This window comes from Molossus molossus, unplaced genomic scaffold (assembly GCF_014108415.1).
Source record: "Molossus molossus isolate mMolMol1 unplaced genomic scaffold, mMolMol1.p scaffold_m16_p_21, whole genome shotgun sequence".
NCBI lineage: Eukaryota > Metazoa > Chordata > Mammalia > Chiroptera > Molossidae > Molossus > Molossus molossus.
Window position 1 is genome coordinate 29,439,150 of NW_023425357.1, and position 130,963 is coordinate 29,570,112.

The window sequence follows — 130,963 nt, forward strand, 5'->3', positions numbered from 1 at the left end:
AAACTACTTTCAAATGATTCAAAAAATATAATGTATATAAGGTATTGATATACAGACAGATAAATGATAGGCAGATGATAGGTTCATAGAGAAATAGATAGAAAATATATAAGAATTTCTTTTCATTTCAACTACTTTTCTAGTTTACTTCTTCCTTTTTTATAATCTTGTTTGTTTTTTGCTTTCTTTAATGCTCTTTGTTAAATTTTTATTTAAATCTGTTCTCCCTTTGGATCATTTTAATTTATTATCCATTTCTGACATAGTCCAATCTTTTACTTCAATCTCTTTCCTAATTTAGCCAACTCTGGTGACATTTCTTCTTGGTTGGTTGGTTGGTTGGTTGGTTGGTTGGCTGGTTTTTGGTCTGCTTTTGAATATCTGGTTTTAGGTGTTTTCTAATTATCCATATGTTGGGGGGGGGTTATGGTACAGCTTTATTCTGCTTCAGGATTACTTTTGCTAGGAATCTTTATCAACTGAAATACATTCATTCTCAATTTCTGTATTCTTCTCATATTAGTTTTGAATAGTACTATTCTTAACTATAAAAAATTTTAAATATGTGTTTAAGAATTAACATAAAAAAATATGTATTTAATTATATTATATATCATATATAAATATATAGAGAGAGATATATACCTTAAAATGTTGAAAATGTGAAATGAAAGGCAAGATATTTCACACAGAACTGGCACCGGGTGTTTTCTCCTTTATTTTTGTTGATCACAACAAAAGTTCCTGAGAATAAGCACAAAGTACATCCATTTTTCTAAGTAATGATGTCTTAATATTTTCCATATTCTATAAGACATTTTGTTTATTACAGTATAGAACTGAAGGGTGAAAAACACTCCTTCGGAAGATAATAGCTCTAGTTTATTGTTCTATGACATCTTGTTTTATGGTTGAGATTTATGATTTCCTTCCCTTTTTTAGGTGGTCATTTTTTTTCTCCATAGAATCATTTGCAGGGGCTTCTATTTAATCAATGAAATGCTTATGTGAAGATTTTTTCTTTTTTTCAAAAATATTTTTTTATTGATTTTAAAGAGAGGAAAGGAGAGTGAGAGAGAGAGAAACATTGATGTGAGAGAGAAACATGGATCGGTTGCCTCCCACATGCACCTCAACTGGGCATCAAACCTTCAACGTAGGTATGTGCCCTGAAGGGGAATCAAACTGGTGACCTTTTGGTGCATGGAACGATGCTCAACCAACTGAGCCACACCAGCAAGAGCCATGAGGGTCTTACCTATTCATTTTATTGGGTACTTGCACATACACAACCTGAAGACCTAGATCCTTTTGCTCTTAATGAGGACTTTGTGTTCTTATTTCTCCTATACCACTTTCTAGAACATCTATTACTTGTGCATAGGAACACTTATAATAAAGCTATATAATGGTATTTTAAGAGAAAAGAAGGTAAGCATTCTTCTCACAAAATATTTTTAAATGTTTTAAATTTATGGTAGACTAAATAGACTAATTCTAAGGGTAGTAGAGATTAAATTTTTATATGAAAGGACTTCACGAAGTAATAGGTCTTAACACGTCAAACTTCCAAAATATAGTACAATTAACTATGCAACTGAAAGGAAGGTGCTATTAAGAATAGTCACCTCTCTGATAAAGTGGAATTGTTTAACTTTTTCAGTTTTTACATAAAATAAAGTACCTTGTTAGACAAATTTTTCTTAAAAATATATACAGAGACAGAGTAAATGCATCATGCAGTTCAAATGTTAGCAGGAAAATCTTAGCAAAATGGACTGGTAAAGATGTTTTAAAACCCCAAGTGTCTGAAGTATCTAAATGTGAAGATGTCATGGTGGCCAATTTTAATCTCCATTCTCTCCTCTCGTTTAACATATGTTTAACATTAACAGGGGGCTTGTAACATTAATCAGTTAACATGATTCATAACCTATGACAAGTCACATTTTCACCGCATAATCACTTGGACAAATCAAATGTCATTTATTAGTTGGGCTCCCATTTACGTAATTTTTTCTTCCATGGGATGTTGGCGGTGTGAACAAGTATCACAAGAATAAAAAAATATGTATTCTTTTACTAGAAGTCAAAGAGTGCTTAAATTTTAAAAGTCTTTAATTTACATGAGGAAGTCAATGTCATAAATTATTTTCATGTGGCTTTTCATCTCATTGCAAATAAAATCAAAGTCCTTACAATGGCCTACAAGGTCCTACATGATCTGGTCACTCCTTCTGCCTCATTTCTCACTATGACCACCTCACTTATACAATCTGAGTTTCTCATATTAACCTCCTGTTGTTACTAAAATATTCCAGGTTCACTTAACATGTTGCATTTGCTCTTTCCGATAGTACCTGGAATTCTCTTCATCCAGATAACTGCATAGTTTTCTTCCTGTCTTCTATCAAGTCTTTATTCAAATATCAGCTTCTCAGTGAAACCTTCCTTCCCTGCCCTCTCCATATTTTCAACCTTCCATGCACACATCCCTCCTTGCCTTATTTCTCTCCTTTGCCCTTAATCATCATTTAATGTAGTATAATCTTCCTATCACCCTTGGGTACTGATTGAATATAAGCTCCAAAAAGACAATACTTTCAGCCTATATTGTTCAATCAGATCCAAGAACAGTGCTCAACACATAATTGCTAAATGAGTGAAAGAATTAATAAGTTAAATAATAACAATGAATGACAACTGGTGAGCAGAGGCTGGAAAGTTAGAGAGAGGCCAGATGACCCAGGGCTCATAGGTCAGGTTATGGGATTTAAATCTCATTCCGCATGCACAGAGGAGGCAATTACCTCAAGTTGTTTGTGGCCCCGATCAAGATGATGGTTGTGGAACTAGAATGAAATGGGATATTGTCAAACTGGTGTGGTGCTATGGATGCCAGCAAGAGAGAGTGCTTTAAGGATAAAGAAATTGAGCCAAATGTTCCCTGAAGATTAGGGGGTGGCATGTAGACTAAAGAGGACTCATTGCATTTAATCACTTGGAAGTTCCTGCTAACCTCAACAGAAAAGAAGCAACATTAAGGCTACTCTCAAGATACCAAGGAGGTTGGGGGAAAGAGGCTGGCATATCTAACCCTACTGCCTGCCATTTTACAGTAGCCCTTCAGTTCAATTTCACTCTTATTCTCTGCAAAACGCCCTTGAGAAACAGGAAGCACGTTAACATTCCCTAAGTAACAATTCTTCTGCTTAACCCTAGCTTTCCAAACTAATGCCCTTAAATCCTATGTAAATCCTCCATACCACAGACTATTTTAGGGCCATAATCTCTTCTCATTGCAGGATCAAACCAACTATCCAAATACAGTCAAGTTTTGTTTTGCATTTTTAATACAGTGAATATAAAAATTGAAATAAGAGTCTGAAAGGGTAATTGTATGTAATTATAATTCTTTATCACTAATTTCAAAAGCCCACATAAACCATAATTTGCTGTCTTTGCAAATGTCATCTTGTATTGCTTATAATCCGTTAATTATTGTGTTGTTCAAACACTCTTCTTGTAAATTTTCTGGATCTGCCTATTTACCTCATTTGAAAGTTACTTTCAGGTACACTTCCTTATAACCTTAATCATCTCCTTGAGTTTCTAAAATTATAGCTTTTCAGAAAATGAAAGAACATCTGCAATAAGCAATGATAGACGTGCTCTGAGATCACTGATCAGTATACTCTCGTATTTTACTTATCCCACCCATATTTTATACTGTTTGTTTCTTAGCAATTTTGCCATGTTAGGAGGCTCAACATAAATTAATTTACTTCCTAATTAGAATGCTCAATCATATAAAAATATTTTTTCAATACCTACAATACTTAAATTGTTTGAATTAAATAAGAAGCATGCATGTCTTTTATCTTTTTTTTTTTTTTTTTTTTTTTTTTTAGGTACATGCCACTAGTGGGAACTGAACCCAGGAATTTCTGGTCTGTAGGCCGACGCTCCAACTGCTGAGCCAAACTGGCCAGGGCCATGTCCCTTATCTTATTTATTCTGTGCCTGGCACATATTCGGTACTTAATAAATATGTGCTAAATGAATAAAGGAGTGAATGAAAGCATTTCACAAACTTCTAGCAGAGTGTGTGATGGTCTAAATACTCTGATATGCAAGGGGAGAGAAAATTACTCAGTGCATTTAGAGGTGTGTAACTTGTTTAAACCAGGGCTATCCTTCAGAAATTCCTAAGATGATGGAAATGTTCTACATCATGTTGTTCGGTATGGTATCCATTAACCACATTCGGCTTCAGAGCACTTGAAATGTGACTAGTGTACCTGAGGAACTGAACTTTAATTATATTTAATTTCAACTAATTCAAATTTCAATAGCCACCTGTGGCTATCATAGTGTACAATTCAGCTTTAAATGAATCAGTGCATGTTTGGTCCAGATAAAGTATTTTGGTCCTTCTAAAGACTAAAAGCATTTTTCTGAGCGACCCATACAATGCTAAAAATAAACTAATTCAAACACCAGTTAGGGGTATTTACACCAGTTTTAAACATTAGAGTTAAACACTGAGGCAGGAATAGAGTTGACTAGGCTGGACAAACACAGCCTTTGATGGTATGTATACACACACACACACACACACACACACACACACACACACAGTCCTCTGCAGTGATAAGACTGAGAACCAAGCCAGAACGTAGGTGTTCTGACTGCTCATCCAGTGCCCATGTATTATATAAATACAGATGCTCCTTGACTTATGATGGGGTTACATCACATTAAAATCACCATGAGTTGAAAATGTAATTCAAAATGCATTTAATGCACCTAACCTACTGAACCCCATAGCTTAGCCTCGCCTGCCTTGAATGTACTCAGAACACAATATCCAAAAAACTGGCAGCACAGTACACTGCGGAGTATGGGTTGTTTAACCTTGTGATCGGGTGCCAGATGGGAGGTGCCGGATCGGAGGTGACGGACTGGGACCTGCAGCTTGCAGTCGCTGCTGCTGCCCATCATCGCAATAGAATGTGGTACCACATAGCAATACCTGAAATAAAATAAAGTTAAAGTGTGGTTCTGTTGAATATATATCACTTTCACACCACCATAAAGTAAATTATAAATGGAACCATCCTCAGTTGGATTGTCTGTATAGTCAACTATTTTAACTTGCTACTCAGGAACTGGTAGCAAATGGACCATTTTGAATAACTGGTGTTTACAAAAGTTGGTCTTTCACTGGCAGTTACAACAAACCAATTGCTCGGAGTCACTGGAATCAATCTCATTCTCTCCAGGAACTTTGCTTAAATAAACTGGTAGAGAAGATGAGAAGGTATAAAACATAGGGGCATGAATGTGGCTTCAGGATATTAATTAAAGGCAAGGTTTCACAGTGAATTATTTATATTTCTGTCACCTGAGGACTTCCAGGGGACAATTGGGCTAATTCACATACAGTAATTCACCAAACATTCTATGCTTTTATTTTCTAACAAACTGTGGAGAGTTTTTAATTGGTAATTAGAAAATGATTATACCTTGTCTATAAAAACCACACTTCTTGGACTATATTGCTGCATTTATGCAATTACAGTTCAAATTAGCTTGAACAATGTACAACACAGAAATTCTAATTTTGGCCTGATCTGCCAGGTAACTTGGGCATGGGCGGGTTTAGGGGCATCCTGAGTGTGAGCACACTGTGCCTGGTTTTGAAGTGGTTTCTCAATTTGTTCTAGAGTGCTTTGAAATATAAAACAGGCAGTGGCAAGGGTTGATTTCATCATTCAGTCTTAATTTTGTACATAATTCCTTTTTAATTATGACTTAAGATCTTAACTTGGAAGCTTGCATAGGCAAATTTCTATCTTGGGGAAAAGAGTAACCAGCAAAGCTTTTCCTGGTCATGAAGGATTGATATAACAGTAGAAAGAGCAGGGATTTTCTTTTTCATGGAAATTTTGTGTTGGTCCCAGTTTGTAATGAAAGTTGAAAAGTTGGTCAAAATATTTTGAGAGGTAGAGTGAAATGTCCTGTACTCTTGAGGTGCGTAGGGAATAAAGATCCATCTGGGAAAAAAAAACAAAGCTGATCTTCCCAGCAATGATTTTTTTGCGTGGGTGGAGGTAGATTTTGAAAATATTAGAGGTGGGAGGTTTGAAAACTATGTTTGAAACTCTGAAGGCAGAGACAGACCTCTTAAATAGTCCCATCAGTGGATATGTACCAGTTCCACTGAGCATTTTAATTCCTAGAGAAAGGACTTATATCATTATAAAATAATTCTCTTTTTATTCTTATTGAATTTATTGAACATTCTGAATAAGCTCTCCCCTAAAATAACCACTTTTAGAAAATAGATAAAAACCCTTAAGACAAAGGACCCAGTACCTGTTCTCCCTTAAGCATACCCACACCTTCCCCCTTCCTTCTTTCCTCAGGCATGTGTCTTTGCTTTCTTTCTCCTGAGCTCTAAAGGTTCCCAGGAGACTTGCAACTAGGGGAACAGCGGACATTGGTTAATAAAATTATATAGGTTTCCAGTGTACAATTCCATAATATATCATCTGTATACTATATTGTGTGTTCACCACCCAAAATCAGTTTCCTTACATCACCATTTATCCCCCATTTACCTCTTCTACCTTGCCTCATCCCCCCTTTCCTTCTGATAATCACCATACTGTCATCTGTGTCTATGAGTTGTTGTTTTTTTAAGTCTCTTCACTTTTTCACCCAAACCCTCAACCCCTCTCCCCTCCAACAGCTTTCAGTCTGTTCTCTGAATCTGTGAGTCTGTTTCTATAAGTAAAGTCACATGGTATTTGTCTTTCTCCGACTGACTTATTTCACATATCATAATATTCTCCAGGTCCATCCATGCTGTCACAAAAGGTAAAATTTCCTTCTTTTTACAGTCAAGTATTATTTCATTGTGTAAATGTACCATAGCTTTTTACCCACCCATCTACTGATGGGCACTTGGGCTGCTTCCAAATCTTGGCTATTATAAATAATATTGCAGTGAACATAAGGGTACATATATTCTTTCAAAACAATGTTTCAGGCTTCTTTGGGTATGGTATTCCCAGAAGTGGAATCGCTGGGTCATAAGGCAATTCTATTTAAAAGACAATCCACTAAATGGGAAAATATATTCGCTAATGATACATCTGATAAAAGGTTAGTATCCAAAATTTATAAAGAATTTATACAACTCAACACTCAAAAAAACAAATAATCTAATTAAAATGAGCAAAGGACTTGAATAGATACTTTTGAAGACATACAGGTGGTCAATAGACATATAAAAAGATGCTCAATGTCACTAATCATCAGAGAGATGCAAATTAAAACCACAATGCAATATCACCTCACATCTGTCAGAATGGCTATCATTAATAAATCCACAAATGTCAAGTGTTTGCAAGGATGTGGAGAAAAGGGAACATTAATGCACTGTTATTAGGAAAGCAGATGGCACAACCACTATGGAAAACAATATGGAGTTTCCTCAAAAAATTAAAAGTGGAACTGCATTATAAGATAATTCTACTCAAGAATATTTTAAATATTTAATGGCAAGCATAGCGAGACTCATTTGATAGAGAACATTCAGAATCAAGAAATGCCTCTCTCCTCCCCCAATTAAGAAATTCAATTACTCTCTCGCTTCTGATATGTTATCTCCTCCTGGAAGTTTGGTTTATCTATTCCCTGTGCCTCCACAGCTCTCTGATATCTTTAAAAAAAATTTTTTTATTATTTTAGACAAGTTTTTCACAATGGTCACACTTGCGTGCTGTGTCCTATTACATCATACTGACCTCTTTTAATTCTTTTAAGAAAGTTTTAAAATTAAACCTTAATTTCATTTATGCTTTACAATCTAATTCTCTTATGGATGGTTTATATCATCTCAAATCCTAATTGATGGTTTTTCAGAAATTTTTATCGTTTTTTAGCAGATTCTTTGATACAGAAAAATTGATTCCAGGGTGTTTGGTTTTGTTCTAATACCATATAAAATGGTCACGCATGGAAGCACCTGGAATTTCCTTTTTGACATTGCCTTAGAAAATATTTTATTTTTTTAATATGTTTTTATTGATTTTAGAGAGAGATAAAAATATTGATGAGAGAGAAGCACAAATCGGCTACCTCCTGCACGTCCCCTACTGGGGGTCGAAACTTAAACCCGGGCTTGTGCTCTGACCTGGAATCAAGCTAGTGACCTCTTGGTCCATGGGACAGTGCTCAACCAACTGAGCCACATGGGCCAGGCAGGACTTTAATTATAGAGTTACTTTAAGATTTCAGGCATACCTCGGAGATATTGTGGATTCAGTATCAGATCACCAAAATATAGCAAATATCAAAATAAAGCAAGTCACATGAATTTTTTAGTTTCCCAGTGCACATAAAAGTTATGTTTACATTATACTATAGTCTAGTAAGTGTGCAATAGCATTGAGTCTAAAAGATTTTCAGATGAAAAAAAATACTTTATTGCTAAAAAATGCTAACAATCATCTAAGCCTTCAGCAAATCATAATTTTTTTTGCTGGTAGAGGGTCTTGCCTCCATGTTGATGGCTGCTGACTGACCAGAGTGGTGGCTGCTGAAAGCTGGGGTGTCTGTGGCAATTTATTAAAATAAGACAACAGTGAAATTTGCTACATCAATAACTCTTTCACGAACAATTTCTCTGTAGCATGTGATGCTATTTGATAGCATTTTACCCACAGAACTTTTTTCAAAATTGGAGCCAATTCTCTCAGACCCTGCTGCTGCTTTATAAACCAAGTTTATATAATATCCTAAATCCTTTGTTGTCATTTCAACAATCTCACAGGGTCTTCACCGGGAGTAGATTCCATCTCAAAAAACCACTTTGCTCATCTATAAGGAGCAACTCCTTATCCAGTCAAGTTAGTAAAAAGTTAGGAAATTCCTTGGCAAGTAGAATGGAGAAACTGAGACAGATAGCTGAACAAACTGGCCGAGCAATTTATAACCTGCTAATAAATTGCAGGATCTTATCTTCCCTAACCAAGGACACTTAATAGCAAATGGTTTACACATTCCAGACCATGCTGGGGTAGACCCACCTCAGTCCCAGGTCCCTTTCCAGTGACATACTTTGAAAGTGAAATTAACCAGAGAAAAGCCATGATCTTTCTATACACTCATTTTGATGCATCAGCATATCAAAGGACACACCTTGAAAGCTGATAAACATTCTGATTAAGATCTTCCCTAAAATAACCACTTTTAGAAAACAGATAAAAACCCTTAAGACAAAGGACCCAGTGCCCATTCTCCCTTGAGTGTGCCTGTACCTTTCCCCAGCTTCTTTCCTCAGGTGTGTATCTTTGCTTTCTTTCTCCTAAGCTCTAAAGGTTCCCAGGAGACTTGCAACCACGGGAGCAGTGGGAAGAGGCAGCTCATCTAGGGCTAATCAATGAACCTGACTCCAAGGGACCTCCTTTTGCCTCTGTTGCTTATTTTGAGAGTCCACACAGGCCAGCATGACTCACTTCTTCTGCCTCTGTGACTTTCTAAAAGGCCGGGGCAGCCTCACCTAGGCTTGATTCTTCCTCATATTTCCAAAGGAAGAGGGCAGCTCCACCTAGACTTATCCCTGTTGCTATGATCTTGCTTCTTCTATCCCTTAGTTTCAGTGTCCCCAGCTTTAGTAAACATATGCTCAAAATCACCTGGACTCATAATGTGAAATCTCTCCTGCACAAAGTCAAGAACCCACACATTCTAGATTATGCTGGGGTAGACTGGCTTTGGCCCAGTCCCTTTCTAGTGGCAACCTTAATTATCTTACCTAGATCTTCTGGATGATTTGCTGCAGCTTTTACATTAGCACTTATATGTTATGGAGATGGCTTCTTTCCTTAAACCTCATGAAACAACCTCTACTAGTTTTAAATTCTCCTTCTGCAGTGTCCTCACCATTCTCAGCCTTCATAGAATTAAAGAGGGCCTCACTCTGAATTAGGTTTTGGCTTAAGGGAATGTTGTGGCTGGTTTAATCTTCTATCCAGACCACTAAAACTTTCTTTGTATCAGCAATAATGCTGCTTCACTGTATCATTCATGTGCTCACTGGAGTAGCACTTCTAATTTCCTTTAAGAACTTTTCCTTTGCATTTACAGTATGGCTGTTTGATGCAAGAGGCCTAGCTTTCTGCCGATCTTGGCTTCTCACATCCTTCCTCACTCACTAAACTCAATCATTTCTAGCTTTTGATTTAAACTGAAAGACATGCCCTGGCTGGTTTGGCTCAGCAGTTAGGGAGTTGGCCCTTGGTCTGAATGGTCACAGGGTTGATTCCCAGTCAAGGGCACATACCTGGGTTTGACCCCTGGCCCCAGTCAGGGTTGTGCATGAGGTAACCTATGAATGTGGCTCTCTCACATCACTGTTTCTCTCTCTCTCTCTCCCTCCCTTCTACTCTATCTGAAAAAATAAATAGAAAAATATCCTCAGGTAAGGATTAAAGGAGGAGGAGGAGGAGGAGGAGGAGGAGGAGGAGGAGGAGGAGGAGGAGTAGGAGAAGAAGAAGAAGAAGAAGAAGAAGAAGAAGAAGAAGAAGAAGAAGAAGAAGAAGAAGTAACTCTTTCACTTAAACAGTTAGAGGCCATTTGAATTGACCTAATTCAATATTGCTCTGTCTCAGGGAATAGGGAGGCACACAGAGAGGGAGAGAGAGACAGGGGAATGACTGATCAAAGGAAAAGTCAGAATACAATCAGCATTTATCAATTTAGTTCACTATCTTATGTGGGTGTGGTTTGTGGCACCCCAAAACAATTATAACAGTAACATCAAAGATCACTGATCACAGATTGCCATAACAAATATAACAATAATAAAGTTTTTAATATGGCTACAATTACCAAAATGTGGCACAGAAACACAAAATAAGCAAACGCTGTTGAAACAATTGTGCCAATAGACTGGCTCCATACAGGATTACTACAAAGCCTCCATTTTGAAAAAATGCAGTATCTATAAAGTACAATATAGTGAAGCACAACTAAATGAGGGGTACCTATATAGGACACTTTTCCATAGAAATGAAAATAAAATTAAATATATTGCTTGTACACTGTTAAATATTGTGTGGTCATTCCCTCCATGCATCTAATAAACAAATATAAGTACAGAGAAGTAAATTGCTCAAGAGTACAATTTAAAAAGAAATTGTGGAGCCCGGCCAGTGTGGCTCAGTGGATGAGCATTGACCTATGCACCAAGAGGTCACCAGTTTGATTCCTGGTCAGGGCACATGCCCAGGTTGTGGGCCAAATCCCCAGTGTGGGGCATGCAGAAGGCAGTCAATCAATATTCTCTCTCATCGATGTTTCTATCTCTCTCTCCCTCTCCATTCCTCTCTCTACAAAAAAAAAAAAAATCAATGAAAAAAATTAAAAATAAATTGTGGAAAATTTTTAAAATAAATTGATCCAGATTTCAAGGATTGTTCTTCTTAGCAAATGGCTTCTACCTCTACAATAAAAGCCCTCTCCCCTCATGTCCTCCCAAAAAGTAATAATCCAATCCTTCTAGTGTAGATTAGTAATGTGTTTTAGTCCAATCTCACCAAATTATTTATTCCAAAATTCCAAGTATGATCAATAAAAGGAAAAGATAAGATAAAAGTGAATGCTTGAACTATGTAAAAAGTCAGATGAGTAAAATCCTGAAACAAGAGCACTATTCAAGAAATTCCGATCAAGATGGCGGCATAAGTAAATGCAGTACTCACCTTCTCCCACAACCACATCAAAATTACAACTAAACTACAGAAGAACCATCATTCAGAACCACCTGAAATTGACCTGAATGGAAGTCCTACAACTACGAAATTAAAAAAGAAGCCACATAGAGACTGATAGGAGGGGCGGAGGAGCCAACAGGCTAGTCCCACACCCACCTGTGGCATATAAAAATCAGGAGGGATACCTCGGCTGTGACAGTTCTCCCTGAGGAGCAAGGGGTCCCCATCCCCCACTAGACTCCCCCAGCTCAGGGTTCTAGTATGAAGAACAGAAGTTTCCATAACTTCTGGCTGTAAAAACCAGCAGGAATTGAGGCTGAGGGAGGCTGAGGCTGCTGGAGTCTCAAGAAGTTCCTTTTAAAGGGCCCAAACATGGACTTACTCAGACCTACTCCCTCCAGGCTCCAGTGTGGGGGAGGCAACTTGAAAGGCACCAGAGACCTACAGGGAAGAATTGAGTTGTTTTACATTGGGGCAAGAGCTAAAGAGGCAGCTTTCTCCCAGACAGACGTGCTGGTGGGAAGCTGTTGTTCCTTTGGTGAGCCTTTCTCCTATAGGGCAAGCACACAGTCGCCATATCTGGGACCCCAGCAATCTGGCTCACACTGTTTGCCCGGCCCTGGTGATTCCCTAAGGCCCTGCCCCACCAAACTTGCAAGCTAACCCAAGCTGTTTCCAGTGGCTTTACCATAGGAATGGCCTGTCTTTGCTCCTGTTTCAGATTTTCCTAAATTCTCTCAAACAGCACCTGGCCTCAGTGAACCCATACCTCTAGCTAACTAGCACCAGGCCTGGCACTAGAAGCAGCCAGCCTTGGCTTATAGCTTGGCTTTGCCTGGGCACCTCCAAGACCAGTACAAGAAGCAGCCATCTGTAGATTGTTTTGTAGCTTATGCCTGATGGTTCCAGGTAGAACACAGGCAGAGCCAGCACACCCAGTTGACAGCTTTAGACCACATCGAAGCACTACCACCCAACCACCTCCACAAGTGACACACTCAGAAATGGAGTCAGTAGGTACCAGAGCCCTGCTGAAGTAAGTCTTGCTCTGTGTGATGGGGCCCTGAACAGCGGATCTTCAAGGCAGTCAGAGGTAACAGTAGTGGGCACAGCCAGTCCTTGCAGCTGATCAGCATGAGTAAATTTCTCCCATTGATGTGCCAACCATAGTCAAGTCTCAATTACAAAAGAAGGGTGGACAGTCCACACAAAGGGTGCACTTTGAGGGCCCAGCTGGGGTGACCAGGGAGGCTTTGATATTGGATCCTACAGGACACCTACTACAATAGGTCACCCTAGGAAGGCTAGGAGACATAGTTACTCTACCTAATACATAGAAACAAACATAGGGAGGCAGCCAAAATTAGGAGACAAAGAAACATTTCCCAAATGAAAGAGCAAAACAAAACTCCAGGAAAAGAACTAGACAAAATGGATATATGCAATCTAACAGATGCAGAGTTCAAAACACTGGTTATAAGGCTGCTCAATGAACTTGGTGAGGGCCTCAAGAGCATAATAAAGGACCAGTCAGAAATGAAGAATTCACTAACTGAAATAAAGAATAATTTACAGGGAATCAATAGTGGAGTAGATGAAGCCAAGATGCAAACCATCGATTTGGAATAAAAGGAAGCAAAAAACACCCATTCAGAACAAAGAATCCAAAGAAATGAAGATAGTGTAAGGAGCCTCTGAAACATCTTCAAACATACCAACATTCACATCATGGGGGTGCCAGAGGAGAAGAGAGAGAACAAAAAAAATTAAAAACCTATTTGAAAAATTAATGACAGAAAACTTCCCTAACTTGATGAAGGAAACAGATCTACAAGTCCAGGAAGCACAGAGAGTTCCAAACAAGATGTACCCAAAGAAGCCCACACCAAGACATATCATTATGAAAATGCAAAAAGTTCAAGAAAAAGAGAGAATCTTAAAAGCAGCAAGAGAAAGGCAGCTAGTTACCTACAATGGAGCTCCCATAAAACTGTCAGCTGATTTCTCAAAAGAAACTTTGCAGAGGGAGTGGCAAGAAATATTCAATGTGATGAAAAGCGAGGACTGCCAGGCCGGTATGGTTCAGCTGTTGAGCATTGACCCATGCACCAAGAGGTCACTGGTTTGATTCCCAGTCAGGGCACATGCCCAGGTTGTGGGCCCAATCCCCAGTGGGGGGCATGCAGGAGGCGGCCAATCAATGTTCTCTCTCACTGATGTTTCTATCTCTTTCTTCTTCTCTCTCTAAAATCAATTTTTAAAAAATCTAAATTAAAAAAACATGCAAGGACCTACAACCAATATTACTCTATCCTGCAAAGCTATCATTTAGAATCGATGGACATATTAAATAGTTTACCAGACAAATAAAAGCTAAAGGAGTTCATCATCACCAAACCAGTATTATATGAATTATTGAAGGGTCTTTTTAAAAAAGAAAAAGAGATAGAGGAAAAAATGGTGGGGGAGTGAATGGAGCTACACAGACCATCTCCCAGGACCAAACTGGAATTACAATGAAAATAAAGACAAATCATCAGGAAAAGGCAACAGAAAAGCATCTTGGAGGACCACATAACCAGGGACACTGACTCAATCCTGGTAGACTTGCGGAGTCGTGAGAGGGGGCTGGGAGCCCACAGTCAGCAGCGGCCTTGGCTTGGAGCTGCAGCCTCAGCAGGGAGCTGTGGCCTTGGCTGGGACCAGCAGCCTTGGCTGGGAGCGGTGGCGTGGTGGCGTCCACGGCTGGAAGCGGCGGCCACGGCTGGAAGCGGCGGCCTCGGCTGGAAGCGGCGGCCTCGGCTGGGAGCTACGGCGGCCTTGGCTGGGAGTGGCGGTGGCCTCGGCTGGGAGCTGCGGCCTTGGGTTAAACTCCCAAGCAGCTCCACAGCGCAGAGCTGGGACAGAGGCTAAAATAGCAGCAGCCACTCACCTTGGGCTCCAGCAGAGGAAAGGCAGACTGGACTGGAACTGTGTGGGGACACTCAGGATTTGGAGGGTTCTCAGAGGTTTTCCTGAGTTGCAGCCATGCAGGACTGTGGTCCTCTTGCTCCTTCCCAGGGCCCTGGGGAGAGGCAGCGGCCCCTCCCTCGAAGATTCAACCCTACCCAGTGGCCATTGAAATTCTAATTGAGGCCCATTAACAACCAGCATCTGCCCCACCATCAGGAAATCCTCTTATACTGAGCACCTGAGGGAGTTTTTCATTCAACTGAGAAGCCAAGGATCTTCAGGTGACCCCTACTAATAGCCTCCAGGCAAAAAGCTAGAGGATAATTGGACCAGTCCCTGGGCTAGCAACTCTACCCAGAAAAGTAGGACTTGACAGTGGTGTTTAACGCGAGTCCTCTCTACCTCATCCAAACCCAAGAGAGGGAGCCACAAACAGCAGAACACCAACACCCACAGGAAAAAATTGGCAGGCTCCAAAGCCCACTATGATAGCCAAAATGGTGAAACACAGAAACAAAAGCCAAATGAAAGAACAAGAGACCTCTACCGAAGATGAGATAAATGAGGTACAGTTATGTAAGTTAACAGAACTAGAATTCAGAGCCATGATATTGAGCCATGAAGCTCAACAGCATGTGTAAGGACATGAGCACCATGAGTAAAGACATAGAAATGCTGAAAATCAACAAGTTGGTAATTAAAAACCACCAAGAAGAAATGAAGTATGACATATCAGAAATAAGGAACACATTGAAAGGTCTAAATAGCAGAGTAGAGGAAGTAGAGGACCGGATGGATCAGTGAATTAGAAGATAGGGTAGAAAAAATCAACCAATCAGAAAACAAAAAACAAAACAATTAAAAAACAGGAAGACAACTTAAGAGAACCGTGGGACAACTGGAAACATAATAGCATTCGTATCATTGGAGTCCCCAAAGAAGAAGAAAATGAGCAAGAGTTAGAAAATATATGTGAAGAAATAGTGACAGAAAACTTCCCTAATTTGGTGAAGGAAAAAGACATTCAAGTTCAAGAAGCACAGAGAGCCCCAAGTAAGAAGAACCCAAACAGGCCCACACCAAGACACATAGTAATCAAAATGCCCAAAATTAAAGACAAAGAGAGAATCCTAAAAGCAGCAAGAGATAAGCAACAGGTTACCTACAAAGGAAACCCCATAAAGCTCTCAGCTGACTTCTCAACAGAAACACTACAGGCCAGAAGGGAATGGCATGAGGTAATCAAGGTCATGAAAAACAAGGATCTGAATCCAAGACTACTCTACCCAGCAAGGCTATCATTCAAACTAGAACGTCAAATAAACAGCTTCCCAGACAAAAGAAAAGGCTAAGGGAATGTATTAGCACCAAATCACCACTGCCAGAAATATTAAAAGGACTGCTGTAATTAGCAGGAGAAATAGGAAGAAAAATAGAACCACACTAAACAAAACTGGCAATAAATAAATACATACCAAAAATCACCTTCAATGTTAATGGACTGAATGCTCTGATAAAAAGACACAGAGTAGCTGATTGGATAAGAAAGCATGACTCATCTATATGTTGTTTCAAGAGACTCACCTCACAACAAAAGACTCACATAGGCTGAAAGTGAAGGGATGGAAAAAAATTTTCCAAGCAAACGGAAAGCAAAAAAAATCTGGGGTAGCAATACTCATATCTGATAAAATAGATTTCAAAATAAAGACCATAACTAGAGACAAAGAAGGCCACTACATAATATTGAAAGGATCTATCCAACAGGAAGATATAACCTTGATAAACATATATGCACCCAATATAGAAGCACCAAAATATATTAAAAATCTTCTGGAAGACTTCAAAGGAGAAATCGATAGCAATACAATCATAGCAAGGGACTTCAACACCCCACTGAAATCACTGGATAGATCCTCTAGACAAAAAACTTAGAGAGGTAACAGAGACTCTAGATGAGAACTACACCAAATGGTTTAAATAGATATCTACAGAGAATTACACACCAAAACTACAGAATTCACATTCTTCTCAAGTGCATATGGGACATTCTCAAAGACAGATGACATAATAGGATACAACATAAGTCTCTACAAGTTCAAGAAGATTGAAATCATATCAAGCATCTTCTCAGATCACAATGGCATGAAACTAGAAATCAATTGCAAGAAGAACATGCAAAGACATTTGAACAAGCGGAAGCTAAATAGCATGTTATTAAATAACGAATGGGTCAATGAGGAGATCAAGGAAGTAATTAAAAATTTCCTGGAATCCAATGAAAATGAACACACAACAACACAAAACCTGTGGGATACAGCGAAAGCAGTTCTGAGAGGGAAGTTTATAGCACTAAAGGCCTACATCAAGAAGCAAGAAAAATCTCTAATAGACTATCTAACCTCACAACTTAAAGAACTAGAAAGCAAACAGAAAGAAAACCCTAGAGCAAGTAGACGGAAGAAAATAGTAAAGATCAGAGCAAAAATAAATGACATAGAGTCCAAAAAATAATTCAAAGGATCAATGAAACAAAGACCTGGTTTTTCGAAAAAATAAACAAGATGGATGGACCATTAGCTAGACTCACCAAGAAACAAAGAGAGAGAACCCAAATACACATAATCAGAAATGAAAGAGGAGAAGTAACAACTGACACCACAGAAATACAAAAGATCATCAACAACTACTATGAACAATTATATGGCAACAAATTCGACAATCTAAGCGAAATGGACAACTTTCTAGAAACACATAGTATCCCAAAACTGGACCAGGAAGGGATAGAAAACTTGAACAGACCAATAACAACTAAGGAAATTGAAGAGGTAATCAAGACTCTCCCAGGCCCAGATGGCTTCATGGGGGAGTTTTACCGAACATTCAAAAAAGAACTAACACCATTCTCCTCAAACTATTTCAAAAAATTCAAGAAGAAGGAAGACTTCCAAACTCCTTTTATGAGACCAGTATAATTCTAATTCCAAAACCAGAAAAAGACACTACAAAGAAAGAAAACTACAGGCCAATATCCCTGATGAACATAGATGCCAAAATCCTGAACAAAATACTAGCTTATCGGATCCAGCAATACATCAAAAAAATTATTCACCATGACCAAGTGGGATTCAACCCCAGGGATCAAGGCTGGTACAATTTTCGCAAATCAACAAATGTGATACCCACATAAAAAAAATGAAGAATAAAAACCACATGATCATATCAATAGATCCTGAAAAAACTTTCGATAAAATCCAGCATCCATTTCTGATAAAAACGTTCAGCAGTGTGGGAATAGAGGAATCATATCTTGACATAATAAAGGCCATATATAAAAGACCTACAGCCAATATCATACTCAATGGGCAGAAACTAAAAGCATTTCCTTTAAGAACAGGAACAAGACAGGGATGTCCACTTTCACCACTCTTATTTAACATAATACTGGAAGTTGGCCACAGCAATCAGACAGGAAGAAAAAATAAAAGGGATCCAAATTGGAAAGGAGAAAGTGAAACTGCCATTATTCGCAGATGACATGATACTATATGTAGAAAACCCCAAAGACTCCATCAAAAATTTACTTGACTTAATAAATGAATTTGGCAAAGTAGCAGGATACAAATTTAACGTCAAGGAATCAATGGCATTCTTATACACCAATGATGAACTCACAGTAAGAAAAACTAAGAAAATCCCATTTACCATTGCGACAAAAGAATTAAGATACCTACGAATAAACTTAACCAAAGAAATAAAGGACCAATTCGTAGAAAAGTAAAGGTCATTGAAAAACAAAAATAGAGGAAGATATAAAAAAGGGGAAGCACAGCCCTGGCCAGTTTGGCTCAGCGGTTAGAGCGTCGGCCTGCGGTCTGGAGAGACCCAGGTTCGGTTTCCGCTAAGGGCACGTACTTCGGTTGCAGTTTGTCCCCGGCCCTGGTTGGTCGTGCGGGTGGCAGCCACTCGATGTGTCCCTTCACGTCGATGTTTCTCTCTCTCTCTCCCTCCCTTCCTCTCTCTCCCTCCCACTCTATCTGTACAAAAAAATGGAAAAATACTGTATCCTCGGGTGAGGATAAAAAAAAAAAAAAAGTGGAAGCACATACCTTGTTCATGGATTAGAAGAATTAATATCATTAAAATGTCCATACTACCCAAAGCAATCTATAGATTCAATGCAATCCCCATCAAAATACCAATGACATACTTCACAGAACTAGAAAAAATACTTCAAAAGTTCATATGGAACCAAAAAAAACCTGAAATAGCCACAGCAGAAAAAGAAGAACAAAGTTGGAGGGATCACAATACCAGATTTCAGGCTATACTACAAAGCCACTGTTATAAAAAACAGCCTGGTACTGGCACAAGAACAGGCATATAGACCAGTGGAACAGAACTGAAAACCCAGAAATGGACTCAAGGCAATATGCTCAATTAATATTTGACAAAGGTGGCAAGAGCATACAGTGGAGTAAAGACAGCCTCTTTAATAAATGGTGTTGGGAAAATTGGACAGATACATGCAAAAAAATGAAACTAGACCGGCAAGTTACACCCTACACAAGAATAAACTCAAAATGGGTAAAAGACTTAAATGTGACTCATGAATCCATAAAAATCCTAGAAGAAAATGTAGGCAACAAAATTTCAGACATTATACGCAGCAGAATTTTCACTGATACATCAGCTAAGGCAATAGAAACAAAGGAGAAAATGAACACATGGGACTACATCAACCTCAAAAGCTTCTGCACAGCGAAAGATACAGTCATCAAAACGGAAAAGCTACCCACTGTGTGGGAGAGCATAATTGCCAATGATATATCAGATTAGGGGTAATTTCCAATATATATAGAGTGCTCATACAACTCAACAAAAGGAAGACAAAGAACCCAATTAAAAAATGGGCAGAGGAGCTAAATAGACACCTCTCCAAACAGGACATACAAATGGCTAAGAGACATATGAAGAAATGCTCAACATCACTAATCCTCAGAGAGATTCAAATTAAAACAACAATGAGGTATCACCTCACACCTGTCAGAATGGCCCCATCAACAAATCATCAAACAAGTGTTGGTGAGGGTGTGGAGAAAAGGGGACTCAAATACACTGCTGGTGGGAATGCAGACTGGTGCAGCCACTATGGAAAACAATATGATGTTACCTCAAAATATTAAAAATTGAACTTCCATTTGACCCAGTGATCCCACTTCTAGGAATATACCCTAAGAAGCCTGAAACACCAATCAGAAAGAATATATGTACCCCCATGTTTGTAGCAGCACTTTTTATAATAGCTAAGATCTGGAAACAGCCCAAGCGCCCATCAGTAGACAAATGGATAGAAAAGCTGTGGTACATATACACAATGGAGTACTATGCAGCTGTAAGAAAGAAAGATTTCTTATCCTTTGAGAAGACATGGCGGTACCTGGAAAGTGTCATCTAAGCAAAAAACAAGCCAAACAAAGAAAGACAAGTATCATATGATCTCGCTTATTTGTGGAATATAATCAACATAACAGTCTGAGGAATGGGGTAGTCCCAGAGACGTGGAAGTGGGGTACAGACTGACTATTCTCAGAAGAGGGGTGGGGGGAAGAGATAAACCACAGAACTTATATGCATGTATGCATGAACAATGAACAGGGACAACAAAGCTGGGGAGAGGGCGGAAAGGGAGGGGGAGAGGGCAGAAAGGGAGGGGGAGAGGAGAATCAGTGGGGGGGAAAGGAGAAACATCTGTAACAAAAATAAATTAAATTAAGAGAAAAAGAAAAAATAGAGAGAGAGAGAAAAATTCAAAAGAAAACAAAGCAAAATGCCCTGTGGTATTTTTATATTATTATGCTTTTCTATATTATTAAAGTGTTTTCTCTGTATTACTACAAAAATAAATAAGTAAATAAATAAATAAGAAAAAGACCACAAATATGAACAATAAAATGGCAATAAACACATATCTATCAACACTTGAATTTACAAACCAAATGAACAAACAGAACAGGAACAGACTCATAGAAAATTATTTGTTGGTTGCCAGACGGGAGGGAGTTTGGGGGGTGGGCAAAAAAGGTGAAGGGATTCATAAGTACAAATTTGCCCTGGCAAGTTTGGCTCAGCAGTTAGGGTGTCGGCCCGCGGACCAATGAATCATGGGTTCAATTCCAGTCAAGGGCACATACCTCGGTTGCGCTTTGTCCTCAGCCCAGGTTAGGGTCATGTGGGAGGCAACCAGGTGATGTGTCCCTCTTTTGTTGATGTTTCTCTCTCTATCCCTCTCTTCCTCTCTCTCTTTCCCACTCTATCTGAACAAAAATGGGAAAATATCCTCGGGTGAGGTTTAAAAAAATGTACAAATTCATTGTTAGACTGAAAAACCTCAAAGGGAAGAGGGTAAGGGGGTTTGGAAAAAAATAAAGCAAAGAATTTATATGCATATATGCATAACCAATAGACACAGACAATAGTGTGGGAAAGGCATGAGGGGGGTGGGAGTGAAGAGGAGGTAATTCAATGCGGGGGGGGGGGGGGAATGGGACAACATCTGTAATACCTTAAAAAATAAAGCTAGAAATTCCAGTCAAGATGGCTGCGTAGGTAAACGCAGTAGCACCTCCTCCCCCAACCACATCAAAGTTACAACTAAACTACAGAACAACCATCATTCAAAACCACCTAAAATCAAGCTGAATGGAAGTCCTACAACTACGGAATTAAAGAAGCAGCCACATCGAGACTGGTTGGAGGGGCAGGCTGGTCCCACACCCATGTGTGGCAGATAAAAATTAGGAGGATACCTTCGCTGGGACGGTCCTCCCTGAGGACTGAGAAGTCCTCATTCCACACCAAGCTGTCAGCTCAGGGTTCCAGTGCCAAGAAGAGAAGTCCCCATAACTTCTGGTTACAAAACCAGTGGGAACTGAGGCTGAGGGAGGCTGAGGTGGGTGGAGCCCCAGGCAGCTTTTTTTAAAGGGCTCGAGCAGGCACTTACTTGGACTCGCTCCCTCCAGGCTTCAGCATGGGGGAGGCAGCTTGAAAGGCACTAGAGACATATGTAGAAGAACTGAGTTGTTTGGCATTGAGGTGAGAGCTGAAGAAGCAGCTTTCTTCTGGACAGATGTGCTAGCAGAAGCCTTTTTTCCTTTGGTGAGTGCTTCCCGGGGGCGGCAGACAGCCTCCATATCTGGGACTCCACAAAACTGGTTCACATTGTTTGCCCCGCCCTGGTGATTCCCTGAGGCCCCGCCCCACCCCACCCAACTTTCAGGCCCACCCAAGCTGTTGCCGGTTGCTTTACCATAGGATTGGCCTGTCTTGGATCCTGCTTCAGCTTTTTTAAAATTCTTTCAAACAAGCTGCATCTGGTCTCAGCTAGCCTCACACCTCTCATTAAATAATACATAGAAACAAACACAGAGAGGCAGCCAAAATGAGGAGACAAAGAAACAGGTCCCAAATGAAAGAACAGAATAAAACCCCAGGAAAAAGAACTAAACAAAATGGAGACAAGCAACCTAACAGATGCAGAGTTCAAAACACTGCTTATAAGGATGCTCAATGAACTTAGTGAGGGCCCCAAGAGCATAAAAAAGGAACAGTCAGAATGAAGAATGCACAGTCAAATGAAGGAGGCACTTACTGAAATAAAGAATAATTTACACAGATTCAATAGTACAGTAGGTAAAACCAAGAAGCAAATCATCGATTTGGAATATAAGGAAGCAAAAAACACCCAATCAGAACAGCAAAAAGAATCCAAAAAATGAGAATAGTGTAAGGAACTTCTGGGACAACTTCAAGCATACCAACATTTGCATCTTGGGGGTGCCAGAAGGAGAAGATAGAGAGCAAGAAATTGAAAACCTATCTGAAACAATAATGGCAGAAAACTTCCCTATCTTGGTGAAGGAAACAGACATACAAGTCCAGGAAGCACAGAGTCCCAAACATGATGAACCCCCAGAGGCCCACACGCAGACACATCATCATCAAAATGCAAAAAGTTCAAGACAAAGAGAGAATCTTAACAGCAGCAAGAGAAAAGCAGTTAGTTACCTACAAGGGAGTTCCCATAAGACTGTCAGCTGATTTCTCAAAAGAAACTTTGCAGGCCAGAGGGAGTAGCAAGAAATATTCAGAGTGATGAAAAGCGAGAATCTACAACCAAGATTACTCTATCCTGAAAAGCTGTCATTTAGAATCGATGGCCATATAAAGAGTTTCCCAGACAAGAAAAAGCTAAAGGAGTTCATCACCACCAAGTCATTATTATATGAAATGTTGAAGGGTCTTCTTGAAGCAAAAGATAAAAAATATGGCAATGAATCCATATCTATCGACAACTGAATCTACAAACAAAATGAACAGGCAGAACAGAAACATTCTCATAGATACAGAGAACATTTTGTTGGTTTCCAGATAGGAGGGGGTTTGGGGGAATGGGTAAAAAATGTGAAGAGATTAAGAAGTACTAATTGGTTGCTAGACTGACAAACCTCAAAGGGAAGGGGGGTTTGGGGTTGAGAAGAGATAAACCAAAGAACTTATATGTATATATGCATAACCAATGGACACAGACAACAATGTAGGGAAAGGCAGGAGAGTGGCATGAGTGGGGAGGAGGGGGGGTCAATAGGGAAAAAAATAAGGAACATTTGTAATACATTCAACAATAAAGATAATTTTCTTAATAATAAAGATAAGTTTAAATAGAAAAAACACTATTCAAGGTGCTAAGGCATTTTCCACCAATCAGGAACAATTAAAATTTTGAATTTACTATAAGAAAAGCTATCTTGCCCTGGCCAGTTTGGCCCAGCAGTTGGAGCATCAGCCTGCAGACCAGAGACTCCCGGGTTCGGTTCCAGCTAGGAGCATATGCAAAAAAAAGAAAGAGAGAGAGAGAGGGAGAAAGAAAAGCTATCTTGCTCATTCAATTATCTAAGAAATATTTACTGAGCACCTCTATAATCTAAGCAGATGAAAATAAAATGAACAGGGTTGTCAGTGGTGGGGGTGACAGCTGTAATGCTTTCAACAATAAAGATAAGTTTTTAAAAAATAAAATGAAGGAAGATGTAACATCTCAGTGCAAAAATGAGAGGTGATACTTGGTTATAAAAGAACTTGATTTTTATGTCAAACTTCAAATAGACTAAATGGCCAAAAAAGATGTACTAACTCATAAAGTTACTTATAAAAAGAATCACCCCCTTTAATGTCGGGAGCATATCTGAAGAGTCTACAAATGAAGCCCTGTCAGATGCCCCATGGGCAAGTACACAAAAGGAACCGTAAAGGGCTGCAGACACACAGGTGACCAAAGGCACCACCTGAACAGCCTCGGGTGCTGTGCCCAGTACAACTATTTATTTAATGAGATAAAATAAATTTCAGGTCAGATAAAATAATACTCTTCACTTTATATTAGCTAGGGAATTGCTTGTGGAAATAGCACAAAAACCAGATAACACAGATTTTAATTCCAGCTTTGTCAGTAGCTAACTGTGTGAATGTTAGCAAGTCTGGATTTTTTTTAGTCTCTATGTATTCATTTGTAAAGCAAGAATAGTGTACATATTTCCTATTTACTGTGTGAGATGCAAATGAGAGCAAATCTGAAATGATTTCTGAACATATCACTACATATAAATCACATGTTAATATATGAGAAATTCCTAATTTTCATAGAATTATACACCTGTTCAAGACAAAGTCACTTTTTTTTTTATCCTCACCCGAGGACATTTTTTGATATTTTGTTCAGATCGAGTGGGAGGGAGAGAAAGAGAGAAACATTGACATGAAAGGGACACATCGAGTGGTTGCCACCCACACAACCCAACCAGGGCTGGGGACAAACTGCAACCGAGGTGCGTGCCTTTAGCGGGAACCGAACTTGGGTCTCTCGGGACCGCAGGCCGATGCTCCAACCGCTGAGCCAAACCGGCCAGGGCCAAAGTCACTTTTATTTGTGTTGATTTCTCCTTGTCTGTACTACAAACATACGAGTAGGAATAATTCAAGTGGAACACAGAGATTTTTTAATGGGGTTGGTCACCCCTGCCAGTTCCTCTTTTCCTGGCAAAAGGAGAGTTCCCTTGACCAATACCTGGATTTAAACATTTCAGTAAAAGCAAAATAACTCATTCCCAGGGGATACTAGATCAACCAGACATAAATACATACATTGAGATTGACATGGCTGCTTTATGGTGTCATTATCTGTAACTAAAATACTTATAGACACCACAAGTTAGTCTGTTGGAATAAGCAAAAGGACAATAAAATGTTGAGAAGATAAGAGAGGTGAGGTCATTTTGGCAGCTAAAAATAGATGCGGTTGCAATGTAAGCTTGTGGAAAATAAAGCAGAAGAACAAAGGTGAGGCCTTGGAAAGACATTGCAGCAGCAACAGGCAAGGGATTTGGGTGAGGGTCTGATGGAGTTTTGCGTCTACGTTCTGCCAACGACTGGCATGAATTACTTCAGGGCAGAGTTCAAACTATAAACACCTAGTACATGTTCATCTCCAAGAGGATTATTAAAGTTTTATTAAAAACCTTACCTGTTCATAGTATGCTAGCTTTGCTGTCTTTAGAGTTTCAGATAGAACCAGAGTGAGGCAAAACATTTTCTTTGAGAAAATCATGTCAATATTATGCAAGAACATAAAAAGTATATTTAATGGCTTTCCACTGGTTTGGGACTATGAAAAGAATGTGTTTCTGAGGCAGGCTTTACTGCCATTCTCTGATTTCTTCTTCTTCTCCAAGGCTTAGAAATTAGAATCATGTGTTTTTGCTTTGGAAGTATTGTTTGTAAATTCCTAGTGGAATAATTTAACTTTGGTGCTAATCTTTCTAATACAGCCCTCTCAGCCCTCAGGGTTTGTGAAGGTGCCAGGCTGAGCCATGACATGGAAGCCAGTCAACCTGGAGCCTCACAAACTTGCAGTGGATTTCAAGTGAGTGAAAAATAAATGCTTAATATAAATAAATAGCCATGGCCGGTCTGGTTCAGCTGATTAGGCGTCGTTCCATGCACCAGAGGGTTGCTGGTTCAATTCCCAGTCAGAGCACATGCCTGGGTTGTGGGCTCGATCCTCAACAGGGTGTGCCAGAAGCAGCGATCAATATTTCGCTGTCACATAAGTGTTTCCCTCTCTCTCTCTCTCTCCCTCTCCCATCCTCTCTTTCTAAAAATCAATAAAAAAAATTATTTTTAAAAGTTTTTTTAGCCTTGGCAGATTTGGCTCAGCAGTTAGAGTGTCAGTGCATGGACCAATGAGTCACGAGTTTGATTCTGATCAAGGGCACATACTTCGGTTGAAGTTTGTCCCTAGCCTGTACAGGGTTGGATGGGAGGCAACCAATCGATGTGTCTCTATCACATTCATCTCTCTCTCTCTCTCTCTCTCTCTCTCTCTCTCTCTCTATCTCTCTCCCTCCCTCCCCCTCCCTCCCACTCTATCTGAAGATAAATGAAAAAAATATCCTCAGGTGAGGATTTTTTTTAAGTTTTTTTAATTAAATAAGTAAATAAATGCCTGCTTTTTTAGGCCATTAGAATTTGGGGATTGCCTAGCATTTGATTGGTTGTCAAGGGATCTCCACTAAAAATCTTAAAATATAAATCTTAGTGTAACACTGGCTTAGAGCATAAGCAGTCAGAAAAATTATATTACAGGCTGGAAAGATAGCAAGCCACGTTATTAAGTGGCAAAGTAACAATTAACATGCGACAACTTCTAAGACAGTTCATGTACCTAGCCATATTGTAGCTCTAGGGGAAATAATTGGAAAACAAAACATTAATAGCATGAGTTTCTTATTATTGGATGCATCTGACAAAGTAATTCAAGAGAGAAAAGAATTTCCATTTGTAAGAAGGAATGAAAGGGAATAGAAAAAGTCTAAAAATTCCAAGATTTGCAAAGTCAGAAGAGGCTACAGCACTTCATCCTAGCTGGTAAAAGATTAAAATATAAAAAGGCTTTTTTTCCCTCATTCCTATCTTAATTTGGTTTCTCCCACATTGACTTAGCAATATTTGACATAGTAGGTCATTCCTTCAAAACACTTTCTTCACTTCCAGGTCACCCCACTTTCCTGTTTGTCCCCCTTTCTCAATGATCATTCATTTCAGTTTCCTTTATGGTTCTTCCCAATCTCCCCAACCTCCAAATATTGTACGTGCACCTAGGCTTTGTCCAAGGACATCTTCTATGTCTGTATGTATACTCACTTCTTGGCGATCTCATAACTTCCAATGTCACAGGTACACTGACAATTCCCAACTTCTGCCAAAAATTCTAGCTGTCTACTTGACATTCCTAGTTGGATTGCAAATAGACATCTCAAGCTTTCTGTGTCCAAAATAGAATGCATGGCCCCAAAAACAAACAAAAAATACCTGATTTTCCAAACAGGTCCCCCAATAGGCTTCTCATTTTAGCAAATGGATATACCTTCCTTCCTGTTTCATTGCTCTAGATCTTGGTGTCCTGCTGTCTCGTCTCCTGTCACAGCCCCATGCAATCCATGAGCAACCCAATTAGCTGTATTTTTCAAAATACATGGAGAATCTGAACCTTTTCACTATTTCTTCCATTAAAGCCTCAGTGTTAGCACCATCATCTCTTTCCAGAATTACTGTCACAATCTCTTAACTTTTCTACCTACTTCCCCGCTTACTGACCACCTAGAATCTATTCTCAACATAGCAGACAGGCAGATTCTTTTAAAACAGGTCAGAGCATGTCACTTCCCCAGGTCTTAAAACTGATTCTCAAATGACTCAAAGAATAGGCTATGGGAAGTAGGGTACAGACTGACAACCCTCAGAAGAGGGGTGGTGGGGGGTGGGAATAGATAAACCACAGAACTTATATGCATGTATGCATAACCAATGGACATGGACAACAAAGCCAGGGATGGAGCGGGGGCACATGGGGAGGAGGGTGTCAATGGGGTAAAAAAGGAGAAACATCTGTAACAAAAATAAAATTTAAAAAAATAAAGAAAAAAAGAATAGGCTATGCCCTTTCAATGACCTACAAGATTCTGACTTTATAGTTTATTCTTAAACCTTCACTTCTCGCCCTGGCCGGTTTGGCTCAGCGGTTAGAGCATCGGCCTGCGGTCCGGAGAGACCCGGGTTCAGTTCCAGCTAAGGGCATGTACCTGGGTTGCAGTTTGTCCCCGGCCCTGGTTGGTCGTGCGGGTGGCAGCCACTCGATGTGTCCCTTTCACGTCAATGTTTCTCTCTCTCTCTCTTCCTCTCCCTCCCACTCTATCTGAACAAAAAATGGAAAAGTGTCCTCGGGTGAGGATAAAAAATAAATAAATAAATAAATAAATAAATAAATAAACCTTCACTTCTCTTTATAGGAGGAGTCTTTTCTCTTTCCCTCACCTTCTTCAATTGCTGCTCAAAAGTCACCTTCTTTTGTCTATTTTCTTCCCTATGGTGTCCCCAGCACCCAGGAGAGTGTCTAGAGCTTAGCAGACTTCCGTTATATGTTTGAAAGTCTACACACCTAGAGAAAGCATACTTTTGCCTACCCATGTATATGTGTATATAAACCTGTATATGTATACGCATATATCTGTATGTGTGCACATAACTAGTTTTTAAATATCTTAAGAACCAACTTGCCCTGAGTAACCCTGCAACAACAGGCAGCAGCCCCTCCGGTCCTTGATTTTTTTTTATTAAATCAACATAGAGGCTACAATAAATAACACCTAAAAATACCACCCTGGCTGGTTTGGCTCAGTGGTTAGAGCATCCGCCTGTGGTCCAGAGAGACCTGGGTTCGGTTCCCACTAAGGGCGCATACCTCATTTGCGGTTTGTCCCCGGCCCTGGTTGGTCATATGGGTGGCAGCCACTCGATGTGTCCCTTTCACGTCAATGTTTCTCTTTCTCTCTCTCTCTCTCTCTCTCTCTCTCTCTCTCTCTCTCTCTCCCCCCTCCCACTCTATCTAAACAAAAAATGGAAAAATGTCGTCAGGTGAGGATAAAAAAAAAATACCTAATTTTCCATCCAGGACTGAAAATAAGAATCTATTTTATATTCCAGCACATGCATCAGAGTTCAATTCAAAGATAGACATTTGCACCCTTAAGCAAATATTACTCTTTGGATCACCTTAAATATGTCACAAGGCCTGCATTTGGCTCAGCAAATCAGCTACTGATGACCCTGCTCTTTCTACAGTGTTTTCCAATATTTCAAGATTCCCCACACATGTTTTAAGATGTTTTTGCAAATGGCCCGGCACTCGTTTTTTTTAAATATGTTTTTATTGATTTTTTAGAGAGAGAAGAAGAGAGAGAGAGAGAGAAACATCAATGTGAGAGAAAAACATCCATCGCTGCCTTCTGCACACCCCCCACGGGGGACCGAGTTGGCAACCCAGGCTTGCGCCCTAACCGGGAATCGAACCAGAACCTCCCAGCCCATTGGACAATGCTCAATCCACTGAGCCACACCAGATGGGCAGCCCTGCACTAATTTTAAGATTAGATTTCCACTTCAGAATCTATATTGCAGTTTAAGGAAAACTAAATCCTTTCACAAATTATGTGTCAACAATCTGAATACCATCATGACTCAATGTAGCCAACTTAGAAAGATAAGTAAGTATTTGCTCCTGGAACTTAGTAAAACAGCTAACAGCATTTTACAGATAATATGCTCTGATAGACATAGGTACTTAACATTAGTTGAAAGATCTGAATCTGAAATCTTATCTTTTCTGCTAATAGACACCTTCACAATAAAATGGGAAACGGAATTCGGAACTAAAGGAGATATTTTAGTCACTTCTCTTGCTGTTCAGAATATTTTTTTTCCATATTGCCCATTCAGTATGTTTTAGTTTAATGTACTTGGGTATTAGTAAGTTCAAACTCAAGTACATTTTTCATTAACTAGGACACTACCTATAGATGCCCAGGTTTCATTTAGAGTTAGCCACCCAAGCAGACCAAGCCAGAGTCCATCCAGTGATGCAGCCGCCCTGCACATAAATCCCCCTTCAGACACTGTTCACCATGGACACTGCTATGCTGGAATCAGTGACCTAGAAGCGCACATTTATTGCAAGCAAGCTGAAGGAAACAAAGCTCACTTGCACCCTGCATTTGATGTGGTGGTGTGTTCCCAATATGCTCAGTGCCTGAGAAAAAAAATGGGATGTGTGTTTCTGCTCGTCCCAATTCTGGACTCTATTAGAGTAATTATAAATCAGCGTCCCTGGTGTGAATGGAATACAGAATTCTCAGAATGATGCTCCTTTGGGGAACATAATATTTATTTTATAACCACCTCAAACACATAAAGAAAACATCCTTCCTTTCATTAGTCTGGGAAAACAACCCATCAAACGCAGCTGAACTGGTGGAAGCATTTTACTCTAATACACTGTTTGGTGTTTCTACCTTTAGAGCTCAAATATTTTCCTGTTATGTGCACTCATGCACTGCTGACATCCACATCTTTGTGCATCCCTTTGTCATATCAGGGTCATCTCAGCCAACCTTTAAACAGCCTATATAGAGCTGCAGCAAGTTTGGAGAAACAAACTGATATAGCTAGTAAACAGGAATTGAGACGTTCATTTTCTGTGAGCTAGTGAAATCCATTTAATGTTTTATTTCCCTTTTACTCTTCTTAATCATTTATTTTACACATCAAACACACAGTAGTTTGCTGCATTTCTCTGGCAGCCAGAAGGAAGCAAACACACAAGTTCCTCCATTATTTCACTGCCTTCCTCTATATCTCTAATAATTGATCCTAAAAGAATCAATTCTGGGAATTTTATTAGACGTGGTTCTGAGGGGAACAGTCACCCATGGCCTTTCTCTGTGTGTTTGCCTTTTTTGTCTTATAGGCAGGCTAACCCCCAAAGAAAAACTCCTTCAGTAATGAGTGGGTTTTTTCCATGGACCAAGTAGTGCCCTATAGCGTTCTGAGGACATTATAGCTTTGGCTTTTTCATTATTATTTAATCTTATACTTATAGAAATATTGTCCCAAATTAATTCTACTTTCTTAAAGATATTTGGTCATTATATTCCCATTATGTGCAGACCGCTGAGTAGGAGTTACATAAATATTGAAAAAATGAAGAAATGAATGAGTAAATGAGTGAACACATTGTGTGTCTTTGTTGACTTCTGGGACATCCTATGTCTTGTTTCCTTCAGGGAACACTCTGCTTTACTCACTGGTTGTGTGTGCATGTGCCTGTGTGATTTAATAGACATATTTATTTCACACTCTACCTCCGGCTACAGCCTGGCCCTAATCTGCAGAACTCCCTGCATTTTATCTTGGGTGACAGCTTGCCAGCCTCCTCACCCTCATCCTTGATTACAGCCAGCCCCTTCTAGAGTCTCCACCCAGCTTCTTCCCAGGTTCCAAAAGTAGAGGAAGCCAGTCCTGGATAACTGGAGATTCAAGTGAAGTATGAAATGAGCTCAGCAGATAACGGAAATGAGAGCCTTGGAGAGAGGGAAAGATGGCTATAAAAATAGTTCCTATAAAACTTTTCTTACATGCCATCATCACTATATGCTAATACTTTGCCACTGTATAGCATTCTTGTCTCTAAATGATTTTTGTAGATATCAATTAACACTCACAATTTTTGAGTCACAATACTTGATTTTGTATGTGCTGACTATCTTGGAAATAGTCATCTGAACCAACTAGGGAGTTTTACAAGCCATATTTCTGAAGTAGTTTGAGCCCAGCGTCTACTTCCCATTTCCAGAAGTGTATCCCTATCGATACAGGATACTGCATCACAGAGTAGATTGGGAAAGAGACACACTTCCATCCTGTATGTGTCAAAACAGGATTGAGCGTCCTTTCATGCAATAAAAACAAACTAAATGCTGTCAACCAGGGAGGAAAACTTTAAAACATTTTTACTGTCAAACAACTGTAACAGGCTTTTTTCCCTAAAATGTAAGGGAAAGGATATAAAGTAAATTGTTCATTTTACTACATTGATAACTGTCCTATAAGAACAATTATACATAATCTTCCAAATGTCTTGTCCCCTCTACCATGCAATAACCCTGTTTAATTAAAGCTGCTCTCTTTCATTTTTAAATACATTTTTTTAAAAGTAGAAACATGAACCCAACACATAAATAGCTAAATCTGGATAATATGAATGTGTTTTAAAGGTTGAGAATCTATTTACATTTTAATAAGACATTTCCTCAGTGCAGGTCTTAGACAAATTTCCATAGAGATGTGACTAGGACACAGAATTAAGAAGAAAGAAACACCCTTGACAACTTGGAGAAAAGGAAAGATAAGCAGAGTGGTGTTTAATAGAAACAGATGTGGGTGTGATCCCTTTAGGAAGAAAAAAGCAGTACAAATATAACATAGGAGGAGGAGAAATGGCTTTAGACACATATAGTGGGAAAGCCGGGGAGCTTGGAGAACTCAAGCTAAGAATGAGTTCATGACTCAGACTGTCTTCTAACTCGCAGTCCAACAACTAGTGTAAGTGGATACCTTGAAGACACGGTGTTAAGCGCAATATGTTATTTGTAAGAAAGTTTAACAGGAGTTCCTGAAAATGGCAATGGAGGGCCAAAACAAGAAGGACTTGTCAGCCTGAAAATGCATAAATTATATACATAGTCACAGGTGTGTATGCTGGTTGGCACATCTCTCATCCATGACTGGCAAGAATTGTTTTAATACTTCAGCAGGAAGGTTTTGAGTAAACCTTAAGGAAAACCTATTGATTAAAGTTTAAGCATTAAAATATGTGAATGGTATTTGTGACCATCTATAGTTCTGCAATGCTTGGCATAGGCTGCAAGAGTATAAAATGGGCCTAGCATTACAACCCCACCATCAGCTGATAAATGGTTAACAGTTAAATAGGAGAATTTGGGGGAAAGTTGGGTAGACAAAAATGTCTCCCAGTACACATTGAGCCTCAACAGCACTCCCTCACTCTTCGAGGATATTCTATCTCTGAGGAAATATTTTCCTTCCTGTGTAAAAAAAAATAAAAAGACATAAATGCAGCCATTTTAAAATGGAACCAAGGCAGCCAATCCAGAGGAACCGCAGTGTTCCTTGACACTTTGCACTAAGTCAGACCTTTGAACGAGGCTAAACCATGATTGTTTTACAATCACTTAAGTCAGCAAGAAGGCAAATGTCTGAGTTGCTTTGAACAGGTCTTTATATTTCCATGGTAGTTGATTAAATTAATGGTATTGTATATCTGCCGTGTCTAGCACTTTGCTGGTTATCATAAGTAGTCACAGGGAAAGTAAATGGCATTTAAGATAAGAGTCTATTCACAAGAGACTAGATGGGGATACACACACACACACACACACACACAGTTGTGTGTGTACATCCATGTAATAGTCCAGGTGTAAAGTCACTTTTGCCTAGAGGGATGGGAGTAGGAATGGGAATAGTTCCTTCAATAAGGAAGGTTGGAAAACAAAAGGCAGGGGGTGGGATGAACGTAAGAGATGAAAGAACACCTCTGTGACTTCTGTGCCTGAAAGCAGGACCCGTTGCATTGGGAGAGGAGGTAACAAGGTGGACTTTGGACACCCCCACCTGGTGGCTGGACAAGGAGCTACCACCCAGAGGCCTGAGGCTGTCGTTCTCTGATCAACAGAAAACTGGGGGGCTAAGAAGTTCCTGCAAATGGAGAAGTGCTTGAAACCATGAGAGAGTCAGCCCAATGGGCCTATTATCTCACAAAATGAGACATTGTAACATCATCGCTACCACATAAAGAGATTTTCTTTTATGTTTACACAGTCTAGGGAAATCTAATAATTTAACACTTGACTGCTTACGTGCAATAGACACACCTTGGATTAGCCTGTGGAAGAAACTATCATTTCCGTTTGCATCTCTTTTCCACTCCTTCCTCTCTGTTTCCAATTACAATTTCATTCTGAAGCTCACTCCCAGAACAGGAGCTGTGCCCAGCAGACTTGCCTGATTCACATTCTCCACATAACTTGTGGGAAAGTGGCCGGAATGATTGAAACACATTGAATACCTGTTGTGATTTTAGAAATCACCAAGGAAAACATAACATATAGAAGTCTCACCAAATATTTCAATTTAGTAGTGACAAGTACAGGCTTCTTATCAAAATGGATTTTCTCTTCCTGGAGAGATACTTAAGCCAGGATTCCTAATTCCTATTCATCTTTCCTCAAAAATTAGTGGCTCTTAACAAGCTGTGCTGATCAAGTGGGAAAGGACCTTTGATACGGGCTAGCTGCTTCCTGCCCTTGTCTCCTCCCTTCCCCAGTGCAATGGAGAGCTGAGTGAATACCATGTTACTAAGCAACTCTGAAAAGATTTTTGAATCTTATTAATTAAATAACTCTGAAGGGTACTTGGGCAAAATGGATATATCCTGTCCAACCTAGGCAGGGGAAGTACAAAGAGAAAACAGCAGAACACAGTATGAAGACCAATCACAGAAGGAGCTGGGTGGATATTGTCATACAAGCAAGATTTCCAGCCATTTGTGACAACTTGGAGAGATCTTGAGGGCATTATGGCTACGTGAGATCAGTCAGGCAGAGAAAGACATACAGTTGACCCTTGAACAACATAGGTTTGAACTGTGCGGGTCCACTTATACATGGCTTTTTTTTTCCAGTAAATATATTGAAAAAATTTTTGAAGATTTCCTTACTACCTTGAAGCAATCATATTGATTACACTTCAATACCACAAGCAATCATATTGCTGCTTTCTTTATCAAGTATAATGAATACAATGAAATATAATGAATCATTATACTTGTAAATAAATGTAATTTTTTTCACATTGTCTTTTTTGTTGTTGTTTTTGTTAATCCTCATCTGAAGATATTTTTCCATTGATTTTTAGATAGAGTGGAATGGAGGGAGAGAGAAAGAAAGAGAAACATTGATGTGAGAGAGACACATCGATTGGTTGCCTCCCACATGATCCCAACCGGGCTAGGGATCGAACCTGCAACCAGGCATGTGCCCTTGACCAAGAATCCAATCTAAGACACTTTGGTCCATACTCTAACTGCTGAGCCAAATCATCCAGGGCTGTCTTTTCTTTTTTTTTTAATTTCTCACCTGAGGATATTTTTCTACTTACTATCAGATGGAGTGAGAGGTAGGGAGAGAGACAGAGAGAAACATCGATGTGATAGAGCCACATCAACTGGTTGCCTCCCACACGACCTGACTAGGGCTGGGGACAAACTGCAACCAAGGTTTGTGCCCTTGACTGGAATCGAACCTGCAACTCATTGGTCCATTTGTTCAAGGGTAAAAATGTGCAACTAGTAGGTAAATAATGCACAGCACAGTGATTATAGTCAACAATACTATATTATAAAATTCAAAGTTGCTAAGAGACCTGTGTGATGTGATAGATTCAATAAAAGTAAAAAATATATAAGTAAATAAATAAATAAAACAAAAACAGAACCAGAGGAATGAGGAGAAAAACATGTCAAAGCAAACATAGGTACTGCATACCACATACATTTTAGTAACAACTAAATTCTCCCACATATGTCACATCTGGGGGGGAGTATCATCTTGTAAGAACTCAGATATACAATATATTTCTGAAACATCCCAGTCTTTATTATTTTTCAGCACATACTCCTGATAGACCTGAAGCGGACTGAGCCAACAGGAGTGCCTTTTCCCTAAGCAGCCCACGCTCCAGTCACCGGGCACTCTCCTCGTGTTGTTTGAATTCACTGAGGGTATGTTTATCCTTTTCATTGTCATTGTTGTGTTTTATTTTGTTTTTATGAGTACTTATTTTGTGCTTTATTCCATTAAAGTAAATGTATGTTAAAATACTTCACTGATAAAAGAGGAATCAATCATTTTAGTTTCTGTTTCCATCATTGTCAGTGAGCAATTAACATCATTTTGTGCCTCAATTTTGCTCATTTTGTGGCACTTTTCATTCCTCTGTGTGACTCCCATTTTTCATCTGCTATCATTTCTATTGCATTTGAAGAACTTTATTTAACATGTATGTAATGAAAGTCTGTTAGCAACAAATCCTATAAATATTTATCTGGAGCCCTGGCCAGTTTGGCTCAGCGGTTAGAGCGTCGGCCTGCGGTCCAGAGAGACCCGGGTTCGGTTCCCGCTAAGGGCACGTACTTCGGTTGCAGTTTGTCCCCGGCCCTGGTTGGTCGTGCGGGTGGCAGCCACTCGATGTGTCCCTTCACGTCGATGTTTCTCTCTCTCTCCCTTCCTCTCTCTCCCTCCCACTCTATCTGTACAAAAAATGGAGGAATGTCCTCGGGTGAGGATTAAAAAAAAAAAAAAAAGTAAAATATTTATCTGGAAAAGTCTTAATTTTACCTTCATTTTAATGATATTTGGGTGAATTTAACATTCTAAGTTACAGGAGGTTTGTCTCCATTTTTTACAGCACTACAAAGATGTAATTCCATTGTCCTCAGACTTGCAGAGTTATTGAGGAATCATCTGAAATAATTCTTATTTTTATTGCCCATTTAGATTTTTTTTTTAATCCTCAACCTAGGATATTTTTCCATTGATTTTCAGATAGACTGGGAGGGAGGAAGGGAAAGAGAGGGAGAAGGAGAGAGAGTGGGGGAGGGGACGTGGGAGGGAGAGAGAGAGAGATCATTGTGAGAGAGACACATGGATTGGTTGCCTCCCGCATGACCCAGACCAGGGCCGGGGATCAAATCTGCAAATAAGGTACGTGCCCTTGACTGAGAATCAAACCTGAGACTCTTGGCTCCACAGGCCAACACTCTCCGCTTAAGCCAAACTGGCCAGAGTATCTTTGTATCCCATTTTGTAGTGTATATTTATCTCCAATCACTTTCAAGATATTTTCTAATCATTGGTTTTCAGAAATTTGATTAGCATGTAGCTCCATCTGTTTTCTGTTTTTGTATTTATCCTCCTTGGTTGGGTTCATTGAAATTTTTAGATCTGTGGGCTTAGAGTTTAAAAATTTTAGAGTTTATAAATTTTGGAAAATTTTCAAATAAAAAATTTTTATTTGTTCAGAAATTCTTTCTGATCCCATGTTTTCTGGGACACCAATTAAATTTATATTATTGATATTGTCCCACAAATTACTGGGTCTGTTTTTTAATATGTTTACTCTGCTCTGTACTTTATTTTATATAATTTTTCTTTCATCTCCAAATTTACTGATCTTTCCTTTTTCTTTTTTTTTTTTTAACAATAGCTCAGTTACTTAATTAGGCTCTTTGTAAGAAATCTAGAACACCATTTTGTGAGAATAAAGCCCATTTGTGAGAACCAACAGAGTGGAGGTAACCCTAGAACTGAGGAACAGCTTGAATTTTTGGCAGAATTTGCAAGTCCACGGCTTTCTGGTCAACCTTGCGCTGCTCTGTAATCTCGGACAGTCATCCCTCGCCACTTCACACTTCGACTTTCACGGCTTCACTCTATTGTGGTTTCTTCAAATATATCCATTAAAAAGTGATCGAGACAGTGAAAATGATACAGTGTGCACTCGATTGTCTGAGTCAATTATACTCCCCTGTATTACAATTAAAATTAAAATTATTGTACGTATGGACTGTAGGCCTATGTATTCGAGCACCCCAGGAATCCTTCAACACCAGGTGCAACCCCTAGAGTCTGGATCAGATGGACCGCGATAAAGGAGGGATGACTGTTACTTCTCTTTCTCTGTGTCGAAGATCTCACCCTCCTGGTGTCTGGGCTTGCACAGCTTCTTCTTGAAGTGAGCATCAGTGAGATGTTTAGGGATTTTCACACCACTGATATCAATTTTGGTGGAGGTGGCAATGACAAATTTCTGGTGTGTTCTACCCAGAGGATCTCTTTTAAGGGACAGAGACCCAATCACAAGTAACAAGACAATGCTCAGCTGCTTCAGGAAAATCACCCTCTTGCCTCTGTGGCACCCAGTGAGGACGATCAGAATGGTCCCAGGAGTGATGCTCATGGGCAGTTTTCCCACATGCTGATTGAAGGGTTCTCGCCCTGGCTCAGCAGCTTCCGAAGCACATCTTCAGTAGGATAATACCTAGGCATTTTGCAACTTGAACCACTCGAGTAGCACCATTCTTGTCACCACCAACTGGTTTTGTGACAGTAGCAAGAACCTTCTCCTTTTTCTTTCCAATCCTGGATTTAGCTGCTGAATCCTTCCTCTTGTACATGGCCGTTTGGAAATACATAGCCGACCGGGAATATCTGCCAATTCCTCTGACTAGGACAGGGTTTCCGCCGAAATGGGGCTTCCCCTTCTTAGGCGTCTTGGCTTTGAGGTGACTCTTCTTAATCTTGCCACCAGCATCAGCCTTCTCAGCTCCAGGTTTCTTCTCCTTAGTATCTGGCTTCTCAGGTTTTTCATCCACTATCTACCAATACATATATTTTTTTAAAAGGCATTTACCAATTATCTGGTAACAAGGCAATATCTAAAATGTACAAGGACGGGTTCCCAGACGATGATCCCTCCCTCTTCAAGGAACGATAACATCCTTTACATCCCTTCTCTTGTAAGATACAGGCATTTCCAAACCCGAAACATGTGCAACCAACTCACTATGGTTAATTTGGGGCTGTCTTTCCAATACACTTTAAACTTCTTGAGGATGTGAAGATAGCTGACACTCTTTAGGTGCTCGCTTGCCTTGTAAGGGCAAGTCGGGAAGAGCGGCCTCATCAGAATCCAACCCTGCTGTTTCGCGAACTATACGTCTTAGACACAGAACCTTCAAAAATCTCCACAGCTAAGCAGCAACAAGGAAGAAATTTGGAACCGTTTGCTTCCAGGGCATTTGCTCTTATCACGCTTCCTACAGTCTCAAGAAATCAGCTTAGGAGGTGAGCACATGCACACAATTAGCCCAGACTCTGGCCAGACCTAAAAGAGCCCAAAGCCCAAGAGGCAACTTCCAGTCACGAACATGGGGAAACGGGAAAGTAGTACTGGGCCTCAGCCCCAAATCCCAACATGGCTGAGACCTCTTTCCTTTTTCAATGACTGCTCTTAGTTCCATTCAGTAAAATTTTCATGTTGTATATGTACTTTTATGTTCAGTGGTTCATGGTTTATTTTTATATCTTTCATTCCTTTTCTAATTATGTTTAAAGTGAAGATCTTAATACAATAATTTAAAATAACTGTTTTAGACTGACAAACCTCAGAGGAAAGGGGGGGGTGAAGGGTACAGGAAAAGAAAAACCAAAGAACTTAAATATATTTATGCATAACCAGTGGACACAGACAATAGTGTGGGGAAGGCAGGAGGGGGGTGGGAGTGGGGAGAAGGGGGTCATTTGGGAAAAAAAGGGGGACATCTGTACTACTTTCAACAATAAAGATTAAAAGAAATAACTGTTTTAGCACCCTTGAGCTAATTAAATCACAATTGTTATTGCTAAGTATATGTCTATTGCCTGATTTTCTCTTGGTTAACTGTAATTATATATATTTTAATAATATTATTTTATTATATATGCTTCTTTACATATCTTATAATTTTTATTTGATTTTATTTCATTTTTTAATTAATTTATTTTTGTTACAGATGTTTCTCCTTTTTCCCCAACTGATTCCCCACCCCCCGTCCCTCCCCGCCCTGTCCCCAGCTTTGTTGTCCATGTCCATTGGTCATACATACATGCATATAAGTTCTGTGGTTTATCTCTCCCTCACCACCACCTCTTCTGGGGATTGTCAGTCTGTACCCCACCTCCACGTCTCTGGGACTACCCATTTCTCAGACTGTTACGTTCATTATATTCCACAAATAAGTGAGATCATATGATACTTGTCTTTCTCTGTTTGGCTTGTTTCGCTTAGAATAATACTTTCTAGGTCCCTCCATGCCACTAAAAAGGATAAGAGATCTTTCTTTCTTACAGCTGCATAGTACTCCATTGTGTATATGTACCACTGCTTTTTTATCCATTGGTCTATTGATGGACATTTGGACTGTTTCCAGATTTTAGCTATTGTGAATAGTACTGCATGAACATGGGGGTACATATATTCTTTCTGATTGGTGTTTCAGGCTTCTTAGGGTATAATCCTAGAAGTGGGATAACTAGGTCAAACAGAAGTTCAATTTTTAATTTTTTGAGGTAATACCATAGTGTTTTCCATGGTGGCTGCACCAGTCTGCATTCCCATCAGCAGTGTACTAGAGTCCCCTTTTCTCTACACCCTCGCGAACACTTGTTGTTTGATGATTTGTTGATGGCGGCCATTCTGACAGGTGTGAGGTGATACCTCATTGTTGTTTTAATTTGCATCTCTCTGATGATTAGTGATGTTGAGCATTTCTTCATATGTCTCTTGGCCATTTGTATGTCCTGTGTGGAGAGGTGTCTATTCAGCTCCTCTGCCCATTTTTAAATTGGGTTGTCTTCCTTTTGTTGAGTGGTATGAGCAGTCTATATATATTGGAAATTAACCCTTTATCTGATATATCATTGGCAATTATGCTCTCCCATACAGTGAGTTGCCTTTCCATTTTCATGATTGTATGTTTTGCTGTGCAGAAGTGTTTGAGTTTGATGTAGTCCCATGTGTTCATTTTCTCCTTTGTTTCTGTTGCCTTAGGTGAGGTATCAGTGAAAATTCTGCTGCGTATGATGTCTGGTTTTGTTTTGTTTTTTATTTTATCTTCACCCGAGGACATTTTTCTATTTTTTGTTCAGATAGAGTGGGAGGGAGAGAGAAGAAGAGAGAGACATCAATGTGAGAGAGACACATCGAGTGGTTGCTACCCACACGACTCCAACCGGGGTCGGGGATAAACTGTAACCAAGGTACATGCCCTTAGCAGGAACCGAACCCAGGTCTCTCAGGACCACAAGCCAACACTCTGACCCCTGAGCCAAACCGGCCAGGGCATGATGTCTAAAATTTTGTTGTCTACATTTTCTTCTAGGATTTTTATGATTTCATCAGTCACATTACGTCTTTTATCCATTTTGAGTTTATTCTCATGTATGGTGTAAGTTGATGGGTGCTGAATTTTGTCAAATGCTTTCTCAGCATCTATTGATATAATCATATAAGTTTTATCTTTCATTTTGTTTATGTGGTATATCACATTTATTGATTTGCAAAAATTGTACCAGACTTGCATCCCTGGGATGAATCCCACTTGGTCATGGTGAATAATTTTTTTTGATGTGTTGCTGGATTGGATTTTCTAGTATTTTGTTAAGGATTTTGGCATCTATGTTCATCAGGGATATTGGCCTATAGTTTTCTCTCTTTGTAGTGTCTTTTTCTGGTTTTGGAATAAGAATTATGCTGGCCTCATAAAATGAGTTTAGAAGTTTTCCTTCTTCTTGCATTTTTTTAAATAGTTTGAGGAGAATGGGTGTTAGTTCTTTGAATGTTTGGTACAACTCCCCCATGAAGCCACCCGAGCCTAGGCTTTTGTTTGCTGGGAGAGTCTTGATTACATCTTCAATTTTCTTCATTGATATTGGTCTTTCTAAGTTTTCTATTTCTTCCCAGTACAGTTTTGGGAGACTATGTGTTTCTAAAAATTTGTCTATTTTGCTTAGATTGTCCAGTTTGTTGCCATATAATTGTTCATAAGATTTGTTAACAATCCTTTGTATTTCTGTGGTGTCAGTTGTAACTTCTCCTCTTTCATTTCTGATTTTATGTATTTGGGTTCTCTCTCTTTGTTTCTTGGTGAGTCTAGCTAAGGGTTCATCAACCTTGTTTGTCTTTTCAAAGAACCAGCTCTTTGTTTCATTGATCCTATGAATTGTTTTTTGTTTTTTTTTTTTTGTCTCCATGCCATTTATTTCTGCTCTGATCTTTACCATTTCCTTCCTTCTACTTGCTCTGGGGTTTTCTTTTTTGTTTGCTTTCTAGTTATTTAAGTTGTGAGGTTAGATAATCTATTAGAAATTTTTCTTGCTTCTTGAGGTAGGCCTATAGTGCTATGAACTTCCCTCTCAGAACTGCTTTCGCTGCATCCCATAGATTTTGTGTTGTTGTATGTTCATTTTCATTGGTTTCCAGGAATTTTTAAATTTCTTCCTTGATCTCTATAATAACCCATTTATTGTTCAATAACATGCTATTCAGCATCCATGTTTTCAAGTGTCTTTGCATGTTCTTGTTGCAAGTGATTTCTAGTTTCATGCCATTGTGATCTGAAATGATGCTTGATATGATTTCAATCTTCTTGAACTTGTAGAGACTTAGTTTGTGCCCTAACATGTGATCTATCTTTGAGAATGTTCCATGTGCACTTGAGAAGAATGTGAATTCTGCAGTTTTGCGGTGTAATTCTCATAGATATCTATGAAATTCGTTTGATCTAGTGCTTCATTTAGAGTCTGTGTTTCCTTGTTAATTTTTTGTCGAGAAGATCTATCCAGTGATGTCAGTGGGGTATTTAAGTCCCCTGCTATAATTTTATTGCTGTTGATTTCTCCTTTAAAGTCTTCCAAAAGATTTTTAATATATGTTGGTGCTCCTATATTGGGTCATATATGTTTACCAAGGTTATATCTTTCTGTTGAATAGATCCTTTTATTATTATGTAGTGGCCTTCTTTGTCTCTAGTTATGGCCTTCATTTTGAAATCTACTTTATCAGATATGAGTATTACTACCCCAGCATTTTTTTTTCCTTTCCGTTTGCTTGAAAAATTTTTTTTCCATCCCTTCACTTTCAACCTATGTGAGTCTTTTGTTGTGAGGTAGGTCTCTTGTAAACAACACATATGTGAGTCATGCTTCCTTATTTAGTCAGCTACTCTGTGTGTTTTTTATCAGAGCATTCGAACCATTCACAATTAAGGTGATAATTGATAGGTACTTATTTATTGCCATTTTTGTTTAGTGTGGTTCTATTTTTCTTCCTATTTCTTCTACTTATTACAGCAGTCCTTTTAGCATATCTTGCAATGCCGGTTTGGTGTTAATACATTCCCTTAGCCTGTTTTTGTCTGGAAAGCTCTTTATTTGCTCTTCTATTTTGAATGATAGCCTTGCTGGATAGAATAGTCTTGGATTCAGATCCTTGTTTTTCATGATCTTGATTACTTCATGCCATTCCCTTCTGGCCTATAGTGTTTCTGTTGAGAAGTCAGCTCATAGCCTTATGGGGGTTCCTTTGTAGGTAACCTGTTGCTTATCTCTTCCTGCCTTTAGGATTCTCTCTTTGTCTTTAATTTTTGCCATTTTAATTACTATGTGTCTTGGTGTGGGCCTGTTTGGGTTCTTCTTACTTGGGGCTCTCTGTGTTTCTTGAACTTGAATGCCTTCTCTCTTCACCAAGTTAAGAACGTTTTCTGTCACTATTTCTTCCAATATATTCTCTAACCCTTGCCCATTTTCTACCTCTTTGGGTTCTCCTATGATGCGAATGTTATTACATTTCCAGTTGTCCCACAGTTCTTTTAAGCTCTCTTCCTATTTATAATTGTTTTTGTTTGGTTTGGTTTGGTTTTGGTTTTGGTTTTCTGATTGGTTGATTTTTTCTACCCTGTCTTCTTACTCACTGATCCAGTCCTCAGCTTTCTCTACTCTGCTGGTTAGTCCTTCCAATTTGTTCTTAATTTCTGTTTTGTCATTCTGCATTTCCACTTGGTTGGTTTTCAGTGTTTCTATATCTTTACTCATGGTGCTGATGTCCTTACTCATGCTGTTGAGCTTCCTCAAGATCTTGGCTCTAAACTCTACCTCTGATAATTTGCTTAGCTGCATTTCAGTGATCTCATCTTCAATAGAGTTCTCTTGTTCTTTTATTAGGGATTTGTTTCTTTGTTTCACCATTTTGGCTATCTCAGTGGGTTTTGGAGCCTGCCAAATTTTCCCTGGTGGTGTTGGTGTTCTGCTGTTTGTGGCTCCCTCTACTGGGTTTGGATGAGCCTTGGTGGGTCCACGTTGAACACCACTGTCAAGTCTTATTTTCCTGTGTAGATTTGTAAGCCCAGGAAGGGTTCAGTTATCCTCTACCTTTTTCCTGGTGGCTAGTAGTCTCAGTTAATCAGTGCCTGGACTGTAGCCCTGGTGTTCTGCATAAGAGGATTTCCAGAGGGTGATAGATGCTGGTTATTAATGAGCCTCAATTTGCATTTCTTTGCCTCACCTGGGAAAGGCTGAATCTCCCAGGGTGGTGGGGGGGAGGGGCTGCTGCTTTTCCCCACAGCTTGGGGAAGGAGCACTCTGGCCACCGTCCTTTGTGGCCACAATTCAGGAAAACTCTGGGTGCCCTCCAAATCCCAGGTGTCCCCACAGAGTTTCAGCCCTGTCTGCCCTCCCTCTGCCATAGCCCCCAGGTGAGTGGCTGTGACTATTTTAGCCTTCTGTCCTGGCTCTCTGCACTGTGGGCTTGGTCTTTATTCAACCCCCGCCCGCCCCCGTTTGGTCCAGGGAGATCATCTGCATAGCTACTATTCACTCCACCTCCATTTTCACATCGTCTACGCCTATATGTGTGCAGCTGGGTCACACAGGCCTTTCTTGTGCCCGCCCCCCTGCACCCTGCTGGTCCCACGGGTAACTGGATCACACAGTCCCTTTGGGGACCCAGCTCTATGCCTACGTTATGGGCTGCTGGGTCGCACAGGCCTCACTGGTGCTTCAGCACCCTGCAGGTCCCGCGGGTAACTGGATAGCGCAGTCTAAAATAACATTATTTGCCCTGGCCAGTTTGGCTCAGCAGTTAGAGCATTGGCCTGCGGTCCAGAGAGACCTGGGTTTGGTTCCCACTAAGGGCATGTACCTCGGTTGCAGTTTGTCTCCGGCCCTGGTCGGTCCTGCGGGTGGCAACCACTCAATGTGTCCCTTTCATGTCGATGTTTCTCTCTCTCTCTCTTCCTCGCTCTCCCTCCCACTCTACCTGAACAAAAAATGTCCTCGGGTGAGGATTAAATAAATAAATAAATAAATAAATAAATAAATAAATGTTATATTGTTGAGTATCAGGTTTGTCTTTCTATAAAAAGTGTTGAAATTTATTTTATCAGGCAGTAACTTTATGATGAGCTTTTTTTTTTTTTTTAAATCCTCACCCAAGGATATTTTCCATTTATCTTCAGATAGAGTATGAGGGAGAGAGCAAAATATCCATGCAAGAGAGACACATCAATTGTCTCCTGCACGACCCTAACCAGGGCCAGGAACTGAACCACAACTGAGGTATGTGACCTTGACTGGAATCAAACCCACAACGCTTTGGTCCACAGGCCAATGCTCTAACCGCTGAGCCAAACCAGCCACGGCTGATCAGCTTACTTTTAAGCTTCATTAGGGCTGGATTAGAATAGTCTTTACACTAGGAACAATTTAGCCATACTACTAAGACCTAACCTTTCAGCTGTCTCTTAAATAATCCCTGGGTTGCTATGAGGTCCTCCTATTCTGGCTAAATGGAACTTGTTTCCCAGCTCAGTTTGAGTCCTGGAAGTTGTTGAGTTTATAGCTCCCCTGTTGTTCTTAGTGTTGCCTCATGGAGTTTCATGCTATATAGAAGCTTAGTATTCACCACAAGTTCAAGAGGACCCCTATTCTGATTTCTGTAGCCACTTTCTGCATAACTCCCTATTTTTCACTATTCCGCCCTGAAAATTCCACCTATTTTATCCTCCCCAAAGGTTAATCTCTATCTTCTCACCTCAATGAGAATACTATACCTTGCCTGGGTTGTCCTTTCCTATGCCATGGTCCACAAAGGATCCATAGATTATTGTAACCAGAGCAATTGTAGGCTCACATCATTTATTATCCTTTTCCCTGGATCACAATCCTTCGTTGTCTATTGTCAAGTTTCTGAAAACAGTTGCTTCATATTTTGTCCAATTTTTTAAAGTTTTACAGCAGGAAGACAAATCCAGTACCAGTTACTTCAACATGACAAGAAGTGGGAAATATACAATTTCAGTGAATAAGGAATTCAGGACAACTTGAATGGATACTTCTAACTCAGGGTTTCTTATGAGGTTGCAGGTGACATCTTGGCCAGGACAATAATAATATAAAGGCTTATGAGGCTAGAGAATTGATTCCAGAGTGATTCACTAATGTGAATATTAGTTGTTCAAAGGAAGTCATAGTTCCTCACCCCATAGTTCCTCGCCTTTGGGTTGCTTGAATGCCTCATGGCACAACGGCTGGCTTCTCTCTGAGCAAGTGATCCAAAATTGCCTATGCTTTCTATAACCACCAAAACACATAAAACACAAGGTGACAACACCTTAGATTTTTAGTAAATGATGAACTATTAATATTATCTTTAATACAAGCCACACTGGATTGCATTCAACACACAGAAGAACCATATCCAACAAATTCTTAAATTAATTATGGAAAAAAACTAACCATTCAATTTGGTAAAAATAAGCGCAATCCCCAAGAAAGTTTGAGCGTCATCTTGACACGCTCTCCTCCCTTTCACAAGTAGGTTGCCACATTATTTCAGAGATTCTAATTGAGAATGTCCCCCAAGACTCTCAAGAGGGCCTAAGACCACCATCAACAAATCGTCAAACAGCAAGTGCTGGTGAGGGTGTGGAGAAAAGGGGACTCTAGTACACTGCTGGTGGGAATGCAGACTGGTGTAGCCACTGTGGAAAACACTTTTTGAGGTATTACATCAAAAAGTTAAAAATTGGCCCTGGCCAGTTTGGCTCAGCGGTTAGAGCGTCTGCCTGCGGTCCTGAGAGACCCGGGTTAGTTTCCCACTAAGGGCACGTACCTCGGTTGCAGTTTGTCCCTGGCCCTGGTTGGTCGTGTGGGTGGCAGCCACTCGATGTGTCCCTTTCACGTCAATGTTTCTCTCTCTCTCTCTCTCTCTCTGTTCCTCTCTCTCCCTCCCACTCTACCTGAGCAAAAAATGGAAAAGTGTCCTCGGGTGAGGATAAAAATAAAATTAAATTAAATTTAAAAAGTTAAAAATTGAACTGCCATTTGACCCAGTGATCCCACTTCTAGGAATATGCCCTAAGAAGCTTGAAACACCAATCAGAAAGAATATATGTACCCTTATGTTCATAGCAGCACTATTTACAATAGCTAAGATCTGGAAACAGTCCAAATGTCTATCAGTAGATGAGTGGATAAAAAAGCTGTGGTAGCCCTGGCCAGTTTGGCTCAGCGATTAGAGCATCAGCCCTCAGACTGAAGAGTCCTGGGTTCGGTTCCCGCTAAGGGCTTGTACCTTGGTTGTGGTTTGTCCCCGGCCCCGGTTGTGGTTGTGGTTGTGTGGGTGGCAACCAGTCGATGTGTCTCTCTCACATAGATGTTTCTCTCTCTCTCTTCCCTCCTCTCTCCCTCCTGCTCTATCTAAAGATAAATGCAAAAATGTCCTCGGGTAAGGATAAAAAAAAAAAGCTGTGGTACATATACACAATGGAATACTATGCAGCTGTAAGAAAGATCTCTTATCCTTTGAGACGACATGGAGGGACCTAGAGAGCATTATCCTAAGTGAAACGAGCCAGTCAGAGAAAGACACATATCACATGATCTCACTTATTTGTGGAATATAATGAACAAAATAAACTGATGAACAAAATAGACCCAGAGACATAGAAGTAGGGTAGAGACTGACAAACCTCAGAAGAGGGGTCAGGGGGTGGAGGAGGGAAGAGATAAAGCACAGAACTCATATGTATGTATGCATAACCATGGACATAGACAACAATGCTGGGGGTGGGACACGTGGGGGGGAGCGGGAGGAGGGTATCAATGGCGGAATAATGAGAAACATCTACAACAAAAATAAATTGATAATAAATAAATAGAAATAAACTTAAAAAGAGAAAAAGAGGGCCTAAGAGGGTTTTGCTTGGCACATAATGTCAGTAGCCACAGATAATTAGAGAACAAGAGCCCTGATACAACCAGCACTCCCTTTGCACATCTCAGTGTACCTGGCTGTCCTCACTGCTCATTTCCACAAGGCTGAAGCCAGCAACCTCTTTCAGAGTTCTGCCGGTCCATGCCACCAACTCAAAAATATTATAAGGAAAGAGAGCCCTTTCTAATCAGGGATATGCCAAGTACTGCGGAAAAGATGATCAAGCAGATGCTGGCTTCTCTGTGCTGCAGACGCGGTCAACTTAATAAAGGGTAAGGCTGCCTTTGCTTCTAAGTGAAGACAACTTGCAAGTCACATAACATTTTAAAATACATGCATTTCCTTAGACTTTTTATGTATTCATTCCAAAAAATTCATTTCTCTTCCAAGTTTATAAGACTCATAGCTCTTAGCAATATATTTAGCATTTAACATGCAGAAGTCTAAGACAGGAAGTCAATAGAGAGGAAAGATTCACACAGAATTTTTCTGGCTCCCACAAAAGTGAAAGTATATATACTCATATTCTACATATAATTTCCATTTAGCTTTTCTTGATAAGAATTAGAGCAATAAAAAGATGCAAAGTCTAGCAGTCAGTTCACGAGCATTTACTGCTGCTTACTCTGTACCATTCACTGTGCAGGAATCGCTGGTTCGATTACCAGTCAGAGTACATGCCAAGGTTGTGGGCCTGATCCCCAGTGGGGGGCATGCAGGAGGTGGCCAATCAATGTTCTCTCTCATCGACGTTTCTATCTTTCTCCCTCTCCCTTCCTCCCTCTGTCTAATATCAATAAAAAAAAATTTTTAATAAGAATAATAATCTCCAAATTACAGTATGTTTTCCAAGCATGTTCCTATAGTATTTCATTTGTTTATTTTTTTTCAATAAGTGACTTTTTGGACTCCCATGGATAAACTCAATATTATTAATTTTATGATTCTCAAAATAGTGATTGATTACTAAACATGTTCCCTATATTAAGTCTATTCTCTACCAAATAGCATCACCATTTGAGGACACCATATTCAAAGTAACACTTTTAATTTTTTAATATTAAATTTGAAATACCATTTAAGTTTAAAACTGAATACAATAAAATTCAATCAACTACTTATTTTCTTCATGTCCTCTCCATGGAGAGCACATTGAAAATATATCCCTTTCTTCTTGGATAATTGCAAACTACTTGATAATGCAAATTTAGAAAATTCTGAATTCTGTACAATATGCTTCTAGATTTTGTTTTTCACAGCGAGAGAGATTGGAAAATGCATTTGTATATAGTTCTTCAATTAAAGAAACTTCCAGGTTGCTTTTTAAAATTCAAATTGAGCCCTGGCCAATGTAGCTCAGTGGTAAGAGCATCACCCACGGACCAAAGAGTCCCAGGTTTGATTCCAGCCAAGGGCACGTATGTAGGTTGCAGTTCGTCCCTGGCCCCAGTTGTGGTTGAGCGGGTGGCAACCAATTGATGTATCTCTCTCTCTCTCCCTGCAGCTCTATCTGAAGATTAATGTAAAAATATCCTCAGATGAGGATTAAAAAATATATTAAAAATACAAATAAAAAATAAATAAAACTCAAATTGACATAGCATCAAGTATGATGATAATTTACTTGTTATTGGGCAAAAGATAATTAAGCCTAATGATAATTAAAGTCAGTTTGCCTACTTGGATATTTTATTATAATTCTTCATATTAGATAAGAGAAAATTCCACAAGATAAATTCAACTATTCCACTAGACAAAGGGAGCTAAATAGTATTGTGTGGCCTTGTTCTTTTTGTGAATAGACTTTCTTTCTGGTTTCACCCACAAGAACATCTTTTTGTTAAGAATTTAAGATGACCTCAACTAATTTATTTGGCAGACAAAGGCAGTTCTTCTATGTTAAATCTCAGGTTTACATTGATATTCTTTTACATTTTCCAATTTCCTCAGTTAAGTTTGGTGGTGTAGCTATACTTTGAGGATATTGCAAAACTCTCTCCCTAGCATGGAAGAATATCTGTGCTCCTCAAATCCTGTAACCCACTAAAATTTTAAATACACTATCGATATTACTAATTCTAAGAGGAAAAGAACTTTATTCCTCAGTCTTGAACACCACAGAGTTAACTGCGGCTCATCTAGACACAAAGGTGGTCTATGAAAGAGATATGTTCCTTATGTGGGGATTTACCTCTTTGTGCTTACATCATTTTAATTGTCAGTAAAAATTAGTTTACTAATAATTGAAGAGAAGTATCTACAATCCTGGGACCTTTGAGTTTCCATCATTCTCATCATACACTTACTTCTCTTCAGATCCAAGCAGATACATGCAGAGATAAAACACCAAGCTCCTGAGTTATAAAAGGCAGTGAAACTGCTCATCCAGGGAAGTAACACTCCTATCTGAATCTCGAGTCTGGATTTTCATAAGATGTGGAAATATAGGAAAGCAGTTTTTGCAGACTTGAAAGGGGGGTATATTCTTTTATTTCCAAAACAAGACTAATGGCTCATTAAATTCAATGTTCTGTATGGAAAAGAGGAAGTTCCCTATGAATTTAAATGTTATTTCTTACAAATTTTCAGGGAACCGAAGACATCCCACCAGGATAGACTTCCCAGATACAAGAATCTGTTTTTTCTTGTCTCAACTATACAGAAGGCAAGCCCATATTTAGGATGAGTCATTGAATATAGGAATGGAGATAGTAAAGTGGCCTAAGGACTTCTCAACAGCTAGATGTCCCATATTACCACTGCTTAGCAGGGAAGGCTAATAAAGAGCTGCCTCGGGCATTGATCTATATAAGTCACATCTCAGCTCTGCTGCTGATTTATCAGATACATATCTTGCTGCATACAGGAGCTTTCTGTCTGACAGAATAAAGTTTAGCTTAGAAATCAGAGTTCAGATTGCTGTATTTTCTACCTTTCATGATATGCTCTCCTAAAGGTCCTGTAATAAATAGACCAATTGTTCTTACCATCATCCTCTTATACTTTCTAGCAGAAACTAAGCAGGCACATATCTGAGATGTGTATCAACCTTATAAAAACAGAAAAATAGGCCCTGGCCAGTTTGGTTCAGCAGTTGAGCATTGGCCTGCGGATCAGAGAGTCTCGGGTTTGGTTCCCGCTAGGGGCATGTACCAAAAAAAAAAAAAAAGACATTTGCCCTGGCTAGTTTGGCTCAACAGTTAGAGCGTCGGCAGCGGACCGGAGAGACCTGGGTTCGGTTCCCACTAGGGCATGTACCTTGGTTGCAGTTTGTCCCAGGCCCTGGTTGGGTTGTGCGGGTGGCAACCAGTCGATGTGTCTCTCTCACATGGATGTTTCTCTCTCTCTCTCTTCCCTCCTCTCTCCCTCCTGCTCTATCTAAAGATAAATGCAAAAATTTCCTCGGGTGAGGATAAAAAAAAAAAAAACTGAGAAAAATAATGCAATAAATTTAATATTAAAATAACAGTTAAATGATAAGTTTTAAATGGTTGGATGGGTGTATGAGGAAAAAGAATCAAAAATAATAGAAAATGGAACTGCCTTATAACCCAGTGATTCCACTTCTGGGAATATATCTGAAGAAATCTGAAACACAAATATGAAACAATATATGGACCCCTAGGTTCATTGCAATGTTATTTACAATAGCCAAGATTTGGAAGCAGGCCAAGTGCCTATCAGTAGACAAGAGGATTAAAAAGCTATGGTACATTTACACAGTGGAATATTACTCAGTTGTAAAATAGAAGGAAATCTTACCCTTTGCGACAGCATGGATCAACCTTGAGAGCATGATATTAAGTGAAATAATTCAGTCAGAGAAAGACATATACCATATAATTTCACTCGTGTGGCATCTAATGAACAAAATAAACTAACAAACAAAAAATTGTTTTAATGAAAATAATAGAGCATGTGGGAGAAGTAATACTGGTTTCTTCTGAGATGACAATAAATTAATAGGTTACTTGTTCAGAAAATATTCAAGGATTTTTGGTCACTTAAGAATAAGTTAAAGGAGACTTCCGGTCAAGAGGGCGGCGTAGGTAAACGCGATATCGCGTCCTCCCACAACCACATCAATGTTACAACTAAACTACAGAACAACCATCATTCAAAACCGCCTGAAATCAAGCTGAATGGAAGTCCTACAACTACGGAATTAAAGCAGCAGCCACATCCAGACTGGTAGGAGGGCACAGACGCGAGGGGTGGCGGCTGCGTCGACACGGGCTGGTCCCGCACCCACGTGTGGCGGATAAAAATCAGGAGGCTCCCGCGGCTGGGAAGGTCCTTCCTGAAGACTGAGGGGTCCCCGTCCCACACCAGGTGCCCCACTCAGGGTTCCAGTGCCAGGAAGAGAATCCCCATCACTTCTGGCTGGAAAAACCAGCGGGAACTGAGGCTCAGGGAAGCTGACCTGGCTGGAGCCCCAGGCACCTCCCTAAAGGGCCCGCGCACGGACTTATCGGACTCTCTCCCTCTAAGCTTGGAGGGGAGGCAGCTCGAGGGGCACCAGAGACATACAGGGAAGAACTAAGCTGTTTGGCACTGGAGCGAAGGCTGGAGAGGGGGCTTTCTCCGGGACAAAAGTGCTATAAGAGGCCTTTGTTCCTTTGGTGAGCCCATCTCAGGAGCGGCAGACAGTCGCCATACCTGGGACTCCAGCAACCTGGCTCACACTGGTAGCCCCACCCTGGTGACTCCCTGAGACCCCGCCCCACCCCACCCCACCCAAATTTCAGGCCCACCCAACTTTCAGGCCCACCCAAGCTGTTGCCACTTGCTTAACCATAGGATTGGCCAGTCTTGGATCCTGCTTCAGGTTTTTCCTAAATTCTTTCAAACGAGCAGCATCTGGTCTCAGCGAGCCCCATACCTCTCATTAAGTAATACACAGAAACAAACACAGGGAGGCAGCCAAAATGAGGAGACAAAGAAACAGGTCCCAAATGAAAGAACAGAACAAAACCCAATAAAAGAACTAAGCGAAATGGAGATAAGCAACCTAACAGATACTGAGTTCAAAATACTGCTTATAAGGATGCTCAATGAACTTAGTGAGAACCTCAGTGAACTTAGTGAGGGCCTCAAGAGCATAAAAAAGGACCAGTCAGAGATGATAGATGCACAGTCAGAAATGAAGGAGGCACTAACTGAAATAAAGAATAATTTACACTGATTCAATAGTACAGTAGGTAAAGCCAAGAAGCAAACCATTGAATTGGAATATAAGGAAGCAAAAAATTCCCAATCAGAACAGCAAAAAGAAAAAATAATCCAAAAAAATGAGGATAGTATAAGGAGCCTCTGTGACAACGTCAAGCATTCCAACGTTCATGTCATAGGGGTGCCTGAAGGAGAAGAGAGAGAGAAAGAAATTGAAAACCTATTTGAAACAATAATGGCAGAAAACTTTCCTAACTTGGTGAAGGAAACAGACATACTAGTCCAGGAAGCACAGAGCGTCCCAAACAAGATGAACCCCCAGAAGCCCACATCAAGACACAGCATCATCAAAATGCAAAAGGTTCAAGACAAAGAGAGAATCTTAAAAGCAGCAAGAGAAAAGCAGTTAGTTACCTATAAGGGAGTTCCCATAAGACTCAGCTGATTTCTCAAAAGAAACTTTGCAGGCCAGAGGGAGTGGCAAGAAATATTCAGAGTGATAAAAAGCAACAGCCTACAACCAAGATTACTCTATCCTGCAAAGCAGTCATTTAGAATCAATGGTTACATAAAGCATTTCCCAGACAAGGAAAAGCTAAAGGAGTTCATCACCACCTAATCATTATTACATGAAATGTTGAAGGGTCTTCTTGAAGAAAAAGATTTAAAATATGAACAAACAAAATGACAATGAATTCATATCTATCGACAATTGAATCTACAAACAAAATGAACAGGCAGAACAGAAACATTCTCATAGGTACAGAGATCATTTTGTTGGTTGCCAGATGAGAGGGGTGTTGGGGAAAAGGTTGAAAAGGTGAAGGGATTAAGAAGTACAAATTGGTTGCTAGACTGATAAACCTCAAAGGGAAGGGGATTTGGGGGTGAAATAATCCAAAGAACCTATATGTATATATGTATAACCAATGGACACAGACAACACTGTGGGGAAAGGCAGGAGAGGAGAGGGAGTGAGGAGGGAGTGGGGAGGAGGAGGTTAATGGGGAAAAAATGAGGAACATCTGTAATACATTCAACAATAAAGATAAGTTTAAAAAAAGAATAAGTTAAAGTAAAATGCATGCTTTATGAATGTAAAAATTCAGATGAGTATCTGAAAAGTATATATTTGAATAAGTGAAAAGTAACTGTATATTGAAAAATAATAAGAATGTCTCTTCATTCTATGTAATATTTAGACTTTTTTTAATACATTTTTGTTCTGTTTTGTTTATGTATGGATGGATGTATTTAGTTATTTATTTATTTGTTTATTTTGTTAATCCTCACCCAAGGATATCTTTTCCATTGATCATCAGAGAGAGTGGAGGGGGTAGAAAGAGAGAAAGGTGGAGAGAGAGACATTGATGTGAGAAAGACATATTGATTGATTGCCTCCCACATGTGCCCTGACCAGGGCTAGGGTTTGAACCTGCAACCCAGGTACTTACCCTTGACCAGGAATCAAACCTGAGACCCTTTGGTCTGAGGGCTGATGCTCTAACCACTGAGCAAACCAGCCAGGGCTGTAATATTTACTCTTAATAAATATATTTAAATCAAACTAAATGCCTATTAACAGATGGACAGCATAATTATATATATATGTACATATACACACGTGATTGGAGATATATATGTGCATATGTATGTATATTTTAATCATATAAACGTATTCTATATTTATATATATAATCCATGTATGTATGTATAATTTATTTAGAATTAAATCATAATTCTAAAATACTATACTGGAAGATTTTTCAGGATACTACAAAATATAAATATATTGAATGAAAAAAAGAATGCATCATTTGATAAATTTTTTTAAAACATTAAAATTCACATATATATCACATATAAAATATGTGTAACATAATATGTAAATATACCATGAAAACAAGGTTGGAAATGACACCAGCACAGATTTCAAAGGTATTTTGTAACTTTTGTTCCTCGTTATGGAAATAATAAATGTCCATTTTAACAAAAATAAAAGTTTTTTTAACAACAATGAGGTATCACTTCACACCTGTCAGAATGGCTGCCATCAACAAATCATCAAACAAGTGTTGGCGAGGGTGTGGAGAAAAGGGGACTCTAGTACACTGCTGGTGGGAATGCAGACTGGTGCAGCCACTATGGAAAACAATATGGTGTTACCTCAAAAAATTAAAAATTGAACTGCCATTTGACCCAGTGATCCCACTGCTGGGAATATACCCTAAGAAGCCTGAAACACCAATCAGAAAGGATATATGTACCCCCATGTTCACAGCAGCACTATTTACAATAGCTAAGATCTGGAAACAGCCCAAGTGTCCATCAGTAGACGAATGGATAAAAAAGCTGTGGTACATATACACAATGGATACTATGCAGCTGTAAGACAGAAAGCTCTCTTACCCTTTGAGATGACAAGGAAGGACCTGGAAAGTATTATCCTAAGTGAAACAAGCCAAGCAGAAAAAGACAAATATCACATGATCTCACTTATTTCTGGAATATAATGAACTAAACAAATTGATGAACAAAATAGACCCAGAGACATAGAAGTAAGGTTCAGACTGACATTCCTCAGAAGGGGGTAGGAGAGGGAAGGGATAAGACACAGAACTTATATGCATGTGTGCATAACCGATGGACATGGACAACAAAACTGGGGACAGGGTGGGAGGGGAGAAAGAGGAGGGAGAAAATGAGGGGGAAAGGAGAAACATTTGCAACAAAAAAATTAATTAAAAAAATAAATAAATAATTTTTTAAAGTTTTTTTAAGTAATTTTAAAAAGTAAATTACAATTAATTATTTAAAAGAAAACAAAAGTTATCACCCAGAGAAGACCATGAGCACAATTTGATATATAGTTTTCCAATTTTGTTTTCAAAATGTACCTAAATGTATTCCCATTTTCTGAAGAATGTGTTTATTCACTTTGGTTTGATTTCAGATAAATCTTTTGCATGTTCAAAATATTCTTTTTTAATATTTCACATTGTGTTAGGGTTTGTTTGTTTGTTTGTTTTAATATTATGTAGTGTGTTATCTCCTATTCAGCTTTCTACAAGCTACCGACATGCAGAAGAAGGAAGAGAAGGAGGAGAAGGAGGGGCAGAAAGTATGGTCGAGTGTTAGCTTTGAGACACTGCACTGGATACCCTCATGGTTTATAAGGGAAGTAGTCCAGCCCTGGCTGGTTTGGCTCAGCGGTTAGAGCGTCAGCCTGTGGTCCAGAGAGACCTGGGTTTGGTTCCCGCTAAGGGCATGTACCTCGGTTGCAGTTTGTCCCCGGCCCTGGTTGGGTCATGCAGGTGGCAGCCACTCGATGTGTCCCTTTCATGTCAATGTTTCTCTCTCTCTCTCCCTTCCGCTCTATCTGAACAAAAAATAAAAAAATGTCCTCCAATGAGGATAAAAAAAAAAAAGAGAGAGGGAAGTAGTTCATAAAGAGTTTCTGTAATCAAGGGGGTCAGCATATTTTATTTCCATTTTGTTCAACTCAATACACCTAATACTTAGCAAACAAGACACATTAAACATATAACTACAAACACATCTGGAGACTATGAGATTCTAGGTAATCTTCCACCTCCAATGTGCAAAAAGATTTCCCAAGGCTGGATTTTCTTTTTTTTTTTTTTCCATGAAATGTGTGTATTTATTGACACTTACACTGCTGTTGTGTTCCTGGATTCTATGTTTTGGTGCCCCAGTGATAAGAAGAGGATGTAAATATCATTAACACACAGGAACACTGAGAAAAAAGAAGTATAGTTAGTAAGCATGTTAGTAGCACAAGAATGCCACACCAGCACTCTACTTGAAGCGAGCCACTTTTTCAATAACTAAGCATCAATTTTTTTTTAATCATAGAAAAATGGAAACTCTTCTTGGATGCTTTTCCAGTCAGTCAATACACTTATTGAATAGCATCTAGATATGTGCCAGTTACTGTTGCTGGTGCAGGCATTTACGGTAAATTATTCTATCTCTGCAACATGTTATTTGGAGGCAAATTGGCACTATTTACAAGGAACTTTGGGTTTAATTTGCATCTAAAAATTTTAAATGCCCATAATTGTAGATTGCCAGGAACATTACCCATGGTTAATTTGCATATTGTTCCTATTGTCCCTAAAATGTGAGGACATTTAACAATACTTTATGCCACAAGACACCACGCAGCACACTGAGAGCACAGATCTCTCAGGGCTGATGAAACTTGGCATTGAAGACTTTTGGGGTCATGATGAACCCATCAGACAGTTGAACACCCTTTCATGTCATGCCCACTGAATTTCCCTTTTGAGCATGCCTCCTGCCCACGCTCTTACAGATTCATCCAGGGATGTCTGGCTCAGTTATCTTTGTCCTTAGCAGAATCACACTTCACAGGTTCAGAGGGCTTATGGGTTATCCATCAGGCCAATTCTATTTCAAATATTTTTTTAAAATCATGTGCACCCTGGTCAAATTGACATTTTCTTCATCCTTACCTATCAGTAACACAAAAGCTGAAGTTCCTTCTACCTTGAGATTCTGAACTTATTCTTTAATGTAATAGTCCTTTCACTAAATCCTTTCTCAGACTCATTGATTGCTTCTATTGAAAATGCTCTAGCCTTATATTCCTTTATTATTATGAATAAAACAGTTATTCAAACCCTGAGACATTTTTATGGTCTCTGACACTTTCATCCTGCAACTCTGTGTCAATAGTAAAAACTGAATCAAGGCTCCACGGGGGAAATGTGTACTTCACAGGGAAACTATGCATTGTCTATAACATGTCTCCATGTTATCTGTTTATAATTTTCTGGCAGCTGTGCTACATCTCTGTAAATCAGAGATAACTGATAGCAATGAAAAATAATTATTATCTATAGAAATACAAATCTTCCCTGTCCAAAAATCACTCAACCTCCTTTCCCTACTGTGGAGAAGCCTGGAATTTATTTTGAACATACATCTACATCTACTTAATTCCCTCATTAATTCATGAGTTTAAAAATATCTTTATCTTTTTAAAAATTATCATTTAACAGCTTCAAATGAGGAAAAATAAGCAGAACTGGGGTATTGATTAGGGAATTTACCAAAATGAGGAGATGAAAGAGGACATATCCAGCAAGAGGAGATCAAGAATCATATTCTCTTGTGCTTTTCTAGGCATAAACATGCTATAATTTAGGGGAGATGAAAATGAAGAGTTATTTAATAATTTTCTCTAAAAGTAATAACACTTTTACATTCATGTTGGAGAGTCTTGATGGAAATGATTAAAGAGTGATGGTTAGTATAAGAAACCATTATCAAAGCAAAGACTGCACCACAGATAAACAGGTAAGGAAGACTTTATTCAAGGCTATTGCAATAGGGAAGAAAGACCGGTCTAAACTCAACTCACTGAAACAATGGTTAAAAGCTGGATTGGGGCCCGGCTGGTGTGGCTCAATGGATTGAGCATCATCCCACCGACTGAGAGATCCCAATTTGATTCCTGGTCAGGGCACATGCCCAGGTTGTGGACTTAATTCCTGGTGAGGGGCATGCAGGAGGCAGCCAACTGATATTTCTCTCTCATTGATATTTCTATCTCTCTCTCCCTTTCTCTCTATCTAAAAATCAATAAAAACATTTTTTTAAAAGCTGGATTGGGGATATCATAGATCATCTCTGTTTGTTATTTGGCCTTATCCAAAAGAAAAAGGAGGCAGAGGGAGATTTTACACACAGAGAAGAGAAAGCAATGTAAAGATAACGCAGAGAGAGATTTGAAGATCCCACCCTTGAGGACTGGAGGGATACAGCCACAAGCCAAGGATTGCTGGTATCCACTAAAAGCTGGAAGAGTCAAGAAACGTACTCTCCCCCTAGGGCCTCGAAGTGAGCACAGCCCTGCTGACACCTTGATTTTGATCCAGTAATACTGATTTCTGGTTTCTGGCCCCAAGAACCACAAAAGAATAAATTTCTGTTGTTTAAAGCCACCAAGTTTGTGGTAATTTGTTACAGCGGTCACAGGAAACTCACATAGATTTGGGTATAAGAAGTAGGGTGCTGCTGTAACAAAATACCTACAAATGTGGAAGGGTCTTTGGAATTGGTAAAGGACAAAGGCTGGAAGGATTTTGAGGCACATGATAGATAAAGCCTACCTAGATTGCTTTAAGTAGACTGTTGGTAGAAATCGGAACATTGAAAACAATGCTGGTAAGAGTTCAGAAAGAAGTGAGAAAAACAATAAAGGAAGCCTATATCATCTTATAGAATATGTATACTGCCATAAACAGAATATTGGCAGAAATGTGAACATTAAAGATGCGCTCGGGGGGCTCAGAAGGAAGTGAGAAACATACTATTGGAAGATGGAAGGCAATCCTGGTTACATAGTGGCTGAGGCTTCACTGCCCTGTGACCAACCACTGTGTGAGAAACAGAACTTGTAAGTGATGAGGAGATTTCCAGGCGAAGCCCTGAAGACACAGCCTGGTTTCTTCCTGGTGCTTACACTAACACACTAGAAGGAAAAGACAACTTGAGAAAATAATGATTAAGTAAAAAGGAACCAGGAATTGATTTGGGAAACTATCCAGACAGTCCAGATTGTAAAAGATGCAAAAATTAGGAGAGTCAGAGTTATGAAAGTGTGCTCTGGAGAGAAGGCCAAAGGTAGAGCTGGAGAACCTCTTGTCACCTCTGAAGAGATTAAGCATAAGCGAAGGGGAACACACATGGGGGCTGCAGCAATTGAGGTGCGAACGAGGGTGCATTGCTCGGGAGGTGTATGCGGTGGCTCAGCACTACAGGTGGTGAAAGTAGGTGGGTCCTGGATAGATATGGAAGACAGAACTGAGGATAGTCTCTGATTGATTATGTATACTTGGTGAGAGAGAATTGTTGAAGATTATTCCAAAGCACTGGGTGTGGATAACTGGAAGGATGGAGTTGACATTTCTTGCGGTAAGTTTACAAGAAAACACCAGGAGATCATTTTTAACAGAATGGATTGATATTTCCATTTACAAGAGCAAGTGGGGATTTTTGGAAAAGTAATTGAATGTAGGAGTCCGGAGATAAGCATCTAGGTCTAGACTACAACTATATATTTAGGGTCATCAAATAGAGATAATATCTAAAGCACTAAGACTGAAAGATGGTCATCAGGAAGGAACTGAAGATACAAAATAAGAATTCCAAAAACTGAATCCTGGGAACCTCCAAAATGAAAAGGTATAGGAGGCCCCGCACAGGAGGCTGAGAAGGAGTATAGTTAGAGAAAAACCAAGAGAATGTGGAGTTCTATTAACCCAAGGGAAGAAAGTGTTTCAACGGAGGGGTGATCAGAAGTGTCAGATACTGCTGAGAAGGTGAGGAAGAGGACTGAGGATTGTCCATGGGGTTTGGCAAACTGGAAATCCTTGGAGATGTTGGCTGGAGAAGTTTGGTTATAATATTGGGGATAGAAGTTCGACATGATGATTTCAGTCAGGGATGAGAAAGAGAATCTGAAGACAGTATATAGGAAATGAAATAAAATTGACTGGAAAGTCAATTAATTTTGCTTTTAAAACATCCACAAATTTGGCCAGGATAAGCTCATGGCTAAGTTAAAAGAGAAAAGTTTTGCTAAGAGGCACCAGACCACTAAAGGTATAAAAGAAATGAGTAACCAACATGGATCATTCAATTAGAGAGTTTGCTAATTAAAGAAAGAGGTGGTACATGCAAGGTAATTTGCAAGATCTAAGGGGAAAAGCAAATGTAATTGTTTTAATCTGCTTACTCTGTTGTGCCTGTGAGGTAAAATGTAAAAAGTGAGTGGACCAGGCTATTGAAGGGTTGGGAGTGCTGAGAACAAAGAGCAAAGGTAAAGGAACTGACTTCAGGCAAGAGGTGTTTCTTCCTCAGAAACCACAGGGATTGAGCTTCTCAATCTTAGCACTATTGACACTTTGAGCTGAATAATTCTTTGTTGTGGGAGGGCTGCTCTGTGCATCATAAGACATTCAGCATCCCTGATACTAGATGCCATTAGCATTCTCCCCCATCACAACAGCTCCAAGTGTCTCCAGACATTTCCTGGGGGCAACATTGCCTTGGTTGAGAACCACTGGTAAAGAGATACATTGAAGAGGAGAAGATTTCACTGTGTGAGCTGTGCATATTGCAAGAAATGAAAGTGGTAACTGCATGCAAGGAATTAGAATAGGCGGGTGATTAAAAAAGAGAACTCTGTGAAGAATTATTAATAACAATAGATATTGTGGTGGCTTTGTTCGATGTCAGCTTAGCTCTCTGACACTGTGTTTATCAGAAGCCCCTTTCCTGTATAGTTCTAGATATGCGTGAGCCACAAAGAACATGTCATAATGCCCAGGCGACACTCCTCCAGAGAGTCAGATCCCCTCCTTCAGTCGCTCCCAATCCTCGGCCAGGTGCCTCTTTGGCTCTGTGATGAAGGGTGCCAGCTGCCCCTACAACTCATCCACCTCATTCAAGTTGAAGACTTGGAAGCAGTGAGAGACCCATCTGGGTTCCGTTTCATCTTCAAGGGCTTCAGACCACCCCTGCAGTTCCAGTTTGTGCTCACCCTCCCCTACTTCTTGTCCGTCTTTCCTCCTAACTGCCAACCCTGCCGGCTTCCAGCTACAGCCTCCAACAATACAGTTGGAGCAATACAGTACCTGCACACAAACTTTTTAACGTGATCTCTCAGTTGTCTGAGGTCAGATCCCTACAACAAAGGCTGCATTCCATACTATTAACTACTGCCTATGTGTCAGGTATAACAACGCTGTAAGTTACGTGTTAGTACCCTTATTTTATAGGTGGGACTAGGACAACAAACTCTACAAGGCCCCATATTTACTAAGTGGCAGACATGGAGTCTGAACCATGTCCATGTCCTTGAAAAGCCTCTTTCCTTCACCTGGCTCAGTGGAGTGAGCGTTGTCCATGGACTGAGAGGTCCTGGTTCGATTCCTGGTCAGGGCACATGCCCGGGTTGTGGGCTCAATCCAGTGGGGGGTGTGCAGGAGGCAGCCAATTGATTTTTCTCTCTCATATCCATGTTTCTATCTCTCTCTTTCTCTCTCTCTCAGAAATCAATAAAAACATATTAAAAAGAAAACAGACTTCTATGCTTTAAAAATAAAATAAAGAAAAAGAAAAGCCTCTCTCCTTCCCCCATAGTACTTCAGTGCTGTTGGTTAGTGACTTCATGAGGTCAGGAGGAGCCAAACTTTTTAACCTTGACCTATTGATAAATGACTTTTTATCATTTCCTAATAACAGTGTCAAATGAATAAAATGAATAAAAGCCCTTCTCAAAATAGCATTTAACGATGTTTAGGCAGCAGCAAGCAAAAAACTTAAAATTGGCTTGCTCTTCACAAATATAAAATAGAAAGAGTTTAACTTTTCTGTGTTCTGTTACTTCGTGATGTTCATGAGACTCTAACACTTGGTGACAGCAGGTGTCCTGGAAGTTTAGAAGGGACCTTAATCAACCCATCAACATTCCATTTAATCAGGACTAAGAGAGAGTGATCAGGGCTTTTATGACTATGGCTTGTGCCACAGTCAATGCCCCACCTCCCCCTTCCTGCCTCCCACCACCATGGATAGAGGTTTGAGCCTTTCCATACTCACACTGCACTCAGAGAAACAAAGCCTCCATGTCTGCAGTACACATAGACTATGGCAGCAGACCAACGCAAAACAAGGATTGTTTTTTATTTGCTGGTGTTGTTCAAAGTAGCAGCATAACTACCCAGGCATGGATTATGAGGTTCTCTGGGTGAACTCACAGGTGTTCATATCTCTTGTGTCTGCTTTCAAGTATAAAGTCCTAAGCTACAGGAATCAAATATATGAATAGTTTCTAAAAATGCTGGAATCCTATAATATCAACATTGGAACAGATTTTCTTCCCAAGTCACCTACTCCATTTTCATTCCAATGGATGAATCTATTCTAAGACTAAACTAGTAGTAAACTGCAAGCTTCTTTTACACTCCAAAATACTGGAGCATTAACCTACTATGAGGGAGCCCATGGTACCCTCCAATAACTAGAAGCAAGGATACACTTCTTGCTTTGAGCTAGTCTATGCCTGCCCACAGTTATAACTGAATGGTGTTAGGAGAGTCATCTTGCATCATTCAGAGTATGAATCTAGAATATGCCATATTTAATTTTCTATTTAATGAAAGCTCTGTTATTATAATAATGACAATGTTGATGAGATTGATATTAAAGCAGCTTATTCCAACAGTAAAATCTTTGTTAGATTGATTATTGGAAGCATAAATGATTATTGCTTTTACCAAACTTTCTAAATCAGCTTGCTCCAACAGTAAAATTTGTGTTACATTGATTATTGGAAGCATAAATGATTATTGCTTTTGCCATATTTTTTCATTTTATACCATAGCAGCTCTACAGTGATATGAGCTCCAAAAAGGTAATAATTATTCTACTAGTCATTTTGAAAAGCCTCTTTTTCATTTTATGCACAGAAAATTATTCACTTGAACAAAGTTTTGTTTTTAAAATTATAATAAATATAGAATGTGGGTTTTTTATCTTATAAAATTAAGTTTAGTATTCAAGCCCACTTTAAGATCACAGTTTTATCTGAGAATAAGATAAAATTTTTAAATAGAATATCTTCATCAAAACTTGAGAACAATTTCTACCGAAACTGTCAATTAACTCTTGCAAATGATCTTCAAATTTCTACCAGTGCAAGATGGATTTTGATACATGTCAAACCCCTTTTAAGAGGTGAAGAAATCAAATCACACCAACTCATACTATTCTTGAGATCTCATAGCCATCTGCCAAAAATAGAAGGAAGGGCTTTCGATGGCCAGTCTTCTGCTTCGTACCTAGAACATAGTCTCTCCAGGGGTGCCTTCTGTTTGACCTGGTGAGTCTCCACTAAAGGAAAAGAGATAGCGCAGACACCGACAATATAAATGAACTCAAGAATTTTAAAAAATTACAGACCTGGCCAACACATGTTAAAACAAAGAGTTTATCAGGATTAAGAACTGATTCCTCAGTTTAGTTTCTCAGTAACTGGATTAGTATCTCTCCTCTAACTAAATCTGCTGCTAGGATGACTAGGTTCTGATCAGTTTTAGGTAAAATAAGTTTAACAAGAAAATCGAGGAGAGATTGCTTCCTTCAGATCAAAGAGTGGAAAAGTCCGGGAGGGAATAGGCTAGAAATAATAGGAAGCAAGGTTTGACAATTCAACTTTATATGGCAGTGCTCTTATGGGAAAAAATACAATTTAGTAAAATTCAATAAATAGTTCTTTTAAATTAAATTATTTGTTAAAATTAAGCTGTGCTCTGGGTTTTTAAATCAAAATGAATATACTGTGGTAATTGGGGATATGAGAAAAAATAAATTAGCACTACTTGGAACGTAGTTAATGTGTCTGAATTGATGCCAATACCTGTTTGTGAGAGGGAACAACATTCCAGGAGATGAAAATTGCAAATTATGTTTTAATAGGTTTCTGTACAATGGTAGGTGAATTGTTCTACTGATTTTCTTCTGAATACTCCAATTTGTACTGTTTTCCTCCAATAATTTCTGCATCAATGATTGTATATTGATCTTTACTATGTTTTTTTTTTTTTTTCTTAAATTAAATACTCTATTTGTAAGTCGGCGGGGGCACACACTAATCTCAATTCTGGTGAAACCATCTGATCTTTCATTCATATGCCATTTCATCTTTTTTTTTTCTTTATTGATTTTAGAGAGAAAGGAAGGGAGAGAGATAGAAACATCGATGAGAGAGAACATTGATTGGCCGCCTCTTGCATGCTGCCCCCTGGGGATTTGGCCCACAACCTGGGCATGTGCCCTGACCGGGAACTGAACCAGCAACCTCCTGGCACATAGGTCAATGCTCAACCACTGAGCTACACTGGCCAGGCTCATTGCGTGTTTAAAATAATTCCTGGTTGTTGTTTTTTTGCCTCGAACATTCAGGACTTGGCTATCCATACGTATTTATTCACCTGGCTTTTCCTTCATATTTGATCTTTGTTTCTGCCTTGAGTCATTTCACAGCTAATTAATTTCTCTACTTTCCAAGTGAGAAGAAGAAAGACATAATAATGGAAGCCATTCTAGTCGTGTCCATGAAGAAAAGAGTAGAAAGGGACTGTTGCTCCTAGTGTCAGCATCCGCTGACCCCAGTCTCACCTACTTCCTTCAACACTGCCCCTGGGCATGAAAAGCCCTTGACATGCCGCTCTATCTCTGCCCTAGTCAGAGAGCTCCAACTCTGCCACGCCTGCCTTACATGTGGAAATAAACGTGCACCAGTGCCATGCCTGTGAGGTTGCCAACAGTCTTGCTTCCCGAGTCAAAGAAAGCCTTGGCTATAGCATGCTCACTGCGTATTCCCTCCACATCAGGTTATTCTCAAGAACACAGCTCTCCCTTCTTTTTCTGATTGACGTTCTGTCTTTCCCTGGTCTAGCGTCCTCCTCACTCTTGCTCTCATGTGCATAGATTGCCAACAAAGCACCCAGCCAGCTCCTTTTCCTGCCCTTGCCTGCTCCCTTCTCCAAGGGACCAGAATTTGCACCAGTAACATCAGGCACTATTTCAGAAAAGACATATCCGTAGGAAATCTGTTTGCACCATCCACTTACTACCAAGTATTTCCACCACATACAGATCTGAACAAAACAGCCCCACGGAACGCCGCAGCTGGCTAGAACTCTGCTCTCTGCCTCCTTTCCCTAGCAGACAACGTTTTGGAGACATCTTTATTTGAAGGCACCTCGGCCTTCAGTTTGTCTACTATCTACCTCTTCCCCTTTTCTTGTTCTCTCGGCACCCCACCACTAGCATCCTATAATAGCTTATATATATGTAGGTTAATTTAATTTCTTCTTTTTGTCATTGTTTCTAATTCCAGAATATCAAAATATGTTAGCAATTATAGTAATAGCTGACAACTGATGTTAGGTTTCTTTACAGTTGGTTTCTTTTAAAGCAAGATTGATAGAATATGCAATAGAAAACTGGGCACGAAATATTGAGCCATCTTCTCTATGGGTCTCAATGCTTTATAAAGAAGCCCTGGAGGAAACTTCCGGTCAAGAGGGCGGGTAGGTAAACGAGGTATCGCATCTACCCACAACCACATCAAAGTTACAACTGAACTACAGAACAACCATCATTCAAAACCTCCTGAAGTGGAATGAAAGTCCTACAACTATGGAATTAAAGCAGCAGCCACATCGAGACTGGTAGGAGGGGCAGAGGCGGACCGGCTGGTCCCACACCCACATGTGGTAGATAAAAATCAGGAGGACACCTCGGCTGGGAATGTCCTCCCTGAGGATGGAGGGGTCCCCATCCCACACCAGTTGCCCCGCTCAGGGTTCCAGTGCCAAGAAGAGAAGTCCCCATCACTTCTGGCTGGAAAAACCAGCAGGAACTGAGGCTCAGTGAGGCTGAGGCAGCTGGAGCCCCAGGCATCTCCTCTTCAAGGGTTCGCGCACGGACTTACTCGGACTCGCACCCTCCAGGCTCCAGCGTCAGGAGGCAGCTTGAAAGGCACCAGAGACATATGGGGAAGAACTCAGTTGTTTGGCATTGGAACAAGGGCTGGAGAGGCAGCCTTCTCCTGGACAGATGTGCTATCAGAGGCCTTTGTTCCTTTGGTGAGCCCTTCCCTGGGGCAGCAGACAGCTGCCATATCTGGGACTCCAACAACCTGGCTCACACTGTTTGCCCCGCCCTGGTGATTCCCTGAGGCCCCGCTCCACCCAACTTTCGGGCCCACCCAAGCTGTTGCCACTTGCTTTACCATAGGATTGGCCTGTCTTGGATCCTGCTTCAGGTTTTCCTAAATTCTTTCAAACAAGCAGCATCTGTTCTCAGCTAGCCCCGTACCGCTCATTAAATAATACATAGAAACAAACACAGAGAGGCAGCCAAAATGAGGAGACAAAGAAACAGTATCCAAATGAAAAAAAAAAAAAAAAACTCCAGGAAAAGAACTAAGCCAAATGGAGATAAGCAACCTAACAGCTGCTGAGTTCAAAATACTGCTTATAAAGATGCTCAGTGAACTTAGTGAGAACCTCAGGGAACTTAGTGAGGGCCTCAAGAGCATAAAAAAGGAACAGTCAGAAATGAAGGATGCAAGTCAAATGAAGGAGGCACTAACTAAAATAAAAAATAATTTAAACAGATTCAATAGTACAGTAGGTAAAGCCAAGAAGCAAACCATCGATTTGGAATATAAGGAAGCAAAAAGCACCCAATCAGAACAGCAAAGAGAAAAAAGAATTCAAAAAAATGAGGATAGTGTAAGGAGCCTCTGGGACAACTTCAAGCATACCAACATTCACGTCTTGGGGGTGCCAGAAGGAGAAGATAGAGAGCAAGAAACTAAAAACCTATTTGAAACAATAATGGCAGAAAATTTCCCTAACTTGGTGAAGGAAACAGACATACAAGTCCAGGAAGCACAGAGAGTCCCAAACAAGGTAAACCCCAAGAGGTCCACACCAAGGCACATCATCATCAAAATGCAAAAGATTCAAGACAAAGAGAGAATCTTAAAAGCAGCAAGAGAAAAGCAGTTAGTTACCTATAAGGGAGTTCCCATAAGACTGTCAGCTGATTTCTCAAAAGAAACTTTGCAGGCCAGAAGGGAGTGGCAAGAAATATTCAGGGTGATGAAAAGCAACAGCCTACAACCAAGATTACTCTATCCTGCAAAGCAGTCATTTAGAATCGATGGTTACATAAAGTGTTTCCCAGACAAGGAAAAGCTAAAGGAGTTCATCACCACCAAACCATTATTATATGAAGTGTTGAAGGGTCTTCTTGAAGAAAAAGATAAAAAATATGAACAAACAAAATGGCAATAAATACATATCTGTCGACAGTTGAATCTACAAACAAAATGAACAGGCAAAACAGAAGCATTCTCACAGATACAGAGAACATTTTATTGGTTGCCAGATGGGAGAGAGGTTGGAGGAATGGGTGAAAAAGGTGAAGGGATTAAGAAGTAAAAATTGGTTGTTAGACTGATAAACCTCAAAGGGAAGGGGGGTGGGAAGAGATAAACCAAAGAACTTATATGTATATATGCATAACCAATAGACACAGACAACAATGTGGGGAAAGGCAGGAGTGAGGAGGAGGGGGTCATTAAGGAAAAAATGAGGAACATCTGTAATACATTCAACAATAAAGATAAATTGAAGGGCTAGGGTTCCGGTCGTGTTTTAGGAAAAAAAAAAAAAGAAGCCCTGGAGGGACACCAAGGAACTAAAAGAATTAGCCACATATTGATATTTTACTTGACCTCGTGTTAAAAAACTTGGGGATCCGGAATTTGCATAAGGTCCCTCTGTCTTAATATTCTTACATCTCCAGTATCTATATCACTACATTGTCATTGTGGGTTTCTAAACAGTAGTTGAATAAATAAGTGAATGGATAAATATAGGATCTTTTGCCCGAATTCAAGGTATCAAAAATGACAGAATAAAAATTAGTTATGAAGAAGCCGCCCTGGCCAGTTTGGCTCAGCGGTTAGAGCGTCGGCCTGCGGTCCTGAGAGACCTGGGTTCAGTTCCCGCTAAGGGCGCGTACCTCGGTTGCAGTTTGTCCCCGGACCCGGCCGGTTGTGCGGGTGGCAGCCACTCGATGTGTTCCTTTCACATCGATGTTTCTCTCTCTCTCTCTGTTCCTCTCTTTCCCTCCCACTCTACCTGAACAAAATATAAAAAAATGTCCTCTGGTGAGGATAAAAAAAAAAAAAAAAAAGAAGAAGCCATGCAAAAAATAGTGACATGCTAACTATACAAGGACTATAAACGTTAAAAGGAAAGAGAATAGAATGTAGTAAAACTTTTTGGAAAAAGACTACATGGAAAATTTAGAACTAATTCATCCTTAAATTTTGGGCAAGGTTTATCATCAGGCAAGGGGAAAGGCATTCCTGGCACAGAGGACAGAATACATGAATACCTGCAGGTGCATAGAGCATGGACCAGTGCAGAGAACAGCTCTATTGGAGTGGAGAATGTAAGGAAATACAGTTAGATGGGTGGACTGGGGCCAGAACGTGGAGGTCATTAAAACAGGCTGAGGAGGACTTGGAAAAGCACCAGGAAAACTTAAGTCTGGTCAAACAAGATGTCTTTTGTGTTTCAAGACATTAACTTCCCCTCCACTCACTAAGTCTATTTTTTTAAAAGATGCATAGTTCTTTCTCATACTGTGTTAGACATAAGACCCCAGGATAGGCATGGGGGGGGAGAAATAACCATTGTCCTCAAGATAGCATGGTAAGCTGAACTCTTACACTTTACCAAATACAAGATAAAGTAGTGTGTGTTGTAATGTTTTCAAATGTTGGTTCCCCAAACTACCACCAAGGTACCTGTTGATAAAACAAAGCTCAGGTCATTGCTTACCAGAGAAAGGGAGAACACTAGTTCAGCAGAGTCTTAGTGATGTCCTAGAGAAGAAAGGACAAAGTCAGGATGTTTGTTGAGAATTCAAAGGTCTTTCTTGTTTTTTAATTTATTTTAATCCTCACCCGAGGATATTTTTTTCATTGATTTTTAGAGAGTGGAAGGGGGAGAGAGAGAGAGAAACATTGATGTGAGAGAGACACATCCTCCCACACACGCCCAGGGCCAGGGATCAAACTTGCAACCCAAGTACGTGCCCTTGACCCTGCAATTGAACCTTCGACCCTTCCGCGTGCGGACCGATACTCTCACCCCTGAGCCACACCAGCCAGGGCAAGGCAGGTCTTTCCATGTAAAGGCTTGATTAGTATTGGATAGGAATCAAGACAATCGTTTAGGGTTAGTGGACACAGCAATGTAAGAATTTTGAGGCAAGAGGTTCAAAGAGTCTGGTGTAAACTGTCTGCTGATGGGACTCTCTGGAAGTCCTTAGAATGAAAAGGTAAGTTGTATGCAACTTGTATCTTCCTGGGAAGGAGTCTCACAAAATACTGGAGTCACCTTGAAGACGCTGAAATAATAAAGTCATGTCAAAGTAGGTAAGCTGTCGAGACGCTTTCGATTCTCAATGTACATGCATGCAAAAAGCAGAGGGAGCAGAACCAAAGGAAGAGGGACCAAGATCTGCTAAGTCAATTCAGGGAATGCTTCAAACAGCATATGACCTCTGTGCCAACACTTACAAAATGACCGCGAGTTTAACCTGTATACAAAAAAGAGAAAGGATTCAAAAAAAAAAAAGGTCATAATGTTGTGTAACAAAAGGTGAGAGAGAAAGTGCCTGGTCTGAGGGACTCAGTAGTTTCCATAAGCAAAGGCTTTTACTATGGTTCTAAGGCAGAAGTTGATGTATTTCTGCTATTCGTTTTAATGATCCAGAGTATATTGCTGGCTATGAATTTTTTGTATAAGTTAAGGATGATGCTTAAAATTATTCCTGAAACCACTTTTTTGTTTTAAGATTAGTTTAAAAAACAAGAATGATTTGGGGAGATAAATGTTAAATCATATGGGATTTTTTTAATATACAGGTTTTTTTATGAACTAATTGTGAGCACACATAGAAACTCACTCCCACCTAGGGAGAATCAGAGAGAAAGGAAGCAGGGAGCTTCCAGTAGGGTTTATAGTTTCTCTGAAGTGCTGCAATGGCATTCAAATCCTCCAGAAAAAGGAAGGAAATGGTCTATACTACTGAAAGCCAGAGTCAAGATCATTTAGCTCTCTTTCCTGAAGGTCAGGAAATTTTTGGTAAACTAGCTTAGAAATTAATCTCAATGCCATATAATAGAAGAGATGACCTTGGCCCTAGCCGGTATGGCTCAGCGGTTAGAGCGTCGGCCTGCGGTCCAGAGAGACAGGGGTTTGGTTCCCGCTAAGGGCACGAACCTCAGTTGCAGTTTGTCCCTGGCCCTGGTTGGGTCGTGCGGGTGGCAACCACTCTATGTGTCCCTTTCACGTCGATGTTTCTCTCTCTCTCCCTCTTCTTCTCCCTCACTCCCACTCTATCTGAAGATAAATAGAAAAATATCCTCGGTGAGGATTTTTTTTAAAAAAGACACCAATCAGTGTTTGATTCTTAGTAGCCTCCCCTAAAAAGCTTCATCCTTATCCTTTTGCTGCTCTTGTCTGATAAGGGTCGTGGTGCCTTCTTTGAGTTGGTCAGACCCAGGTCCTCCAGTCAGTGATGAGCACAGCTCAGATTCAACAAGCTGCACGCCCGCTAACCCCACACCTGAAAGCCCAGACAGATTCAAAACAACCAGCTAATTAAACCTGGAGCACCCAGCTATCATCATCTGAGATTCATGGGCATCCAACAAGCAGAACTAGCAACACAGCATTCGGCAACAGCTGTCACCTGCTATAATGTTCTTTAATTATCTTAAAATCTCTAAGAACTGACAAATGGGTGACAAAATGCAATTTTCTGTGTCAGGAAGCGAGAGACAAGCCTGTGTTACTTTGATGAGAGGAAATACTGTAAAATCATCTCTCTCAGCTCCTCCTATTGGGGAGGGGGGCCTATTGCCACTCAATTTAGTCTGTAAACACACGCATTACAGGACTCCTGGAGGGACGAGTTTCCTCCTTTAAAAGATTGAATATGAGAGGCTTGAGTGAGCACTGGACTGTGCCAGGCTCTGTTCCACAGGCTCAGAACTTCTTCCAAATTCAGTCCCAGCTCCAGTCCTAGCCCCACCGTGGTACTTATTTCCCATGGACATGCACTCATAGGGTGGACCATTAGCAAAGACCCACTCAAGTTACCTGGAATTATGCCATGCCTCTTGTCATAGATTCCTCCAGGTGCCAGTCCAAATTGTGACCTAATCCCTCTAGGGGGTAGTCATGTTTATTATGGCCTCCCTAAAGATTTCCATTAGTCCCTAATGTCTATTGGTCATTATACTCTGCTGATTGCGCATGATAACATCCTTTGTTCCTTTGGGGCAAGTTTATGTCTATCATCTGCATAATTTTGCCAGCCTTTGAGGGTTAAAAATGTTCACTAGGACACATATTAAATTGCCAAAAGGTCACCAAAAGCTCTTAAAAACATCCTCTGTATAGAGTAATCGGGCACTTATCAGTCAAGAGCATTGCACCAAACGTGGACCAATAAAATTAGGAAAAATATGGGCTAGCTCGCATTGCTGAGAGTACAAGACAGTCCTTAGAGATTAAAGAAAATGTATATTAACAGTGTGCTACAATAGATTGCTACATATAATTAAAACTGACGTGTAGTCTTTTTTTAGTATTTGAGAGACAAATGACATAAGCAATGAACATGCCAGTATCTGTTTCCGGGCACTAACAATCTAAAAGGATCGCTAATAATTCTCAAAACACGCAATATTTGTGAGTTTTTCTTAAAATGTGCATAAATATATTAACGGACGTAATGATTGCAAGCTCTGGTTACATTTTTGAAACACCAGAACAAAATTTTTATGTTAAGATTTAAATTAGAGCCCTGGCCGGTTTGGCTCAGCAGTTAGAGCGTCGGCCTACGGTCCCGAGAGACCCGGGTTCGGTTCCCACTAAGGGCATGTACCTTGGTTGCAGTTTGTCTCCAGCCATGGTTGGGTCATGTGGATGGCAGCCACTCGATGTGTCCCTTTCACATCGATGTTTCTCTCTCTCTCCCTCTCTCTCCTTCCCACTCTATCTGAACAAAGAAAAAAGAAAAAGAAAAAAAAAAATGTCCTCCAGTGAGGATAAAAAAAAAAAAAGATTTAAATTAGAGTGTCAATAGCTGATCAGTGAACATTTCTGCCCACTAATTATACATAACCATTCAAATTTTGCATTTAAATAATGTGCAATTAGCACATTTTTTTTTTTTTTATCCTCAACCAAGGATATTGTCCTATTTACCCTCAGATAGAGTGGGAGGGAAGAAGAGAGAGAGAGAGGGAAACATCTACGTGAGAGGAACACATTGATTGGTTGCCTCACACAGGGCCCTGAACAGGGCTGAGGACGAATCACAACCAAGGTACGTGCCCTTGGCTCAAATCAAACCCATGACTCTTTGGTCCACGGGCCAACACTCTAACCACTGAGCCAAACTGGTCAGGGCAGCACATTATCTTTTATTTAATTTATGTTTCTTTTTTTTTTATCTTCACCTGAGGACATTTTTTGCATTTATCTTAAGATAGAGCAAGAGGGAGAGAGGGATGAAGAGAGAGAGAGAAACATCAATGTGAGAGAGACACATTGACTGGTTGCCACCCACATGACCCCAACTGGGGCTGGGGACAAACTGCAACCGCAGTATATGCCCTTAGTGGGAACCAAACCTGGGTTTCTCTGGTCTGTGGGCCAATGCTCTAACTGCTGAGCCAAACTGGCCAGGGCTAATTTATTTAATTTATTGATTTTAGAGAGAGCGGGAGGGAGGGATAAAGAGATAAAGCAAGAGAAACACTTATTCATGCATTTATTGGTTGATTCTTGCATGTGCCCTGACCAGGGATCAAACCTGCAACCTTGGAATATCAGGATAATGCTCTAACCAATTGAGCTACCCAGCTAGAGCAGCACATTATTTTTAATGTCTCTTAATAGTTAAATTAGAGAGAAAAAATGGCAGCAGAGTGAATGGAAGCTACACAGATGATTTCCCAGGACCAAACAGAAATTACAACTAAAATAAAGACAAATCATCGGAAAAAAAGCAACACAAAAGCAATGGGACAGACCATATAACCAGGGACATTGGTAGGATGTACAGAGGAGCGAGAGGGTGGCAGGCTGGGAGCCCACAGACAGCAGCAGTCTTAGCTGTGAGCAGCACCCTTGGGGTTAAAATACCAAGTCTGTTCCACTGTGCAGAGGGCTGGAACAGAGCACTGAATTGGCTACAGTCACTCACCTGGGGCTCTAGAAGACGGAGGGTGGACTGGATTGGAACTCTGTGGGGACACCCTGGATTTAGAGGGCACTCAGAGTTTTTTCTGAGTTGCGGCCACACAGGACAGTGGACAGAATACTTCTTCCCAGAGCTGTGGGGAAAAGCAGCAGCCAACAACCCCCCGCTTGGAGATTTGGCCTTTCCCAAGTGAGACAAAGAAATGCAAATTGAGGCTCATTAATAACCAGCATCTATCCCACCCTCTGGAAATCCTCTTACACAGAACACCAGGGCTATATTCTAAGGCCTTGAGTAACTAAGACTTAAAGCCTCCAGGGAAAATCTAGAAGCTATCTAAACCTATCCTGGGCTTGCAAATCTACCCAGGAAAGTAAGACTTGACAGTGATGTTTAATGTGGGCCCTCCCACGCTCATCCAAACCCAGAAGAGGGAACAGCAAACAGCAGAACACCAACACCCACAGGGAAATTTTGGCAGCCTCCAAAACTCACTGAGATAGCCAAAATGGTGAAACAAAAAAACAAATCCCAAATGAAAGAACAAGAAAATTCTATCAAAGATGAGATAAATGAAATGTGGTTAAGCAAGTTGTCAGAGGTAGAGTTCAGAGCCATGATCTTGAGGAAGCTCAACAGCATGAGTAAGGACATCAACAACATGAGTAAAGATATAGAAACATTGAAAACCAACGAAGTGGAAATAAAGAATGGCATAGCAGAAATAAACAACACATTGGAAAAACTAACCAGCAGAGCAGAGGAAGCTGAGGACCGAATCAGTGAATTAGAAGACAGGGTAGAAAAGATCAACCAATCAGAAAACCAAAAGGAAAAAACAATTAAAAAACAGGAAGAGAGCTTAAGAGAACTGTGGGACAACTGAAAAAGTAATAACATTCGCATCATAGGAGTTCCCGAAGAGGAAGAAAATGAGCACGGGTTACAGTATATATTTGAAGAAATAATGACAGAAAACTTTCCTAACTTGGGGAAGAGAGAAGGCATTCAAGTTCAAGAAGCATGGAGAGCCCTGGCCGGTTTGGCTCAGCAGTTAGAGCGTCCGCCTGCGGTCCGGAGAGACCCGGGTTTGGTTCCCGCTAAGGGCATGTACCTCGGTTGCAGTTTGTCCCCAGCCCTGGTTGGTCGTGCGGGTGGCGGCCACTCGATGTGTCCCTTTCACATCGATGTTTCCCTCTCTCTCTCTTCCTCTCTCTCCCTCCCACTCTGTCTGTACAAAAAATGGAAAAATGTCCTCGAATGAGGATAAAAAAAAAAAAAAAGAAGAAGCACGGAGAGCCTCAAATAAGAAGAACTCAAACAGGCCCACACCAAAACACATAATAATTAAAATGCCAAAAATTAAAGACAAAGAGAGAAGCCTAAAGGCAGCAAGAGATAAACAACAGATTACCTACAAATGAACCCCCATAAGGCTATCATCTGACTTCTCAACAGAAACACTAGAGGCCGGAAGGGAATGGCATGAAGTAATGAAGATCATAAAAAACAAGGATCTGAATCCAAGACCAATCTATTCAGCAAGGCTATCGTTCAAAATAGGTCAAATAAAGAGCTTCCCAGACAGAAAAACGCTAAGGGAATATATCAGCACCAAATCAGCACTGCAGGAAATGTTAAAAGGACTGCTGTAATTAGTAGAAGAAATAGAAAGAAAAATAGAACCACAACAAACAAAAATGGCAATAAATAAGTACATATCAATAATCACCTTAAATGTAAATAGATTGAATACTCCGATAAAAAGACATGGAGTAGCTGACTGGATAAGAAAGCGTGACTCACATATATGTTGTTTACAAGAGACACACCTCTCAACAAAAGACTCACATAGGTTGAAAGTGAATAGATGGAAAAAAATCTTCCAAGCAACAGAAAGGAAAAAATAATTTGGGATAGCAATACTCATATCTGATAAAGTAGATTTCAAAAGGAAGGCCATAACTAGAGACAAAGAAGGCCACTGCATAATATTGAAAGGATCTATCCAACAGAAAGATATAACCTTGGTAAACATATGTGCACTCAATATAGGAGCACTAAAATATATTTAAAAATCTTCTGGAGGACTTTAAAGGAGAAGTTGACAGCAATACATTCATAGCAGGGGACTTCAACACCCCACTGACATCACTGGATAGATCTTCTAGACAAAAAATTAACAAGGAAACACAGACTCTAAATGAAGCACTAAATCAAATGGATTTAATAGATATCTACAAAAAAATTACACCCCAAAACTGCAAAATTCTTCTCAAGTGCACATGAGACATTCTCAAAAATAGACCACATGTTAGGGCACAAACTACATCTCTACAAGTTCAAGAAAATTGAAATCATATCAACCATCTTCTGAGATCACAATGGCATGAAACTAGAAATCAATTGCAACAATATGCAAGACACTTGAAAACATGGAGGCTAAATGTTATTGAACAATGAATGGGTTACCATGGAGATCAGGAAAAAAATTAAAAACTTCCTGGAAACCAATGAAAATGAACACACAACAACACAAAATCTATGGGATGCAGCGAAAGCAGTTCTGAGAGGGAAATTCAAAGCACTACAGGCCCACGTCAAGAAACAAGAAAAATTTCTAATTGACTACCTAACCTCCCAACTTAAAGACTTAGAAAGCAAACAAACAAACAACAACAAAAAGAAAGAAAACCCAGAGCAAGTAGAAGGAAGAAAATAGTAAAGATCAGAGCAGAAATAAATGACATGGAGACCAAAAAAACAATTCAAAGGATCAATGAAACAAAGAGCTGGTTTTTTGAAAAGACAAACAAGATTGATGGACCCTTAGCTAGACTCACCAAGAAACAAAGAGAGAGAACCCAAATACACAAAATCAGAAATGAAAGAGGAGAATAATAACTGACACCACAGAAATACAAAGGATTGTTAACAAATATTATAAATAATTATATGGCAACAAACTGGACAATCTAAGCAAAAAGGACAAATTTCTAGAAACACAGAGTCTCCCAAAACTGAACTGGGAAGAAATAGAAAACTTAGAAAGACCAATAACACTGAAGAACATTGAAGATGTAATCAAGACTCTCCCAGCAAACAAAAGCCCAGACCCGGGTGGCTTCACAGGGAAGTTTCAAAGAACTAACACCCATTCTCCTCAAACTATTCCAAAAAATACAAGAAGGAAGACTTCCAAACTCATTTTATAAGGCCAGCATAATTCTAATTCCAAAACCAGAAAAAGACACTACAAAGAGAGAAAACTACAGGCCAATATCCCTGATGAACATAGATGCCAAAATCCTGTATAAAATACTAGCAAATCGGATCCAATAATATATCAAAAAAAGTATTCACCATGACCAAGTGGGATTCACCCAAGGATGCAAGACTGGTACAATATTCACAAATCAATAAATATCATACACCACATAAACAAAATGAAAGATAAAACTTATATGATCATATCAATAGATGCTGAAAAAGCATTTGACAAAATCTAGCACCCATTTCTGTTAAAAATGCTCAGCAATGTGGGAATAGAGGGGTCATATCTCAACATAATAAAGGCCATATTTGAAAGACCTACAGCCAATATCATACTCAATGGGCAAAAAATAAAGCATTTCCCTTAAGAACAGGAACAAGACAGGGATGCCCACTTTCACCATTCTAATTTAACATAATACTGGAAGTCTTAGCCACAGCATTCAGACTTGAAGAAAAAATAAAAGGGATCCAAATTGAAAAGGAGGAAGTGAAACTGTCATTATTCGTAGATAATATAATATTATACATAGAAAACCCTAAAGACTCCATCAAAAATCTACTAGACTTAATAAATGCATTTGGCAAAGTAGCAGGATACAAAATTAATGTCAAGAAATCAATGGCATTCTTATACACCAATGATGAACTCACAGAAAGAGAAACTAAAAAAACAATCCCATTGACTATCACAGCAAAAAACAAAATTAAGATACCTAAGAATAAACTTAACCAAAGAAATAAAGAACCTATTTGCAGAAAACTACAGGACATTGAAAAAAGAAATAGAGGAAGATATAAAAAAAAGTGGAAGCACATACCTTGTTCATGGATTGGAAGAATTAACATCATTAAAATGTCCATACCACCCAAAGCAATCTATAGAAAATGCAATCCTCATCAAAATATCAACAACATACGTCACAGAATTAGAACAAATATTTCAAAAGTTCATATGAAACCAAAAAAGACCCCAAATAGCCACAGCAATCTTGAAAAAGAAGGACAAAGAGAGTGGGATCACAATACTGGATATCAGGTTATACTACAAAGCGACTGTAATCAAAACAGCTTGGTACTGGCACAAGAACAGGCACATAGATCAATGGAATAGAACAGAGAACCCAAAAATGGACCCAAAACATTATGCTCAATTAATATTCAAAAAAGGTGGCAAGAGCATACAATGGAGTAAAGACAGCCTCTTTAATAAATGGTATTGGGAAAATTGGACAGCTACATGCAAAAAAATGAAACTAGACCATCAACTTACACCATACACAAGAATAAATTTGAAATGGATAAAATACTTAAATGTGACTCGTGAATCCATAAAAATCCTAGAAGAAAATGTAGGCAACTATATTTCAGACATTATACGCAGCAGAATTTTCACTGATACAACACCTAAGACAACAGAAACAAAGGAAAAAATGAACACATAGGACTAAAATGGAAAGGCAACCCATTGTATGGGAGAACATCATTGCCAATGATACATCAGATAAGGGGTAACTTCCAAAATATATAGAGTGCTCATACAACTCCACAAAAGAAAGACAAAGAACCCAATTAAAAAATGGGCAGAGGAGCTGAATAGACACCTCTCCACACAGGACATACAAATGGCCAAGACACATATGAAGAAATGCTCAACATCACTAATCATCAGAGAGATGCAAATTAAAACAACAATGAGGTATCACCTCACACCTGTCAGAATGGCCGCCATCAACAAATTACCAAACAACAAGTGTTGGTGAGGCTGTGGAGAAAAGGGGACCCTAGTACACTACTGGTGGGAATGCAGACTGGTGCAGCCACTATGGAAAACAATATGGTGTTACCTCAAAAAATTAAAAATGGAACTGCCATTTGACCCAGCAATCCCACTTCTAGGAATATACCCTAAGAAGCCTGAAATACCAATCAGAAAGAATATATGTACCCCCATGTTCATAGCAGTACTATTTACAATAGCTAAGATCTGGAAACAGCCCAATTGTCCATCAGTAGAGGAATGGATAAAAAAGCAGTGGTACATATACACAATGGAGTACTATGCAGCTGTAAGAAAGAAAGATCTCTTATTCTTTGAGACGACATGGAGGGATCTGGATAGTATTATCCTAAGTGAAACAAGCCAAACAGAGAAAGACAAATATCACATGATCTCACTCTATTTGTGAAATATAATGAATATAACAGTCTGAAGAACAGGGTAGTCCCAGAGACGTGGAAGTAGGGTACAGATTGACAATCCCCAGAAGAGGGGGTTCGGGGGGAGATAAACCACAGAACGTATATGCATATATGTATAACCAATGGACATGGACAATAAAGTTGGGGACAGGGCACAAAGAAAGGCGGAGGAGGGTATCAAAGGGGGAAAAAGGAGAAACATCTGTAACAAAAATAAATAAATAAATAAAATAGTTAAATTAGTCTGGCCCGGCCAGTGTGGCTCAGTGGTTGAGCATCGACCCATGCACCAAGAGGTCACTGGTTCAATTCCCAGTCAGGGCATATGCCCAGGTTATGGGCCCGATTCCCAGTGGTGGGCATGCAGGAGGCAGCCAATTGATATTTCTCTCTCATTGATATTTCTATCTCTCTCCCTCTTCCTTCCTTTCTCTCTAAAATCAATAAAGAAAAAAAAAGCTGCCCTGGCCGATTTGGCTCAGCAGTTAGAGCATTGGCCTGCGGTCCAGAGGGACCCGGGTTCGGTTCCCGCTAAGGGCATGTACCTCGGTTGCAGTTTGTCCCCGGCCTTGGTTGGTCGTGCGGGTGGCAGCCACTCGATGTGTCCCTTTCACATCGATGTTTCTCTCTCTCTCTCTTCCTCTCTCTCCCTTCCACTCTAGTTGAACAAAAAATGAAAAAATGTCCTCGGGTGAGGATAGAAAAAAAAAGAAAAAAAAAAGCTGAATTAGTCTGTTTTTGTGCTCTCTAAAAGGTAAGCTCTCTGGGGGCAAGACCAAGATCTGTTAAGTGATTTTGTTCATGGTACTTTGATAATGTTAACATTAACAACATTTGATTTTTGATCATAGGGATAAGTCAACTGTTATCTCCAAGGCCATGTAGTCAACTTCATTCATTTTATTTTTCTTCTCTGTATTCAATTTCATTAGGCATTCCATCAGGGTATCTCACCTCACTACTTCAAGGCCCACAGGCCAAGGCATCTTAGTGTCCAGCACATAATTAGACCAGTTCATTGAAATGGCAGCTGAAATTAACATGCCATTAATCTAAAAAGATAAAAGACGATACTGTATTTCCTTCAAACAACTTCCACTGAAACTCCAGGGCAGGGTACAAAGTTGATCCAGAAGAAGGTACAGCACAGAATGCTTCTTAAGCAACTACATAACCTATATTCCCAATCCACCAATTTACTTAAGGCAGAAAAAACTTCTGTGTAATAAACACACCCATTTTATATATTTAACATAATCTGAGAATGTTAAAGCTAGGAGGATCCATTGTTTTATCTTTGAAAAATAAGAGTGCCACTACAAAAACCCTGAGTCCCAAAAAACAAAATCAATCCGAGTTCACAAAACAAATGAGAGGCTCATACTAAACTCACTGGCATTTGCATTGAAACATTGCATTCACTGCATTGCAATTCTAAAATATGGACATTTAAATTACATACCACAGCCCTTGTCCTCACACCTTTTCACTCCTTTTGAAATAAAGCAAATAAGAGGAATTTGACAGGGGTCACCCTCCCCCCTCATCTCTGCAAGGGTGGTTTTCAGTGGAACGTGGTCATGGATGTAGAGCCCAGATACTTCTAATAATCTAACAAGCTTCTAGAAAGATCAAATGATGTATTAGAGGAACAAAAGAAATTATTTTACCATGTGTCAAGTCAGTCCCAAAAGATTTATTTTCCACTGTGATTTATTCATATTTGTAAAATAACACCACCAAAACATTAGAAAGCACTTCACAGCTTACCAAACACTTCCATATACATTTTTTTTTATCCTCACCCGAGGACATTTTTCCATTTTTTGTTCAGATAGAGTGTGAAGGAGAGAGAGAGAGAGAGAAACATCGATGTGATAGGGACACATCGAGTGGTTGCCATCTGCACGACCCAGCCAGGACCGGGGACAAACCGCAACCGAGGTACATGCCCTTAGCAGGAACCGAACCCGGGTCTCTCTGGTCTGCAGGCCAACGCTCTAACCACTGAGCAAACTGGCCAGGGCCCCATATGCATTCTTTAGCACTGAGAACAACTGGACAAAGATAATGTGCTGACCAACAGAAATCTATGCTTCTCTTTCATAGCCTAAAGTTGGTGGTGGAAACAGGTGCCCAGCTGGGGATCGTATGATTAGTTCTCACTGACGGAGTATGAGCTAGATGTGTGCCACTTCTGGGCTCAGACATTTGTTAAGTACTGAGTATTCCAGCCTCTACCCTCTCACTCTTCACTACATGGCCAAGTAAACACAAAAGACCCAGTGGAAGACACCAAGGAGGTCTTCAGAGATGGAAAGTTGCAGCTTGGAGGAGCATCACATAAATATAGGATGCAAGAACAAAATTACTGACATTTGGTGATTTTTTTCATTTGTTAGTGGAAACAATAATGACAGAAAGGTGAGAACACATGTACCAATCAGTACGTAGCTCACATAAGGCATTCAGCAATTGTGGAGGGAGGGAGAGAGAGGCAAGTGGATGAACAAGTGGCAGCAGCATTGTATTCTAACCTATTAAATATGGAAATCATAAAGTCCTGGCATAAAAATAAACTCAAAATGGATAAAAGGCTTAAATGTGACCTGTGAATCCATAAAAATTCTAGAAGAAACTGTAGGCAACAAAATTTCAGACATCATACACAGCAGAATTTTCACTGATACAACACCTAAGACAACAGAAACAAAGGAAAAAATCAACACATGGAACTACATCAAACTCAAAAGTTTCTGCACAGCAAAAGAAACAACCATCAAAATGGAAAGGCAACCCATTCTATGGGAGAACATCATTGCCAATGATACATCAGATAAGGGGTTAATTTCCAAAATATATAGAGTACTCATACAACTCAACAAAAGGAAGACAAAGAACCCAATTTAAAAATGGGCAGAGGAGCTGAATAGACACCTCTCCACACAGGACATACAAATGGCCAAGACACATATGAAGAAATGCTCAATATCACTAATCATCAGAGAGATGAAATTAAAACAACAATGAAGTATCGCCTCACACCTGTCAGAATGGTCGCCATCAACAAATCATCAAACAACAAGTGTTGGCGAGGGTGTGGAGAAAAGGGGACTCTAGTACACTGCTGGTGGGAATGCAGACTGGTGCAGCCACTATGGAAAACAATATGGTGTTACCTCAAAAAATTAAAAATGGAACTGCCATTTGACCCAGCAATCCCACTTCTAGGAATATACCCTAAGAAGCCTGAAATACCAATCAGAAAGAATATATGTACCCCCATGTTCATAGCAGCACTATTTACAATAGCTAAGATCTGGAAACAGCCCAAGTGTCCACCAGTAGACGAATGGATAAAAAAGCTGTGGTACATATACACAATGGAGTACTATGCAGCTGTAAGAAAGAAAGATCTCTTATCCTTTGAGACGACATGGAGGGACCTGGAAAGTATTTTCCTAAGTGAAACAAGCCAAGCAGAAAAAGAAATACCACATGATCTTACTTATTTATGGAATATAACGAACATAACAATCTGAGGAATAGGGTAGACCCAGAGACATGAAAGTAGAGTACAGACTGACAAGCCTCAGAAGAGGGCGTGGTGGGGGGACAGAAGAGATAAACCACAGAACTTATATGCATGTACGCATAACCAATGGACATGGACAACAAAGCCGGGGACGGGGTGGGGGAGATGGGGAGGAGGGTGTCGATGGGATAAAAAAGGAGAAACAGCTGTAACAAAAATAAAATTAAAATAAATAAATAAATAAATAAATAAATAAATAAATAAATAAATAAATAAATAAAAGTCCTGGCACAAATACAACACTATGTAGTAATGTGAATTTCCAACACATGTGAAATGGGCCAATAATTTTTTTTTTTATCCTCACCCAAGGACATTTTTGCATTGATCTTCAGATAGAGCGGGAGGGAGAGACAGAGGAAGAGAGAGAGAGAAACATCGATGTGAGAGAGACACACTGAGTGGTCGCCACCCACATGACCCCAACCGGGGCCAGGGACAAACTGCAACCAAGGCACGTGCTCTAAGCAGGAACCGAACCCAGGACTCTCTGGTCCTCAGACCAATGCTCTAATCACTGAGCCAAATGGGCCAGGGCCCAATAATTATTTTTAAAGAAACATGGACAATCTATAAAAATAGTAATATACTGGACTTCCGGTCAAGATGGCGGGTAGGTAAACGCGGTATCGCGTCCTCCCACAACCACATCAAAGTTACAACTAAACTACAGAACAACCATCATTCAAAACCGCCTGAAATCAAGCTGAATGGAAGTCCTACAACTACGAATTTAAGAAAGCTGCTACATCCAGACTGGTAGGAGGGGTGGCGGCGCGAGGGGTGGTGGCAGCGGCGGCACGACAGTGGTGCAACGGGCTGGTCCCACACCCACGTGTGGCGGATAAAAATCAGGAGGCTCCGGCGGCTGGGAAGGTCCTTCCTGAGGACTGAGGGGTCCCCGTCCCACACCAGGTGCCCCGCTCAGGGTTCCAGTGCCAGGAAGAGAATCCCCATAACTTCTGGCTGGAAAAACCAGTGGGAACTGAGGCTCAGGGAGGCTGAGGCGGCTGGAGCCCCAGGCAGCTCCTTAAAGGGCCCGCGCATGGACTTATTGGACTCTCTCCCTCTAAGCTCGGAGGGGAGGCAGTTCGAGGGGCGCCAGAGACATACAGGGAAGAACTGAGCTGTTTGGCACTGGAGCGAGGGATGGAGAGGGAGCTTTCTCAGGGACAAATGTGCTGTAAGAGGCCTTTGTTCCTTTGGTGAGCCCTTCCCTGGGGCGGCAGACAGTCGCCATATCTGGGACTCCAGCAACCTGGCTCACACTGGTAGCCCCGCCCTGCTGACTCCCTGAGGCCCCGCCCCGCCCCACCCAACTTTCAGGCCCACCCAAGCTGTTGCCACTTGCTTAACCATAGGATTGGCCGGTCTTGGATCCTGCTTCAGGTTTTTCCTAAATTCTTTCAAATGAGCAGCATCTGGTCTCACCAAGCCCCATACCTCTCATTAAGTAATACATAGAAACAAACACAGGGAGGCAGCCAAGATGAGGAGACAAAGAAACAGGTCCCAAATGAAAGAACAGAACAAAACCCCAATAAAAGAACTAAGTGAAATGGAGATCAGCAACCTAACAGATACTGAGTTCAAAATACTGCTTATAAGGATGCTCAATAAACTTAGTGAGAACCTCAGTGAACTTAGTTAGGGAGGGCCTCAAGAGCATAAAAAAGGACCAGTTAGAAATCATGGATTAACAGTTAGAATTGAAGGAGGCATTAACTGAAATAAAGAATAATTTACACAGCTTCAATAATAGAGTATGTAAATCCAAGGAGCAAACCATTGATTTGGAATATAAGAAAGCAAAAAATCCCCAATCAGAACAGCAAAAAGAAAAAAGAATCCAAAAAAATGAGGAGAGTGTAAGGAGCCTCTGGGACAACGTCAAGCGTGCCAACATTCGCATCTTGGGGGTGCCAGAAGGAGAAGAGACAGAACAAGAAATCGAAAACCTTTTTGAAACAATAATGGCAGAAAACTTTCCTAACTTGGTGAAGGAAACAGACATACTAGTCCAGGAAGCACAGAGAGTCCCAAACAAGATGAACCCCAAGAGGCCCACACCAAGACACATCATCATCAAAATGCAAAAGGTTCAACACAAAGAGAGAATCTTAAAAGCAGCAAGAGAAAGGCAGCTAGTCACCTACAAGGGAGTTCCCATTAGGCTGTCAGCTGATTTCTCAAAAGAAACTTTGCAGACCAGAAGGGAGTGGCAAGAAATATTCAGAGTGATGAAAACCAAGAACCTACAACCAAAATTACTCTATCCTGCAAAGCTGTCATTTAGAATCGATGGACATATAAAAACTTTCCCAGACAAGAAAAAGCTAGAGTTCATCACTACCAAACCGTTATTATATAAAATGATGAAGGGTCTTTTTGAGGAAAAAGATAAAATGTATGAACAAACAAAATGGCAATCTATCAACATATCTATACATATCTATCAACAATGGAATCTACAAACAAAATGAACAGGTAGAACAAACATTCTCATAGATACAGAGAACATTTTGTTGGTTGCCAGTTGGGAGGGAGGTTGGGGGAATGGGTGAAAAAGGTGAAGGGATTAAGAAGTACAAATTCATTGCTAGACTGACAAACCTCAAAGGGAAAGCGGTTGGGGGGGGTGGGAAGAAATAAACCAAAGAACTTATATGCATAACCAATGGACACAGACAACAGTGTGGGAAAAGGTGGGAGGGGGCGGGTGTGGGGAGGAGGGGGTCAATGGGGGGAAAATGTGGAACATCTGTAATACATTTTACATCCAACAATAAAGATTTGAAAAAAAAATAGTAATATACTACTGACAAACTTTCTCAGAGGAATATTAGAAAAATTGTAAAATGTGCTAATTAAAAACTAAGCAAATTAAATAATGTAATTCTCTCAAAATATCTGAAGACTTGTAACCATAACTTTTCCCAATCATTTAGAAAAATGAGGGTTGGGGTACCATTACATAGCATTAGGCTTTGAGATTAGAAAGATATTAATTTAGGTCCAGGCCATAGCACTTACTAGCTATGTGACTCTAAATAAGCTGCACTCTCTCTAAGCTTCATGCAATAATGGAAGTAGAAATTTTAGCACACATGGCCTCTCACACAGAAGACACTCAGTACATGTGAGGCTATTATTCTTATTCTTGAAGGTGAATCTATACATTGTTATTGTTAATTAAAATACACTTATATTACTCTGCCACAATGGCAGGTGATTTCACAGATACTAACGCATAGAAACTTTTAAAAGATTCCTTCAATATTCAAGCATGGTAAAAAGAATTAATAACTAACCTTCGTATTGCAGAATCTGAAGCTTTTCAAGAGCGGCTATCAGTGGCTGCAGCATAATTTCTGATTGCTAAGGTATTCTTTCTAAAATACAAATTTAACCTGTCAATCCAGTGATTGCTAACTGTTGCTGGATATTAAGGTCCACACTCATGACATTCTCATTCTCACTGGTTTGTTTCTTTTCTATTTAAATGGGCTTCCCAGTGCTCCTACCGCCATCTTCCAGACAAGTTATAATTTCTACCTTGGAGGCTTTTGTTTGGACCTCCCCAGTTCCATGAAATGTTTCCTCCTAGTCTTTAATCTCCTGGGCAAATATTACACCCAAGATCACATGGATAAAGCCACTTGCACACTTTACACACTCTGCTCATGCCAAGGCTCTTCTCTCTCTCTGCTTCTACTGGAATGGACCTCCCCTCCTCTCTTTGGATAGCTGTAGCAAATATAATCTATATAAAATACAGTACTTGTTCTTATACTCTTATATATTACCATTTAATTACTTAAAGTTTTTTTTTTCTAATTCCTCACCTGAGGATATTTTTCTATTTATCATTAAATAGAGTGGGAAGGAGAGAGAGACAGACAGACAGAAAGAAACATCGATGTGATAGAGACACATCAACTGGCTGCCTCCTGCACAACCCAACCAGGACCAGGGATGAACCACAACCAAGGTATGTGCCCTTGACCAGAATCAAACTGGACTGATGCTCTAACTGCTGAGCCAAACCAGCCAAGGCTAAAGTTTTATTTTTTAATTCTCTTAAATAAGATAGTAAATTTCTTGGGCCCTCAGTATGCTCATCTGTGATATAAGGAAGTTGTCTTGTTTTCTTCTTGTTCTAAAATCCTCACTATCTCTTTGGTCGTTTGTAAACCTCAAAAATGCACACATCTTAGCTCAGTCACCACACAAAGAGTTAAGAGAAAACATGTCATCCCTCCCACAAGTCTATCAAGATTATGTCTAAAATGAACCTTCTCTGTATTCATCTGCACACAGAATAGTGTTTGCTAAGATTTTCTCTTTACCAATGTAGGGCTAAGAAAATGTATGGGGTATGTTTTTTCCTTATTTTTGTGAAATTGAGAAGTAACAGAGAGCCAGGAAACTTGAGAGAACAATTCTTGCTCCTCCAGGAAGGAGCTTTCTTCTTCTTCTTCTTCTTCTTCTTCTTCTTCTTCTTCTTCTTCTTCTCCTTCTTCTTCTTCTTCTTCTTCTTCTTCTCCTTCTTCTTCTTCTTCTTCTTCTTCTTCTTCTCCTCTTCTTCTTCTTCTTCTTCTTCTTCTTCTTCTTCTTCTTCTTCTTCCTCCTCTTTAATGTTTTTATTGATTTTTAGAGAGAGAAGAAGGGAGAAGGAGAGATAGAAACATCAGTGAGAGAGAAACATTGATTGCTGCCTCCTGCACACCCCCTTACCAGGGATCGAGCCCCAAACCCGGGCATGTGCCCTGACCGGGAATCAAACTGGCAACCTCTCAGTGCACGTGTCGGCACCCAAGCACCGAGCCACACTGGCGGGGTGGATCTCTCATTTTCAAAGGCTCTCATGCCAGGGTTTCAGCTGCCCTCACAAAAACTGACTCAAGGCAGAATTCCATGTTGTTCCACTTCCCTCATCCTCAAAATTGATTTCTCATGAAACTCATAAGATTTAGCTTTCAGGCCCTGGCCAGTTTGGCTCAGCGGTTAGAGCGTCGGCCTGCGGTCCTGAGAGACCCAGGTTCAGTTCCCGCTAAGGGCACGTACTTCGTTTGCAGTTTGTCCCCGGCCCTGGTTGGTCGTGCGGGTGGCAGCCACTCGATGTGTCCCTTCACATCGATGTTTCTCTCTCTCTTCCTTCCTCTCTTTCCCTCCCACTCTATTTGTACAAAAAAATGGAAAAATATCCTCGGGTGAGGATTAAAAAAAAAAAAAAAAAAAAAGATTTAGCTTTCAGGGTCTCTTATTTGAGAGAACTCCAGCAGTTTGTCCACGTGGTCCCACGTTGTACAGTTTGCAAATGTAAACTATTTTATTTATCATTAAATGACTTCTTTCTCTTTCCACTCTGATTTTCCCTCCTTTTACTTCCCTTTGTTAAAATGGTAGTGGAGTGTATGACGCTGGGCACTTCTGAAATCCAGGCAAAAGGAAGTAAGGTTGTGGTAGTTGGGAACACATGTAGCTTTTGTTTAATCAGATGTTTTCATGTGTTTTACCGTCACTGTCATAAAGTGAAGCTATTGTTTGTCCAGTAAGTGGCAAAGCTAGAATTCAAACCTAGGTTCCTCTGATTCTAATGTTGTCACATCACATTATCTACTGTCCGTTCTATTCTGTGGGATCCATTAACAGCTCTTTGGTTCCTTAATTTAAATATGCAGCTCTACGTCAGCCCGTGGACCATAGAGTTGGTTCCCGCTAAGGGCATGCACCTTGGTTGCAGTTTGTCCCTGGCCCTGGTTGGGATCGTGTGGGTGGCGACCACTCGATGTGTCTCTCTCACATGGAGTTTTCTCTCTCTCTTCCTCCTTCTCTCCCTCCCGCTCTGTCTGAAGATAAATGCAAAAATGTCCTTGGATGAGGATAAGAAAGAAAAAGAATCAATCAATGAATACGTAAATAAGTGGGACAATAAATCTCTCTCTCTCTCAAATAAATTAAAAAACCAGAAGTTAATTTTGGGAGCAAGTGAAAAGCTCTAAGGTAGTTTTTGTTTCAGTATAGATCTGAGAGGGTCAAAACTAAGAGGCAGGGAAAGTACTTGGTAGACCTCTGAAATAGGAAAGATGTAGATGCATTAGGGCAGTGGCTATAAGGAGGGAGAAGGAGAGGGAGAGACAGGGTCAGAAATATGTAGGGTTAGGTCAGTGAGGTGAGGTTAAGGTGCAGTGAGAAGAGGAAAATCTCCATTTTGGGCTTACTGGGTCAAGGTTGTATCACCTGCTGCGATAGGGCAAACAGGCTGTAGCTAAATTGTTCAAATGGATAACTACTTGGAACAATTTGTTCTTTTGAAGTTACAGGCGTATATTCCTGTGGGACAGACTGATCTGCTACTACAAGATTATCAAAGTTAGCAAATGACAAAGACAAAAAGAGGGGAGAATTTAAACTTTCAGAGGTTGACCAAGGAGTTGCATATTTCATTATATAACAATATAATAAAAGTAAAAGATTGCCCTCAAAACAGGTTACAAAATATATATCCCCAGCATTAGTCATTGTCCAAAACGACGGTTCTGGTGTGGGCAGCATGGTGACCATGACGAGAGATCCGGAATGATGACAGTTTTCCTTTACAAGAGCACTAGTGGCTCCTCTCTACCTTGCTCTGACACCCGTGACAAATACCCTTCCTAGATTTGAACTACAAATTTCTGAGGAGGCAGAATGTCTTCTCCATTCAACTCTCAAGTGATGGAGACCCAGATTTGACTCCCTCTTATGCCAATGAAGAGGGGGAAAGGGAGATAATAGGGGCCCTGGCCAGTTTGGTTCAGCAGTTAGAGCATCGGCCTGCGGTCCAGAGAGACCCCGGGTTCAGTTCCCGCTAAGGGCATGTACCTCGGTTGCAGTTTGTCCCCGGCCCTGGTTGGTTGTACAGGTGGCAGCCACTCGATGTGTCCCTTTCACATCGATGTTTCTCTCTCTCTCCCTCCCACTCTATCTGAACAAAAAATGGAAAAATGTCCTCAGGTGAAGATTAACAAAACAAGGGGGGGGGGTGGAGATAATAGGGACCTGCCAGAAGCGGTCTCCAAAGAAGGTGAGAATCATGTATGTGTCCCTCCCACAATTGAATCTGAGCCACTCCAAATGAACACACTAAGATTTGCTTTTGGGTAAATGGGAATAACTTGAATTTCATCACAGTAAAGTTATATGGAGAGCTAAATGATCGAAAAGGTGCTTGGTAAGCAAGGGTTGGAAGATCTTAACCGCTGGTGACATCAGCTATAATTGCTGTCACCCATCTTCACTACAAGGGAACTAGGATGTTTCAGTGCTTAGCAAGCAACCCCTCCCCTGGATAAACATCACTGATCCTCGCACAGCTCTTGGTCAGGTGCCGTTAACATGCTCACCTCACAGCCGAGAAAGCTCAGGCCAGAGAGCTGAGAAGGGTCCCAGGGCATCTGGCCAGGCTGCAGGCCCCAGGAGGACAGGACCACCTTAGACAACACAAGCACGTCAACGTTCCTTCTCCCTCCACCGCTTTTCACTAAGGAGGCAATCAGGGCCTGATTTTGGTTCCGTGTTTGTTTTTGGCTTTCATCGATAATCATTAAAATGGGTATAACTAATAGAGTGTTTCTGTGCCTTGGACACTGTGCTAACCATTCACGTGTATTACACAAGATCACAGAGCTGGTATGAGAGCTGAAATCTGGAAATGCATGTCATAAATACATGCATGGTCTCAACACAGGCAACTCGAGTTAGAGTCGGTGAGATTTTGTTTTGTTGTTCTCATTTTAAAGATGAGGAAACTGGCTCAGAAAGTTTAAGAAGTTGCCTAAGGATGAAAAATATTTTTAAAATAAAAAAGTGTAATTCACTGGGTGTTCCAAGTCAGTACTTAGGAGGCATAAATGCAGTAAGTGTAAATAGCATATCTGGGGAAATAGCAAACCAGACTGTTTCCAACAATTCATGTAGAAAAGTGTTAAAAAGTGAGGACTAAAAAGTGGATTAGGGTCAAAATAAAAAAATAAAAATAAAAAAAGAAAGAAATATGCAGCTCTATGCTCAGCTACTTGGCAACATTTGGCACTTCTTCCCACCTCCCAGCCTGGTACCACCACGCTTTCTTTGCCCTAACATCTACCACGCTCCCACCTGTACAGGCAGCTCTAGCCAATAGGTAGGATTTCTTGCCTTTGCCAGATTGTAGGGGGTTTTTTTAATTTGTTTTTCCTGACTTTTTTAGAGAGAGAGAGAAACATCGATGTGAGAAACAACTGACTGCTTCCTGCACGCCCCCTACTGGGAATCAAGCCCGAAACCTGCACACGGACCCTGACCCGGAATCCAACCGAACCTCTCAGTCCATGGGGCTACACCCAATCCACTGAGCCACACCCGCTGGGCGCCAGATTGTGGTTTTGTTCATGCTCTTTCCTCAAACTATAAGGGTCTTGACCAATCCTGTTATCTAAGCCTTATTAGTATCTTGCTAAATGGACATAAAGCACTGGCATCCATGAATATAATATATAACTCATAATATACCATTATTGCAAGGGCGTTAATAATTTATGTCATCCCTCAGAAGAGGGGGGGCGGGGATAAACCACAGAACCTATATGCATGTATGCATAACCAATAGATATGGACATCAAAGCCGGGGATGGGGCGGGGGTGGGGCAGGGAGGGGGGTGCCAATGGGGTAAAAAAGGAGAAGCATCTGTAACAAAAAAATAAATAAATAAATAAATAATAATAATAATTTATGTCAAATAAATGTAAGAGTTGTCCACTAAAAACAAAAACAAAATTCCAGCCCTGGCCGGTTTGGCTCAGTGGTTAGAGAGTTGGCCTGCGAACCAAATAGTTGTGGGTTTGATTCCGGTCAAGGGCATGTACCTCGGTTGCAGTTCGTCCCCAGCCCTGGTTGGGTCATTCAGGAGGCAACCAGTCAATGTGTCGCTCTCACATCTATGTTTCTCTCTCTCTCTCTCACTCTTTCTCTCTCTCTCTCCCTCCTTCCCTCCCTCCCACTCTATCTGAAGATAGATAGAAAAATGTCCTCGGGTGAGGATTAAAAAAAAAAATCCAGAAACAAAGATCAACCCGGAAGCACTAAACAGCTCTAGCATCCAGGTGCTGCTCTGTAAATATAAATAAATGTTATTTTTTAATTAAAAGTTAAAGCACCTTGAAAAAAATGGCTAATTACAGAGAAGAAAGCCTTCCTGAAATTAAAGATGCAGCCACTAACAGAGCACCATAGACAACAGCTCAAGATGGGGAAATTCAAATCACCAGATCACCAGCTGGAGCTGAGCTGCAGCATGTAGCTGGCTCTGAGATCTTCAGGAAGTATTTCCAGCTGTTAGTCAAAAGGCATATCCATTACAATAGAAATACCTAAAATGCAAATTATCAATGATACTGGAGAATTATTTTGTAGCATTTATCAAAAGAGAGAAATGCTATTCTAGATGTTGTCTGGCCGGGGCACATGTCCATCCTGGACAGCACCAAACTAAAAGGACTCATTCTTATATGCAGCTGTTTCTACTTTAAAAACAAAACAAAACAACCCAACCCAACCCAACCTAACCTAGAGCTTGGCCATTGTGGCTCAGTGGTTGACCCATGCACTAAGAGGTCACCAGTTCGATTCCCGGTCAGGGCACATGCCCAGGTTGTGGGCCTGATCCCCAGTCAGGGACATGCAGGAGGCAGCCAATCAATGTTCTCTCTCATCAATGTCTCTCTCTCTCTCTCTCTCTCTCTCTCTCTCTCTCTCCCTCTTCCTTTTTCTTTCTCTAAAATCAATAAAGATAAAACCCTAGAGAAACACTCATCTGTGGGGATCTATATACTTATACAATTTATCAGGCAGTGGATGGTAATACCTATCAAAATAAAAATTGGTTTATGTTGTTGGAATTTCAATTCTGAGAATTAACTGAACAGAGATAATAACACAAATACATAAACATGTATTTATAAGGTTTTTTATTAAATCAATACTCTTAATAGCACAAAACAAAAAGAAAGAACTAAACTAAATTGCATACATAGAGTATTGACTAAATACGTAAAGTATAATATATCCATAAAATGGAATCATAGGCATCCATTGTGAAGAAGAAAAGATGTTATATAGGACAGGCATTCATTGTTAGGCATGGAAAGTACATCACTAGAGAATGTGGTTAATGTAAGCCATTTACATTCTAAACATATACGGAAATGTTTAGAAAGCTGAATAACAAATTGTTAATAGTTTTATCTCTGCAAGTGAGATTATATAACAAAGTCACTTTGGACTTTGTGAATTGATTATGTTATAAGTGTATTTTTACAGCACTTTTTTTACACTTTTACAACCAACAAAAAATAAAGATGTTTTGATAAGCAAATATGCATGTCCATACATACAAGCATGCTAAAAAGATGCAAAGAGTGAGATTTATGGAATTTCCTGTGTGAAAGTTTTGGGCTTCTTTTGTACTCTTACCTGATGTGTCCTTTATCTTTTTTTTTTTTTCATCCTCACCCGAGGACATTTTTCCATTTTTTTACTCAGATAAAGCGGGAAGGAGAGAAAGGAAGAGAGAGAAACATCGATGTGAAAGGGACACATCGAGTGGCCACCACCCCCACAACCCAACCAGGGCCGGGGACAAACTGCAGCCAAGGTACATGCCCTTAGCGGGAACCGAACCCGGGTCTCTGTGGACCGCAGGCTGACGCTCTAACCGCTGAGCCAAACCGGCCAGGGCTGTTCTTTATCTTTTAAGTTCTCCAAGAGAAAATCCTATTTTAAAAACAAACACACAAAAAAGATGTTTTGAAAATATAAAAAAGAAATATAACAAAAAAGAAACTTAGTTGCCCTAACAATGAGATTATCTCCTTGACAAAATTATTCACCAAAACGTATCTTAAATGAATGAACATATCTTAATGATTATGATAACTATCATGAATGAAGTATGTCTGTGCATTTAGTTACGAATGACAGGGTCCTAAGAACGGAGAAATTCAAGATTGAAGTCTTAAAGGCTACTGCTATTGGAAGAACCAACAGTAATGAGAAAAGTGTTTCTAAATTTATAATACATCACTTAAAGTGTTATAAATTAGGGGGGGAAATGTATAAACTTGCAAAACTCCCATTTAAACCCAATTTATACAAGCCTATGTCTGTAGGGTCTTAAAATAGGGTCCAAGTGTAGTTGTGCCAACCCAGCTCCTGCAGGTCTCTGAAGTCCAAGTCACTGCTGTATATCATCAGGGTGAGTTACACCCTCATGCACAGCGAAGAAACAGCACCACAGAGCAAAGGCAATGGATCTGAGCCTTGAGGAAGGAGGCATAAGCAAGATGAAGGTAACTAGCATGCATATTGACTTCTATTAGGGCCTTCTTTTTTTTTACTCTATTAATTCTATTTTATTATTTAACTATCTTTTGTATAACCAAAAAAGATATCTTTGTTAGTATTTGGCACCCTCTTTTGGACAATCTTATTATTTCAAAACTAAATTTCTTTCCATGAAACATTTCTGTGTATGTTATAGGAGAACCGACATCAGACACATATTTTTTATATACATATATTTGGTTTTTTTAATTAATAGAGTTTACTTTTAGAGCAGTTTTTGATATATAGAAAAATCAAGCAGATAGTACAAAGTCCTCTCCTCCACACAGTTTCCTCTGTTATTAGCAGCTTGCCTTAGTGTGGTACGTTTGTTAAAGTTAATAAAACTGGCCCGGCTGATGTGGCTCAGTAGACTGAGCCTCGTCCCATGGACTGGGAGGTCCTGGTTTGATTCCCAGTCAGGGCACATGCCCGGGTTGCCAGCTGGATCCCTGGTAGGGGGCCTGCAGTAGGCAGCCGCTTGGTGTTTCTCTCTCGAAATGATGTTTCTATCTCTCCCTTCCTCTCTTTCTAAAAAATTAATAAAAACATATTTTTTTAAAAGTTGATGAAACTAGCCCTGGCCAGTTTGGCTCAGCTGTTAGCGCATCAGCCCACGGACCAGAGAGTCCCGGGTTTGGTTCCCGCTAAGGGCACGTACCTCGGTTGCAGTTTGTCCCCAACCCCGGTTGGGGTCATGTGGGTGGCAACCAGTCAATGTGTCTCTGTCACGTCGATGTTTATCTGTCTCTCTTCCTCCCTATCTCCCTCCCGCTCTATCTGAAGATAAATGCAAAAATGTCCTGGGGTGAGGTTAAAAAAAAAGTTAATGAAACCATATTATTACATTATTATCAACTAAAGTCCGTGGTTTACAATAAGGTTATACATTTCTGTGCAACCAATGTATTTTAACAAATTTTACCAATCTACCACTATAATATCATAGAGAATAGTGTCACTGCCCTAAAAATCCCTTGTGTTTTACATCTTCATCCTTCCTCTCTCCCCCCAAATCCCTGTAACCATTTTTTTTTTTTTACTGTCTATATAGTTCTTTTTTTCTCTATTTTTAAATTTATTTTAGAGCCCGGCCAGTGTGTCTCACTGGTTGAGCATCACCTATGCATCAAGAGGTCGCCGGTTCGATTCCCGGTCAGGGCACATGCCCAGGTTGTGGGTCTTATCCCATGGGGGGCATACAGGAGGCGGCCAATCGATGTTCTCTCTCATCGATGTTTCTCTCTCTCTCTCCCTCCCTCTCTATAATCAATAAAGAAAAATATTTTAAAATAAATAAATAATAAATTGATTTTAGAGAGAGGGGAAGCAGGGAGAGACAGAGAGACAGACAGAGAGAAAAACTGATTTTGTTGTTCCACTCTGACTGGGGATTGAACCCACAACCTTAGCATATCAGGAAGATGCTCTAACCAAATGAGCTACCTAGGAAGGGCCTGTATAGTTTTTAGAACTATAGTTTTTCAGAATGACACATAGTGGAATAATAAAATCTATTTCAGACTGGCTTCTTTCACTTAGTAATATGCATTTAAGAGTCTTCCATATCATTTTGTGGTTTGATAATTCATTTCTTTTTGTCACTGAGTGATACTCTGTCGCATAGATATATAAGTTTGTTTATCCATTCCCTATTGATGAACATCTTGATTGCTTCCAGTTTTGGCAATTATGAATAAAACTGCTATAAACATTTATGTGCAGGTGTGTGTGTGTGTGTACATAAGTTTGCAGCTCATTTGGGTAAATATGAAGGATTGTGATTGCTGGATTATATAGTAAGACTATGTTTAGCTTTGTAAAAAAAAACTGTCAAACTGTCTTCTAAAATGATTGCACCATTTGCATTCTCACCAGCAATGAATGAGAGTTCCTATTGTTTCACATCCTCACCAGCATTTTGTGATGTAAGTTTTTTGGACTTTAGCCATACATAGCTGAGATAAATCTTACTTGGTCATGATGAATAATTTTTTATTCATTGTTGGATCCAATTTGTTAATATTTTGTTGAGGACCTTTGCAGATATGTTCAGAAGAGATATTGGTCTGATGTTTTCCTTTCTTATAATGTCTTCCTTTGGTTTGGAGGGTTGGTGCGATACTGGTCCCACAGGATGTGTTAGAAAGTGTCCCCTCTGCTTCTATGTTCTGAAAAATGGTGTAGACTAGATGTCATTTGTCCTTTAAATGTTTGGTAAAATTCCACCAGTGAAATCACCTATAACTGGTGTCTACATTTTCAGATATTGGTTAAATATTGGCTCAAAAATCTCTAATAGATATAGTCTTATTCAGATTATTATTATAATATTATTATTTCTTTTAATTTGGGTGTTGGTCGTTTCTGTCCAATTGGTTCATTTTATGTAAGGTATCAAATTTGTGAGCATAGAGTTGTATATAATATCCTTTATTGTGCTTTTATTGTCCATGAGGTCAGTAGCCATTACTTTTATCAGTTTTTACTTCATGTATTTTGATGCTCTATTGTTAGGAATATACTTGTCGGGGATTGGTAAGACTTCTTGGGGAATTGACCCTGCTTTTATTATGTAATATCTCTCTTTATCCCTGATCATTTTTCTTGTTCTGAAGTCTGCTTTGCCTAACATTAACATAGTTACTGCAGTCTTGTTTTGATTGATGTTAGCATAGTATAACTTTCTACATCCCTTTACTCTTCATTGATCTGTGTCTTTATAATTAAAGTGGCTTACGTACAAACAGTATGCAGTTGAGCCTTACTTTTTATCCACACTGACAGTCATTTAATTGGTATATTTAGACTATTCAGATTTAAAGTGATTATGGATATAGTTGGATTAAAATCTATCATATTTATTACTGCTTTCTATTTGTTGAACTTTTTCTTATTCCTTTGTTTTAATTGTCCCTTTGTTTTCTGCCTCTGTTTTTGCTTGTTTGTTTGTTTTTGTTAATCCTCACCAGAGGATATTTTTCTGTGGATTTTTAGACAGAGTGGAAAGGATGGTGAGAGAGAGAGAGAGAGAGAAACGTTGACCTGACAGAGACCCATCACTTGATTGCCTCCCACACGACCCTGACCAGAGCCAGGGATTGAACCTGCAACCCAGGTAGGTGCCCTTGACCAGTAATCAAACCCAAGACCCTTTGGTCCTCAGGCCAATGCTCTAACTGCTGAGCCAAACTGGCCAGGGCCTGCCTCTCTGGTTTTAATTGAGCAATTGATTCCATTCTCCCTGCCTTTTTATATTTCAATTATACTTCCTAAAATTTTTTTCCTGGGCACTGTAATTTGCAATACTGGTCCTACAGGATGTGTTAGAAATTAATTCCTTTATTAATTTTAGAGAGAGAGGAAGGGAGAGGGAGAGAGAGATGGAAACATCAATGAGAGAGAACATCAATTGGCTGCCTCCTTTCTGCCCCCTGACTGGGGATCGGGCCCACAACCTGGGCATGTGCCCTAACCGGGAATTGAACTGGCGACTTCTTGGTGCATGGGCCAATGCTCAACCACTGAGCCATACCGGCTGAACTCTTTTTAACATTTCTTGAAAGGCAAGTCTATTGTCAATAATTTTCCTAAAATTTTTTTTGCCCAAGAGTGTCTTAATTTTTCTTTCACTTTTGAAGAATAATTTTTCTGGCTATGGAATTCTAGGTTGGTAAGGGTCTTTTGGGGTTTTTTTTTTGTTTGTTTTTTTAACTTTTCACTATACCTTCTTGTTTACATGGTTTCTGAGAAGGAAAATGTAATTCTTTTTTTTTTTTTTTTTTTTTTTTTTGCATTTATCTTCAGACAGAGCTGGAGAGAGAGAAACATCGACGTGAAAGAGACACATTGACTGGTTGCCACCCACACAACCCCAACCAAGGTCGGGGACAAACTGCAACTGAGGCACGTGTCCTTAGCGGGAACTGAACCCCGGACTCTCTGGTCCACGGGCAACACTCTAACTGAGCCTAACTGGCCAGGGCGAAAATGTAATTCTTATGTGAGTTCCTCTATAGATAAGTCCCCCCACCCTCCAGACTTCTTTCTCTTTGTCTTTGATTTTCTGTAGTTTGAATATGACATGTGTAGGTGTAGATTTTTTTGTTTTTATCTTGCTCGTGTTTTCTCAGCTTCTTGGTTCTGTCATTTGGTGCCTGTCATCAAATTGGAAATTTTTCAGCATTATTACTTCAAATATTTCTTATGTTCCTTTCTCACTTTTTTTCCTGTTATTCTAATTATGTGTATGCTACCTTATCTTATAACTGCCCCACAGATCTTTTTTCTTTCTCTTTTTTTTTTTTTTTTTTTCCCCATTCTTTTTCCTTTTGCATTTCAGTTTGGGAAGTTTCTGTTATTTATCTTCAAGCTCACTGATTCTTTCCTCAGTTATGTGCTCCTCAAAGGAATTCCATCCCCCATCTGTTGTATATGGTCTAATCAGATCCCTTAACCTATTAATTATAGTTATTTTAAATTTCCTATTTGATAATTCCAAACTCTGTGTCATATATGAGGCTGGTTCCGATCCTGGCTTTCTCTATTCAGGCTCTGTTTTTGTCTTGCCTTTTGGCATGCCCTGTCATTTTTGTTGAAAGCAGGGCATGGTGTATTTGGTCATTGGAACTGAGGCAATCAGGCCTTTAGCATGAGATTTTAGGTTAACCTGCGTAAGAGTCAGGCTCTGTTTAATGTTTGCTAGAGCTGTATTGTCAGAGACCTCAGATTCCTTTGTTTCCTTGTTTTGTTTTGACTTCTCCTTCCCTATTGTCTTTGGATTTTCCTTAAAAAGTCCTTAAATGGAGTGTGTCTTGAAGCTCTATCAGTTGCAATCTGCTGTTCTTATACCAGAGCCCTGTTGATGTGGTAGTGTTGGGGGAAATTTTATAGTCTTATGATAGGTGTTTAGTGTTGTGGGGGCCTGAGTTCCTGGTTTGGGACTGAGAGAAGCATTTATTAGCCTTTTTTTTCTCACTTTCTATGTGATGATAAGACTACAGGAGCCTGGAGTTAATTGCCCTCCAACCAGACGGATAAGGCTCTGAACAAACCTTTGTGAAAAAATGTTCTGGGGTGTATTTCAAAATGATTACTTTTACTCTCTTCCTTCATGAAGCACCAGGGAACTTTTCTACAGTCTTCACTGTGAGAACCTGGTTGGGTGCCTGGAGGTAAAACCCACAGAGGTGTGCCTGACTCCCTAAGATTGGGCGCCCAAGAGCTTTCCACTCTCAAACTACTCCACAATCAGCCTCTAAGAATTAGTCAATTACCATGTAAGGTTCCTACCAGTTACTGGCTACAGCTGCTTCTGCTTCCTCTACACTGATGTTGGCTGTGATTCTCTGTATTCATCTCTCTCTCCAGTTTGGGGGTTTGTGGTTTGTCCTGTGATCTCAATTCTCTGGTGGATCTAAGAAAAATCATGGACTTTCCATTTGATTGATTTGCTTCTTGTAGTGACGATGGGATAATGACTTTAGAGCTCTTTACAGCTTGTATCTGAAACCAAAGTCTTCACAAGTGATTTTTAATTTTTATATAAATATATTCTTGTTACCAATTCATAGCAATCCCAGCTCTCATTCCTTTAAAAAAAAAAAAAATGCTGGTTTATTTCCCAAGGTTTCCTATTCTACAGAAATGGATGTAGCATACAAGCAGGGTGTACCTGAAAACTAGCTTTAGGTAGGAGGGTGGGTGATCAAAATCAGCAATATGGCTTTTACTGATTTCCATGGTGCAAATACTCCAACGATGGCCAACTTCAAGCTGCCAACAGTTTAACAACAGGCTTTCAAACGTCTTGAATATTTAACAACTGGCTCTGATAGGTAGGATCTGTGACAAGTCTGAGTAAAATGAGATTATGGTGGACCCTGGTCCAATACAACTGATGTCCTTATAAGAAGAGGAATTAGGCCTGGCCGGTATGGCTCAGTGGTTGAACACTGACCCATGCACCAAGAGGTCGCCGGTTTGATTCCTGGTCAGGGCACATGCCCAGGTTGTGGGCCCGATCCCCAGTGGCATGAAGGAGGCAGCCAATTGATGTTCTCTCTCATCAATGTTTCTCCCTCTCTCTCTCTCCTTCTCCCTTTCTTTCTTTCTAAAATCAATAAAGAATAAAATACATAAATAAAAAACTGAAAGAAAAAAAAGAAGAAGAGGAATTAGGACACAGACAGTTATGGAGAGGACTGAGTGAAGACACAGAGCAGATGGTCATTTACAAGCCAAGGAGACAAGCCTTGGAAGAAACCAACACTACCAACACCTTGATCTCAGATTTTTAGCCTCCAAAATTGTGAGAAAATGAATTTCTGTTGTTTAAGCCACACAATGTGATACTTTGCATAGCAGCCCTAGCAAACCAATACAAACACCAGTGAGAATGGTCCCTTAGCACCTTAAAAACAAGTGCTTCCAATGTACATTCACATAACTACATTTCAGCACCAAACTTTTATCTTGAAGCCACTATTTTCTCTTTGACTACACAGAAGCCATTCTTGAGGTTGTCTGACAGCATGCTACCATCAAGACCACTGAAGGCTGGACAGACATGTGTCTGCTACCGTACAGGCTTCACATAGCTCCAGCTCCTGGCTGCTTGGAGACTAGGAATCTTTATAATCCTCAATTCATACCAATGTTAAAACCAAATCCAGCTCTAGCTGGAGCACCGGCGGTTAGAGCACCGGCCTGTGGTGCAGAGAGACCTGGGTTCGGTTCCCGCTAAGGGCACGTACCTCGGTTGCAGTTTGTCCCCGGCCCTGGTTGGGTCATGCGGAGGCAGCCACTCGATGTGTCCCTTACATGGCGATGTTTCTCTTTCTCTCTCTCTCTCTCTCTCTCTTCCTCTCTCTCCCTTTCACTCTATCTTAACAAAAAAATGGAAAAATGTCCTCGGATGAGGATTAAAAAAAAAAGAAGAAGAAAAGAAAAAACCAAATCCATAAGAATAGCTGTGGTGCTGAGCATGGGCCTTGTGATACCTCGTCATTTTCAAAGTCTCACAGGGACAGGGCTCATATGCCCAGGCTAAAAAAGGAAAGCATGTATACAAGGCTGGGTGAGAAAATTTGAGAAAATTGCAAGCAAGAATTCATAGTGACTATTTCTGTTAGCACTCCAATCTGCAGTCAGAAGACTTCGATTCTCCTCCAGGCTCAACTACCAGCTAGAGGAAGAAGCCAGCAATTCACTTCCCTTCACAGGGGGTGCCAGTTTGCGCATGTGTGAAACAAAAGTCCATTAGCTAATCGCTAAGGCTGTTAACAGCTCCCAATATTTGTAAATTATAAGAAACAGAGGATGATAGCCAATGAGAAACTCTGCGATGATGGACTCAAAGGAAATTTGAGTCAATTTTTCTATGACTGGACAAGGCTGCATGAAAAAAACCAAAGGCAGCCCTGGCCGGTTTTGCTCAGTGGTTAGAACGTCAGCCCATGGACCAGAGAGTCCCGAGTTCAGTTCCTGCTAGGGTACCTCAGTTACAACTTGTCCCCGGCCCCAGTTGGGGTCATGTGGGTGGCAACCAGTCGATGTGTCTCTCTCATGTCAATGTTTCTCTCTCTGCCTTTCTCTCTCTCTCCCTCCCGCTCTATCTGAAGATAAATGCAAAAATGTCCTCTGTTGAGGATTAAAAAGAAAATAAAAAAACCAAAGGCAAAGCAGTCATCTCACTATAATATAAGACATGCAATTGAGTGATATCAGTGAAAACATCAGAATAAGGACCTCCAAAAATTTACCCCCTCATAAAAGCAACAAGAAAAAAACACTGGCAAAAATGGTCGGAGTCATCCTTGTCAGAGCTCCAGATATTAATCAAAGACACATAGTAATCTAAGGAGCATTTATTCAAGAAAAAAAAAATGGCCCAGCCAGTGTGGCTCAATGGATTGAGTGTTGTCCCATGGACAGAGAGGTCCCGGTTCAATTCCCGGTCAGGGCACATGCCCAGGTCACAGGCTCGATTCCCAGTAGGGGGCGTGCAGGAGGCAGCCGATCAAAGTTTCTCTCTCACATCCATGTTTCTACCTCTCTCTCTCTCTCCTTTCCTCTCTCTCTAAAAAATCAGTAAAAACATGTTTAAAAGAAAAATGGCTAGCCCTGGCCAGTTTGGCTCAGCGGTTAGAGCGTCGGCCTGCGGTCCGGAGAGACCCGGGTTCGGTTCCCGCTAAGGGCACGTACTTTGGTTGCAAGTTTGTCCCCGGCCCTAGTTGGTCGTGCGGGTGGCAGCCACTCGATGTGTCTCTTCACGTCGATGTTTCTCTCTCTCTCTCCCTTTCTCTCTCTCCCTCCCACTCTATCTGTACAAAAAATGGAAAAATGTCCTCGGGTGAGGATAAAAAAAAAAAAAAAAAAAAAAAAAAAAAGAAAAATGGCTAAACTGTCATAAAAGCAACAAGCGTTGTGGTGTTTCAATTTACCCTAGTATCATTCTCCATAGCCCATCTTACTGTAGCCTTGGAAACCAAAAACCTGCATAACTGGTGCCAGAAAGAACAAAGAAATACAATCCATAGAGTGGGAGAAGATATCTGCAAATCATATATATAAGAAGGATATACTACCCAGAATATATAAAGAACTATTACATTTCATAATAAAAAGACAACACAAATTTTTAAATGGGAAAAGGTTCAAAGAGACATGACACTTTGAAAGATGATAGATAGATAGATAGATAGATAGATAGATAGATAGATAGATGATAGATAGATAGATGAAAATAAGCACATTAGAAAGTGCTCAGCATCGTTAGGGAGATGAAAATCAAAACCACATGTAATACCACTTTACAGCCTCTAAAATGGCTATAATCTTAAAAGATGAAAATAACAAGTGTTGACAAGGATGTGAAGAAATTGGAATCCTCATACATTGCTGATGAGGATGAACATTTAATAGCCAAACTGTTTCCCCCAGCAGCTATTAAATGTTCATCCTCATCAGCAATGTATGAGGATGAACATTTAATAGCTGCTGGGGGAAACAGTTTGGCTATTACTTAGAAAGTTAAACATAGTTACTATATGACTCAGCAATTTCACTCCTAGGTATATGTTCCAGAAATGAAAACATATGTTCACACAAAAACTTGAACACAAATGTTCATAGCAGTATTATTCATAATAGTCAAAAAGTGGAAACAAAGCAAATTCTCATCAACTTATAAATGGATAAATAAAATGTGGTATAGCTATGGAATATGATTTTTTCCACAAAAGGGGGTGAAGTACTGATACTCGCTGCAACATGGTCAAATCTTGAAAAGTTTTGCTAAGTGAAAGCAGACAGACACAGAAGTATGACTCAGTTTATATGAAATGTCCAGAACAGGCAAATCCATAGAGACAGAAAGTAAATTTGTGATTTCATCTTTTTGGATTGATAAATGTACTCAAAACCACTGAAATGTATACTTCAAAATGATAACTTTATGGTATGCAACTTACACCTCAACACCGACAACAACGAAAGACATGCATTTAAACCAAATATTGCCACTGATTCCTAACGCTTGGGCAAACAAGCCAAATCAGTGAGACCGAACACCAGTACTGAAGCTTCTCTGATTTTGACATATCCTCAGTCTTTCAAAAGTCCAACGGTGTTGCCAATAAATCATTTTTGTTTTAGGCTTCATAATAAGCTGATCTGTTGTCATCATCCCTTGCTTGACGTGTGATTTTATTTTATTTCCACAACATAGTGAATTCTGATAGATCACAGTAATTTCAGTTCATGAGGATCTTTCAACTGTAGGCGTGAATTAGAAAGATATTTTTATATTGCCTATTTGAGATAACAGGTCCTAGCACGATGCCTCAGGCAAAACACATCAAAAGAATGAACTGAAGGTTAAGTTTCCTTTTAGATCTCAATTTTTATAACATCACAAAAATTCCTGCCTAAAAGCAATCCAAATTATTCAACTGCAAGATATTCTATATTACCTCATTCAGCCTGAGGGAAAGAAAAAAGTCAGTAGCTGGAGACACCTCTAAGGTTGAGGCACATTCATCTTCTCATTACGCCCTTTGAGATCACCAATCCTAGAACAGGACACCAGCACCCTCAGAGACGAAATGCAAGTAAAGCTTTCTGAAAAGCTTTCTATTATGTCGTATTTGCAAAGGTAATTCTCATGTGAAAAGAAGCAATGAGAAATGCAGGTAATGAAATTTAAATACCATGTCCAACAATTATTACCATTTTATCCTACCCAAATCAGTCAATTAAATTTAACTCTCTCTCTAAATTAGTGTTAGATTGCACTTAATCCGAATTTGATGGGGGGAAAAAATGACTTTGTGTATATACTTGTCTCTATGAAAAAAAAGTTTCTTGCTAGTATTTTTATTAGAGAATAAAAAGGCTACTGAGCTCTTTACCCAGAATGCTGTCTGTTGTAAAGCAGTGCTTGTACTCCGGACTCCATAGGATCTTTACCCCAAAGGGTTGTTTATTGAACTACTCCAGGGATCCTACTTTTAAGATGATTGCAAATATACAGGCATCCACTGAAGGATTATCCAGGAGCAATTCAGATGACAAGTTTACATTTGATCAGGTCCATCTTGGCGTTGGTCTGTTTTTTGCAGGGCCTGATTTCTGACACATGCACAAATCCCACTAGTGCTGTGCAAGATGTGGTCCTGCAAAAAAACGCTTCTGTAAAAAAAAATTTAGCCTGCCTGGTGTGGCTCAGTGGTTGAGCGTTGACCCATGCACCAAGAGGGTGCCGGTTCGATTCCTGGTCAGAACACATGCACAGGTTGTGGGCCCCATCCCCAGTGAGGGTCATGCAGGAAGCAGCCAATCGATGTTTCTATCTCTCCCTCTCCCTTCCTCTCTCTCTAAAGTCAATAAACAATAAATATTTTTTAAATAATAATAATAAAAACTTTATTGCCCTGCCCAGTTTGGCTCAGCAATTACAGCTTCAACCCATGGACCAGAGTCTTGGGTTTGATTCCAGTCAAGGGCACATACTTTGGTTGCAGTTCGTGCCCGGCCCTGGTCAGGGTTATGCGGAGGAAGCCAGTCAGTGTCTCTCTCACATCGATGTTTCTTTCCCTCTCTGTCTCTCCCTTCCACTCTATCTGAAGATAAATTTAAAAATATCCTCAGGTGAGGATTTCAAAAAATACGTATCTTAAAAATAAACTTTAGCCCTGGCCAGTTTCACTCAGAGGTTAGAGCGTCGGCCTGTGGACCAGAGAGTTCGGGGTTCAATTCCCGCTAAAGGCACGTACCTCGATTGCAGTTTGGTCCCCCACCCTGGTCAGGGTTGTGCAGGAGGCAACCAATCAGTGTGTCTCTCTCACATCAATGTTCCTCTCTCTCTCTCTCTCCTTCCCACTCTATCTGAAGATAAATGGGAAAATATCCTCAGGTGAGGATTCAAATAAAAGAACTATGAATTCCGCCTGGTGTGGCTCAGTGATTGAGAGTCAGCTCCTGCACCACGAGGTCACCAGTTTTATTCCTGGCCAGGGCACATGCCCAGGTTGTGGGCTCAATTCCCAGTAGGGAGCATGCAGGAAGCAGCCAATACATGTTTCTCTCTCTCTCCCTCTCCCTTCCTTCTCTGAAATCAATAAAATTTTTCTTAAAAAAGAGAGAGAACTGTGAATCCTGAAATATCCCACTGAACCGTCAATAATAACCATCACACTTAGAAGTAAGAAAAGGGATGCTGTTTTTCAATCAACAGATTAGCAAGGTCAAAATGCAATTTGGGAAGGAAAATTTAGCTGCAAATGATCTAGATGTAAGTTATTTACAACCATTACTTAAAGAGATCTATTTTAATACTTCTCTTACTACTAGGAGACAAAACTTATCTGAATTTATGTAATATATTTCAGTTAGTCAATGCAATTTATAAACAGTACTTTAGCCCTGACCAGTTTGGCTCAGTGGTTAGAGTGTCAGCCCATGGATCAGAGAGTCCTGGGTTCGGTTCCCACTAAGGGCATGTACCTTGGTTGCGGTTAGTCCCTGGCCCCGGTTGGGGTCATGTGGATGGCAACCAGTCAATGTGTCTCTCTTGCGTCAATGTTTCTCTTTCTTCCTCCCTCTTTCACTCCTGCTCTATCTGAAAATAAATGCAAAGATGTCCTCGGGTGAGGATAAAAATAAAAAGATAAACAGTACTTTATAAATTCATACAATAAAGGTATCCACAAAAGTGAGACCAAACGGGTGACACTCCTTGCTACACTTGGGAAATTCAGCATATTGAGTGAAATAGACATTTGTTTGAAGGACTACCGGCTTAAAGAAATAGTGGAGTGCTGGCCAGTTTTACTCTGAAGTTAGAGCATTGGCCCAACGTACCTGGGTTGTAGATTCAATCCCCAGCTCTAGTTGGCGTGGTGCGGGAGGCAACCAATCAATGTGTCTCTCTCACATCAATGTCCCTCTCTCTCTCTCTCTCTCTCTCTCTCCCCTTCCACCTCTTCCTCTTCATTAAAAAATAATAATAATCTTTTAAAAAATAAATAAATATGGCCCTGGCCGGTTTGGCTCAGCAGTTAGAGCGTCGGCCTGCGGTCTGGAAAGACCCGGGTTCGGTTCCCGCTAAGGGCACGTACTTCGGTTGCAGTTTGTCCCCGGCCCTGATTGGTCGTGTGGGTGGCAGCCACTCGATGTGTCCCTTCACATCGATGTTTCTCTCTCTCTCTCTCTCTCTCTCTTCCTCTCTCTCCCTCCCACTCTATCTGTACAAAAAATGGAAAAATGTCCTCGGGTGAGGATAAAAATAAATAAATAAATAAATAAATAAATAAATAAATAAATAAATAAATATGTGCAGCCGGTGTGGCTCAGTGGTTGAACACTGACCCATGCACCAAGATGTCACCAGTTTGATTCCCAGTCAGGGCACGTGCCCAGGTTGTGGGGAGCATGCAGGAGGCAGTCAATCGATGTTCTCTCTCATCGATGTTTCTCTCTCTCTCCCTCCCCCTTCCCCTCTCTAAAATCAATAAAGAAAAAATTTTTCATAAATAAATATAAATAAAAAATAAATAGTAGTAGTTCACTGAGATGTTCACATTTCTTAAAGTGAACAAGAGAACACCAAGACTAAAATGTATTCTATTCCACTTAAATCAGCTCCATTATAACATAAAACAGTGATCTAATCAGACCTGACATGTACAGTAAGCTGAAAAAAAAATTCAAACTTGTCAGTGCTATTTCTTTATTACCACAAGCTTCATAGTTTTCTGAATTATTTTGTAATCTCCATAATATATTTGAATGGTACTGCATATGTATAATTTATAAATAACTAGATATAAATATATTGCATATTTACTAGAACAGCATTTTATTATAAAGGCTGCTTGATCAAAATAGTTTAGAGACTCTTGTCTAAAACACCATTTTAATCACATCAGTCAATCAAAAACTATCATTTAATCTCCACAGGCTACAAAGTATCGTCCAAACTCTTACTGTGGCGAATCTGGCCCTTCACAATGTGGCCCCAACCCCGTTCTTATCCTGTGTCCTGCCACTCTTCTCGTTCCTGATGCCCACACGGACTCCCTCTGTCTTCCCTGACCTTGGTATGATATTTTGAGTAGCTCTCTCCTTCTATATGATATTCGCACTGTTGGGGATGGACTGTTACTGGCCCCTTTCTCAAGTGAAAAATTTCTAGACATCTTTCAAACACTGATGGCTGGTCACCTACTCTGTGAAGCTGCCCCCAGACTCTCCCCAACAGAGTTACAAAGCACACTGCTTGTGCTGCCGTTGGGGTACACATTTGTGCCCCCCACCCCACAAGGACAGGAGTCCTCTGAGGCAGAGAACCCACACTATCATTCTTCTCTGTGTGGGTCTTACACCCCATACATGAATGAATGTTCATTGGCGCCCTCATAAATATACTAAAATCCATTTAGAGGTGGAAAAATTACCCTAACAACTATTATTTCTACTAGAGGGTCCTAGTTAGGAGAATGTCATAAATCACTTGAATCTATAGCATGTAGCATTTTAGGCAAAACATCTTTATACATTTCACACTGAAGAAAAAGTCCATAGGGATGCGCATAGGAGTAAAGTGGAGCTCCATAGACCAAACCGGTGTGCCCAAACCAATACCAAATATAGCATTTCTTTGTTCATTTGTTTGTTGTCAGGAGAAAGAGCACTGAAAAATCTGCATTTATTTTCCTCAAAACCAAATGCTGGGAGGTCGTTGTATTTAAAGACTAACCAATGGAACCAGACATTCAATTTGATGGATAATTACAATAGCCACATTCCAAAAATCTTTACATAAACAACCTAAAAAATTACTCCTAAAAGCATGCAGGACAAAGCCTGCCTGGAACAGATTAGATGTGATGTATACAAAGACATACATAGCCCTGACCGGTTTGGCTTATCGGTTGGAGCGTCGGCCTGCGGTCCGGAGAGACCCGGGTTCGGTTCCCACTAAGGGCATGTACCTCGGTTGCAGTTTGTCCCTGGCCCTGGTTGGGTCATGCGGGTGGCAGCCACTCGATATGTCCCTTTCACGTCGGTGTTTCTCTCTCTCTCTCTCTCTCTCTCTCTCTCTCTCTCTCTCTCTCTCTCTTCCTCTCTCCCCTCAACTTTATCTGAACAAAAAATGGAAAACTGTCCTCTGGTGAGGATAAAAAAAAAAAAAAAGACATATATACCATGTAAAATTTTTCAGAAAACACATGGATGCTTTGACCCATGCACCAAAAGTTCACCGGTTCGATTCCCCATCAGGGCACATGCCCAGGTTGTGGGCCCAATCACCAGTGGGGGGCATGCAGGAGGCAGCCAGTCGATGTTCTCTGTCATTGATGTTTCTCTCTCTCTCTCTCTCTCTCTCTCTTCCTCTCTCTCTAAAAATCAATAAAGAAAAAAATTTTTCAAAAAACACATGGCGGATATAATAATTTATATTTATAAAGAACAGTTGTATATATAAACACTGTTATAAAGAACAAAACAATACTTACCTGGCAGGGGAGACGCCATGATCGCGAAGGTGGTCTTCCCAGGGCAAGGCTGACCCATTGCACTCCAGATGTGCTGACCCCTGCCATCACCCCAAGGTGGGAGACTCGACTGCAAAACAAAAGAACAAAACAAACTCAGAAAAAAGTAATCAGAGTATTACTTCTTACACATAAGGCAACTGATGCCCTAGTATCTCAAAATCAAAATCCTTTACAAAAGGGGATAGCTTAGAAAAATTCTAGTTCTGTGTGTGTGTGTGTGTGTTACTTTTGTTTCTTCTTTTTCTTTTCATCTGCACCCATTTTAAGCTTAACTTCTTCAACTATAAAGAGCTCCCCGTTTCTTATTTTTTGCTTTCTTAGTCTTTTTCTTTTTGGCAGCCATGTCAATTTTAGTTTCAGCAGAAGCGTCCTCGGGTTCCACAACTGGTTTTTCTTTAGGTGGAATAGAAGCTTTGTTTCTGTCCTCTTGTCTCTTACTGAGAGCTTCCGCTTGTTTAGCCTGTATTGCTTCTACGTTCAGTCGCTTCTTTTGATTTGCCTTCAGAAAGCATTCATCAACTTATAAGAGAAAGTCTATTTAAAAGTTACAGAGGTGAGCCAACTGGGCTACAGAGGAAACTAGTTACAGAAGCAAAAAAGAAGGGTCCTTGGAGCTTAGGAGAGAGAAGGCACAGGTAACACACCTGGGAATGAAGAAGAATGGAAGGGAGGGCACACCTAGCCAATTCTTTTTCTTTTATGTGTTATTTTGAGTTTATTAAAATTTAGAAATAAATTCCATTTCTTTCGGTGTCAGACTCAAAGCATATAAGAAATGGGGCATCATTAGATACATTTTTTAAATTTATTGGGGTGACAATTATTAATAAATCTTATAGGATTCATGAGTACAATTCTATAATATATCATCTATATGTTGTATTGTGTGTTCTCCACCCCAAGTCAAGTCCCTTTCATCACCATTGATCTCCCTTTATCCTCTTCCACCTTCCCCCACCCCACGTTCCCTCTGGTAATTACCAAACTATTGTCTGTCTATGAGATTTTTTGGTTTGGGCTTAATCCCTTCACTTTTTTCACTCAGCCCCCTAGCCTCTTCCCTCTGACAGCTGTCAGTCTGTTCTCTGTATCTGTGAGTCTATCTCTATTTTGTTTGCTAGTTTGTTTTGTTCATTAGATTCCACATATAAGTAAAATCATATGGTATTTGTCTTTCTCTGACTGGCTTATTTCACTTAGCATAATACTCTTCAGGTCCATCCATGCTATTGCAAAGGGTAAGATTTCCTTCATTTTTTAAGGCTGAGTAGTTTTTCACTATGTAAATGTACCACAGCTTTTTTATCCACTCATCTACCAATGGGCACTTGACTGCTTCCAAATCTTGGCTATTATAAATAACCCTGCAAGGTACATAGGGGTGCATATATTCTTTCAGATAGTTTTGGGTTTCTTCGGATATATTTCCAGAAATGAAATTGCTGAGCCACTAGGCAGTTTCATTTTTAATTTTTTGAGGTAACTTCATACTGCTTTCCACAGTGGCTGCACCAGTCATTCCCACCACCAGTGCACGAGGGGAGGGTTTCATTTGAACAGTATGAATTCTTCGGGATGATGTTGCATGTGACATCATTAAAATAGGTTCTTTAGTAAGAAATAAAGATTTGTAAAAAGAAAACAACGGCTTATTGGTCCCAAAGGATCTACACTGAAAGCATTGGAACTCTTAACAAACTTACATTATGGTTTAGGGAAACAATGTTTCAGCCACTGGACCTCTTTGTGGCTTAAAAGAGTTTCAAAAAATAGTCCTAGGCACTATGAAGAATATTCATTCAATTTATAATATTAAAACTTTAATGATTAATCAAGAGCTGGAAAAATGTAATCATTAAGGTTCTAATGAACCTATTTTAATGATGTCACGTGCAACATCATCACTTATATTGCTCAAATAAAACACTTCTTGCTAATGGTTTTATTAGGTCTCTGTTCCTAATGGTGATATAAACAGTCATGCTACCCTCGAACAAATCCAGGGTTTCATTAACGTGCTTTGTTCCCCAGCTTCAGCTTCTGGTTATGAAATTTATTTTTCCCAGTCGCTGTGGCTGGCCCATTCAGTATGGATGTCGCCATCTTCCCCAAATACATAATTTCATGTATCTCTTCAAAGAACCTAGAAATGCTTTATGCTGTGCCTTTTCTAAAAGGCATCTTTGCTGTATAACACTGCCACCTACTGGTAGACTTCAAACTACAGTAATTCAAAAGGATCCTGTTATCCCATATAGCTTCTGGCCATGATGGAATAACAGGGAACCATTTTTCCTCCCACCAGAAAAGAAGACAAAATACCACACATTGGTATGCAAGACAGTGGACAACAGACAATAAAGGACAGTGGTTCTGTGAAACAGGAAACAAACAAGTTCAGCCCTACGATTGTCCCCAGATTGCTGCCTTGAAAGAGAACCCAGGCCACAATGCAAGGACAGGAACCCAGGGGAGCCTAGTGGACTCATTATTGATCATGTATCAATGTTTGTTCATCATTTTTAACAAATGTGCCACTCTAATGTGAGATGTCCATTGTAGAGGAAACTGTATGTTATAAACTGTGTTTATAAAAACTCTTTGTGCTTTATGCTCAATTTTTCTGTAGAGTTAAAACTGCTCTGCATAGGGTGTGTGGGCAAGGCATGCGGAGCACTGGGGTGCCCCAGGGCCAGTTGGGGGGATCTGCGGTGAGGATGGGCAGGCCTCTAGATGGAGTCTGGAACGCAGTGAGTAGGATCCCTGTCCCTTTAATGCCCTCTGAGAGTCCTGAGCTCCCAGACTCTTCCCACCCCCAGTCCCTTGGCTTATGACTCAGTACTCTGGATGGGGCAAGAGAGAAATGAGCCTCTTTGGCAGCTTCTCGCACAGCTGGGGAAGCAGGTGCTCATTCACATGCTCTCCCTTTTCCCCGTGGGAGAAATCACAGGCAGAAAAAACATCTCGTTAGGCCCTAAACTGTGCTGCCTTGGGGAAGGAGTGATGTGGGTAAAGGCATGCTATTCTTATCCACTCCAGTGCATCCAAACTTGTGATTTTTTTCTCTTTTGTTCTAATGGTGTGCTGAAACTTCTGCTCTGGACGCTTGGACTTCCACAAAGGCGCTCTCGTCAGTGTTTTCAGAGGCTCCTGGCCTCTGGGGCTGATTCACAGGTTACTGCCGTGTCCACAGTCAGGACCACGGTCAGCCTGCCTATTACCAATGCACAGTTGGGTAGGACCTTTCGAGTCCCTCAGCGTATGGTGCTAGATCCCACAGCTCCCCCAAAGGCACTTTGCCCATGGATGGGCACCAAAGTTTTATTGTTGTGGGGGGACAGAAACAAGGGACATCTAATGGAGCCATGATACTGACATTCTAGAGACATGTTTTATTGAATGGTGGGGAAGGATGCCACTGGCATCTAGTAAGATGGAGAGCAGGTTGCTGTTAAACATCCTGTGTGGTCCAGGACAGCTCCCACAAGGAGTACCAAATGTCAACAGAGCCAAGGCTGAGAAATGCTGATGAATAATACCCAAACAGTTTTGAAAAGGAAGAACAAAGTTGAAGGACTTAACCTACCTGATTGCAAGACCTAATAAAAAGTCATGGTGACCAAAACAGTACAACTGGTATAGAGATAAATGAATAGATCAGTGGAATAGAATAGTGAGTGCAGAAATAGATTCATAGATATAAATTGATTTCCCACCAAGGTACTAAGAACATTTGATGGGGAAAGGATAATCTTTCAACAAATGCTACTGAAACAATAAAATATAGGTATAAAACTTATACAAAATTTAACTCAAGTTACATCATAAACCAGCGATTTTCAACCAGTGTGCCACAAGAATTTTTAAAGTATGCAATACCTGACTATTTAGTCAGGGGCACTGACCTCTTTTTCCTTAAACTGACAAATTAAAAAATGACAGCAGCCAACACAACAATAGCCATCCAGTGTAAATGAATCAAAAGTATACTATTTTTTGTCAGATCAGTAAAAATATATATATTTTGGTGTGCCACAGAATTTTAGTACTTACTTTGTGTGTGCCATAAACTAATTTAGGAGCTAAATTTATAGAAGTTCTAGGAAGAAGACATCCAAAATCAAGTAGTTGCTACCATAACATCCTTCAAAATCCAACAGGAACATAAAGAAGAAATTGAAGGCCCTGGCCGGTTTGGCTCAGCGGTTGCAGCGTCAGACCGCGGACCAGAGAGTCCTGGGTTCGGTTCCCGCTAAGGGCATGTACCAAAAAAAGAAAAGAAAACCCCCAGGTATTGATGACCCTGGTAAAGGTTGATGGAGAATTGTTAGCACAAATTTTTGCGAAGATGTTACAGAGGGATAAGCCTACTGAGATGCAACTCACATCAGCAAAATGTTTATCTTACATGTGTAGAGCGGGAGCAATTCGGACAGATGACAACTGTACTGTATTGAAGACATTGCCGTGTTTGGCTCGAATGTGCAGGAAGGAGAGACTACTAGAGGAGAGAGATGAAGGAGCTGAGACACTCTCCTACCTGATTGAACCAGATGTTGAGCTGCAGAGAATTGCTAGCATTACTGATCACCTCATTGCCACGCTTGCTGATTATTTCAAGTATCCCAGCTCAATGAGTGCCATCACTGATATTAAAAGGCTTGAGCATGACTTAAAACATGCTCACGAACTCCGCCAGGCTGCGTTCAAGCTCTATGCTTCTCTGAGAGCAAATGATGAAGACATCCAGAAGCCGGTGAGTCTGAGAGAGGGGCGGCCCCCAGTCCTGACAGCCAGCGGGCAGGGAGTGACATCAGCCTGGAAGGCGTGGTGAAGAGCACTAACAGTGACTGTTTGAATATAATAAAGCAGAGTGACTAAAGGCATAACTGAAGAATGAATGGGACCCGGATTTGGGGGGTTGTTTGTTTGTTTTTAGAACATAGAGTGGCAAGGCTGTGCCAGAATGTCAAATAACTAGTGTGCTTTTTTTGTGTCATTAATATGGATTATTGTGTTGCACATTTTGCATGTGTTCTGATAAAAATCAATTCTAGCACTGTGAAGCTTCAGACACCTTGAAAGACCTAACACTAAAATTGTAAATGTTATTTATGAAAATACTTTCCAATGCCATTGAGAAATTTAAACCTATTGTATATTGTTCTTTGACATGTGGCTTAGGTATGTTTTGATTTTTTTTGCTACTGTGCAAGTTTGACGTGAATAAAATTTGTGTGGAATGATGAAAATAAAAATTAAAAAAAGAAAATGACAGACAGGCTTCTGCTCCTGAAGAAGACACATGGATGGTGGGGGCTTGGAATTGGATGTGAGAAATTCACCAGAAAACAGAGACCACGTAGAGGATGGACCAAAAGAAGTTTTGAAGACAATGATTGATGAGACTGAGTTAAATGTTTATCTAAAAACTCTTGGGTCCAGCTGGTGTGGCTTAGTGGTTGAGCATTGACCCATGCACCAAGAGGTCGCCGGTTGATTCCTGGTCAGGGCACATGCCCAGGTTGTGGGCCAAATCCCCAGTGGGGGGCATGCAGGAGGCGGCCAATCAGTGTTCTCTCTCATCAATGTCTCTATCTCTCTCGCCTTCTCTCCCTAAAATCAATAAAGAAAAAAAAATTTTTTTTGAAGAATCAACTGCCCTGGGCGATTTGTTTCAGTGGTTGGAGTGTCGGCCTGCGGACTGGTGAGTCCCAGGTTCGGTTCCCGCTAAGGGCATGAACCTCAGTTGCGGTTTGTCCCAGGTCCCGGTTAGGGTCATGTGGGTGCAACCATGTGATGTGTCTCTCTCGCATCAATGTTTCTCTCTCTCTCTTCCTCTCTTTCTCCCTCCTGCTCTCTATGAAGATAAACGCAAAAATGTCCTCGGGTGAGGATTAAAAAAAGAAGCAATCAATGAATACATAAATAAGTGGAGCAACAAATCAATCTCTCTCTCTCTCTCTCTCTCTCTCTCTCTCTCTCTCTCCCCCCTTCCCTCCTCCCTCCATATTCCTTCCTATCTCTAAAATCAATAAATAAAAATAAACTCTTGAAGAAAAAAGAAACCTATTGCATACTAACTGAAGGGAGGAATATGAAATAATTGATGCCCTTTAAGATCATGTGAAGCATCTCCAAACTGGGTAAGTTCCACGGCTGTCAGATAAGGCACAGTTGGAAAGGGAGGCACCACAACTCTAGTGGAAACTTCAAATCCTCCTTGAACTATATCAGGAAAAAAAATAATTATCACCCGATACCTGATTTAGAGAGAATGTAGTCTGCAAAGAAAAACACGGAAAAATCCTTCAAAATCAGACATCAAGACCAGCTAGTAATGCAAATAGTTGGACACCTACAAAATACAACCCAAAATTCTTTCCAGAATATTTGAAAGACTCCCACGTTATTATCAAAGCTTTTTTAGAGAAAAGCTCATGGCAATGAACTGAGAGCTCTTGGCTGAGAGACGTCTCTACAATGTAAGAAAAGAAAATTCATACCTGAAACCAAAAAAATGTTTGAGGAAGAATGTAAGGTTTTGAAAAATATCTTTATATCCCTGGTGTTGTCAACAGAATATTTGGCAGAGTCGGAGAGGACCACCGGGCATTGCAATGCCCCTGGCCCACGCGCTGGGCCTCCACCTTGCCTTCTCAATCGTCAAATGTTTCAGATGCTTAAGAGGAAGTTCCAGAGAAGAGTCTCGGGTCTTCCCCCACTCTAGAATTTCAGGAAAAAATTAGCTAAGAACTTTTTTTTTTTTTTTTTTTAACCCTCACCCGAGGACATTTTTCCATTCTTTGTACAGACAGAGTGGAAGGGAGAAAGAGGAAGAGAGAGAGAGAAACATTGACGTGAAAGAGACACATCGAGTGGCCGCCACCCACAAGACCAGCCAGGGCCGGGGACAAACTGCAACTGAGGTACATGCCCTTAGCAGGAACCGAACCCGGGTCTCTCCAGACCGCAGGCCGACGCTCTAACCGCTGAGCCAAACCAGCCAGGGCAGCTAAGAACTTTTGACATGGCCGGTTTGGCTCAGTGGTTAAAACGTTGGCCTGCGGTCCATAGAACTTTTGACATAAGAAACATCCAACACCTGTAGAGAATTGTGTAAATATTTATTTGAGCCAAACTGATGACAATTGCTGGAAAGCAAAATCTCAAATGCCCCAGACAATGACAGTTTTGCGGTTTGTTTTATGCATTTGGAATTGTGAGAACGTAAGGAAGGGTACATGAAGGTCAGGGAGAAAGCAAGGCAGGGATTGGATTACAGGAGACTTAAGAAGATGACGCACTCTCTTGAGGTTGGTCACACTGCAGAATGGGTCCAAAGGGTGGTCAGGTATTAGAAGGAGGAATCTGAAAGGGGGCATTTCAAATGTGTGATAACCTAGAGCATAAGAACAACAGACAGGGCTTGCTTAAGGCAAAGATAAACCTTTCACTAGGGAAGTTACATGCCTGGGGCATGACTACCCACCATGACCTGCCCAGTTAGGAATTTATGATCAGATCATCCTGTGAGGTTACTTTCTGTAGAAACCCTTTTTGTCCACAGAACCCAAGAGGGCTTTACCTGACTCTGAACTTCCTCCTCACCTTCCATCAACCACAAGAAACATCTCTACACCAAAGGCTGTGCACACAAAACAGAGAGTTAACCCCACCTTCCACTGAGCCTGAACCGAACCACAGCAACATGTTCTTTTTCTCTCGACTAAATACTTTTTTCTATTTTATTTTCATTGCTAGTGATTATGTAATGTCTAAAATGAAATCCACAGGGGTTATACTTCCTACATAATGTTCTATACCTGTAAGTTATTTCCAGGCAGCGCCAAATTAATTGCGTCTATTTTATGCTATTTGCAAGCAGTATAATTACGGGTTTTTGTTTGTCTGTTTTTAAGAAGTCTTCTAATACATCCAAGGAAACCAGTAAATATTTTATTTTTACTTTCTTTCAAAATAATTTGTATTGCCCTGGCCGGTTTGGATCAGTGGTTGGTGCATCGGCCTACAGACTAAAGAGTCACAGGTTCGATTCTGGTCAAGAGCATGTACCTCAGTTGCGGTACTAATTGGGGTCGTGCAGGAAGCAGCCAGTCGATGTGTCTCTCTCACATTGATGTTTCTCTCTCTCTCTCTCTCTGCCTCTTCCCTTCCCACTCTGTCTGAAGATAAATGGAAAAATATCATCAGGTGAGGATTAAAAATAATAATAATAAAATAAAATAATTTTTACTTTTTTCCTGTTGATTTTATTGCTATTTATAAAGTAATTACACAGCACCTCAAAAGAAGACCAGTGGATTACAATGTTTTGAATTGTGGATTATTTTGTTCCTGCCTTGAATGTGAATCATATTTTACCCTGAAGCCACAGCTGCCTCACCCTCCTGAGCTCCTTGAGGAGTTGCCTGGCAGGCAACCGCAGCACTGACTCTCAAAGGTGTCCTGGGTGGGGGTGGGAGGGCTGACTGGATTCACAGGTCAAACCCAGCCACTCTTAGCCCAGGGGCTGCCCCAGACAAAACTCCTAGAAAGACAATCTTCCAAAAGTAAATCAAGAAGAAACAGAAAATCTGCCCTGGCCAGTTTGGCTCAGCGGTTAGAGCGTCGGCCTGCGGTCCGGAGAGACCCGGGTTCGGTTCCCGCTAAGGGCACGTACTTCGGTTGCAGTTTGTCCCCGGCCCTGGTTGGTCGTGCGGGTGGCAGCCACTCGATGTGTCCCTTCACATCGATGTTTCTCTCTCTCTCTCCCTTCCTCTCTCTCCCTCCCACTCTATCTGTACAAAAAATGGAAAAATATCCTCGGGTGAGGATAAAAAAAAAAAAAAAAAGAAGAAGAAACAGAAAATCTGAACAGGATGATCACAACTAATGAGATCAAAGCAGCAATCAAAAAACTCCCATCAAACAAAAGTCTGGGACCTGATGGCTTCATAGGTGAATTTTACCAAACATTCAAAGAAAAGCTAACACATATCCTCAAACTATTCCAAAAAATTCAAGAGGAAGGAAGTTTCCAAGTTTATTTTATGAAGCCAGCATTATCTTGATTCCAAATCCAGATAAAGATGCTACAAAGAAAGAATATTATAGGGCAATATCCCTGATGAACATAGATGCAAAAATCCTCAACAAAATATTAGCAAACTAAATTCAGCAATACATTAAAAAGATTATACGCCAAGCCCTGGCCAGTTTGGCTCAGCGGTTAGAGCGTTGGCCTGCGGTCCAGAGAGACCCGGATTCGGTTCCCGCTAAGGGCATGTGCCTCGGTTGCAGTTTGTCCCCGGCTCTGGTTGGGTCGTGCGGGAGGCAGCCACTCAATGTGTCCCTTTCACATCTATGTTTCTCTCTCTCTCTCTCTCCCCCTCTCACTCTTTCTGAACAAAAAAATGGAAAAATGTCCTCGGATGAGGATAAAATAAATAAATAAATGAAATTTAAAAAGGGTGATACCCCCCTCAAAAAAAAAAAAAAAAAGATTATACACCAAGCCCTGGCCCGATGGCTCAGCTGGTTGGAACGTCGTCCCTTACAACTGGGCTACAGCAGGCCACCTCCCCAATGACCCTGAGACCCTTGAGAATGGCTGACCCAAATGAGGTGAGGTCTGGGGGTAAACGTTTTCTGTTGCTCAAGTTAACAAAATACAGACTATCGGAGACTGCATTGGTGGTATAGTGGTGAGCATAGCTACCTTCCAAAATGCAGACTCTCTCCCAGTCCTGTGGAGATGGACAGAAAGCATGCAGTAGTGAAAGTCTCTGACATTGGCCAGGGTGAAGGGGACTACTATCACTTCTACATACAAAATTCCAATGTGTCTCTTATCTAGTTTATTCTTTCTGAAGAAAAATTACATGGTTATTTGGGGGGAAACAGTAGGCCAGAGAAAATGCCCTTCTCCCACAGTCAAAGAAACAGTGTAAGGTTTTAGTTGTATTGTGACATTTTGCCTGATGATATGACTGTAGTTTTTCTTTGATCATGTTGATTTATAAATACTTTGGAAATGGGCTGATATGCCCTCAGTTAACCCAAGTATAGAGGACTCCATCAGTTGATGTATTTTCATCCTAGGGGATGCTCTAGAACTGTCTCTGCCTGGAGGCTTCCTGATACGGCCTAGACTGAACTGAGTGCCCATGCAAGGTGGACCTGACCCTCTAAACCCTGATGTGCCCCAACATGAGACCTGACCTCTGGACATATCACTGAGTATTGATTTACCTGAGGTGTCCCTTGATATCAAATGTGCTTAAGTAACCTGGTATCCAGGACAAGCCCAGTGTGGGTCTAAGCAAATTACTTCCCAGCAAATATCTGGGCACCATGTTCACCGTTCTGGGCACTGTGCCCACCAATCTCTTTTTCATCCTATTTGCAATTATGTCATTCTTTGTAACTTTAGCTTTTATCCCTCTTGATGTAGTAGGCATAAATTTATGTATTTCGAAATGATGTTGAATCCAACTTAGAAATGTCTTAGAATTGGCCCTGGCCGGTTTGGCTCAGCGGCTGGAGCGTTGGCCTGCCGACCAGAGTCCTGGGTTTGGTTCCCACTAGGGGCACGTACCAAAAAAAAAAAAAAAAAAGTCTTAGAATTGGATTTGAGGGGAAAGGCATGTAGCAAATGAATATACATTCCATAGTAAATTCTGAACTATTCAGCATGAATTTATGGTTTGTTCTAAAAACAAAAAGTCTTTTTCCTATTAGTTAAATAATTGCATTAACTAAGAAGCCTCAAAAATATATATATGGAATCAGTTTCAACAGATAGGAGCATTCTCTTCAGTAACACTTTTTTTTTTTTTAATCCTTACTCAAAGATATTTTTCCATTTATCTTCAGAAATAGTGGAAGTGTGGGAGGGAGAGAGAGAGAAACATTAATGTGAGAGAGACACATAGACTAGTTGCCTCCCACAGGACCCCAACCAGGGCCAGGAACCGAACTGCAACTGAGGTACGTGCCCTTGACTAGACTTGAACCCACGACTCTGGTCCAAGGGCCGACGGTCTAACTTCTGAGCCAAACTGACCAGGGCTCTTCTCTAGTAACACTTTTGTACTTCCTCGGCAGACTGGGAAATGCATGAATAATTTTTTAAAAATTAGAAAGAGAGAGGATTTAGTACTGAAGCCTGATTATTTGGACAGATGACTTTTTTGTTGTTGTTAATCCTTACCCAAGGATATTTTTCCTTTGACTTTTTTAGAGAGAGAGAGAGAAACATCAATGTGAGAGAGTTGCCTCCTGCAGGACCCCATCCAAGGCTGGGGACCAAACTGCAATCCAGGTGTATGCCCTTAACTGGGATTCAAACCCTCGACCCTTCAGTCAGCAGGGTGATGCTCTAACGCTCTAGCCAAATTGGCCAGGGTAGATGATTTACTTTATATTCCTTCCAACTGAGAGAATATTTAGGATACTCCAGATTTCAGAAAGGCAAGTAGTGTTTTTCTTAGACAAAAGAATAGAAGAATATTATCAGCATATATAAATATATAAGTTCTAGAAAAAATATAAATACATATATATTTATTCATACTCATATACATAGTGTGTTATAGTTTAAGGAATATGAAGAATGTGCTACACTAGATTACTGCTCAGCAATGGACAATGAAGAATGTGCTATGATGGACACAAGGTTAGAGGTAAGAAGATGTGATATTACATAAAAGTTGGTAGTCAAGGAAATCTTAAAGTCTGAATATCATTATGAAGTTTCTGGCTACTTATGTCAAATTGTCTAGGTTTTAGCTTCAGGAACATTTACCCCAGGTCTCGCGTTGTCTCCCAGATCACTGGCATTCCAGCTCTGGTGGCTTAACCAACTTGCTCATGGGAAGTGCTGCTGGTGTGTCATGATCGTATGCACATGAAACAGTTCTGAGAAGGATCCCAGGATCGAATGGGAAGAAATGTATTTCATATGTACCCATTTCCATTGTATTTCATAAAGTATATATTCTTGGGAATTTCACATTTTATTTTGAATTTTTTAATTTAAAAAATAGTATTGATAGGAAAATCTACTTACACTCCTTCTAGACAGCGAGACCTCAGATTTTATATTAATTTTTTTTATATTTTTAGGTGAGGATGGGGTTTGAGACCTCAGATTTTTGAACATCAGGATTCAGTGATATCTTGATCTTGCTCAAGTCTGAGAATCAAGAGTAAAGTGGCATGAAGATCATGGAAAACCAAAATGGTGTTAAAGCAACTAAAATAGAAGGGTAACTTTAAATGATATAATAATTACAATTTTAATGATTATTAACAAAAATGTTAAGTATTAGTTACAATTGAGTGTTCCAATGGTAAACATGGCAAATTCCAATGTTATTAACATTATATCAGCTGGGCTCATATTACTGATATTGGGTTATGCAATAATTATTAATAATAAAATAATTCTAGCCCTGGCTGGTTTGGCTCTGCGGTTAAGGAGTCAGCCCCCAGAACAAAGAGTCCCAGGTACGATTCCAGTCAAGGGCATGTACCTCAGTTGCGGTTCGATCGCCAGCCATGGTTTGGTTTGTGTGGGAAGCAACTGATTGGCATGTCTCTCTGACATCAATGTGTCTTTCTCTCCCCCCACCCCACTCTATCTGAAGATAATGGAAAAATAACCTCGAGTGAGAATTTTTTTTTAATTTCTTTTATCAATATAATTACATAATACTATTAAAATATTGGTGAATAGCCCTGGCCAGTTTGGCTCAGCGGTTGGAGTGTCGGCCTGCGGACCAGAGAGTCCCAGGTTTGGTTTCTGCCAGGGGCACATACCAAAAAAATATATATAGATAGATAAATAGAAATTTAATTTTGAATAAAAATGTTATTATCAAAATTATATTAGTGATTATAAAATATATTTTCAAAATCTTTTAGGTCAATACTTCTAAGTTTATCATTTATATAGAATCATATACACAAGATCTTGGCTAATAAATAAAGTGATATTCCTTATATTTGTGCCATTTTCTGTTTGACTCAAAAAAAGAAAGTGAATACTTGAAAATGAATGGATGCCTTGAGTAATGTTTTAATTTCCTTTTATTTTCAACATAATAAAATCATATTATTCATTCCATATTTTGGAAATTTCCAACATTTGTTAATATCCTTTATGAAATGTTGAATTTATTTACAAAATTAAATGCATACTTTAAAATATTTCTTTCTAGTCAAAGATACTTCCTGGCCGGTGTGGCTCAGTGGTTGAGCATCAACCCATGCACCAAGAGTTCACTGGTTCGATTCCCAGTCAGGGCACATGCCCAGGTTGTGGGCCTGATCTCCAGTGAGGTCATGCAGGAGGCCGTCAATCAATGTTCTCTCTCATCGATGTTTCTATCTCTCTCTAAAATCAATAAAGAAAAAAAAACAAAAACAAAAAAAGATGCACTGTAAAACCAGGAGAAAATTTGTCTCTAGGAGAGTCAACTCATTGCACAGCTAAGAATGACTCAACAGTCAACTTGGCACCCAAAGTTTCTCACACACGCACACACACACACACACACACACACACACAGACACCTACAATTCGGTTGGACCCAGAATGCAGAGTGTAATTTTATTCTGCTAAATCATGAATGATTTAAATATTTCTTTTCAGGGTAAATGCCAAAATATTTTCATTTTTCCTGTATTAAAGTACTTTTTCAGAGCTGTGAATATTTTATACAAAATGCTTTCCATGAAAGACATTTCTATTTCATATCCATTTCACTGTCTGTTTGGAATTTTCTCAGATGTGCTCTAGGACAGGCGCTGGGGCACACACAGGGCCACTGTTCAGTCTTTTCTATTCCCCCTGCCACTCCGGGCTGCCATCTGGCGGTGAGGGAGCCTCAGCGCCTCCCAGCCGTAGCCCTGTGGGGTTGACACTTAAGCATTTTCTAGGACTGAGATGGATAATGTGAGAGTGAGAAAGGGTGTCTACACATGGGGGAGAGTGGGAGAGAAGGGAAGAAAGTGACATTTGTTCCTAATGGGGGGAAGAAATGTAAAGAGGGGTCAGAAAACAGGAAAAAATGGAAAGGGCGCGTAGTTCTCAGGGTAATGGCCTGGGGCTCCCTGGCTGCCTGGACAATGGCTCCTCCCGGTCCAGGGTCCCCTCCTCCCATCAGGCTCACAGTGGTTCGGGTACTATTCTGACAATGTTTTTCTTCTCCTTCTACCTTTTTCATTTTTTAACTTATCTTTATTGTTGAATGTATTACAGACGTTCCTCCTTTTTCCCCTATTGACCCCCTCCTCCCTGCTCCTGTCCCCCTCCTGCTTTTCTGCTCACTATTGTCTGTGTCCATTGGTTATGCATATATGCATATAAGTCCTTTGGTATATTTTTTCCCACCACCACCCCCAGTTCCCTTTGAGGTTCATCAGTCTAACAACCAATTTGTACTTCTTAATTCTTTCACCTTTTTCACCTATTCCCCCAACCCCCCTCCCATCTGGCAACCAACAAAATGTTCTCTATATCTATGAGTCTGTTTCTGTTCTGATTATTCATTTTGTTTGTAGATTCAATTGTTGATAGATATGAATTGTTGCCATTTTATTGTTCATATTTTTTATCTTCTTTTTCAAGAAGACCCTTCAACATTACACATAATACTGGATTGGCAGTGATGAAGTCCTTTAGCTTTCTCTTGTCTGGGAAACTCTTTATATGCCCATCAATTCTAAATGATAGCTTTACAGGATAGACTGGTTTTGATTATAGGTCCTTGCTTTTCATCACTTTGAATATTTCTTGCCATTCCCTTCTGGCCTGCAAAATTTCTTTTGAGAAATCACCTAATTGTCTTATGGGAGCTCTCTTGTAGGTAACTAACTTCTTTTCTCTTGATGCTTTTAAGATTCTCTCTTTGACCCGGCTAGTGTGGCTCAGTGCTTGAGCATCAACCGATGCACCAAGAAGTCGTTGGTTCAATTCCTGGTCAGGGCGCACGCCCAGGTTTTGGGCCAAATTCCCCAGCAGGGGGTGTGCAGAAGGCGGCCAATAGATGTTCTATCTCATTGATGTTTCTATCTCTCTCTCCCTCTCCCTTCCTCTCTCTCTAAAATCAATAAAGAAAAAAAATTTTTTAATAAATAAAAGATTCTTTGTCTTTAACATTTTGCATTTTGATTATGATGTATGTTGGTATGGGCCTCTTTGGATTCAACTTGTTTGGGATTCTCTGTTTCCTGTACTTATATGTCTGTTTCCTTCACCAAGTTAGGGAATTTTTCTCTCATTATTTTTTCAAATAGGTTTTCAATTTCTTGCTCTCTCTTCTCCTTCTGGCATTCCCATGATGTGAACGTTGGTATGCTTGAAGTTGTCCCAGAGACTGCTTACACTATTCTCATTTTTCTTGGATTCTTTTTTCTTTTTGCTGTTCTGATTGGGTATTTTTTGCTTCCTTATATTCCAAATCAATGGTTTGTTTCTTGGCTTTACCTACTCTACTATTGATTCCCTATAAATTATCCTTTATTTCAGTTAGTGCCTCCTTTATTTCTGACTGTGCATCTTTCATTCATGATTGGTCCTTTTTTATGCTCTTGAGGTCCTCACTAAGTTCATTGAGCATCCTTATAACCAGTATTTTGAACTCTGCATCTTTTAGATTGCTTATCTCCATTTCGCTTAGTTCTTTTCCTGGAGTTTTGTTCTGTTCTTCCATTTGGGACATGTTTCTTTGTCTCCTCATTTTGGATGCCTCCCTGTGTTTGTTTCTATGTATTAGGTAGAGTTGCTATGTCTCCTAGGCTTCATAGGGTAGCCTGTTGGTGTAGGTGTCCTGTACGGTCCAGTGGCACAGCCTCCCTGATCACTCTTGCTGGGCCCTCAAGGTGTACCCCTCATGTAAACTGTACACCCTTCTGTTGTAATTGAGTCTTAACTGCTGTTGGCATGTCAGTGGGAGGGATTCACTCAGAGTGATCAGCTTCAAGGACTGGCTGTACCCACTAACCCTGACCTCTGACTGTCTTGGAGGATCAGCTGTGCAGGGGCCCACCACACAGAGCGAGACTTACTTCAGCAGGGCTCTGGTACCCACTGAGTCCACTCCTTGAGTGTGTGGCTTGTGGAGGTCGTTGGGTATTGGTGCTTCGACATGGTTTGACGCTGTCCACTGGGTGTGCTGGCTCTGGGGTAAGGTCAGCCACTGCCCGTGTTCTACCTGGGGCCACCAGGCATAAGCTACAAAGCGATCTGCAGATGGCTGCTTCTTGTGCTGGGCTTGGAGATGCCCAGGCAAAGCTAAGTTGTGTACCAAGGCTGGCTGCTCCTAGTGCCGGGCCTGGGGCCACTTAGTGAGAGGTGTGGGGCTTGCTGAGGCCAGATGCTGCTTGTTTGAGAGAATTTAGGAAACTCTGAAGCAGGAGCCAAGACAGGCCAATCCTGTGGTAAAACCACTGGAAACAGCTTGGGTGGGCCTGAAAGTTGGGTGGGGCAGGACCTCAGGGAATCACCAGGGTGGGGCAAACAGTGTGAGCCAACTGGGCTCATATGCTGGAGTCCCAGATATGGCGGCCCTCTGCCTGCCCTGTGGGGGAAGGGCTCACCAAAGGAGCAATGGTCTCTGCCAGCACATGTGTCCTGGAGAAAGCTGTTTTTCTTCTACCTTTAACCTAGACCTGTATTTGAGAGCAAATACCTCGACGAACCCAGCATATGGGACTGCAAGTCTCACTGCCAGCATTCACCTTTCAATGAAACGTATGAGAAAGAGTCAAACCCACACCTGAGTTCCAGGAGCCATCCTGGTTGGTGGTCTTCGTTGTATCTTGGTGTTTGTCTGCAGAATATAAACACTCTTCCAGACTGTCAACAGTAGACAAGTCCACTCTGTGACTGTGATGGATCATGATGCAAACAAGGTCACTTTGTGATCCTATCTGAACACAGACAAATTGGAACATTGTCTAAACCACAAAACATCAGCCGTCCTCTCTGCTGGCCAGTTCAGTGACTACTGCTCCTTTCCGGCTCTAGCCCCGCTCAAATGTCCCTCCTGATAGGTAAGATTTATTAAAACACCAATAATCGTGGAATTATCCCTGTTCCCTGACAGCACACAATCCAGAGGAAATGTCAGCTTCTGTAAGCTCACCCCAAAATCACCTGGCATAGTGGAAATCCAATAATAAGGTCCTTCTGCAAAAGTCACAGTTGCCAAATCATGGAGGACTGAGGAGACCAGCAAGAAACTCAGCAGCAGGTAGGCAGCCTCTGGTAAGGGTCAGAGCAAATCCTTTCACCACTGCAGACTCGGGTGGGGATATCTGGAGAATTCTGGCTGGAAGGTGCCCTCTGCCTCCATCCCTCCTGCAGGGACTCGGCCATGCGGACTTGTCACCCTCACTACAGAAACAGTGGTTGCACTCCCCTCTCGCTGCCACCTAAGGTTTGTTCGTTCACAGCATCCACACAAGTGGGTTGAAGCAGTAGGTGAAGCTGTCTTTGCCTCAAAAAGTCCAGGCTACTGAACCATGTCACTGCTGCCACCAGCCCCATCCCACTGTCCTGAGGGGAGTACTGGTCAGTTTGGTGACACTCTCCTGTCCTGCATCTTAGGGCTCTAGACAGGTGGTGGGTGGTGGATGAGCGGAGCACCCAAAAGGGCAGCAGCCCCATTGGTCTTTTTTTAGCACACAGTCTTTTTTTTTTAGAGAGAGTGAAAGTCAGTGAGAGAGAAACATCAATTTGTTGTTCCACTTATTCATGTTTTCGTTGGTTGACACTTGTATGTGACCTGACCAGAGATCAAACCCCCAACCCTGGGGTATTGGAACTACACTAACCAACTGAACTACCCAGCCAGGGCAGGAATACATTCTTTTTTTATCCTCACCAGAGGACATTTTTGCATTTATCTTCCGATAGAGTGGGAGGGAGAGAGAGAGAGAAAGAGAAACATCAATGTAAGAGGGACACATCGAGTGGTTGCCACTCACACAACCTCATCTGGGGCTGGGGACAAACTGCAACGAGATACGTGCCCTTAGTAGCAACCAACTCTCTGGTTCGTGGGCCGACGCTCTAACCACTGAGCAAAGCAGCCAGGGCAGGAGTTACTTTCTTAAATAATAGAAGAATGATTTGTTGATCAAAGTTTTAATGCAATTATTGCTTTAAACCAAAGGGAGTTTTTTTGTGGAGGGGGGGGTTATCCTCACCTGGAGATATTTTTTTGTTTTGTTTTGTTTTTTATCCTCACCCGAGGACATTTTTCCATTTTTTTGTTCAGATAGAGTGGGAGGGGGAGAGAGAGAGAGAGAGAGAGAGAGAGAGAGAGAGAGAGAGAGAGAAACATCGATGTGAAAGGGACTCATCGAGAGTGGCTGCCTCCCGCACGACCCAACCAGGGCCAGGGACAAACTGCAACCAAGGTACGTGCCCTTAGCGGGAACCGGACACCAAACCCAGGTCTCGTGGGACTGCAGGCCAATGCTTAACTGCTGAGCCAAACCGGCCAGGGCTATTTTTTTTATTTTTGTTCAGATAGAGTGGGAGGGAGATAGAGGAACAGAGAGAGAGAGAAACACTGAGGTGAAAGGGACACATCGAGTGGCTGCCTCCTGTACGACCCCAACCAGGGCTGGGGACTAATCAAAAACGACGTACACACCCTTGACAGTAATCGAACCCACAACTCATTGTGTAAAGGACATACACACGCTATGTGAATGTACAGTAAATTTTTTCCCATTAGGCAGACCTTACCCCCTGGATTTTAAGGGAATGGCAAGAACTACCTACTAATAGATAACCACTGCATTGTGTACACCGAAACTGCTTGCTCCCTCAGGCATGACAGCTAACTGCAAATATCTGCTTCTGTACATGCTTGCTTGCTCGCAAACCCTTAGCCCAAATTCCTTAACAGGGGCTAAGACAACTATTTATGCAACCCTCCCCCCTGAGCTCGGGGCTGCTCTCTCCACTGCGTAGGATGGGACAGTCACCACACGGCTAATAAAGCTCTCTTAATTTGAACCCAGTTCGGAGTCTGAATCTGGTCTGTCTCGTTGGTCTACAACATTTGGAGGCCCCAGCGAGATAGACAAACAAGTTCCCCCCACTCCAGCGGGTTGACCTCCTCAGACTCCGGGAGACAGGTCCATCCCAGGAGCGGACAGGTGGTCTAGGGGAAGGCCTCGGAGAGATGTTCCTCCGCCCCAGACCCATTCTGCCCTGGAAATTGTCTCCACTCCAAATTCCATCTAGAGAGCATCTGGAAACCCTGGGCCCAGGTTCGGTTCAGCAGACGGGACGTCCCTCGGTAAGTCTGTTTCTGAAAACTCTGCAGAGTGAGAGGAAGTGGGTCTGCTGGACGCAGCACAGAGATCCTGCCCCCAGGGCCATAGTGAGACGTTGCTCTTGGCCCCGGTTCGGTTTGTCTGACTTTTTGTCTGTCTGTCTTGTTTGTCCTTTTGTGTTTTGTGTTTCTATGTTATGCCGGCCTGTGTCCTTCAAAATGGGTCAGGGACCTAAGATCCCTCTTCAATGTCTCCTTGATAACTTCTCAGGCTTTTCCAAGCGCGCCTCAGGTTACAGCATCGCAGCAGACCCTGGATTCTTGCGCACTTTGTGCGAATGGGAGTGGCCCACTTTCCGGGTCAATTGGCCCTCCCAGGGCACTTTTGACCTAGGCTCTTTGTTTACAGTTCAAGGCGTCATCTACGGGACTCCTGGACACCCAGACCAAACTCCTTACATCGATGTTTGGATTGACATAGCTACTGACAAGCCTAATTATATTAAGAAATGTTCGTGCCCTAATAGGGAGAAGATTTTAATAGCCCAGCTTCCATGGAAGCCTCAGAAGCCCTCGGCTCCTGCTCCCTCCCAAAGGCTTTACCCTGTTCTTTCAGGTCTCCCAGAAGACCCCCCTCAATAACCCTGTGGGGTCACCCCCTTATTGGCCACTGCCACCTGCTGCCATTGCTGGAGAGGCTGAAGCCCTTCAGCCGCTCAGTCCTCCCCATACACGTGGTGTCACCCCTTATAACCCCCCTCCGCACGCACCAGACTCCTCGGCTGCCATCCTGCCCCTCCGTCAGGTTTCTCCACCACCGGGTGGAGACCAGAATCGGCCCTTCATGGTCTATGTCCCCTTCTCAACTAGCAGCCTGTATAATTGGAAACAGAACCCTTCCTTCTCTGATAAACCCCCAGGTTTAATCTCTCTCCTAGAGACAGTCTTCCACACCCATCAGCCCACTTGGGATGACTGTCAGCAATTGTTACAGGTCCTGTTCACCTCCGAGGAGAGGGACAGGGTCCACACAGAGGCAGCAAAATTCGTCTTCAGGCCAGACGGCCAACCCCTCACGGATCTGGCCCAAATAGGAGCCTACCTCCCAACTACCCGACCCAATCGGGACCCGAACACTGATCAAGGTAAGGAGGCTTTAACCCAGTATCGCCGATCTCTACTTCAGGGCCTCCGCGGAGCAGCCAAAAAGCCACCTAATCTGTCTAAGGTAAGCGAGACTGTTCAAACGGCAGGGGAATCCCCAGCGGCCTTTCTCGAACGTCTCATGGAGGCTTATCACCTCTTTACTCCCATAGACCCGGAGGCCCCTGAGAATAGATGGGCAATTAATATTGCTTTTGTCACCCAGTCAACCCCAGACATTAGGAAGAAACTTCAGAAATTAGAGGGTTTTGAAGGAAAGAATCTTAGTGAGTTACTTGAAATAGCTCAGAGAGTATTTAACAACCGGGATGACCCAGAAATGGCCAATACTGAAAAGGTCACAAGAGTAGTCATAGCCACTCTTCAAGAGAATCAAAAAGGGCAACAGAGAAATGGGCCTAAAAACACAGGGCCAGCCCCACGGAGACCTAGGCAACGATCTCAGCCACCTCTCGATCCCAACCAATATGCCTATTACAAAGAATATGGCCATCGGAAGAAAGACTGCCCTAAGACGGAGGTCCAACAGAAACCTAAGGACCTCATCCTCCTGGAAGACACTGAATGAGGGGGCCTGGGCTCCTAGAGATTAGGCCTCTGGGAATCCAAGGTAACATTACAACAGGCTTTTGAGAAACTAAAAATGGCCTTAATGTCTGCACCAGCGCCCTAGCTCTGCCTGATATCACTAAGCCCTTTCAGCCCTTGTCTCTGAGACTCGAGGCATTGCCAAAGGGGTCCTAACCCAATCCTTAGGGCTCTGGAAGAGACCAGTTTCCTACTTATCTAAGAGATTAGACTCGGTAGCCTCCGGCTGGCCCAAATGCCTGTGAGCCATAGCAGCTACTGCTATTTTAGTTAAAGAAGCATCCAAGCTAACCCTAGGGCAAGACCTCTAGATTATTGGGGCACACTCTGTTGAGGCTCTCCTCAGGAGCCCTCCAGACCAGTGGATGTCTAATGCCCGGATCACCCAATACCAGGTACTCCTCTTAGACTCCTCCCAAATCCAGTTCCTGAAGACCTCTGCCCTCAACCCGACCACCCTGCTGCCTGACAATGACCCTCAGACATGATTGCTTCATGATTGCTCAGACATTCTTGAAACTCTAACTAATCCGAGGTCTTACCTAGCTGACAACCTTCTCCCAACTCCAGAGCATACTCTCTATACAGATGGGAGCAGCTTCATCCGGGAAGGAGTCCAATATGCAGGA

General features: G+C 40.7%; 2 pseudogenes; one reads left to right on the forward strand and one right to left on the reverse strand.

Annotated features, from left to right (window-relative positions):
* Positions 1-37,064: 37,064 nt before the first annotated feature.
* LOC118639569 lies at positions 37,065-109,255 on the reverse strand (annotated as a pseudogene).
* Positions 109,229-109,354, forward strand: LOC118639691 (annotated as a pseudogene).
* Positions 109,355-130,963: the final 21,609 nt, after the last annotated feature.